General features: G+C 52.0%; 1 protein-coding gene across 5 annotated transcripts; it reads left to right on the forward strand.

Moving 5' to 3' along the window:
• Positions 1 to 28,422: 28,422 nt before the first annotated feature.
• On the forward strand, positions 28,423 to 100,162 carry pcdh7b (protocadherin 7b). 5 transcript variants are annotated; one of them, XM_029840253.1, is made up of 4 exons: positions 28,424 to 32,336; positions 65,270 to 65,489; positions 96,887 to 96,905; positions 97,955 to 98,091. In XM_029840253.1, the coding sequence occupies exons 1-3, from the start codon at positions 29,262 to 29,264 to the stop codon at positions 96,901 to 96,903; spliced, it is 3,312 nt and encodes a 1,103-aa protein (XP_029696113.1). In that variant the 5' UTR covers positions 28,424 to 29,261; the 3' UTR covers positions 96,904 to 96,905; positions 97,955 to 98,091. The 5 variants fall into 5 exon arrangements, with proteins under 5 accessions (XP_029696114.1, XP_029696113.1, XP_029696111.1 ...); XM_029840251.1 differs by lacking the exon at positions 96,887 to 96,905 and having other exon boundaries at positions 65,270 to 65,465; positions 97,955 to 100,162; XM_029840252.1 differs by lacking the exon at positions 65,270 to 65,489 and having other exon boundaries at positions 97,955 to 100,162.
• Positions 100,163 to 143,243: the final 43,081 nt, after the last annotated feature.

Consider the following 143,243-nt stretch of genomic DNA (forward strand, 5'->3'; position numbering starts at 1 on the left):
CCTTCTCTCCTTAAATAAAAAGCTCCGGCCTTTATTGCCGGTCACGGTCGTCGAGAAGCTATAAGACAAGACCATAACCAAAATTAATGTGTCCCCCTGGCCTGGACTCTCTCCTGGCTGCCCGCTTAACGGTCCAGAGAGCGTGGACAGGGGCTAAAGGACCACTAATGGGAATTGGAGGAGGTAGCTAACCGTTCCATTATGGAGAGTAAGATGGTATTGACAAATCATAGCGGAAAGAGGGAGGAAGATATTTCCTTTCTGCCAGATGATGAATTCTAATCAGCTCAGATGCGTTTGCGTCAGCTAGGGTCATGTTAATAAAGTTCCCCGTGAGCTGAGGCGGCCGGTCCTTCCTGTGGTACCTTGGCTTCCCAAAGGTGATGGGTGTCGGACTGTGTTATCCCCATGACGGCATTTTGTGTTCTGATGCAAGGAACGGGCCAATGGCTCGGTGGCCCTCGGACGCTTCAGCGAGATAACAGCCGATCAGACGGAGGCCGACTGATCGAGGACCGGGGAGAACCGAGAGGCCCCCGTCAATGAGACCGCGGTGAGGACGACGCCCGTCTCCCGTGTTAGCCAAACAGAGGCAACATAAGGAGCGTTTATACAACGAGCAATATGGAAACGAGCAAACAAATACATATTTTGTCTTTTATGCTCAACACTCACAGCTGGTTATTTATTCTGTTCAACACCACAGACTCGGGGTTACAGGAAGAAATCCACAACTTAAAGTACGCTTGGCTGGAAGGTGGGTGGGGCGCTAGCTTCACTTTATCCGTCTCCTTCCTCATCAGAGTTCGAACCCTTCAATAAACATCCCCTTCAAGGTCGCCTTTGGAGCGCGCTCGCAGATCAGGCTAGCGTCCACATGGGGCGTGCGCTTTGAAGCAAAGACATCACCCAGAGTAAGATAAAGAAGAGAGGGAGCGGGGAAAGACGGGGGAGGAGGGGATTGGAGGGCTTTCTTCTTCATCCTTTGTGGGAAATTTTGGATTTCAGGTTGTATTAGAACCTCATGCTGAACTGGATGCTCAAACTATCCAGGCCGCAGATCGGGACTCTAGCAGAAATTTGGGAGTTTTATTGACCGATTCTTTCAAAGCCTCACCCCCCCCCCCTCCGCTGTGCTAGTGTCAACTCCCGAGCGTTTTGAAAACCGTTCCACATTAGAGCCTGTCCCACTGGCGGAGGATGACACGGCGCGATGTTGATGATAGCGGCGGCGGGGAAGGGACGGTGTTATGAATGGTCGGCCGGGCGCGGCGTTCAATTTACAGCAGTCTGAGATTTCCATCTATCACCGGGGCAACGATGTGAGAGAAGCCGGAAGAGAGGGGAGAAGAGTTTCTTCCCTGTTCGGGCTCATGAGTGGAATACTAAGGCGAGGGTGGACCTGCGAGGCTGCTCCCAACCACCGGCAGCCCGTTTGTCTCCGCCCCTCCGTGCGACGCAGCACTCAGACATGCATCACCGGGCCTCGCCGCTCCGGGCTCGGCAGCATTCGTCCTCATGCCTGCACAATTTGCAAGGGGGACGGAATGATCCTGCCAAGACAAACCCGCCGTCCATCAAAGCCCCAAACCCCCTCCCACGGCGGCCGTCGAAGCGTCTGACACTTCCTGTAGCCATCACAGGAAGCAGCTCGAGTATGTGGTCATACGAGCACTTAAATACACCTTTATTGAGGCGAGTTAATCAAGCACCTCACGGATGAAGTCACAGAGGAGAACCCCCACCCCCTCCTGGACTAATGGACCCGGAGAGCCACAATCCACAGGAGTTCCTTCCACGCCACTCATCTCCTTTTTTTTTTTCCAATCCTACACCAGGCTCTTCTCCTCCCACCTAGTTAGCCCATCTAGAGAGTTACCGCATGACGATGCATTAGCAACTGCTAGCATCTGCATTCAGTCGAATCACAATTAAGCCGCGGCAGAGGGAGGGGTGACAAAGTGCTCCTCACAGGAAGGGTCACGCTATTAGAGTTCACTGGGCTGTACGAAGGGGAACGCATACGCCAGGATGGAATACTTGTTGGACTTTTGGGACAAGGGGCAACGGAAGAATCAATGAAAGCAATCACTGCGAACAATTCGATTAGCTCCGAGCCTGAGCGACAAGCCGCGGATTATGAAGAGGTCGTGTAAAAATTTACCGGTAGAAAAAAACTATCACACTTTTAAGGGAAGGGCAAATTAAACTGGAGGGTAAATGTCAGATTCAAGCACATCTGCTAGCCAAATGCTAGCATGGAGACGTGTGGCTACCAATAAGGATACATATCAACACCCTGCAAGTGAAGCAAAATAGAAGTTTCTACTTAGAGTTAGCTTTTTTAAGTTGTATTTGTGGACGCAGTAGTTCAACATATCAACCAGAAGCTAACGACGCCCCGATAATGCTGCAAATAGGGCAAATAAATGACAAAACAACTTGTGCTTGTACTGTTGCTATGATACGTTCCATCAAATGAGGCAGCAGAGAAAAAGAAACAAGTACTGAGCATTCTGTGAAAAAGAGATCAGATTAATTTTTAGTTTTTGGCATTTTAAATGTCAAGGACGTTTCTCATTTCAGTGCCAAATGTATCTTTTCAGAGGACTCTGTTCAGCTACTTCCTGGTAATATGCTAAAGCCGACCGATGATTTTCCCTTTCCCTTTCTGTTCCGCTAAAAGCGGTTGGAGCGTCCGCTAACTCTTCAACTCTTGTTTAGCATTTTCATCTCCGACCCCTCTGAGACGCGTCTCTCGTCACCCGTCACGTTATGAAAAAGGACAGATTTGCCTCGCGCTAATTAACCGATTGCTAATAGTTAGCTCGTCCCATGACTGAGGCCCTTTGAATAATCAGACTATCGTCAAATTAGTGACGGTCGGGACTGCCGTGACGAGGCAGTGGAATCGGAACAGCAGCGGCTCCTGGATTCAAACCTCGCTGGATGGAGGAAGCGTTTGAGCCTCCAAACTCTCAGAAATTCCACCGAAGCGGCGCATAAACAGCAATTTGCCGCCGCTCTCTGTTGGCTGGCGAGCAGAGCTCTCGGCAGAGCGTCCCGGGGCTGGCTGATGGCCCCTGCCAACAGGAGGCAGGGATCGCTTTTTCCACGATTAGTCTCATCTACGCCGTTTTTCTTTGACGCCGGTGAATGGGAGCCGAAAGACGCCCGGCTGGCGGAAGCTAATTTTCCACTTGAGGAAACTGTCTGCAAAATAATAATCTACGGTTTGTTATGTGAAAATGATGATCTCCCTCAACCCTGCTGGGAGACGGGTAATGGCCCCGCGCCGCGGAGGCCTGCACTTTTTCACCCCCTGCAACCGGCTCGTTAGCCGCAGAGCCTAAGCCTAGCATGTTGTGTTTGAAATTGATGTTTTACCATAATTTCCATATTACAAAAAAAAAAGAGATGAATTCTAGCCAAAAATACTAAACACTATTGGAGGTTTTTTAAAAAAAAATCCAAGTGCGTTTTGTCTGTTCCAGGCTACCGGACAGTGGAGGCAGGTGTTAGCATTGCTGCGGAGGGGCACCCGCCTCAATATTTACATAAATATCCACATAAATTATACCCTCGGCTACCACTAGGGGCCCCCAGGGCACCCTTAGTGTAATTATTGGGCGAACCTATTTCGATGGAATAAAATTGCAACACTAGCTTAAAGAAAAACACGAGTTAAAATTAGCTGGAATGGATCCTGTAACGGTCTTTTAGGGCCTTGTTTTGCCTCCGCTGCAGCTGTGAAGGAAAACAAAAGCCTGGCCTGAAATGATGCGCTATAAATAACTGGGCACTGTTGGACGAGCGCGACGAGCCGTGAAACTTATTACACTCTCCGGTCTGCGGCTGCGACTCCGTGTGACTCCGGTAAAAATGAAAAGGTCATTCCTCCCTGAAGAGTTATGCAAGTGGCCTTTAGAGGAGCTTCATTCCGTATGGGGGCGCGTGTTCCGATCAGGGAGGTCTGCTAGCCAATGAAGAAAAATAAAAAATCAGCTCCAGCGTGGCAGGAAGCCACAATCAACCCCCCCCCCCCCCCCCCCACAAGTTTGTCTGTTGATTCTGCTGAACTTTAATCCGCCAGGAGGCGATAAGACGCAGAGATAAAACAGCCGCAGACTCAAAGTCCTGGAAACAAGTTCTGGTGTCCGTTTGTTTCTTTGATTCCGGCTCTGCTTTGGTGCTTTGATCGGCCTTGAAGTCTCGCCGCTGCCTTTACAAACCAGAGTCGTGAATATTGAAGTCGCTCGGCGCCTCTGCCAGTGTCCGAAACGTGGCGCGTGCTAGCGAGTGTTTCCTCTCCGGTTTGGCGAGTTCCGAGAAGACATCGCGTGGGCGGAATCTGGATCACATTCCATCGACTTTCCGCCATATTTGATTTACGCCAACTTGCCGTTTCCCCACTTTCCCCCGTACAGCTATTTAAAAGCAGGTTAAAGGGTTGTGGCCTTTGAAACCTCAGGCGATTAGGTTGCCCCACGCCCCCCCACGCCCCCACCCCCCACCCCCCTGTGGGAGCGTGGCCCAACTTTATCATTTCCCTGTTCAATAATCCATCAACATTTACATTCCATTAATCATCCCGCTGTCTGAGTTAGCGTTAGCGCTCCAGGCCGCCCCCACTCCACCCCTCTCTCCACAGCCCCAGGCGGCGCAACAGCCCTCCCTCATTAACCACTCCCTCACACACACACACACACACACACACACAGTCACGTGACTTACGGCTCAGAACAATATTGACTCAAACTGCTCGATCAATGTGCTAAAATGCACCAAATGATCCACGATGGTGTATCTGTCAGCAGATTCGGCGAGCATGAACCTGCCCCCCCCCCACCGCCGACACACACACACACACACACACACACACACACACACACACACACACACACACACACAGACTGACGCCCTCCCGAGCCCTGCGTGGATCAAGAAACCCACCTGGACCCTCTCAGTTCTCCGCCGGCCCTCCTCCTGAGGCCAGGGGCGGCTGAACCCCCCCCACCCCCGCGCTCCCCCCCACACGGTGACTCAAGCTGCTCAAATATACGTTTTGCCCTTCATCGCGTTTGCTTGTGCCGTACATCAAACCCGGGACGGAGAGATTCATGTTGAAACGAGGAGCAGCTATTAGCCAGAGCTTCAATGCGGTGTAAATGAAGGGAGGCTCAGCGGGGTCACGCCGGCGCCGCCGCCTTCAGGGACGTGCAGCAGCCGCTGATCCACATATCAAATATTCCTTTTAGTAGATGACTAATGAAAGATCTCCCAGTTGGCAGATCTGCAGATTGCAGATCTGCCAACTGTATGCTAATACAATATGCTAATATTTGTGAGCGACTAGCGTTTTTCCAAGATTAGATCCATTAGGCGGGCGGCGCTTCCCAGAATGCTTTGATTACAGTATTTTAAACTGGACTGAAACGTGCAGCAGCAGGTCGACTCGAACTGTAATAAAATGCTACTTCTGCACAAAGGTGACCTTTATGTGCTCACATATCTAACAAATGAGTTTAAAATGAACTGGAATTAAAGATCCTGCCAACATTTTAGCTTAGCTTCCATTAAAATATGGTGGTTTGAGTGCTTCTTTCTGCAATTATTTGCATATTTTCTTCCCACATTTGTAAATTTACATCACATCAAAAAAAGAAAAAGAAAATACAACTGTTGTTAGCTTTTTGCTTTGATAATTATTGATTGTGCTGCTCTAAATTGAAGCTAGTCCATTTGAAAGATAAGTTTATCATAATATACACGATATACTGCAATAAAAGAGCCTTTAACAAAGTAAATATTCTTCTAATATACCTTTTAGCGTGTTAGCGCAAGTGAAAAAAGTGCTTTTTACGCTGCTTTATCAGCTGCTGACAGACAGAAGCTAACACTTTTATTTAGAATTTGCATATTTGGTCATTTATAAATGATTATTCTGAAAAAACCAACCAAACTACCTAAAAAAAAAACAACCAAGCTGTAAAATATAGATTTGTGCTACAAGAAACAAATGTGTCAAGTACAAACAGCCGGTTAGCATGGATGTGGGATTAGTCGCACCAATTTGAGTACAAAGCTAAAGTTTTCAGGTACAAGTCAGTTCTGACGCTTTCAACCAGCTATGAGAGCAGCATCACAGAGCCCAGGGGAGCTAGCATAGGCGCGACCGTCATGATGGGAATAAGAACGTCCGTATCTCTCTGCTACGCTCTGCAGCGCTACGATCGCCCCGGAAACGCTGTTTGAAGCACAACTGTAGGTTAGCAAATGCGCCGCGACAGCGGCAATATGGTTAAATATTTTAAGGACCCAAACCCGCAGCGAAAGACTTGGCAAAGGGCGCCTAAATCTAATTAAATTATTTCCATATTTGCACACTAAAATAGGGAAGAGTAATTAATATCTTGCTCAAGTGCAATTTATTACCAAAGGCAATATCAAGTTTATTAAATGTGTCACAAATTAGATGGAGTAATTATATTTGCTGGAAGTTGGGAAATTGAAACTTATCTCGTTTTAATCAGAGCTCATGAGGATATTTTCGGATCACAAAAACACGTTTGGCGTCAGGAATCGCACTGAGGTGCTAATTTTCCACTTGTTTCTAAAGTGTCAGAGAAACTGTTAGCTAAGCAGGCTAGCAGGCGCACAAGCACGAGCTAGCGCTTCGGCTAAGTAGCGGAGGAGGCGCGGGACCTGTCCCATCATCAAAGCCCACACCAAAAACTTCAAGACCTGAAAGAAACAAATCAAAGACCAGCCAAAATACCTGAGGCTCCTTTGATGTTCCAGGTCCATTTGCTTGACCCTGCTGCCGCCGCCGTCCACCGGGGGCGCCATTTGCTGGCTTTGCACCGACTCTGGAGAAGGGAAAAATCAAGAAAACCCGGTTGACTCGTTGCTCTGTTTGCCGTTTGTTATTAACCAGCTCCGAACTCCGAACCTGGACGCCGCCTTCACATTAATTTGCCCTGTTCATCGCCGTCCTCGCCGCCATCAGCCTCCACTCACTTCCCGCCCCGCCGCTCTTAAAAGATGAATCAAAGGAGGACGGCGGAGGGCGAAACGCATCCATCACGACTTTCCTCCTCCATCTCTCTGAAGCTTTTTACTCTCTCTGGTAATCACGCTGCACAACTCTCATTTCAATATCGGATTGCCGGCGCTGCCCCGACGCCGCAATCTGCTGCGTGTAATGAAAACGTATATTCCAGGCCGGCTTCCTGAGCGGAGGTCCCATTAGGAGCTGTGCCTCATTGATTGAAACGCTTTCAAAGGGACGCGCGCACTGTTAATGCAGGTGTGTGTGTGTGTGTGTGTGTGTGTGTGAGTGTGTGTGTGTGTTCAGGGGTGGCTTCAGGATTGAAGGTAGATGTTGGGAAACACACCTAAATTCCTCGGAATGGGGTTATACAGTGGGTGAAGTCAATACGTCAGGGAAGGCTGCCAATAAAATTGCCCCCCCCCGCCTTTTGTGATGCCCCCCCTCCCTACAGGGTCGGAGGTGACCAGGATGCTGCGCCCCCACCCCAACCACCTCACCCCCAAACCCGCTCTTTGTTCCTGCCTTCACGGCTGCTCCCAGATCTTATCGGAGGAAGACTGTGTGCTCGATCTGACCCTTTAAATTCAATTACAGGCCTAGCAGAGCTCCCCCCCCCCCTCGTCGCCCACACATCCCCACCTCCCCACCACCACCACCACCCCGTTTGATTTTGGAAACGAAGGCAGCGTTCCAGATATTCTCTTAGAAAAAAGAGAAGATTCTGGAAGGTAGAGAAGATGATCTAATCGGTGGGGGGGCTCCGTTTTTTAGACCGTGTGCGTGTCCCTTTGAGGCTAACATTGTTAACCTTGAGGCAACGGGACCAAAAACAAGGGGTTCGGTCGATACAGCGTTGCCATCTTGTAAACAAACAGCTGGAAATGTAAACGAAGCTAAGCTAACGGGCTTGCTCTGTTTTGGCCAGCTGTCAGCTAACGTGCTGGACAGGTAACACTTATGTGGGCGGTCCCAGACTGTAGGAGTGCGCTAGCATAGTTTTCGATGCTACGCAGCTAGCTCTTTGTGGATTTAAGGGCGCGCTTGTCCGGGCTCTAAACACGCAGAGGAGAAAACATGAAGGAGAAGCAACTTCTCCGTCGGCCATGAATTATTCAATATACATCTCAAATATCATTCCGGGAAGGAAGTATTCAGATTTTTCATTTGACCTTTGACCACTTCTGTCTCTCACTCATTCCCTGCGCACCTGAGTAAACCGATAAATTCAGAGGCAGCGGCGGCGGCGAGGCATCTTGCTGCTACTCAGAGGGTGAAAATAACCGTAACTCAAAAAAACAAAGCGAGGAAGGTTCTGTTTTATTGCTTTTGTTTGTAAAATCGCTCTCCAAATATTCAATTCCCCAACAAAGTTCCCATTAAAGCTACCAGTGCAGCCTCGGGGACAGACCGACATGGACAACACCTCGGCGCTAATTAATTTGTCCTGTTAAGCTAACCTTCTTGAACTCCTCGCGGCAGGTTTGGAGTGTTTGTTTTTCTCACACCAGCGGTGGCGTTTCCCGTTTAAAAACGGAGAATGATGAGTGAGGCTAATGCTTCTGAGGGGAAACGACAAACAGGCCTAGCTACGTTGAGGCGGCTAAGTGCCACGGAGCTTTTCAAGTCCCGCCTTTGAAGAGCTCACTGAAAAGGCTTGGTTCTGGCTTTGATCTTAAATATTTATCAAATCAAACCATCAAAGAACGCCGGGGCCAAAATACAGCTAAACCTTTTGGCAGAAAAGATGTTGGCGGCAGAGTAAAACACTCCTTATATTCAAGAAACGTGCTAATGCTAATGCACAAAAGAATGGAGTTAAAGACCAGGATACCACCGATTTAACGTTGTTCTGGGATTTACTCATTTTTGACCACTTGTTCCGGAGTCAACAAAGCTGTGACTCCGTCCTTCCAGCTGAGATAAACGTCCCTTGGGGGAGTTTGACCGAGTGCTTGGTTTTAATAACGCGGTCGAGTCAGGCGGCGCTTTTTTGTCCGAGATGGAGCTCTGATCCGCTGTCCGACCACATACGCCAGGACTTTGATCTATAATTCAAATCTGGTCTCGGGGGGGCAGGAGGAGAATTTCGTTTAAGAAGATTGCAAGTAATTATGGGAAGTGACTCAGGCCGCACATTTTCTTTTACATAAAAATGCAATCATAGGGTTGACTTTTGGACTTTGGAGAATGCTAACTCGTGCTAATTTTGCTGTTGAATATTGTTTAGTCAACATCATGACAGCGGTGTAGGCGGAGAGGGCTAGCGTAGCACATTTGCAACGGCATCGGGAATCGGATCAGCTACAACTCCCGTCGCTTTTCTCTATCTTGCAACAAGATTCATTACCGGGCAATTCCAGAAGCAGCAGGTTAGCATGGAGCTGCTTCACAGCCCTCCGAGAAAAAGGACCATACCTTGTGAAAATCTTTGCTCTCGCAGATGCTTGGCATTTCCGTTTATTGCGGACTCGGGTTAATTAAAGCCAACCCAGCTAGCATCGTTATTAAACAACCATAAATAAAGACAATATTTCTAAGTGGGGGGGGCGGAAGAGAGCAAACTCAGGATGGAGGCATTAACAACTGCCTCCGATGCTAAGATGGACAAACTGTCAGAGTCATTAGTTTAGCAATTAGCTGGCGTCGCTTCACCTTTGATGAACGCCAAAGTCACGCAGCAGTAAGTTTTACCTGGACACAAGAGATTATCTCAACTCTCAAATACACCCTTGAAACGCAGGTGAACACACAGCCACACACCTCTGCGTGAATGCTCAGCCATTAAAATTGATGCTAATGACTCGTGGCTTCTGCCGCGGCGGTTTGCACGAACGTGGCAGTTGCAGTAATTGACTTGCAATTAGAACGATCAACATTGTTTTGTGTTATTTGTTGCTTGGAACAAACGGGTTTTACCTTTGCGTCGCCGGGATTTTGGGAGGGGACACCGGAACAACATCATTAGCGTGGGTTTGCACTGCTAGATTTACCGCGTCAGGGTATCAACGTTATTTACCGACGGAATATTCGTAGTTTCACGTCTGGTTGCCAGACTGTCGCTGAGGCTTCTGAAACCGCTTGGCTGCAGCGTCCTCGTGCGAGCGTGTCACAGAGGTTTGGCCGAGGACCAGAACAGAGCCAGGCGTGCCGTTAGGGATCGGGCCGACGGTGCAAGCTTTGGCCTCGTTTGTTGATTTTTGGGCGTGTTTTCACTGTCTGGAACGGAGCTGGAGCCGCTGTAGCGCTGAGTCATCTCCAGCCTTTGTAGGTGGAACAAAGAGTCTTAAAGCTGCTTTGGTGTTTGTTTATTTTTGGCATCAAAGGCAGAATTACAGTATCCGACCGGCTCCACCTTTGATTTTGGGCTGAGTCTCTGTCAGGTGACAGCGTCTCCATACGAGTCGGATGAATTTTGGCTCCCTAAAGTCTCTATTTCCCTCTCCTCTGTTCTGAGGTCAACATCAGATTAGCTAACGTGATGTATCCCCGCTGCCACGTCGTATTATTGCCGGCGTTGTTCTCCTGCCTGGCTGGCGAGGCCGGCGTTGCCTTCCATTACGGCCCCAACTTTTCTTTTCTAATTAATCCTGCTGGCTGTTTAATTTCAGGACAGCTTAAATGATGAAAGAAAAAATTCAAGGTGTCCTAAAACCGCCTTCGGTGGGGCCCATCTCCGGACCCCAAACCGCGGAGCCCTCTGCTCGATAAGCGATCTGTCAGGGAGGAGAGCGAGCTGGGTAGTTTGTTTCGGTTTGCCGGACAGGTTCGATTCTTTGAGAGACGTGGCCGACAGGCACCTACAGCCGGAAGCTCTGTAAAAACTAATTACGGCGGTGTTAAGAGGCGAGCGCAGTGGGGCACGGCAAAGACGAGTTAAGCTCAGAGTTGACTCGACGCTGCTGTTTTGGTTTAAGGAAGCGGCGGGTGTGGTGCCCAAAGGGGCAAGAAAGTGGACATATGCTAGAGGGCAGGTGTGAGGGGGGAAAGAATGTGGCATCTACCCCTTAGAGGTCATTTTTATGGAGTTTGTCAAGTACAAGGATACTGTTAGGTGTGATTTTAGGGTGTGAATGTAGTATCTGGAATATCCTTTGAAGGGGGGTGGATGGACAGACATCCACGGCAGGGAGACACTCATCCATCCACTCTTCATCCTTTCTTCTCAGTCTCTCAGATGTCCTGAAGTCTCTCAGAAACCCGCCGCACATAACCAATCCCCAAAAAGCTGATCTATATCTGGAAGACACCGGAGGGCCTTTAAAGATGGAGGACGGCGGATGTCTGCATATCAAATGAACGCATTAGGCAGAGGGGGGCACAAACATGTTATGAGAGATGAGCAACATCTGGTGCGACGGATCTTATCCTCGATCACGGGTCAAAGCGATCCACGCGCCTGCTCCGCCCGAGATACTAATCTTAGGCCTAATTCCCGTGTATCCCCCTGGCTTAAAGCCCTCTTTAGAGCATTAACAGTTTTACTTTCTCAACTGGGTTCTTGCATATTTTAAGGTTTGTAAAAAAAAAAAAAAAAATGCAAGTCATCAATGAATTACTGTCATTTTTGTCACATCACCGAGGAGTTATGTGAACGTCCATGTTGAATTTAGCCATCGATTGCTAACCGGCTCAGGCTTTTCCCTCCGACTTTGCGGCTTGGCTTTATAAAGTGTTGTATTTTTCTCCGTTTCAAAACTGGAGAAATTGTTATTTTTTTCGAGAGGCAGAGAGCGATACAAGGGGGTTAGGGAGGCTGAAACCACCCTCTGATAAAACGAGCACGTCCCCCTGAGCTAAGCCCTGGGGATTTGAGAGTGGACTGAATGAATCTCGCAGTGTACAGACAGCTGCCGCCACCTCTGCGGGAGGTGGGGCGAGTCCGCGAGTGTGCCGAGGAGGAAAAAAGACCAGTAGAGTGTTACCAGATCACCAGTTTGTGCCCCCCTCTTCAACAGAAGTTATTCCCTTAATGAAGCCACATATCCTACTCCGGCCCACTCCCAAGGAGAGTCCGCTATCCTGACCGAGGAGGCGACTCCGGGAGCCAGACTAATTCCTGGGTGACGAGAGCAAAAGGCTACTGGGTTTCCTTGGGGTTAAAATGCTTTAATCTCTTTATCCTGTGTTGATGGGACCATTCACAGATTTGATACACTTCCTCTAAATCCTTAAGTGGCGTGCGAAGGCAAGGCCAGGGGGGAATTTCACGGAAAGAAGTGAATCGCGCCCAGAGAGCGGCGGAGCCACGGCTCCATGAGAAACACGACGTGGGTTTGCTAATGTATGGGATCAGCACGCGCTTGTTCGGAAATATGTTTTGAGACTCGCGTGCGATAAACGCGTCTTCGGCAAAGTAAATTAATCTGCTCTTATCGTGCAGAAAGCAGCGCGTCGACAGTTTGGTTTTTTTTTTAAAAAAGGAACTTCGCATTCCTCTCCCTTCTCCAGCGTACTCGTGCACTTCCCCGGCATCCCTAGCTCCCTAATGAGGCGTGATCACTGTGTTAAACTGCTAATTAAAATCAGATATTAAAGCCCACTACCCATAATCCCTCTTGGCTTGTGCTACAAACACCAGCTTGGCTGTCGCTTGGTATCAGCGTCTCACCTTCGCACAGCGTCAAACTTTGTATTTCACAACAACAGGAATTTTGTGGTATGTCGGCGTGACCTAGATTCGGCGTAGGGGTACAGTGGGAGCGCGGATGGTTTGAAGGGAGACAAAGACACATTGGGAGACGTGGCGTTTGCCGGCATTGTACATATTTGAGCAGAGAGGCTGTAATTTGAACAAAATGAGTGAAGAGCCGCTGTTTGTGAGGGATGTGGCGCCCGTAGAACAGCTGCCAGGCCATTACGGAACATACTAATGATCGGCCGTGAAAAATTGATGAGTCATTGATCTCTTCCTGTCGTTGAGAAAATGCGCCGTTAATAGAAAACATCTTCAGAAAGACAAGGGCATAATACTCGATTAGATACGTTTCAGTTAGATCTCCATCCCTGCTATACTTCTGCCCACCACCAGAGGGAGGTACCATTTATCCTTGTAGCACAGGGGTGGGCAAATCCAGTCCTCGAGGGCCAGATTCAAGCCAGACTTTCTGTCCTACAGGTAAATACTTTCACCTGGGGTTCCATTTACCTTGGTGAAAGCGGTTTCTCCCTGGTAGGATGCAAAACCTGGCTGGATTCCAGCCATCATGGATTGGACTTGCCCATCAGAAGAGGTTAAATCCATTCCTCGAGGGTTGAATTCAAGCCGGGTTTTGCATCCTACCAGGCAGGAAATGCTTTCACCAAGGAAAATGGAACCCCAGGTGAAAGTGTTTACCTGTAGGACAGAAAGTCTGGCTTGGATCCGGCCCTCGATGCCCACCCTTGTTATAGCACATTATTACTGATCAGCTGATTTGGTCCCTAGATTCCTGATTCTGCTTTCGGCTTCCCGGGGCTATAAAAATGCTCTCCGCAACAGTTTTCAATTAATATTCTCGGCCGTCCATAGGTCAGGACTTTAGCGATCTTTCGTCCCCGCCGCGCAGGGCAGCGCATATTTGAGGGTGAGGCTCCAAACAAACTGGAGTCTTCGAGGCCGCCAGTCAGCTGAACTCTGAACTGTACACTGCTACCTAATTAGCCCTGCGTATCCACAAGCATCTGCTCCATCAGCAACGCTAATATGACTTCATGAAACTGGGAGGGCGGCTAGCTCTGGTTGGCGCACGTGAGACCAGATTGGTGTTAACCGAGCAATTTAGCTTCCATTAATATCTGGGGTATAAAAGTCCATTTGGTTGCCGCCACTGCCCAAAATGATCGCTTTTATGTGTCCTGAGCTGCTCTTTTATTTTAAAATAAAAAAAGACAGCTGGGAGAAAAAAAAAAGAGAAATTCAAGGGGTCATTGAGCACAACAGGAACGCGGAACCCTGGCACAGCTGGAGGGACTTGGGCAGGGGGGCGAAGCCACCTATCTTGCGGTGACAAGCGGCAAATGGGGGCCCATTACCGTGCGGAATGCTAATGCCAAAGTTTGGGCTGCGGGGACTGGCCCAGTTCCCCAAACACAAGGAGCGAAGTCCTGCCTGGGTGCATGCATGACAGTCCCCATTTACACCCACGAGTGCAGCAGATAATAAACGCATAAATCACCAGAGACTCTTACAGTCGTTCTGTTCTCACTCCTTCTCTCTGCTCTCAATCTGCGCCCTGACGGCTTCTGAGGCTCCTCGTTCCTAATTGTCCTGTCGTCTATTTTTTTCCCATCCATCCCTCCCACTCCCATTCTTTATTGTCTCTCAGCAAATCCCTCCGCAAGCAGATGAATCCGTGTTATTCTCTTTCACTGTCAAACTGCTCTGGGGGGAGGGGGGGGGGTTATCTGATAAAAAAAACAAACATCGCAGGGGATTGATCAATGAATTCTAGCTCAGCGCAACCAAAAATAGTTGCTGCCCAAAAGAATTCCATGAGGGAAAATTAATTTGTCGTCAACATCAGGACGTAAACGCAGGACAACCGAGACGTGTAAACTGGATTATTTTTTACTGCCCCTGCCATGAGAAAAGAGAAGGAGAATCACGAAGAGAAAAAGTCGGCGTGAAGGCGAACTCTAGTCCCTCCGTTCCCTCAGGCCTGCGGTGCGGGCGCTGACTCTATTTGACATGGAGCCGCAGCGCTGAGAAAGACAGCGTGAGGCAGAGACAGGAACACGGAGAGGGAGACATCAGAGCCGCGGTGCCTTCAGGGGTAGTGTAAATGTGAGGCACGCCAGGAAGGGGCCACTTGTTCTGGCTAGCATCGCCCTTCTGAATTCCCGAACTTTCGTATCGTTTAAGGAGTGCACACTTTTGACTTCCCCTTTTTAGCAGTGTGGAGATCCAGAACAGCAAAGCTGAGAGGTTTCATCTGGCTTCGGAACGTTTGTGTTCCGAAATGCTTTTTCTTCAGTTATGTAACGATACGTAGGCTCGCCTTGTTACGCATATAAATCCTCCCGATCAAATCTACATTTATTGCACTACCGTTGCACATTTAAAGCAAGCGTACAACTAAAAAAAACTGTCAGAAACATTTATTTGGTATGATGGTAACAGCTGCTACTATAAACATTAATACCTCATTTTCAATCCAAATATTAGACCAAAACAAAAGCACAATGTTTGCAACAAAGTGACAGTTGCTACCAATGCTAGCTTCTCGTTCGGTGCCTTTGACAATATTGTTTGTGCATCATTAGACCAACCAAGAGCCAGCTATGCTACCAAGTAGGTAACAGGACTCACAACATGACCAAATACGCACGGTTTTAAAAGTAAACAACGTTTTTTTGGTGCGAAAATCATCACAAAGAAAGATGAACATCGTAGCACGTTTGTTACCTCCAGACGACAAATGCGTCACTATTTTACGTGGCGCGGAAAAAAATGAAAAGGGGGAGGCTGACTGGAGGGTACGAAATCTGTCAAGTGTGCCCGAAAATTGCTGGCAAAAGTGACATTGATGCATAATTTGTAGCTAATGAGCTAAAACATGCAGACGCTTCCGTACATTCCTTTAATTACTTTCTGACCACGTAATTAATTCCAGCTTTCGGCCATTAATCATTCCTGCGCCAAGTTGTTTGCTAGTTGGACAACAGGATGTGACTTTTCCCAAACGCCGTTTCCAAAAAAACGTAAGAGAGCTTTCTGCTAGCCACACCCCTCAAAGCGAGGCTGGTGCGAGACTCGCTATGACCCACCGGGAAGAGACGGGATCGAGCCCTCTGGGTATCGCGCTCCGCTCAATGGCCCCATTTACCGAGGCCCCTGAGAGCGGCGCGTCGGCTCATGGCGGCATAGGAGGACTGCGTAGGATCCTCCGACATATCGCCCGGCTTCCTCCATTTGGCTGGCAGTGAACATGCGGAGCGGTCGTGGTGGTTGCGGAGTGTGTGTGTGTGTGTGCGTGTGTAAGTAGGCGTTTATGGACGAGAATTTGCATTTTTATGTGGAACAAATGTGGAAGGAGGATGCCTATGTGTACGGAACTCTTGTCTACACACTGAGCATTCGATACATGAGGTTTGACAGCTGCGTTACGTAACATAAATCCAACAGAAAATCTGTTGGACCTTGTTATGTCAACACCACCAACTTCTAAAATTCCTGCCTCGAATGCTAGCAAACTGTTCTAAAAGACGGCGTTTCTACTTCTACGAGCAGCTGCGACGGCGTTAGCGAGAGCGGCGTTTTCATAGACCCGGCACAACGGCGTGGAAGCGCGCGGCCGTCACAGTCGATCCGCAATCCACTCGGCCGCACGCGGGAAGGAACAGAGAGGTTGGCGTTACAAATCCCATCCGGATTCCTCGGTGAAAGGGATTGAGTGCCCACCTTCATTCCGAAAAAGCAGCAGGGCGCCCTCTTTGATAGCAGCCTGGAGAACAAAACAGCGCTCCGTTTCCTATAAGGTGGCATTTTCTATCAAAGCAAAAGGCCGTAATCCAGAGTTAAACTCTAAATCCTGTGTACACTGACATAATGCCCCCTAAGCTGCCTAATTCCTCCTAGAGCCTTCAGTGTTTTCTCCACCGGCTCGCCCATTTCTGTCAGTCTTGCCGCCGTTTTTTCCCTCTCGCAGTCTCTCTCTCCCTTCATGTCGATCCCTTTTCTCATGCCTGTCACTTCACCCACTCCGCCGTATTGTTCTCTTCATCTTACTCTCTGGCCCCCTCTTTCTCTCGCAGCGCATCCATAAAACCTGCCTCTCCTCCTCCTCCTCTTTGTTTTTCTTTCTTATCCGTCTGTACTTCCGTCGTAAGAAAAGAGGCAACAACAATATTCCACGCCATCCGCAAACAGCCGTCCTCTGGTTGCTATGATACCCCGCAGGCCATTGTGATCGAGTCTCATTATAGCTGGGATTTGACGTTTAATCCGAGCTATGTAATTGGCCTGCTCTCCGCTGTTCAGGCAGGCTTAACTCCTCAGACAGCCGCGCACTTCGCCGCGATGCTGCGCCATTATGTTCTCACGCCACGAGCTGGTGACGAGAGAACCGCGCTCCATCTCGGCCCCTCGCCGCCCCCTCGGAGCAGCAGACGTGATGATGAAGCCGCACCATGCGGCGCAACATGAGGCCGCGGTCAGCGCGCCGTGTGGCGCCCCGGAGTCATCGGTGACACTATCAGTGACTGGCTGTCCGGACCGCCCCCCCCCCCCCCCCCTACACAAACACACAGACAGGGCTCAAAGGCAGCGTTGTCACATCAGAGGAATCGCGCCGCCCTGGAGTTGTGACACATACGCCCGAGAAAGTCTGTTAGGATGACGATGGCTGCCATCGAGCCCCCTCTCGGTCCTGTCTGAGGTTCCTTGCTATCAAAAGAAAGGGTTTGTTGCCCAGGGATCAGACCGTAGGGCTGAAATGAAGAGAACGCTGAAGGAACGACAGGAAGAGCCAAACAACCCTCCAACAACGTGGAGACGGAAAATAGGTGTCAACCCGGAAACCTGTTTAAGCGCTAATGGAGCTGCGGCTCCCATATGGTTGCATTCAGGTGTCAAGCACGCATGAAAACCCATATGGTGTAGAAGACACACGTGCACACACGTGCACACATACCTGCAGCTGGCAGCTGCGCACGTATGTGAAGCCCTGGACCAGAGCCTCCCTTCATTCTGAACCCAAACAGGCCATAAAAGAGCCCCAAAGAGTTCAGGAAGGTGGAAATCCTTCACGTGCTCGATGGGGCGACTTTCAGCCTGAGCGAATTCTCTTCGAGCAAATAAAAGCTTCTCGCGCCGCAATATAAAATGCTCCAAGACGCGAAATACAGCGCGCATGTTAATGATAATAAACATGGTCGGGATGCTGCTGCATATATATGAAACATTTACGACCACAGCTGCAGAAACGGTTCAGGATTTCTGAGTTCAGGCTGAGCCCCCAGCAGCAAAGCCTGGATAAACAGGAAGTAGCACGAGCGGAGTCATACGCAACCTACGCTAATGACCAACACGCGGCTAATTGTGCGATAAACACTTCTCAGACTCCAGTAATCGTCTGGAGAAAGTGTGCGTGAGGAAAAATGGCTCCTACTTGAGGATTAGCTCAAGTATTCGGGTGTGAGAACGGCGCGCGGCCTTAGCGGAGTTAGCGGCCACTGTTGAGCCTCAGGGGAACTAAAGGGCGTGTGCTGACCACCGTTGCAGTCGGGTCACCTGGAGTCCAAACTGAGCCCAAAGACACTCAGAGTCTCTAATGATAAATAATAGCAACACGCCTCATTAGCTTTCTAATAGCAACTGAATTTGCCTTTGTTAGTCTCCAAAATTCACTTTGTTTCGACATAAACTAGTTAAAAACCACAGCAAACATCTCCAGGTGGCTAATAAAGACAAATCTGGGCTGTTTTTTTTGTAGCAAACAGAACATTGTGGGCCTGATTAGAAGCTGTAGAAGTGAACAGCGGGCAGCTGAGCCGGGTCACGAGCCTGAGTCGAGTCCGAGTCACACCGCGGAGCAAACCTGGGAGTCTCGGCTGAGTCACGACTCCCGTGTGATCCTGACTCAAGCGCTCCGTTACTGACGATAACGTCGTGCCTCAAAATAACAACAGCAAGGCTACGCCTCGCTGGAAACGTTCTCGCTTAATTTGCTAGAGAGCGGAAAAACCTGCAAATCGACTCCCCTGAAGGTGCCTGAAGCTTTTCAAATGAGAGCTCAGGAGTTGTTCCTGGCAGCCAGGGGCCGCAAACCAAATCCCTCCGACTCGTATTTGTATTTATTGGTTTCATGTTTTTAATCCCGGCTTGTGTGGTTTTCCAGTTCTGGGTGCTTTGATCTCTTTGTTCTTCTCACATACAGAACGGCAACAAAGATGATTGTTTCTGACCCATGCCTGGATGTTTGGCACTGATCCAGGTTAGGTTTTCCCTGGTACAGGAGCCAACGCCCTTCGACAGCGGCGCCGCTCCCAGGAACATGTAAAAACGCAGACGCTGACCTTGTGAACAACAGGAACCCTTCATCCCTCCCAGATTCCGATCAGGCCCGCTGAAACGGGATGGCTACTGACGGGGGCTCACATGCTCGGCGAACCTTCCCGGGATGCTTGCGTCACCCGGCGCCGCTCCTCCGCCTGCGGTCTCATGTCTCCGCTCAGCCGACTCTTCGGTCTTCACGTGTCTGCGGTTGTTGTTGTTTTCTCCCGTGGGCTGAGTTTTACACAGTCTGTCAATCTCCTGAGCGTCACACATTAGAAGGACCAGTGGAGTGAGACACCAAGAGAATCCCCCTGGGGAGCAACTCCTCCTCCAGCCCCCAACCCTCTTGGTTTGTCTCTCTTTATCTTCCAGGCCATCTCATCCCCTCTATCCCCCCCCCCTCCCCAGCCTTATCCTCTAGCTTCCTGTGTATCCTTGACCCCCTCCTCTGGCTCCATCTGCAACCCCACAGACCCCCTGGCTGAGAAGTTCGAGCACATCAGATCCGCTCTCTTCGCCGAAGCTACACCGAATCTGTCGGGACGCTCTGCGCCCGAACGGTCGGCCGAACCCCGGCAACATCCCCCAGCATGCATCGCAGCGAGCGTGCAACTAATGAACAGGGTCAGAGGGATGCGCCGGTGCCTTCCTCTGCCTTTTTTATGGTTCTTTCTCAATAGGGGGACTTGTTTGCTGCGGCTCAAACCCGGAAAGCGTAGCCGAGATATCAGCTCAGATGACCACAAATTGTTTGCGAAAACCTTTCAAATGAAACGGGGGGGGGGGGGTTTACTCTCTGAGGGTAAAACCCACGATTCCCATGCTGCTTGTCAGGTTGGGATGCTTTCAAAGTTCAGTTTCTGCTAAAGATTTAACACGTTTGTTCTCGTAAAACCCCTCATTTGACTATGAAAATGTCCCGCGTCTCTCTCTCATTTCATTCCGGCCTTTTTCGGAGGTCACCAAGGTCGTCTCCTCCTTCCCTCGGAGAGGGCAGAGAAGGAAACGCAGCTCCGAACTCTCAAACAACAAATGGAGAATGCAAAATGAGGAAAATCAACTTTTCCCTATAAGGACCTTTAAATTGAAGGACGGGCTCGCCTTGCGGGCTTGGAGATTGGGATACGTGGGACGGTGGCCCTGAAAGTTAAAGCAGTATGAAAATGGCGAGCTTTTAACTGGAGCCACCGTGTGAATAGCCCCGGCATTCTTCTGGGTTTAATGAAAGCCTCCAGAGTGAAAGCCTGAAATAGCATTAGGTGGCACACAATGGTAGCCTTAACTGTAGGTATTAAATCTTAACAGCCGGGACCTAATTGGCCGACCAGTGAATAGGCCAACGGGTGGCTCTTAAGCTACAATGTCACAATGCCTCACTGGCCAGAAACGTGTCCTTTCTCCCCTTCTTTCTCCAGCAAATGAGGAAAAAAAACCATCCCCCCCGGAGCAGCATCCGTATCGACCTCACATCTTCCTCTGTCGGGGGCCGATTCTGCTGTCAAATTCGTTCACCTGGAAATGAAGCTCCTGTTTTGTTTTTGGCGGTATCTGTGCGCCCGTCTATGCGCACCCCGCCACCCTCGCGTTCCATCGCGGCCCAAAACGGCCGCGAGCGGTGACAGAATCAGACTCTTGGATCTTTCACTGCAGAGGGCGGAGGGAGGGGTCCTAGGGTGCATCCAATCACCGACTCCAGTGAGGTGAAGAACTCGCCGGCACCGGAGACGACGGAAGGGTCGAGTCCAATCATGCAGCGAAGCCCCGTTAGCCAGCCAAGTGTGCTAATCAAAACCTTGTGCACCTGATCGATACTAGCGGACAACGAATTGCTCTCCGGGGGACTCGGTAGAGGCCAGAAAGGTATTTCAAAGGCCAGTGGAGGGCACAGATAAGACAGTGTGGGGGTTGGAGGGTAAGATGCCTACCAGGGACAAGTTGAGTGATTTGAATGGGTATAAAGTAAGACAGTGCCTGGCTCAAAGGAGGAGGAAGATCATCTTGAGACAAACATGCTGAGCAGTTCTTTAAGAGGGCAGCATTTGCTGCTCCGGCAGAAAACTCCCGACCTGCTAGCGTTTCTACTAAATAGCGGCTTTTTGTTCACCAGCTGTCGGAAGATATTGTGGTTCGTGATGAACCCGAAAGACGCTCGGCAGCCTTTCATGACGGCAGTGACGGCCGTGCTCTTTTCACTCGGCTGACAAAGGGAAAAGGCAACTTTCACAATGCGCAGCAATTTTTTTTTGACCTGTTTTGGTTTCTTTTGTTTTTCACGCCAGCCGCGCTTTTGGTGAAATATTAAAAAACATCTTTAAAACCTCCAGAGTCCCCTCGGAGGAGCCACCATGTACTAATATGCTAATAATAAGCTAACTTATATATGTGCTAAGCATATAAGTGCTGTCCAAATAAATAAGGAGCATCCAAATGCATCTGGATAATAACATGCTGACTAGGTAGCCCAGCGCTAGCTAGCTAACTGGTACGACAGGAATACAGTAACCCTGATGGTTTGTTCCCTAGCAGGACTGGGGCGACACCACCCCAACAGTTTTGGTTCTCGATACGATTATGCTTCGGAGGAGAGAAAACCCCCAAACGACGACTGGGTGCGACTGCTACCATCTGTTTAGCCTCAATATCAGACTTATTTACCGAAGCTTTGGAAGTTTAACTTGCTCATCATCTGCTACAAGTGCGAACGGCTGCCAGTAAAAACGACACGTTCGGGTTTGAAAACGGCGTCTGGCAAACGCGAAGGCAGCGCCGACCGGCCCGATCCACGACCCGCTGAAAATTCACTCCACTTAGCACGTCGGTGCTAATTACCAGGATGGTGGTGGCAGCCGGCGCAAAATGAACTTTGTTTTTCTGGGAAAATTTGCTGTCTGTAAAAGAACTTAAATGTGTTTCTTCAGTTTAATCCCAATCACATCACCAGAGCCTTTTCTCTTTCATATAAATGTCGTTTAGAGGTTCAAAGGAAGCAGGATGCAGCTACGCTCCTGGTGTCTGCTGCTCCAACACTTTTACAAACGCTATTTATGAGCTAACAGTAAAAGCTCTCAACAATATGACTTATTTATCAGTGATTTGCTGCCACTTTAAATACTTCTGGGATGAAATGGCCCCACTTCCATCTGATTTACGCTCACTGAAGTCGTCCCAACACAAAGAAGAAGCTCCAGCAGGTAGCTGGACATTAGCCTGATTGGTAACTGACCTCGGGTGGAAGTGTAGCAAGTTCTGCCAAAACCATGTAAAGGTTCAGCCACAACCTCTGACCTGGAGGCCCCGGAGGGGAAGAAGGATGTGGCGAAAGCAAACAAGACAAAACACAAAACAATCAGTCAATAAAAGCTGTTTCGTGATCAAAGCTGAAGGCTACTTCTGCTAAAAGCTGCTCTGGTTCCAACAACCGTTGACAGCTGTGGCCGTAATAATATTAGCAGCTGTAAACACTCCCCATTACGACATGTCAGTGCTCCTCTTGAATGCAGCACCGGTTTTATCGCACCTCCTGTGGAAGGTGAGCTCGCCATCCCAATTCCCACCGTACCGCCAGCGTTAGCGTTAGCTAGACGTGCTGGTTTAGGCTGGTCCTTACTGGAAAAATCGATATTTTGCGTAATGAACTGACACCCCGATGAGCGAAGTGATGACAGACCCGCTCTTTCCTCGGAGTTGAGTTCCTATATCAATGGGGATTCATTAGCGGCTAATCCTGGATGCTAAAAGTTCCCGTGTTTTGCTGGTTGAACAAAACCGCCATTCTTAATTAACGCCGACCAAAGATTGGACATTTTTTCGGCGGGTGGGAGGTTTTCAGGAATGATTAGCTCGGTAATTAACGGGCCACTCACAAAAGAAACGGACAAATTACGGCGCCGGTTTGAAATGTCAGGATAACCAATTATTGAATAAAATTGGCCATTAAGTAGTTCCTTCTGGCCACAGGTGATGAAACCACCTGAAATAATGGGGAAGTGGGCAGGATGGGTTTTTAGACACGTTCGCGGGAGGAAATATTAGATTAGCTGGAAATGGAAGACGCCTCCGGGAGCAAATTCCGGCGAGTAGATTTCTCCGGCGTCCACACTTCAAATTAATGATCACCGGCTTTTTGTGACGGATACGCTACACGCGCGGCGACATTTGATACGGCTCTCAGAGTGAGGGAAACGTGTCGTTACCTTTCATGTTGGCGGCTATGCTATCGTTTTCCCTAAAGTCACACTTTTACAAACGCGTAGCCCGATAGCTTCGGCTACTTGTGTCACTTTGGCTGCTGCATTAGCAGGAAATCGTCGCTAGCTCGCTGGATGGTGGGTAGATATCAACTACAGTCGGACAAAAAGCTACGGGGATGTGCGGCCGGGAGATTGACAGCGAGCTTTAGCGAAAATGCTACTTGAGTGAGTGGCAGGTACCTCGCTGACAGAGCCTGGCGGGGCCGCGGCGAGCGGGGGGGGGGTGTTTTTCTCTGAGCTGAGGCAACTCTCAACAAGAGGCTCACCGGAGAGAACGAGATGCCCTTTCTGTGTGCGCTGAAGGATGGACGGAGGAGGGGCAGAGAAGGAGGGAAGGAGGGAAAGAACAGGGAGAGGGGAGAACTTTTCAAGACGTTTTGACAGGGCAGAGCCCGCTCTGTGTCGGGGGGGGGGGGGGGGGGCATTTGAAGTCTCCTACCGGCAACTGGAGGGATGCGGGAGTCAGGATAGATACATCTCGGGGCCTGCCTGGTTTTTTTTTCTTTCATTAAATCTTTCTTTTCCCCCCACCACACTCCCCTCTCTCTCTCTCTCTCTCTCTCTCTCTCGACCGTTTGACAGCTAGCGCCGTCTCGCCGCGCGGGCGTCGTCTTCTTCTGCAGGAACGGAGGGACTGTGCACACAAACACGCTCAAGCAGGTAAACATGGGCGCCGGCCAGACGGACGCGCAAACACGGCCGTTGGCCACCGATGCCAACAAAAACACCGGGCAGCCGCTGGATTAGCATTACAGCGCGCTAATAGCACAGCCACGGCGCTGCGCTCTGTGAGTTGAAGGCCACAGATGCAGAAGGAGTGATTCATTCTTGTTACCCCCCCCCACCCCCCCACCTTACAGCAGTGTCCAATAATGCAGCCAGTGTTGGTCTGGCACGGGGGGGGGGTTGGGGGGGTCTAAGAGGAAGGGAATTAGCAGCTCATTGTGACAAACCTCCCTCTCAAGTGTCAGATTTTCAAGGCTTTTCGACGATGGTGTTGACACTGGAAATGATCACAATGAGCGCGGGCCTGCGCTCCAGGGCGACCCTCCTCATCCTGTTAGCAGGGGGGGTGGGGATGGGGGGGGGGCTCTGAATGGACACTTTCAGAGATCTCCTTTTGAAGTCCGAGGGGGGCTTTTGAAGAGCAGCGTGTCCTCTGTCACTGGTGTCGGCGATTAAGTTGTGACTGGGTGGAAAGAATGCCGGCCGGGGTGACTAATACCCACGACGGATATGCCCCCCCCCCCCCTTGTCATGATGGGTCAGATAACGGGGCCAGTCAGCTCTTCTGAAGCCAGCTAATTACAACAATTAATGAGTAATGACGGGAAAAAGACGTTTCTGAAGGATATTTAAAGACCGACTGAAGACAGAAGAAGACGAGGACTAAAGGCGGCAGTTAGAAGTCAACATTTATCCTTTTCAAAGTCCCGGTTTGACTCGAGCAACTCCAACTCTTCCTCCTTTGAGTCTTTCCCCTCGTTCCCCTCCGGCTCGGAGCCATTTTGTTTGATTTCCGCCACGTTCTCACCCCGTTTGACCTCTGTTCCACCATCTGGAGCGACCCCATGCTGTATTACGAGGTTGCGACACCAGCGGACAGCCAGAGGGGCCATTAGCTCTGCTGCTAATTAAGCTAGAAATTCCTACATCTGGAATCTCACGTAATCCACATGGCTGCTGCTGGCGCTAATCAATCTCTGCGTACGCGCCAATAAATTGATCTTCACTTGTATAATGTTAGCTTAAGGTTAAGTTCTTGTTGAACCATGTATGCTAACGGTGCTGCTTATCGTGTCTGTGTCTGGTTAATTCATGGGTTTCCGTCCTGGACGCACGTGCGGTCAGAGGAATCTCAACTAGCGCTCCGACGCTCCGGAATGACACGCGGATACGTACAGGAAGCGAGATAAAGGAAACGCTGATACACACTGTAGATGTTGGAGGTCAGGTAGCGTCCGCGCGCATCAGGACGTGTTGGTGGGACGTTGATAAGAGTGGGCGCCTTTTCTGCGCTCTCCGATAGCCGCGATAGGGAAGCGCGCCGTAAACCTTGTCAGCCTACTGCTTCGGTTTCATGCTGAGCGATCCAGGCGGCCTCTTTCCAAACAGAGGAAAAGAGGATTTGGGAGACAGGATTCAGTAGAAGTAGAGCAGAAAGGTGCTTTTGTGTTTAAAATTTGGAGGTTTTTCTCAATTCATAGAGGAAGGATTCAGTTTGAAAGCCATATTTTAGCTAAATGCTAGCTAATTTGAATCAACATAAGCCACGAGTTAGCTGAAGTTAGCCAGCTTTGCATAAAAATGTGTCATAATTATCGCCTGTGAAGGAAAGTTTGGAGTTTAAATGCAGATTAGCGAGTTCGTCCCTGCTGGAATTCAGGCGTAATTAAAAGAGTTTTACTTTTAAAACAAAGTCAAGAGAATTTTTAACATAATGAACACTTCTCACACTTACGCCGGGCTGAGGATTGTGGGCCAAATATAACACTTTACTCTTTCTCACATTACTTTGAGATATTCACACGTCCAACGCTGCGACGCTCCGCTGAGACGAGGTCTCCGAGGGAAGCGCTAATACGCAACGCTCGAGAAAGTGCAACATACGGCTGAACAGTGCATTACAAACGCTCGTATCAGTGCTAACAATGTGCAACATGTACCCTTTCCTGGCACATGCAGCCTTTTTTTTTTTTTCAAGAGCACCTTTAGCAACAAGTTGATAACATTCACACATTTTCCCTCCAAATTCTATGAACAAAAGCAGCCGTGCAGCTAATGCTAGCATCCCCCCATTGTTGGCTAACCACCACCCCTCTTCTGCTGATGCCCTCTGGGGCATGATAGCACTTCCTGACTTGTGACAGTAGCAGGCTAATGGTAGCATTGGTAATTTTCCTCTCCTCCTTCGCTGTTGTGTCCATAAAGGGGCGTGGCTACTGTGACCTGCGTTGGTGAATTTGCTACTGGGCAGAACCGCGCCGCCTTCCCTCTCTAATTGTTCTGAAGCGCAGGTTGTCATGTGAACACTTCACTATTGGACCACTTTGTGATAAATATAGATGGTGTTTTGTTGCCGTGGGCAACACACTCAGCTTCTTCTCGTCTTAATGTTGCCAAAGAATGCTTTTCTGCTAACATGTGCTATTTTAATTCGTGTAAAAATAAAGTGATTATTACAGGGTTAAGGGTGATTAACAAGAGCGGCTGAGAAAGGCCCCCGCGGCTAATCTAAGAGTCGCTATGACAATGAGTTAGCATGGCAAAATGACCGACATTAGTGATAAATGTCAGAAAATTAGACAAACAATCGAAGTTTGATCCAGTTCGAGAAAATTGAATTTAATATTGTTCTGTCTTTCATTAAATGCTAGGTAAGAACCAGGGCCTAGCTAATATTAGCATTTTACATCGATTACTAACAGTTATGCTAGTCATTGTAATTGTGGACCTCTCTTAACGTGAACAGCGGTACCAAACACGTCTCAAGCTAGCACCTCTGTGTCCCCCGTTCATGGTTTAACGTATTTCTTTTACGTCAATTTTAGCAACACTTTTCCCTAACAGGAAGTTGGCTGATTGATGGGTTTTATGACTAATTAAAAAAAAGAAAAATAACTAATAAAAAGAAATAAATGGCTTGATTACACTTCACTCATTTCAACACTAACAGATAAAAACAAAAGCTTCTCTTTCATCCTCAAAGGAAAATATTCCGAAAATGACGTTAATAAATAAAGAGGCCACATCAACGCATGAATCTGCTCCGCTGCAGCTCTGAATGGAACTGGACGACAGGGGGCGCTAGTGGGTCAGGATAGAACCACTGCTGGAATTCCGACCGCAGAAGCTGCGCTCTCTCTCGCTCTCTCTCCCCCCCTCTCTTTCGCTATCTCTCCCTCTCTCCCGCTATCTCTCTCCCTCTCCCTTCCTCCCTCTCTCCCCCCCCTCTCTCTCTCGCTATCTCTCCCTCTCTCTCCCCCTTTCTCTCCCTTCCTCCCTCTCTCTCTCTCCCTTCTCTCCCTCTCTCTCCCCCTTTCTCTCCCTCTCTCTCTCCCTTCCTTCCTCCCTCTCTCTCCCTCCCTCTCTCCCCCTTTCTCTCCATCTCTCCCCCTCTCTCTCCCTCCCCCTCTCTCGCTATCTCTCCCTCTTTCTCCCTTCCTCCCTCTTTCCCTCCCTTCTTCCCTCTCTCCCCCCTCTCTCTCCCTTCCTCCCTCTCTCCCTCCCTTCTTCCCTCTCCCTCCCTTTCTCCCCCCCCTCTCTCTCCCCCTCCCTCCCCCCTCTCCCTCCCTCCCTTCTTCCCTCTCCCTCTCTCTCCCCCTCCCTCTCTCTCCCCCCTCTCCCTTCTTCCCTCTCCCTCCCTCTCTCCCCCCTCTCTCTCCCCCTCCCTCCCTCTCTCCTTCATTACAATCGTTCATTATATCATTTCAGACCTGCTGCTGTGTCTCTTTATTTAAACTAAAAAGTGCGTCCATCTTGGTGTGACGGGGCGCGTCGCGGGCGCTCATCGTGAGGAATTCGTGCGTGACTCCACAGACACTTGTTTGATCCGCTGTGGGGCGCGCGCACCAGGCGCACCGGCCGATGAGGAACCATGGTTCAGATTTGTTGGGAGGGTTGCGGGGGGTGGGGGCAATTTAGTGCGGATGCATGCGGCACCGCATCGGCTCCTTGGGAACGGTCACCCCCCCCCCGCGCCGCCGGCGGCCACAGGATCACCGCGGGGCAGCCGGAGCGCAAGCACACAGACGTGCGCGCGCGCAACCCCGCGTCATAGGCGTGAACCTGCTTGCGGTGGAAAAGTTCGCCGCAACTCACGCACCACGAAACGCAACAATTACAGCCGCGAAGGCGGAAGCGCGGGACTGAGCTTCTGTTGGACACAAACCTGTGCAGAAATATTCGCTCCTACCGACCCCCCCAACACACACACACACACACACACACACACACACACACACACTTTTCCCTCTAAAATATTGTGGTCAGACTGTCAAGACCGAAGACCGACGCTGTTTACGAGTCTGCTGGGGTGGCGAGAGAGAGAGAGAGAGAGAGAGAGACAGAGAGAGAGAGAGGGAGAGAGAGAGAGAGAGAGGGAGAGAGAGATATTGAGAGAGGGGGAGAGAGAGAGGGAGAGGGAGAGAGGGGGTAACACTGCAATATCATTTGTGAATCCCTCTCACAGTGCTGCAGATCGAGGCTGCCAACACACGCGGCGCGTCTGCAGGTGCGGGGAGAGCGCGCGCAGGAGCCACCGAGGAATTCAGCCAGAAACGGATTTAAAGGCGTTTTTGGTTTTCCCTCCCCGACTGATTTTGTTTCAGCCTTTTTCAATCATCCCGAGTGACACACAGGAGCTGAGAGAGAGAGAGAGAGACAGAGAGACACAGAGAGAGAGAGACAGAGAGACACAGAGAGAGAGAGAGAGAGAGAGAGAGAAACTATGTGATCTGCTGGCTGCTGGAGCCAGAGTCGGCAGCCGGACTCCCAGATCAGACCTGCAGGCTCCGCGCACTCGACGCCCGCCCTGTGATGAGTTTTGGACGTAGGCTGGATGAGAGGAATACCGCAGCAGACTGAGGGAAGGAGTAATTCCGAATTGTGAGTTCCAGGACGCGGACGCGGATGCGCCGTCTGGCTTTTACGCGCGCGCCGTTGGAAGGTTTTGCCGCACCGCCCAGAGCGCATCTCCGCTCCGCGCTTTGACATTTCTTTTGGCGAAGTCGGCTGAATAAAGAGGGGCAGAACCCCGCCGCGCCATCGCGGACGTGCGTGTGGACTTGCTGCTTCTTCTGTGCAGCCGGCGCGATGGAGGAAGTGGTCCGGAGGAGGAAGTCTTAACGCGTGCCGCAGCGGTGGGCTCAGATTAAAAACCAAAACCCCAAATTAAAACACATTTCTTCCCCACTCGCTCGATTTTTTTTTTGGACTTTCCGCCCCCCATTCAACTCTGTGGACATTTTTCTAAAGGAGAACAATGAGGACTACTGATGCAGTGGACTATCTGTTCTGCTCCGTGCTCGTCTTGCAGCTGGTCCATCAGCCCGCCGCCAAGCAGGTGCTCCGGTACCGTCTGGCCGAGGAGGGACCCGCCGACGTCCGGGTCGGGAACGTGGCCGTCGATCTGGGCATCGTCGCTGTGTCCGGGGAGGTGACATTCACGCTGGAGTCCGGCTCGGATTTTTTGAAAATAGACAACATCACAGGTGAGCTGAGCACCAACGACAGGCGCATCGACCGGGAGAAGCTGCAGCAGTGCCAGATGATCTTCGACGAGAACGAGTGCTTCATAGACTTCGAGGTGTCGGTTATTGGGCCGGCGCAGAGCTGGGTCGACCTCTTTGAGGGGAAAGTGATCATCTTAGACATCAACGACAACACCCCGTCTTTCCCTTCGCCTGTCCTCACACTGTCCGTGGAGGAAAACAGACCCATCGGAACTCTGTACCTGCTGCCCACGGCCACCGACAGAGACTTTGGCAGGAACGGAATAGAGCGCTACGAGCTCATCCAAGACGGCGGGGAGAACTCCAGGCGCCTGGGCTCACCCGGGGATTCGTACTCGGGGAAGAGGAGGTTCGAGGAGGGGGCGAGCAGGAGCAGCGTCTTCGAGCTGCAAGTTGCTGACACCACAGATGGAGAGAAGCAGCCTCAGCTCATCATCAAAGGGGCCCTGGACAGGGAGCAGAGGGACTCTTACGAGCTGACGCTTCGAGTCAGGGATGGCGGAGACCCTCCTCGCTCCTCCCAGGCAATTCTGCGAGTGATGATCACTGACGTCAACGACAACAGCCCCCGCTTCGAGAAGAGCGTCTACGAGGCCGACCTCCCGGAGAACAGCTCGCCCGGGTCGCCCATCCTGCAGCTGAAAGCCACGGACGCGGACGTGGGGGTGAACGGACAGATCGAGTACGTGTTCGGGGCGGCCACGGAGTCCGTCAGGAGGCTGCTGAGGCTGGACGAGAGCACGGGCTGGCTGAGCGTTCTGCACCGCATCGACCGCGAGGAGGTGAGCCAGCTGCGGTTCACGGTCATGGCACGTGACCGGGGCCAGCCGCCCAAAATGGACAAGGCCACCGTGGTGTTGAACATCAAGGACGAGAACGACAACGTGCCTGCCATCGAGATACGCAAGATCGGACGCATTTTCCTGAAAGACGGGACGGCCAACGTGGCTGAGGACGTGGTGGTGGACACGCCCATCGCGCTGGTCCAGGTGTCAGACCGCGACCAGGGGCAGAACGGGGTCGTGACCTGCACCGTGGTGGGGGACGTGCCCTTCCAGCTGAAACCGGCCAGTGAAATGGAGGGGGAGCAGAACAAAAAGAAATACTTCCTCCACACGTCGGCCCCCCTGGACTACGAGGCCACGCAGGAATACAATGTCGTCATTGTGGCGGTGGACTCCGGCAGCCCCAGCCTAGCCAGCAACAACTCCCTCCTCGTCAAGGTGGGTGACACTAACGACAACCCACCCATCTTCAGCCAGAATGTGGTGGAGGTGTCCTTCCCGGAAAACAACGGCCCCGGCGAGAGGGTGACGACGGTCACCGCCGTCGACGCCGACAGCGGAAAGAACGCTGAAATAGCGTACTCCCTGGACTCCGCCGTTAACGGGATTTTCTCCATTGACGCGGACACCGGGGACATTCGAGTGAACACGATCCTGGACAGAGAGCACACAGAGCGCTACGAGTTCAAAGTTATCGCCAAAGACAAAGGCGTCAACACCCTTCAGGGCTCGGCGACGGTGGTCGTCCTCGTGTCCGACAAGAATGACAACGAGCCAAAGTTCATGCAGGACGTGTTCACCTTTTACGTCAAGGAGAACCTGGAGCCAAACAGTCCGGTCGGCATGGTTACGGTCATCGATGCGGACAAAGGCCACAATGCGGAGATGAGTCTTTTCATCGAGGAGGAGGAGGAAGTCTTTTCAATTGAGAATGAAACCGGGACCATTTTCTCCACCCTCTCCTTCGACAGGGAGCAAAAAACTACCTACACCTTCCGCGTCAAGGCCGTGGACGGAGGCGACCCCCCCAGATCCGCCACTGCCACGGTCTCGCTGTTCGTCATGGACGAAAACGACAACGCCCCCACGGTGACTTTCCCTAAGAACAGCTCCTACACCCTCCTCCCCCCCTCTAGCAACCTCAGAACTCTGGTCAGGAAGGTCATAGCCACCGACACAGACACCGGTATCAACGCGGACCTGAACTACAGCATTATCGGGGGAAACCCTTTCAAGCTGTTTGAAATTGACGGGGGCACCGGGGTCATTCTGCTGATGGGGAAGCTGGAACCGAGGCACTACGGCCTCCACAGACTGGTGGTGCAGGTGAACGACAGTGGCCAGCCTTCGCAGAGCACCACCACCTTCGTCCACGTGTATGTGAACGAGACTCTGTCCAACTCCACAGTGGTGGAGGCTCAGGTGGCCAAGAGCATGAGCACGTCCCTCAACACCAACATTGCCGGCGACCCCAACTCGGACCTGAACAAACAGAGGCTGAGCATCGCCATCGGAGTGATTTCGGGCATCATGACGGTCATCCTCATCATCCTGGTCGTCGTCATGGCCCGCTACTGCCGGCCCAAGAACAAGAACGGCTACGAGGCCGGGAAAAAGGACCACGAGGACTTTTTCACGCCCCAGCAACACGACAAGTCCAAAAAACCCAAAAAGGATAAAAAGAAGCAGAAGTCCAAACAACCGCTGTACAGCAGCATAGTCACCGTGGAGGCGTCGAAACCCAACGGGCAGCGCTACGACGGCGTCAGCGAGAAGTTGTCGGACAGTCCCGGCATGGGCCGCTACCGCTCGGTCAACGGAGGTCCCGGGAGCCCAGACCTGGCCCGGCACTACAAGTCCAGCTCGCCACTCCCCACCGTCCAACTCCACCCACAGTCCCCGACAGCTGGGAAAAAGCACCAGGCGGTTCAGGACCTGCCCCCTGCCAACACCTTCGTTGGCACCGGAGATAACATTTCCCTGGGATCGGACCACTGCTCCGAGTACAGCAGCCAGACCATCAACAAGTACAACAAACAGGTAAGGAGACATGGCTCCGTGTCCCCTCCACCCCCCAACCCCCCCACCCCAGTCACACCACCACCATTCTTAAATGTCCTCTTGTTTCTTTCTCTTAGTGTTTCGTCAGCCATAATGCCTTCCGACAGGGCTAGTCTCAGAAGTCGTCTTTGCCTTTACGGTGCTAATGTGCTTCAGGTTAGCGGTATTGATCTGTTTTGGTTGGGAGTGCCATTCACATGTAATATTTAAGAGGAAGGGGGTCACTACAGATTAGGGGTTTTGTTTAAAAAAAAAACCAAAAAAAAACCCACTTTTACTGCTGCACATGTGGAGGTAGCCTTTCCTGTCAGAGGTGACACGCGTGCTAACCTTGGCAAATGTGTGCCGGGCTACTGTCGACAGCTCACATCAGGGTCTGGTTTGCAGTTATTTCATCCCGGAGGGGATCAGGACCCTGCCCTGCCCTCCTCCCCAGACAAGGCCGCCTTGTCTCCCGCTGAAACGTCGGTGGAACAAAAACAGGAGAGGATAAGAGAAGACGGCAGCACAAACATGGCTTTGTCAGGCTCTGGGAGCCGGTTTTACAGTCTCGGCTTAAGTGGAAACATCTGGCTAGCAGGCCGTATTAGCATCCCGCCGCCGTTAATTGGGCGAGCAGTCAACGTAAGCATTTTTCCATCACCTGCCATATTGTGCCATGAGTTCATATGCGTCCTCATGTCAGAACATCTGGAGGTTTCTTTTGTCCACCTTTAACAACTGTCTGGTTGCTCTTTTTCAGTGCGGCAGACAAACAAAAACAGTCGATCCGTATCGAAGCGAGCTGATTTGTTCTTTACGCGACCATTTTATGTGTTTTTTATGGCAGCCTAATGAATTATTGATCCCTCCTGTACTTGGCGTCAGCGTCATCCTTTCAGACTGACTCTCACCGATTTCCTCATTTGTTTCAATCCCCATCTTAACATCTGATGTCCGTATGGCTTCTTTTTTTGTCTTTGGAATGGTCTGTTTTTCTGCCCTCCGGCACTCCTCTGGCGTATCCTTCCACCTATGTAAACGCACTCTTCTCGTTCTCCCCTTTGCAGTCAGTCTGTTTACACGCGGCGTGCTAGCAGGGCTAAGGTTACAGCCCGGGTGGCTAACTGAGAAGCATGTTGTTCTACATGATTAGCTCCACACCTCGCCACATGTTTTGCTTTCAAAGCTTCGCTGTACATGTCGGGTGATGCCCTTTTTTTTGGGGGGGGGGGGGGGGGGCAGAGGTTTGGTAATAAATCCCCTGTCTCTCCTCCTCCTACTCTCAGATTGTCTCACTCCCCTCCTTTGCAGATTCTAATATGGTGTATTCGCCAAGCTGCTTCCCAGAGTGTGGGGAGTGCTGTTGCTTTCGGATGTCTCCTGCATAATTAAAGGGCACTCTATTCCCCTCCGCCGCTGCTGCAGTAGCTCGCATTGTCTGCCTCGTTGCCCCGCTTATATAATTATTTACACTCTGCATTTAATGTTCGGGGTTTTGATGAGGTGCACATTTGCTAGCATGTCGTGAGGAGCGAGGTGTTTGCCTGACACTTAAAGTGTGTGTCTGGTGCTCCCTGGTAGCTGATTGAATTGTCGAAAGTAGCGACGGCGTCTGGCTGAGCCGATGCTCACCGTTGATAAATTCCATTGAGGTGAATGGGGCTTAATCTAATGGCTACACAGGAGAGCTAATTGAAGAGGTGCGTGTGTTCATGCGCTCCAATTACGGCATTAAACAGCCACCTCTTTATTAGATTAAGTCACGGCACGGTCACGCTTCTGTTTTTAAGGGGCTGCCGTGTCTAAAAACATCCCGGCCTTCATTTAACCGAAAGGCCATAAACACGCGAACTAGCGCGGAGTGCCTCAGGAATTGGAATAAGCAATACGATTTTATAGTTTAGCGATCAAGAGATATTGAATTCCACTTCAAAATGAAGGAAAACTGACAACGACCTAAGTTCCACTAAGAGAAATTGGAGATTTTTAGTCACCGGTTGCTGCCTGTGGTTAAGATTTCCCGTTTTAGCGTCTGTGTCGGCTAATCTCTTAATGCTCATCTGTGGGAAGAGCTAGCAACAGGCACAAGAAAGGCAGCCCTGTTAGCGGTGGAGAGAATGGCCCGTACTGTTTCACAAGGGACTTGAGGTCGGGTGAAGAGACAGAAAAAGAGAGCAGGAGGAAGGGAGGGCGGAGGAGAAGAGTGGGGACCATTGACTAATCCCTGAGGTATCGGGTTCCATCTCTGTCATCGTCTGCCTAATCTAGAAGTAACCGCGCTGGCAGCCGGCTCGGCCAGGTAACCAGGCAACTGAAGAGGTTTATCGTCGTGGTTGTTTTAGCCCGTCGGACATTTAAAGTGTCATTAAGTCGAGACACTTTTGAGACGGAGGGCACAAAGCAGCTGTCAAAGTCTTGAGCAGGCCTTGATTTGAGCTCCCGGTCGGTCCTTGTCGAGGCCCTCCCTTTGAAACGAGCTTACTCGCCATGAACACAACAATTATCGTCCCTCCTGGCGGTCGCTCCTGCCAGGAAACAATAGAAAGTGGCAAGAGACAGGGCGGCTTTGAAGTGCCGTTGAATTAGAACAAGCCATCAGCGATTGTTTTATCAGCGCACTTCAAAGCGCGCAGGTGGATCACCCTTAATGATCGCTGAGGCGCAGCAGCTTGCGTTGCGCAGCATTAGCCCTGAGGGCAGGCTAAAGTCGCGGCTCACACACCTCCGGCGGGTTACCCCGCCTCAGGGCCGACGCCGCGGCGCATCTGCCGGACACCCTCTACCCAGGCGACAGAGGCGACCTCCAGCTGCGCCCGCAATGGTGCGATTTGCCTTGTGCAAATCACGGCATGCAAATAGGGGTCGCCTGAGTGGCCTTTGTAGCCAAAAGAGAAGATGGGATGTCCCTACAGGCTGCAGGAAACCATCATGGAAATGGAGTCTTTTGCCTCTGGCCTCATTTGCTTGGACCTACAGAATGTAGCTGCCTAAACACCTCTGATTAGCCACACATGTGGGAGTGAAACCTGCTTTTACCCTCCTGCAGCTAAAAATCCTCCAATAACCTCAGTTCTCCATACAGTTCAAGGGTTCTCCATTAATTTCCCAGGTGGATTCAGTCGCTGGGATTTGCTCCCAGCAGTTTTTCCCAACCTGCTCGTGTCTAAATTGCATCCAATCACCCACCTGGACCCCGAACCTTTCAAATATACGCAACTTTTGAAATTTTTTTCACACTTCTTCTCATTCCGTCAACTTAAGATCTGATTAGATCGGCGAACTCGAGCGACTCCAGCTGTGCCCGACTTAAGGTTCCGCGAAGGCCCAAAAAAGGAACTCTCGCTCGAGTAAGAAATGGGATTAAGGGGCAATAACCTGGTTTGTGCGTTAGCGCCTCGTCATCGCCGGTTCAGGCTGTGACTGATTTTTATCAAAAAATTATTTTAGATCTATTACAGTTTAATTCAATCTGCAGTGAGTCAGGCCTCTTTTTTTTTTTTTGCTTGATTAAGCTACGGGAAGAAAATGGAAGGAGTAAGAGCGCGCGGTAATACTCATGAAATTGCAGTGGGCAGCATGTTCTCTCGTAATTTGGTTTGGTGATTTTGAATGCATCTGCTGAAAGGCAATTACGGCCCTCGGCATTAGACCGACCTGATCTACCGGCAGAGGAGGAAATCAGAGGCTCTCTGTTGTGCAAAATGTCCTCACGTGGACTTTGGACTTCGTGTACCCGTCAGGAGCTGCGAGGAAGTTGCTCCGAGCTAAAGGCTCTTGCAAAGGTTTCCGCTGGTATTCGGGGTCTAAGAATCCAAAAGAAAACCGTAGCGATCACAGGGGAACAATGAGATTTAGCCAAATGCTCCATAGCTTCCACCCTCGCCTCCATTTCGATTTGATGCCACCGGAGAAGGGCCTTTGTTTAGTCGGTGACGGTCATGCCGGTTTGTGCGCACTTGGATGGAGACTAATCACGTCTGCGGTGCTGCCGTACCATCAATCACCACATGCTAGCTATATTGTGGGTTTTAGTGGCAATCGTTAGGAGGGGTTTGCACAATAAAACTGACTTTTACAAGACTCCCGAGGTTGGTGATGTGCTAGCTAGCTGTTGTTGTCTCTAAAACCATCCTCTCACACCCACAGTGGACACCAGAACCGGCTAAATGAGAACATCTCTCAGCTCTGCTAGGGCCTGACCCCAGGGAACAGTTCTGTCTGCTAGCTGGATCGCAACACGATTCCGACGTGCTATTCCGTGTTTGTAGCTAATAGGCGGAACGGCGGTGTTTTGTTTACTCCGACGGAGCAGGGGCAGTAATGATGCCTCTTTTTGTCGACTTGTGGGAAGGGTCACGGAGCTTTTCAGCGTTTGACATCAGCATCAACAGGTGGATGGACAGAGGTGTGTTTCTGAGTGAGCAAACTGCCTGATCTTGAAAACAGCCCCCGTTCAGGTCCAAACGAAGGCTCCTGCAGACCGGCGCCAGCTCCCTCGCTCTGCTCGCAGACTTCCGCCCTTTAGGCTCTGACCTGCTCTCTTTTGTTGCGAAGAATTTGTTAAAATATTAACGAGTTCCGAGTTCCCCCGCCCGCACAAGACACATTAGGAATGTCGGAGATTAATAATGCACCCGAAAGCTTTGCCATTTTTTGTCTGAAGGATACGATATTTTACCAGTCAGACATGCTAGGCATCGGATTGTAGCAGAGGTGCTAGACCTGGACAGCTTGACTGCTTCCAGGAGCCCTATTTTGGTGCCCCCCCCGCTCCCCAAATGAGATTATGGGGTGTATGAAAGAGGAGCTGTCAGAGCCGAGGGGGGACCGGCATGAAAGTTTCTCCATGTTTGCACAGCGGAGGATGTGCACGTCAGTAAAGAGCATGCTAACGCGTGAGGAGCCGGAGCAAACGGTGGGGGGTGGGGAGTTGGGGACGGACTCTCCATCATTCTGCACAGCAGACACACATGTGGCGGCATGCCCGAGAGGGTTTCAATATCCCCGTGTTGTTGTGGCGCTTCGCTGCCGCCGCCTCGACCCCAGGAATGCAGTTCATTATATCCTTCCCTCACACCAATCGAGCTGTTTAGCGGACGCTATTTACGGATGACTTGGAAAACATGTTTGCGTCCAGCCTGGAACAGAAAAGTCACCCCCGAGGAGTTCCCGCCAACGTTTCCCCACTGCACCCACCAAAAACGCGAATATTCCCGAATATTGTGCGCTGCGTCTGCTTCGACCTTTAGCCTTACTTTAGCATCAATGACAGCGGCTATTGGAGACTCTAGCTGGACCTGCTCGGTTTGGAATTTCTTGCCACATTCATATGCGGCGCCATTTATTTGTTAGCTTTATAAACGTTCGGGGACAGTCGGCGGCTTTGTCAACAGTTGCGCATCAAATATCAATACTTAGAAATGAAAGTAAGTTAAAGAACACAGCTAGCGTTCAGACGAGGGCAGTCGAAGAGAACGAGTTACCACATATTTGTGCTACAAGATGGGAAATAAAGACACAAATACCAGCGATTCCTCCGCATTTGAGAGCGTTTCTTTTAGACATTTCTACTGCAGAAGCCATCTGCGGCAGATGTGACCCCTTCAAAGATGATATAAGACATCGCTCTGCCGGAATAAGCGACTCGCGTCCCCGTATTCCGTATAATCTCATCGGCCCGGCTGGTAGCAAACTAAAAAATAAAGCAGAGCTGACTGTAATGCCGGCCGCAGTCAGACAGATTCTTCTGAGTATTGAGGAACTGCAGACATTTAATATGGTTTCAGGTATTGATTTGAGGCACCTCAGCCGATAGCCTCTTTATTCTCCAGCTTCAGTTTCACCTTTAACTCCGGAAAAAGAGCGCTCCTTATTCCTCCCGTCCACTCGGCAGCAGATATTTGATCAAATCGTCCAAAGAGCTCCTGTCTTTTTTTTTTTTTTGAAAATGGGTGCTTGAATAATAGCTTTTTTTCCCTCTTCTCTCTCGCTACGCTACAATTACGGAGGCGGGGGGGGCGAGGAAACGGGGTTGTAATCAGGACTGAGAGGCCGCTCTTTGACACGGCTCATCTACTGCGAGCCGGTCCGCCGCGACACTTGGGACACAATAGCCAATTGTAAATTACAGAGTGGATTCAGTGGCGAGCGGTGCCCTGAGGGGAAGCTAGCCCACGGAGGGAGCGGAAAATACGGAAAATTGATACATTTGTTGGTGCCCCCCCCCCCCTCCTCTGCTTCAGGTTGATGAGGTTTGGGAACGTGGGAAAGGCGAGAGCATCAATCAAATTGACATGTCTGGGGGCAGTTAAATGATTAGAATGATGGTAACGCAAACAAGTTTTTTTTTCATATTTTACCCAAAGTTGTTTTTTTTTTTTTTGGGGGGGGTCACGCTTAAAAAGTTCTGAAGTTTATTAAACATTAATAACAGGTTGTAGCGGAAAGGAAGCAAACGGCTGGGAACTTTATGGGCATAAAATGAACTTATTAGACAGTTAAGAGCTCCCGTGAATCTCCGTTTCTGGGGGGGGGGGGGGGGGGGGGGTGACAGGAAGCTAAGCGGCTGTGCAGGTGACATTTACGAGCGCGTCGCGGGGATCCCAGGACAGACTTGGAAAGGAGCCCATCGCTGTTTAAACGTCATCGGGATTCTGCGGCCCCGACTGCAAATGTTTGAGTAGCCGAGATTACCGAACAACACCCAACCCCACCGCCCCCCTGGGGGGGGGGACCGTTTGCCGACGGTCATCTGATGTCAGCGCAAACATGCTCGGTATTCAACTCGCCTTTGCATTCATTTGCTTTTGCGTGAAATATTCTGTCGGTGCGGGTGGCCCAGGGATTTATTTGAATCTCCTTATTGACCCCCCCCACACACACACACACACACACACACACACCGCCGTCTCATTGAACAACGACGTGACAACTGTGGATCTTACGGATATGGCTGAATTATTATCTCTGCCAACAGAACTCTGATAGTTTAAGTATTGCGGCAGCTCTCAGCGGCCTCGCCGTTGTTACCACGGCGATATACCTTCGCTAACTACTTCGAGATCCTCTGCCACAGCCAAATCACCTCACTTGTACCTGGTTGTTCTGGTCTACGGCTGCCAAAAGTGGAGCTCAGTGGCAACGTGTTCCCATAAAACAAAGTCCTGCTACCTGAGGCTGGCTCCGGTGTCGGAACTTTGTGTTCCGTTAAACTCTTTTGATAAAGCCACCTGGGCGAGCGGGGAGTGACTCAAACAAAGTTCCCACGGCTCTAAATTGGCAGCAGTTGCTTTAACTACGATGGGCTTGTCTCATCCCAGTGCCGCGGCTCCTGAGGGATCCGTGACTCACTGGCCTTCCTGCTTTGATTCACCGGATCAAATTAGAAAAGGGGGGGAATATCAGTAGGTGTGCAACGCTCCCGCTCTGCAGCCGAAGCTACCTTGTTTCTGCTCATCAAGTATCCCACATGCTAGGACTGTATTTTTTATCGACTTCTGATGCCCTAAAGGTAACCCCAACTGTACTGCCTCTGGAACAGCAGGTTAGCAACATGTCGTATTAGCTGCGATAGTAATTGAAAGGCCACCATTTTAAAAGCTGACACCGGAGGTGGCCGTTTGTCAGGTTAGCACTGAAAAGCGCTCGGTCCCTCTGGACCACCAGCGCAAGAAAAAAACATTCATGAACAACAAGCTCAAGGCCTTGACCTCAGCCTACGACTGCTTTGGGCTCCACTGGGCATTTATTAGACTCATTTGAAGCCCACTCACAAGGCCCAACGGATCCAGTATCAATACCTGGGCGTCAGTTAGCTGCACACTACAGGGCAGATGTAGCGTTAATCAGATAGCGGCTAATCCAGATCTATCCGAGCCAGGATAGAAGAAGCGGAGAGGATATGCCTTTCTGGGTCATGCGCACTGTGGAAATCTAGAGGTCAGAAAGCAGCTCGGTTTAAGGTGCTTTACGACTTCTGCGGCGTAAACTTGCACTTTCCTGATGAAGTGCTGCTGCAAGTGCTTCCAGACTGCCGCCACTTTTGGCACATGTGGCCTAATGACGTGAGACTGTGAGTGAGTGACAACGCGACTGCGCCCGCGAGGCTGCCTGTGGGGTTTGGACATGTTTACTCAGCTCATTCAAACGATTTTCTTTTCTTCTTCCGTGTGGGCTCTATTATTAACTCATCCGGTTAAGCGAGTTTGGCGAACACAAATATGGAATGTTACACTTTCGTGACTCTGCCAACAGAAGTTGAATCCTAGGTTAAGCCACCTGCCCCCCGTCCTAAACCGGACAGGCTGAACACAGCGGCTCCTGCTTCCTAACTAGCCTCGACCTGCCGCTGAACATCTGTCAGCGCTCATAACGAACCCTGCAGCATCTAAAGGTATTCATGGTTATCTGGCCCCACCCTCACCGAGATCTTTACCCTCCCCTTGTGAGTAGACCGTGACCATAGATAAGATCTTTAACAAGCTTGTTGCGAGTTAGTTTAGCCTCGAGGGGGCACAATCACAGTCAGGTGTGACCCCAAACCCCCATGTGAGAGGTGGGCTGGACTGCAATACTCCAGGTGACCAGTTGAGGTTGTCATTAATGAGTGTGGCCTCAAACAAATAAAGGTTTGTGAACAACCAGTAGAAACCTCTGGGACAGGGGTGGGCAACCCAGTCCTAAGAGGGCCCCGATCTAGCAGTATTTTCGGTGAAAGCACGTATTGCGTTCCCCTGGAATTACCTGTGTCCTCACTCAGGAAGTCCCTGAGCCTCTGGTCGGACCCCCTCCTCTAGGAGGTGAGGACCCCATTCCCCAAGCAGATGATAAAATACTGCTTAGAAAATGGATCCCGTTGCTCGCATTTAAAACTAAAACCCGTTTCTATGAACTGGCACGGCGGCGAGTCGTCCTCTGCCGGCGGTATTTCCAGGCTTCTAGCGCCCACCGAAATACCCTCGCAGGCACTAACTCCGCCCCCCCTCGCGCAGGATTGTTTGTCGCCTTAACGGTGTTATCAGCAAGTGATGCATTCTGTGCGCCTACGTGTGCGGTGGGCGACCCCGCCTCACGTGTTCCGCTCGCATCGGGGAACATTGACAGCAGCAGCCGCGGCGGCGGGAGGAGGAGGCCCCCGCTATGTGGCGTGAGCCGGTTCTCTGATGGGGAGGCAGGTGACAGGTTTGAAAAATTGGCAAACGGCGCTCGCTGGAAGGCTTCCTGGGGGCTCGTGTAGTTTTAGAAATCACGCGTGAATGCAGAGGAGTGTGAATGAAAAATAGCCGTGTGATTTCACCATGTTGTCCCCCCCCCCCACCCCCCACTGTCTTCGCTGTCATCTGCCCCTCAAAGCTCGCCGTTCTCTCGGCTCCTCGCCGCCTCTGTTTCAACACTCCCCCCGTCTCGCCTTCTGTTTTTGCTCTTCCGTTCTCACCCTTCCATCCTCCGCTTCTGTTCTGTGCAGCTTAGCAGACGTGGTTATTTGGGGATTAGAATCTGTAAAACCCGCCTTAGGTGTGTTTGCCTTTGTTACTTTCCCATAGTGGCGCCGCACCGTTGGCGGTTGATCCTCGCTCAGAGGTCAGGCCCATTCCGTGTGGTTTAGCGGCGATCCCGTCACCGGATTTTTAAGCGGTGTGGCTGGCACTTAGCGGGGAAGCCCGTAGGACGTTCTGGGGACGCGCGGCCCGGCTTCACTTGGCCTGGAGCAAAGCAGTCGGAGGTCGCGACCCCGCGGGGTTGGAGGCTTACGTGCTAGCATACAGATTTGAACAAAGACTGCTGGGATTTCCTGCTTTTTGTCCGTTCTATCATAATAGATGTGGAGCCACCTTAACAACACTCGCTCCAAACCGTTCCGGAGTCTTTCCGGCATCTTTTTTTTTTCTTTTCCTTTTGTTTTTTTTTTGTTACCAACTGAAACCGCAGCCTGATCCCTCCTGCACATCTGTCCCAGATTGCTCCATCCTTCCTAATTAAACCCTGTTTACCTCAACAGTCTTAAATCCAACTCCTGGCTAATTACGAGGCGCGGGGCGCTGCTTAAACCTCGCTCGCTGATGAGGGCGAGGAGGAATTAGAAAATGCAACAACAGCAGAACCCCCCCCCCCCTCCACCCCCACCCCGAGAGGCCCGGCTCTGCCCCCACCTGCAGACCACACCGAAGTTTTACGCCAGATTTAAAACCGGGGAGGGAAAAAAAAAAGCCTAATTAATGCTGCAGAACAGCGCTTAAACATTGTTTTGGTGTCTTTGACAGAAGGCGGAATAAAAGGAGCGAAAAAAGGGGAATCTGGAACTTGGGGCGATTTCCAATCATGCATTTTTAATGTTCATTCCGCTGTTTCTTAATTAAATCCATGCATCTGAATAATAACAGTAAAAAAAGCCCATCACAACTGGGTTTGAGGCGGAGAACGGAGCGTTTCCGATGCATAATTTCTCCGGGAACATCCACAAGGGATTTGAACCCGTGTCACTGGGCTGGGCTTCTTCTGGAGGGAGCAGCATTCCTGACACATTCCTGATGGTGATCTGAAGCCAAGGTCACGAAGACCCATTTAAACCTGGGTTAACCGACTCGTCTCTCTCTCACACACACCCCAACACACACACCCACACACACCGAATTATCCCGGCCATGAGCCTGATTCAATTAGCAGGAGGTGAGGAGCGGAGAGATGAGGGTCGCGCTTGCCGTTCCAGCCCGAATGGTGATGCTTCCTGGGAGACTCAGCCCGTCTATATTTGGCAGCTCCCGGGTCAGCGTTCCCGTGGCTGTACTCGCTGCGGCGGCCGTCTATACGTCTCTGACGTGTGTTTGGCTAATAAAAGCCCCCTGTTGCTCCGCCTGAGCGTCAATGAGGTGGGACGCACACGCGAGGAACACGCGAAACACTGAGCGCCGGTTAGCATCTCCTTACCGACACCAAATTAGCCTGGCTACGCACCTCGTATTTGCTGATAGCATCAAAGAAAATCCTCAACGATGGAATTTCTCCTGTTTTCACAGCGTGGCGAGAATTATAGCGGAGGCAGAAATCCAACCGATGATCGGCCGTGTTATTAGGTATAGATTTCCTTTAGCCGCTATTAAAGCCGGCGATCCATCAGAAAACAAACATATTTAAAAGATGTCCGAACACGCTTCGGCTCCCGTGTTTATAAGAAGCACCTGGTTCTTCCTGCGCCTCCCTCCCCCGCACGGCTCCTCCCGACGTCAGACTTGAGTTGTTTATCGAGTGGAAATAGTTTTATTCTCACGTTAGGTTTTGTTTTCAAAGCTATTTGAAGATCAAAGGGCCAACGCGTATCAGGTATCACGAGTTATCGGCGCCTCCGAAATGAAACATGGAGTTGGAATCCAGCGATCAGATGTGATTCAGGCTCCGCGAGAGGCAACGTGGCCTTGGGGGAGAGAAGCTCGCGATAAAAACAGAAAAACAAGTCGGTCGTGTTTTTCTTTGATTCCTCTCATTGATCACTAATTACAGCCTGACGAGAGCGCCGTTTAAAGCAACAACAAAGGGAGTCCGGCACCGAGCTACTCATTAATTACCAATTGTAAAACATTTACTGTGACAACATCAAAGAAATCTGCCCCCCCCCAGTATCTTTACGGTTTACACGCAGCTGCTGTTCGCATGAATCAGAATTAGCCAACATTTAGCGAAGACCGTTGGGCCGGTTCTGGAAGAACGGGCAGGAATTAAAGCGAACCGCCGGGCCTTGATGGCGCGTTTGTTAGATCAGGATACAACAAATGCTAAAAAGACATCTGAACGGCGCCGGCCCACGTTATAATTCCACTATACGGCAACAAAGGGAATGTGAAGGAGATTTACCGCCGAGGGAAAAATAAGTGTAATACAAGAGGAGAGAAGCGCGAAGAGGAATTCAGACTTTTAGAAGATGTGAGGTCACGGCGAGGCTTCGTGGGAGAAAAAAAACCCGAGAGAAAGGCTGGAAATTAATGAGACCTGAACACGCTTCAGCTAATGAAAGAAGCAGGTTTCTACCAAGGCTCGGACCGTCGCTAACGCCGCCAGGAGCGGCGGGTTGGAGCGAGGCTTTAATGTCGATGTCTGCCAACCTTTGTGGCGCTGGAATAACAGAATCCTAATCTGGCGGAATGTCGCGGTCAGGGGCGGTGGTGAGGCCCGAGGCTTTGTTCCCGTTTGTTCCTGGAACTCTTCCAGGTGTGTGTAAGAGAGAGAGTTTGTGCCGTAGCTTCTGTTCGCGTCACATGACCTGTTGGACGACTTGCAGACAGCCGGCGCTCGCCGGCGTGAAGGCTGTTTACAAAAGGCACCGCGCGTCACCGATAAACCGTGACGCGCTGCCTCTTGACAGCAGGAAAAATAACGGCTAATGAGAAAAATTAGGCTCCTGAGCCGAGATCGGAGCCGCTCAGAAGAGGCTCCGGGAAGAGCGACCTTTTTCCCCTCCGGATTGACAGACGACCTCACAGCTCCAGACGCTAAGTGGAATCTGAACTCATGATGAACTCTCGGATCACTTCATGGAAGCTGCGGTGACACGAGCCAACCCCCCCCCCCGTGGATTTCTGCTGGCTTCCGTACGCAGTAATAATTCAGCCGGTGTCTGGGGATCAGAGGAGCCCCCTCATCTGGACCCCGGGATCATTAAAATGCCTGAGGCCAAACGTGCTCCTCGCCGAGGCTGTTTCTCGTCTCCCGCTCCGCTCCGGCGACTCATTCTGCCAGAGAACGCTCGGATCGCTTCGAAAAAGCCCAAATAAGGTGCTTTCTGCGCAAACACCTGTTTTTTTTCTCTCCCCCCCGTTTTTTCCTCCCTCCGTTCGCTCCCCTCATTTCTCCCAAGTCTGCGTTCCCTATCAAAACAAAGCCAAACAAGGCAAGGAAACAAACATTAGCCGGGGCCTTTTCACAAATTAAACCTCAACTTTTTCCGATCTCCGACGGTAGCCCGGGTGTTTGTTGCCGTGATGTTTGCCGGCAATAACGACGGAACCCTGTCGACTAAATAAAGCGTCTTTTTTTGTGAGTAGAGGGGCGGAACGCTGGATTCAGGGTCGGGTGCGGCGTTCTCAATCAGGAAGCCGCGTTTTTATCGCTTTGAAAACTAGCGTGGGCGAAGATTTCAAGGAAAATGCGCATTGTGATTCAAAGCACAAGTCCGACCCCAAACAAGCAGGATGCTAGCTAAGCTAAAGGGGTCAGGTGACCAGCGCCGACCTCTGGTACGTATAGCATAAGCGTCGGTGTCGACTATCGATTCGTCGATCGGCTGCCTCGTGGAGTGTGAGGTCCTGATGAAAACGGCGCAATCCATCGATCCCGTTATTATTCCTTCCGCTGCGGATTTAGCTCGGAGCGTTTTTTAAAGTGGAGGATAACCAGCATCAACACGTTTACATGTTGAGTCCAAGAAGAGTTCAAACAAATTGTGTTAGCCTTTTTCTTCTGTGCTAACGCAACCTGATTGCAGGTCAGCTCTCGTTTTCGCTCCATTACTGGGGAGGTGGGGTTGGGGGGGGGGGGGGGGGGGGGGGGCTGCATTAGGCTTCTTCCTGCACGTAGAAAATGTGCTCGCTCAACGGTTTAATCCGCCGAAGACCCTTTTAATGACGGGAATTTTATACTACACTGCCTTATTCAATTAGACGACGACGGTGTACGAAGCCGATATTAGCTAGCCGCCCCCCCCCCCCCGACGTTGCAACACATGTTGACGTGGCGCCGCCGCCGTAGCGAACTGCAGGACGACATCATCTCATTTTAGCTGATGCTTCGCAGCTAATGACGGCTGTTGAATTGCAAATCTGGGCGGCGGCGTGTGTTTGCCAGAGTGAATTATTGTTATTTCATCTATTTCTCAGAGGGGGGAAACAAAATATTAACGCCAGTGTAGCGGCTGCGTTTGTCGGGCACATTTGGTCTGTTTGAACTTGGATGATAAGGAAATATTAATGGAGACGGGAGGGTTTTCCGGATTTACCGGCGTTTGTTTGTGCTCGCTGCTGGTGGGGGCGAATTAAAAATAAAGGCGGGCAGGTGCGCAAACAAGGTGGAGAACAACGGCGCCCCGGCTCGTCTCCGTCTCCAAGGGGCCCGGAACAAACGAGCGCTGATTGGGCCTGATGTTTCCTAAAACGCCTCAGTGGTTTTCAGTCGCCATCCGCAAACAGGTACAGTTCGGTACGCTAGCGGCGTTAGCCCCCCAACAAAGCGTGTGTGTGTGTGTGTGTGGGGGGGGGGGGGTTAGGGGGGGTTAGGGGGGGTTAGTGCCTGACAAGATCTGAAGCAAATCGGAGAGGCAGAAGCCGGAGAGGGAGGGATAAAAATACAAAAAAATAAAAGAGGCCATTTTGTATGTGCGAGAGCGAGCGAGGCGGGCGAAGATTGCACACAAAGTCCTTCAAATCCCCAGAGGCGTCCGGGGGCCGTCATGTGCCGAGCGGCAAATTGATCGTGACGCGGACCCGTGGAAAATAAAAATAAAAAAGAGAGAAGAAGACGAACCCGGATCGTGCAAGTGTGTCAACGGCGCAAAAGATGAAGCGGCTGCGGCGCCTGGAAGAAAGGAAACACACGCAGACCGCGGCCATGCGGCAACGACCGCCGCCGCCCCCGCCGCCCCCCCACGTAATTCACCGTTTCACCAAACTGCTTTATCTGAGGAGCTAAACAGGGTCGGGCTTCCAGGGGAATTTCTCTCCCACAGTTAGCAAGAATCACGCTGACGACCTTGAAATCCGAACTTCTGTCTCCTCGCCGCGGCTCTCTGGGCCGTCCCGAACAGCCATCTGGGGGGGGGGGGGCCCATGGGATTTGGTCATTTATCCAAATGGCCAAATAAAGTAAATCTACCCATGAAGTATTAGCGAGAGGTCAAGGGGGAGGCTGGCTTAAGCCAAACAATCTGGCCGTTTTTGGAGAGGCTGCGTCCGATTTGACGCTAAAATATTGACGCTGACGTGTCCGGCTGGAGCAGCTGCTGCGCCGCGGTTTAGCAAGAGCGGCCGAGCGACAACAGGTTTACACTACAGGTTGAATAATTCATCCGCGGCCTCGTCGCGGACAGCAGCTATCTTTCATCTGGATGCTAAGATGCTTATTTAGAGTCCCGGTTAGCATTTTCATACAGCTTCTGATGAGAAATGGTTTCAACGTAAACAGGTAAAAGTTTCCCAGGAATCTCTCCAGGCTACTCGCAGCTGTGGCCATTAATATTGTCGAAGATACAAAAGAACTGCGACATGGAGCAGTACGCTAGCACATAACTACGTTTCGCTAGTTGCTGGAATGACAGAAATTTGTTTGCGCTTGCTCCACTTTGGCGCTAACATGACTCGGCCAACTCGTACACTAAACACATGCGAGGTCAAAGATCAGAGAATCGGTAATATTTAGAGCTCCACGGCCTTCGTACGCCCTTTTGTTAGCATAAACATCCCGCTGAGGGATTGGAGATTTCTCAACGGCAGCCGTTATAAATCCAAACATCTGCAACTGTTAAGTTTAAACATTACTCTTTGCGAAACAACCTCCCCCGTTGTTGTCGGTTTTGTTAACGGTAGAGCAGCTAGCATTGATTCTTTAGCTCAAGCGGAGATCTTTTTCCCTCATCACAGCAGGGGGGGCAGTGCTTTGTTCCTGAACCCCCCCCGCCACAACGCTCTGCTCCCGACATCAACACCGTCGTCAAACTGCCCAGGGCAACAGGGGTCGCACCTGATCTCCCCCCTTGGCTCGTTCCCCCGACCAATTACCAATTCCCTTTTTTAAAGATAATGACACTGAGGTTTGACAGGGGTTTTTCCTTTTTCTCCGACTCCTTTTGAAGGCCTTTAATCTCGGCTCAAAGACAGACGGGCCGGGCGAGATCCCGTAGAACGGCGGCTGCATCTTTGACCTCGGGTTGTCCCCCCCCCCCCCGAGCGTGAGCCTCATCGCTGCGGCGGGGTGGCGCCCGAGCGCCGACCAGATCAAACGCGCGCGTTTCGGAATCCCATCCAAGTACCTGATAACGTCAAAAAAAACATGACAGAAAAGAGATGAAAAACCTGGCCGAACTTTTTCCAGCTCAAACTTCTCTGACAGACACCCCCCCCCCCCAGCTCCCCCCCCGCTCCAGATAACCATCTGCAAATTACAAGCGAAAGGTCAAAGTCCGCATGAAGAAGACTGAAGCTAATCCGTCCGCGGCGGATATCGCTATCTCCGTGACACTTTATTTGGGGAGGTCTTTTATCCTGTTATTGAAAATAAGATTTCCCATCTGAGATAATGAAGGAGCCCCAAACTAAACAACAACATCTCTAATATCCTCCCTTTTCCCCCGTGTTCTTCTGTTGCCCCCAGCAGCGTCGTTCTTGCCCCTGTTTAGTTTCTGTCTTTAGCTCATCAGTCCCCGACCGGCGGCTTCTGCCGGGTCAGGACGACGCACGCAAACGCCGCCATGACGGACGAGGGGCGTCACCATGACGTGGCTCCTCTGCCCGCATTGGTCCGGCCCCGGCGCGCACGTCCTCGTGCGCTCGTGACTGCGCTCGTGTCGGCGCACGACGGCGGATGGATCGCACCTCTGGCGCTCGGCGCGCAACAAAAGCCGCGACGGCGTTTGAATGTCAACATGCGAGGAAGAATGTGGGGAGCGTTCAACACACAGCCTCCAGTCAGTGGTGGGGTGGGGTGGGGGGGGGGGGTGGGGGGGGGGCTTCAAGGGGGTGTCTTTACACACAAAGATGCAAACAAAGATGTCTAATGCCTCTGATACTAGTAGCTTTGTTTACGCGCGTTAGCCGAGGATGACTCCTTGTCGGCGAATGCTCTTTCTTCCCCCCAGCTCACTCAGACAGGAAGACATTCGCGCGGATAATAGCACCAGATTCCATCTTTGATAGTCAAATTGTGGCTTCTTCTTGGGGGGGGAAAAACCGAAAAATAAATGCTAGCTTCGTCAACGTAGCCGCAAGCTACAGCTAATCTCATTAGGAGCAGCCAAATACCAGTAACCCACAGATTATCGTTAGCATTGACCACCACTGGTAGTGGGTTCTGCCGGCAGCCTGAAGATAAACGCATCCTCATCTAGCTCATCTAGCTAGCATCCTCCTCTTCATCCTCCCGCCATTATTAAACTGCAATATTTCCTCGGAACAAAGTGGTCGGCCAACTGCGACGCTGATGATTACTCTCCACCCGGACACGCACGCACACAGTAAACACGCATGAACTTATGAGCAGAATAAGCTCCTTTGTGCTCCTCTTCCTCCCTCCTCTTCCTCCCTCCTCATCCTCTTACCATTCCTTCAATCTCTTTCTTTTCACCTAATTTTTAAGCCTCAAAAGCCCTTTTCTGCTCTCCGCTGCCCTCTTTCTTTATATTTACAGCGTACGTCCGTTTTGTCCCTCGCCCGGATGCTAAAGTCTGACCCATTTTCGGTGCTGAAAGGAAGCGGTTCTTCTATGGGGCCAGCCTAGCATAAGAAACCGCCCCGGTCGCGTCACTTAAAATGACCGAGTTGGATTAGCGTTCCCAACGTCGCTACGATTTTTTTTTTTCTGAAAATGGCGGCTTTTCTCTTCAGAAAGAAGAGCGACACTGACCTCCGTAAACTCCTGCCATCTTTCTCAGCCTCCGCTCTCCCAATTACCGCTGCCCGTGACCGCGGGGAGGCTCGCGGCTCACCCATTGGGCGCCGTCCAGCGGATTCCATGCCCGCTCTGGCCGTGACCATCTGTGTCCGTCGGCGCTGTAATAAGAAAGAAAAAAAAAAAAGAGGCGTGTGTGAGTTTGGACGGCGGCGATTTGCCATGTCTGACCTTGGCGGCCTCGCGGCGGCTAACGCTCGTGTAGCCGTACCGAAAATGAAAACCAGATAAAGAGATAAACGTTTTTGATTTGGAGATGTGAAATGAGCCGGGTAAAGACCGGCGTTCTTCCGCCGTCATCCTCCCAGCTAATCCCGTCAGACAAACGTCCAATCCCTCCTGTACCGTCTTTGATCTCTTTTGTTCCATCTTTTTTTTTGAAAAAAATGCTTTGATAAACATTGATTTTTTTCTCAGAAATAACAGCAGATGGAGGTAAAACCGAGCCGAAACTCTTCTGCGACTTCCAAATTATCCCCCGGTCTTAATTCCGTAAATCCATCCGATTTTCTGCCTGCTGGTTTGGTTTCCATCCCTGCCTCAAGAAGCGCGCCGCCGCGACCTCGTTACCTGCTGCAGCGCCACGTGGGTTTGCTAAGTTGCCTTTTAGCCTCCAGCCAGCAAGTGTTTACTTTAGCGTTGCCAAGTCTTCTCCCCCCCAACTAATGAGATGTGACACGTTAATGGGCAGTTTGCTGTTTATCTCCTCGCCGCCACTCATGCTAAGCCAAGCTAACCAGCCCCTGGCTGCACCTTGGATTCCTCTCGGAAAGAACGGAGGGAATTCTGGGATTAGCTGGATGAGGAGGTGAAGGCGGATGCCAAAACGCACAACAGTTGCTTTGATAGCGACGGATGTGCGCGCGTTTGTGAAGGGAAGCCCGAACTTTGGCCCCCGCCGATCCGCAGCCAAGCGGCGGCGTTTCGATTGACTTGTGCGCTCGTGTGTCAGCGCGTGTTCGCCTCTGAATCCCATCACAGGTGCCTCGCCATAATAACGATGCTATTAAACCCTGCACTTAAGCTGACTCCGCTTTCCTTCCCTCGTCCCACCCACTCCCCTATCTCTGCCATCCTCGCCGCTGCCCCCCCCGCGCCCTGCATTATTAGTGCATATAGCTCTCTCCTGGCTCTGCAGAAGCCATTAGCTGAGATTAGCAGTAGAGGAGCTACCCCCCCCCCCCCAACACACCCTCTTTCTTTCACTCACTTCATTCTTTTTTTTCCAGGCTAGCCAGTGCTGCCACGCTTGCTGAATGATTACCATCCATTACGGGGTCTCATTGTGCTGACAGAAGCAACTTCGGGGCCCGGCCCGAGTCGTTAAAAAAAAGAGGGAAGAGAAGAGAGAGGCTCATAATCTTAGACACACTGTAAGCGTGATGTGCGCGTGGGGGGGAGAAGGCTGACGTGACTGCAGAGAAAGAGGAATAGGAGTGGAAGAGGAGCCGGCGTGTTGGCATGGGGGATTTGGAAGGCAGGAAGCGGCGGCGGGGAGCGAAACGAGGGAAATTTAGCCGCGATCGCAGTGGTTGTTGTTTATTAGCCGAGGTTTGATGGATGTCACGGCGGCGAGGGGCGGAGGCGGGAGCAGCCCTGCGGCCGGGGCGGCGAATCAGCCAATGGCGTCCCGAGTTGGCTTCTGCAATCCAGCCTTTAGGTGACAAATCAACTGTTTATTTTTTATTACAATCCCTTAAAAGGGCAGACGAGAGGATCAATCATTTCTCTAATTTCCTACTCCTTTTTTTTCCTTCCGTCACTTCTCTCTTTTATCCACATAAAAAGTGAATGATGCTGGTTGGGAACCGCGCGCGGCTCCAAACCACATTTTGGTTTTTCCTTAGCGCTAGCCTGACATTCTGGTTGCGTGTAGCACTGATGGGCAGAGCCAAGGTTAAACCATACAAATCGGTGTGATTCCTACCTAATGTGCAGGGGGATTTCTCACAAGCATTAACAACTCTCAACATCTGCCCTTTCTGGTTCCACGCGCGCCTCCTCTCTGCTTATTCCCCCTTCCTCGCTGCGCTGCATCTCAATGAGGCCGCTCCGACGAGGCCCCGTCGATATACTTGACAGATCTTTTAAAAACCTCAGACACTAAAACTGGGGAGAAAATGGCAGGATGTGCTGGAGTTTTACCTGGCCTTGCCTCTCTGTTACCTTCAAAGACGTGCACAGATTTCAGGGAGCTGGATGATGGAGGGAACTAGTAGCCTCTCTGGTGCCCTGTTGCTAACTGTTAGCTGTTATAAGCTAATGGGCAAACACCAGAGTGTTCCTGTGCTGTTCCAAACGGGCCTATATTCGGTTCTATCAACTCCCCTTCTCCCACTTAATGTACAGGGAAGTCGATTAGCATCTCATACCGATGCGATAAAGTTTTTCAGGGCAACAGATGCGCTAAAGCGTCCTCTAAACCCTCGTTTCGGTCGTCTAAACACAAGCCTGCAGAATGCCATCCGGTTCCTCAGAGAGGGTTGGGTTAGGGTACTCATGGAGGTGTCCCTTCATCGGGAAATGCCCTCTAAAGTGCCCCTAGTGTCCTTATACTGTAGCGACACAGCTCAGTACCCAAATAGCGAAAGCTTCCATCTTATCTGCGAGGAACGGAAAAAAAAGAACACAATTGTCTTCCGAGAGGTCTTGTGGATGAAACGTGTCTCTTCTGCATCTCTGGTCACACCGGAGTGAGCGTTCGGTTCCGTATCTCGACATCCATCACGGTTGTTCAGTCGTGGTCCCGCGCCCGCCCACATTAGCATACCTCGCCCACACGGCGACGTTTCCCCTGTCAAACGCGCGCTCGCAGTTCACCGCCGGCGCCGGTAAACACGCGGCTGCTATATTTGTACCCGTACGTTAGCGCCTCCCGTGATTGCATTCCGCTCTGTCTTCGCCATTCATCTCCCTCTCAAGACGCATCACTCTCCAGCACATTTATCTCCCCGCTGCTGTCCTCCCACCCTCCCCTTTCTTGACCCCCCCCTCCTTATATGTAATCCATTTTCCTCTGCCTTTACTCAACCCTCTTTATTTTCCTCGCCGATGACCTGCCATCTCTTCCGCGTCTCCTTTCTTTAGTCTCTTCCCACGTAGCTGCTCTGTCCTTTTTTGTTTTCCGCCGCGCCTCGCCCGCCCTCCCTTCATCTCCTCTCTCTGTCTCACCAGTCAATAATGAAAATTGCTCGCTCCCTTGAATGGATTATGGGTGCGCGCGGGGGCTCTGGGTAGTTTGTTTGAAGGCGCAGTGGTGTCAAATGAAAAGGCCCGGGCCATTTTCTACCTGCCACAGGAACTCTGCCCCTATCACGCGGAGCTAGCTGCGCGAGGAAAACGGCTGGGAGCGGACTTTGATCAATGACGGCGGCTCAGGCATCACCGCGCTCGGTTGCCTCCCCCCCTACTCCCCTCCCCCTCATCCTCCCTCTCCCTCAGGTCATGTATTATGAATGTTGCCTAATTACACAGCCCAGGATTCCTCATACGGGCTGGCACGTTTATTTGTTTGTTTTGTATCTCTTTGCCTCTCTCTTGTATGCAAAATCCTTCTGTGATAGACTTGTTTATTTCCTGGCTCCGCCGCGCTAGGATCAAACAAACGAGCAGATTGAAGCGGGACGGCGAGCGATTGATGGTCAATCCACGGGTAGCTGTGCCGCGGGATATTACGCAGGCCCCGCCTCCCACACCCTCGTGGAATCGGGAGCAAGGAAAATAACTCGGAAAATGCTCGTTTGTTTTTTCAACCCTGCCTGTTGTCGACGGCAGAGGAGATCACGAAACCCGATAAAACGTCACCCGAAATGCCTCATTGGTGGTACGATTGAGCGGAAGGTGGGGGAGCGAAGAGAACATCGGTAGAGGCAATCCAGAAAAGAAACAGGGTAGACGCTCAACAAACCGCAGTTAGCACTCCAGATATCATTAAAAAGGCCTTCCAATGGACCCTACCAGGCCTTCCAATGGACCCTACCAGGCCTTCCAATGGACCCTACCAGGCCTTCCAATGGACCCTACCAGGCCTTCCAATGGACCCTACCAGGCCTTCCAATGGACCCTACCAGCAGACAGAACTGCCTCTGGACGACCGGGAGAATTAAACCAGGACCTTCCTAGCATACAGAGACCTTGAGGTGGCCCTGCCAACGCAACCACAGAGATCTCTGGCCCAGCAACCATCAAAGGGGCTTCTTCAGGTGACACAACCAAAGCGTAGCACTCTCTTTGTTGCGTCGCTTCCCCTAATTGCTCGTGTTTTTGTTGCCCTCTCCTTGCGGTATTTTCGGCGAGCGGTGACTCACTGCGGCTGCCGCGTAGACGGACGCTAAGTGGGAGTTTGTTTTGTAAAAAGAAGCGGAGGCCCAGACTGACAGCGTCCTATACATCCGCCCCGAGAGGCAGCTGCACGGAGAGCTGTGCATATTGCGTCCAAGGCTAAGCGTAAAGTCGCCGCGTCTGCTTGACAAATGTGTTAAGACGTCGTCATTTCAACATCGGTGACGAGGATGGAGAGGAGCAGGCGGGCGCCTCGGAGCCTGCGCCCGTTTTAATGTCACTTCCTGTTAAACCCCACGTCCTCCGGGGGCCGGCACACAGCTGGACGCGTTCCGCTAGCATGTGCGCGGGCTTGCTCCTGAGATTCCCCGACACTTGTCACCGAAACCTTGTAGTATTTTCACGTGCCCCCTACTCCACCCCCCACCAGATCATTAGCAAACAAAATAAAACAAGTGTTGCCGCAGCTTAACGACCTTGTGGGAGCCGAGACGGTTGGTTTTCTGTTTGACTGGCTCCAGTCGGGAATTTCAATGAGCGGCACATTTTGCCAGCCGATGTCCAAAGTCTGCGTGGGATAAAGAGAAGCCTCCTAATCTCTGAGAACATACGACATCAAACAACTTCTCTTTCTCCCTCCTCGTGCTTACAGTAACAGTCTGAGTTAGCGCTGATATTCGCATGCTCACAGCGTCGGGTTTGCTCCCCCCCTCCTTTTGACATGGTGCTGCTGCTTCTGCCTTCCTTGCTTTTCACTCATGTGTAATTTTTGCAAAGCAGAAGCGTTGCCAGAGAAGAGAAAAGCAACGGTTCCTTCTGACTGCAGCCTGTGAATGTGAGAGAAGCTCCGGGGCTGAGATTTCACAGTCGCTAATAAGCATTCAGCCTCATCTCCTCCTCTGCCTTGTGGTAACTTGGCTGCTAATGTGTGACTGACAAGCCTTGGCTTCCATGTTGATTGCTGTGCGTGTGTTTTTTTCCCCTCTTTGGGATGGCTAAATGCATCTGCTGGACAATCGGGGTGTGGGGGTGGGTTGGGGGGTGTCTTGAAACCTCGCGGCAAAGGTGGTGGCTTTTATTTAAGGTTTTGGTTCAAACTGGAAATCAGAGGGGGGAGGAAACTGCGAGCATCTCTAAGGGTGGCGGCCTTGGCCGCCCGGCCCCAGCAGGGAGTGCTGGTTGATATATTTGCCAGATTTCCCAGCTTCCTCTCTTGTTTGCCTGTTTAAATTAGCCCAGCAGGGAGCTGACGCTGCCAAGGTGGGTCTATTTTTTTGGTCAGACTTTTACCATTAATCCTGCCCACACGGCTCTCAGCTGAAACCACACGCGGGCCCTCTTCCCGCCAATGGATCGATACGTATTAACGCGCAGCGGGGTAAACAGGCAGGCAGGTCAGGAGGTCGTACATTTGAGCGCATTGCAGGTCGGCGCCGGGATTAGTCACTGCTCATAATCACCGATCTCGAAACCAGCAGCACTGAAACGCTCTCGACCCAGATGTAGCGTTAGCGGGGCTCGTGTGCCGTTCGTTCACTGGCCTATAAAAGCACCGCGCGGCTGGGCTCTTGTTGAGATGAAGTCGACTCAGTATCTTAAGCAGATAAAGGCTGGGTGATCCCTTTAAACCCGCCCCACAGCTGCTGTGGTCACCGGTGGAAGCCAACCGTCCCTTCATTGATCACGTCCCTTATCGTGTCCAACAGCAGACTTGCATCACAAACCAGAACAGCGGGGCGCCTCCACATCCGTCCCCGTCTTGTTCCGGCGTTATCGTAAACACGCCGACACCAGGCCGCCCCATTTTTATCTCCCCCTCCTCCTCCTTAATGCTGGGCCCTATAGAGGCAGGGCTCATCAAAGACCTCGCAAGCAAATGAGGCCCCGTTAATCCCATTCCGATACTGTATGTGGGCGAAATGCTCCGCTCAGGCGTGTGCGTCCTTCACCGAGCATGTCTGCGAGCCATTTCCCACCCTCCGAATTATGAACCGACGGAGTATCTTTGCATTGGCGGGCGGTAATTAGCCACAGTTTCGTCGGAGTGAACGGTAAACTGGGCGCCCAACCTTTGAACGCCGGTTAATTCATGTGGATTCAGGATAGATGTGGATAGATTTAAGCCCAGAACGGCCGTCAACCCGTCTCCCAGGTTCCTCAGGGTCTCTCCACCTTCTCTTGCTGATTGCGTTACTCGCGCTCAAATTAATTTTCAACTTGTTAATTCCCTTAAAAAAAAGGGGGAGGGGGGGAGCACACAAAAGTGCGAGATGAAAAAGGGGGAATTACAGAAGCAAGCCAGGTCTTTGTTTGACTTCCTAATTGCCAAAGCCCAGAATGTGACCTACAGATGTGAAATCCCCCATCCAATAAAATATTAACTAGATGGGAGCGGCGCCGAGCCCGGCAGGGAAGAGAATCCCTGGGTGGACGCGGAGAGGCGGTGAAGACAGTGGCACGCCAACGCCACAAAGGTTGAGAAGGTCTGGCAGTGGAATGTGGGAATGAAATGGAAGTCATTAGCGGTGAGAGGGAGTGACGGGGAGCCTTCTCCGAGGTCCGACGTGCACGGAATGAGGAATGTGCTGCACAACTTTGTGACAGCCGCAGGAGCCACTTCACCCCAGGTCTGACTTGTTAGCATTATGCTACGACTCTGATTGGCGGCGACTATCACTCTGGAGACGCTGACCAGCGGCGGCCGCGGGTGAGACCGCGGTGGGGGGGGGCAAAGTAAAGAGACGGGGAACGACGGAACGCGGAGCCTTTGAAACATCCTCCTTCCAGTGCCCCAAATTCATAATAACGCTCTCGCTGCTGCGCATAAATAAAACACACCCAATTTCTTGTTAGCACAGAAATGTGGGCCAGGACTTTAGCTTCAATTTCCACGTGAGTATTGTTTTAAACTTGTTGGCTTCACATCGGACCCCTCCCCCCCCACACCTATCTTATGGAAGAGGCACAGTCCGAGGCAAATGGCGCCCGGTGTTGGTCCATCAAAGAGGGACAAAATGGTGGCGCAATAGGAGACTAAAGGAGACAGGTGGGAGATGGAGGACTGGATCCTTTCACAATGCTGTGCACACAATCGTTCCCGTTCACCCGCATCGCCACGAGGTGGGGGCCGGATCGCTTCCATCTGCCGCAGGGTCCGTTGTCCGTCCGGTGGCAGATGCCGGTGGGGTGACAGGTGAACCGCACACACTCGGGGGGAGATTGCTAACATTGGCGCTGCGATGAACAGAGCACGCACGGGCGTCCGGCCAGAGCGCGTCTCTGACCCATCTGCAACCTCTGGTTAAGGTGTCGGGGTGAAGAAACACAAATCCACATCTTCGCCTGTTTATTCAACATCTTTAAAAACAGAGCCGGGCTGTTTTTCCCTCCCCTGTGGAACCTGAACGTCTGATTCCTGACTCACCAACAGCGGCTCCCAATCTAAGCGAGGAAGGAAATGAAGGCAAAATATGCACGAATGTCTTGTGTAGTCCTCCAAAGTTGCCTCTTCTTTCTCTGTTTGCATTGTTGTGATTCGTTGGGAAGAGGCACCAGAGGGTAGAGACAAGCTGCCGCGGTTAATTGTCTCCTCTCAACACTTGAGCGGCACCTCGACGCGGGAAGCCGGAGAACCTAAAACAACCCGACGCCATGATAGCTTCTCCCATTAGTGGCCCAAAATGGCCGCCCAATTCAGTGACGGATGAATACGGGACGAGGAAAGAGCAGGGTTTTTTCCTTTCCGCTACTTCGTTGGGAGCAAGGGAGCACGCTGAGGATCGGAGAGGCGTTGTTAGCTAAGTGCGCTCAAAGAAGTGCCTTGGAGGAGGCCGCTGTGCCGCATGCGGATTAGCGCGCATATCCCCGTCATCAGACAGCGATGCGGAGCCTTGATAGGCCGTCCGGCTTTGATTCCTTCTGAGATGCGGGGCCTCTCACCCCCCCCCCCCCCGCCGCCGCCGCCTATCTTCAACGACGCACACAGCTCACATATAGATCCAGCTGATCCGGTCTTTTACAACCCTGGTGTTTGCAAGTACGGTTCCCTCCCGTCTCCTCCAACAGGACAATGAAAGGGGAGGGGGGGGAAGGTGCCTTTTCAACTTCCTGCCTCTTGAAACGTTTAAAATTTGTGTTTTCCACTTTGGCCCCCACGGTTGAAAATGACACATGGGGATCGGCTGAGCGGCAGCCAAACACATAAATTTCAATATTCATTTGGTCGGAATCCTCGGCAAAAACCTCCCCGGCCTCCTAATCTCCTGCCGCATATCTTCATTATCTGAAAGTGTGCTTTCATCTTAATTCCATTTTCATCCATCAGATGTCAGGGAGAGTTCGACCTTGTCCGATCTCCGCGGCGATAGCGAGCGCCTGGCGGGGGGGGGAGGGAGGGAGGGAGTGAGCTGGCCGGGGACGAGAACCACGGAGATAAGCACGGACAGTGTGTGTGTTGTGCGTGTGTGTGTGTGGGGGGATGATGGCTTGGCAACACACCTTCTTTCACATCATCACTCATGTTTTCTCTGTCTTTGCTAATCCCTCCTCCTCTCTCAACACTTTATTTGTCCAGATAAAGGTTTTTCTATCCGCGTTTAATAACTCTCGGAGTCATCTGACTCTAGGTGGACTGTGCTCAGGAATGTCGGGCCTCTGGAACGCTAAAAGAGGCTCCTTTCTGTTTCTGTTATATTCAACTCACCTGTCATCAGTTTCTTCATGTGGCCTGTTGAATCACATGATCCCAGATACGCCCCCTGGTGGCCTCACATGTGCGCCACAATTGCACCCAGCTCAGTCCAATGACACACGGCCGCCGGATCATTCCCAAACAGAACACCTCATTAGCGCGTAAGCTGGATGTGCCCCCTCCCCCTCCCCCGTTTTGAATGACAGCCCTGATCCCCTAAACGCAGGTTATCTGTCATCACCGACTCCAGATGCTAAATAAAGAATCATTCATCAGACTGTCTCATTCTCCGTGTCTCTCTTTTCCTTCCCTTATCTCGTTTATTTCTCCCTTTATCCGATCGATCTGCGTACATCCTTTCACTGCTCCCCCCCTCCCCTATCCGTGGTGACAGTTACTTGTTGTGGTGCAGCGGTTGAAGGTTTCTAAGTCTTCTAAGAGACAGGTAGCAACGCCGCGGCCCCACCTGGCGCGCTCAGCCGCGGTGCGTGGGCACTTTGCGGGGCCTCCGTTGATGCCGTGTCATGCTTCCCGCTGACATCAAGACCCGTGTCACAACCAGCTAGCGTTAGCGCCAGAACAGGGCACTTCACGCAGTGACAGTAGTAGGCCGTTGGTCAGATGCAGCGCTGCCAAAGATGTGACGGATCCCTCCCGTGACACCTAGCCGCCTGCGCCCCCCTCCTGATGCCAGGAATTGGAAGCTAAACTGATGGGATGGTGACAGGTGAAACGACATGACAATGCCAAAGACATGACACGCACACAGATAAAAGGCACTTGCGCGCCCGAGCGCGCCCGCAGTGATCTCGCCCCGTTCAGCGTGAGCCCCCCTACATGGCTCTAGGCACGTCATTCAAAAGTCAGGACACAAACAAGAGCTTGAGCTCAATGAACATCTGAAAAACCACCAACGTTAGCCGACAGGTTCCGTGTTAGCGAGCGCGCGGATCAGGGACGGGCTCCAACAGCTCTAACATGGCGACGCAGGAGTCGATCCAACTCATCCATAATGAAAGCGAAGCAGATGTCGGACTGGAAATCCGTGAAAACGTGCCAGCCCGCAGAAGGAAATTAGTTATTTGGTGGATGATGACAGGACCCCCTATGTGAATTATGGAGGTTTCATTTAGCCCCTTTTCATGCGCTTTTGTCGCTCTCGTGCTGCCAGCTATATGACACCAGCCACGATGGTGCTCCTGAAGCCCGGCAGGGACGTGGCAGGACCCTCACAAAAGCGCTTATTTGTCAGCTTGAAACTAATCCACTGCCACTCAACAATGCACCCCCCCCCCCACCCCACCCCCACCCCCCACCCCTTCAGCTGGGAGACAGGCTTCTCCTTTGTCATTCAGAGGAGGTCAGAGGTTGGACTAAGCCTCTGAAGATGTTCAAACGCAACCCCCCTCCCCGGGACGGTATCCGTGTTACACCAGTGGGCTAATCCGCCACTTGAAGAGCAATTAAAAGTTTAGGCTGGACTTTACAAAAGTAACCATGTGTGATTTTTTTTTTAATCCCGTCTTTTCCCCCCCCCCCACGGGTCTGCGTCTCAGCTGCCCACATGGGGTGAATGCTAATAGGAAATCGCTAGCTGTGGAACGCCTCCAAAAGCATTCCAAACTCACTGGGAGAAGACGACGAAAAGAGATGCGGATGAAGGAAGAAAATAATGGAGCTTGAGATAGAAGCCTCCACTTTCTTGTTTCCTTATCGTCCATGCGCCATCCTTTCCCTTCCTTTGTTACCCTCCTTCTCGCTATCTTTGCGACGCTTGCATCTTTTCCCCTGCTTGCTTTCTCTCAATCCAAAGTGAGCCCCAAGGCACGAGCTCTGAGACGACTCCCGCCCCTCCAAGAGTTCCTTTAGAGGACTTTCTATGCCTAGCAACAACTTTTTTAAAAGGCTCAACCCCAAACAGTACAATTATCAGCAACAACGGGGAGTTCAAGCTGGGGTCTTCCTCTTCTGGAGCGCGTGGATTTGTTATTTCCTGAGCAGGAGACCACCGTAAAGGGTCAGTGAGGACTTGGGGATGTAATCAAGCATGAGAAGAGAGTCTGATTGCTGCTTTCTTAGTGTTAATAAAGTGGTTGCCTACCACATCAACAACATGATGTGGTAGATAAAAGCATTCAGAAAAGGTATTTCAAATTCTAATGCCGAGCCAGAAAGCAAGTGGAATTTTTCCCATAGAACCTCATTTATTATTGTCTGGGATCTAGCAGACGGGCGTCCTTGAGAGTCTGTGTCGTTAAAAGGTGTTTAAATAGATATTCAGTTGAGTGGAGCGGGAATGAAAAGGGTATCCAGAGTTTATCGCTTCCACGTGCTGATTTTTCTTCCGTGGGGTTTATTTAAGAATGCGACCATTGATTTGCCTCTTCATTAGAAACCGGTGGTGGGGGGGGGGGGCACAGTGGGGTGGGAAGAAAAGACGTGCACTGGAGCCTGACCTGGCAAAGGCTATCACTTTGAGTGCGATACCTGAGACCCTGCAGCCGGCTGTGCTAACAAAGCCGTGGCCGAGTGCTGAGAAAATTCCCCAAACTTACTGGGCGATCGACAATTTCCTCGGTCGTCTGACACGCCTCGGTGGTTATGGCCTGCCCTGTTAGCTTTAATAAGCAGCACCCAAAAAGCACCTGAATCCACGCCGATCCGGTTCCCAACGTTCCATTCAGGCATCCGCCTTGAAAGCATTCGGCTCATTTCACTCTGTCGATTTTTCTAAGAACTCCGATACCTGAATTTTGACCGGACTTTGACTTTCATACCATTCCGAGGTATTTGGGTTACCTCCGAACTCTTTGGCACTTTGCGGAGCATCTCAGGTCTCCTGGTTGCTCATAAAAAATGAACTGCGTCTTCTTAATTACAGACCAGCACCGCTGGCATCGGCGGACGCTCTCGGATTTCGCCCCTCTCGCGCCACTCCGCATTTCTTTGTCTTCCTCCGTACCTCTGACCAGCCTCTTTATCTTTCTTTCCGTCTCACTTGCTACGAGGCCTTCTCGCCGTATCCCTCCATCTCTCGGTTGACTGCAATAAGACACTGGCCCCGCAGAGCTTGTTTCTTCTCCCTCGCCTCCAGTCCGGCCCGGCCACAATTACTTCCCGCGGTTTCATGGTAGTGGGTCAGTACCACCCGCCACAGGTATTTACAGCTGAAATTACACACACTTTGTTTCCTGGCCAGGCTCGTTGACGTGGGTCCATTATCCTCGGCTCTGTCCAGAGGCTCTGGTGGCTTTAATTATGTTACAGACATGAACAGAAAACAGGCTGATTCAATAGATAAGGATGACTAAGGACTCCCCTAACAAGAGCGTCCTCACAAATACATTAAATCGCCTGACAGATGGTTGCGGTGTTACTTTGACTTGTTTTTTAACTAGCGCCAGCAATTGCAAAGTTTCATGTGGAAGGGGGAAAAAAGAAGGGACAGCTTTTAAAAGTACTGGTGATCCAAGGTTTGCTGGGGCATTAAAACAAGCTCCAAGCTGTTGCAGACAGCAGCTCAGTGTTTGGCTTGGGGGGAGAGGAGGAAATGAGAATCAAATCCAGGAGGTCACACATTATTGACACGAGTGGCACAGCCCTGTTTTTATTGGCTCCGGTTCTGCTGGAACCAGGACAGACCCAATGTGTTTTCTTTTTAGCGTTCAGGAAATAGTCTGGCCCGTGATCCACAGGGCCGCAGCTCCCAGTAAACCTGCGGCTTGTTTGCATTCTTCATTTGTCGGAATGACGGGGATGACTGTCGCAGTTGGCTTTCAGGTGCTGGCTGAGCTCGGAGAACCGGAGACCCCAGGAGGGGGGTCCCAGCATCTGCTAAAGATAAAATGAGCTGGCGCTAACTTGTAATGAAAGCCATACATTTACGACTTGAAGGCGCGGTATGGGGCTTAGCAACCCAGTGGCGTGAAAAACAGGCCCTGCGTGCACTTTTCTACAAACGTAGCAACTCCGGCCGGGAACAAGACTCCTGTCCGGTGCAATCGGTCTGGTCTGATTGATCGGCACCTGAAGGCACCTTGAGGGCAAGAGGTCAGAGTAGGTGGAGGAAGCCACCAAAGGTCAAGATTTAACGGACGCAGCTCCTCCGCTGGGTCAAAATGGGTCACGGGCAAAACGTGGAAGGAAGCCATATTTCCGTTGTCAAAGATCGGAATACCCGTTATCATTAAGTAGCTGGGTGAAGCACGAGAAAACTTCCCGTGATGCGACAGTTGCAAACGGTTACTGCCCCCCCATCTCCTCAGCGTTGCACTCGTACGGAAAAACGCGGAGAAAAGCTTTTATTTTATTCATCACTCAACAGACACGGAATGAAAAGGAGCGAAGGTCACCGTGTAGAAGGAGGCTGCCGCAGATTCTAATCCAGAGCCTCTGGCGATCTCTGCGTGAACTCCATTTCTGGTCTGCAAACAAATTAGCCCCCCCCCCTTGCTCCTGCCTCTCTCCCCCTTCTTCTACTCTTTTATCTTGCTCTACCCACAGTGAAGATAAGGAGAATTTCAGGTGAATAAATAAACGATTTGTTCATTTAACTTTTATTTTCTCGCCGTCAGCTCTTTTTTTTTCCCGCTCCCTCCCCCTAAACTCAATTTCGCCTCCCTGCACGCTCGCCTGAGTTTTTCTTCTCTTCCGCGGCCGGCTCGCCAGCAATTCATTAGGCAACAGTGCTTTAATTTGTATCATTAAAAAAAAGAATGGAGAAAACCACCGTTTCCTAAAGAGTACGGCACTCCAATAAATCTGATCTAGACAACCTACCCCCCCACACCCCCGACTCACCAAGCTGTGGGACTCGCCGTCTCGCACCGCGTGCCAAACAAGAGGCATAGCAGTCAACGCACACGAAGAAGAAGAAGAAAAAAAAGTCCAATCTCAACATCTCTTCAAGTGTTATTACACTTATAGAGAGCGATTTTCCTTCCGGGCTCCAGTTTTAATTATGCAACGAATGTTTGACTATCCAAGTGAAATTTCCATGAATATTTATGCCAGTTCATTTGTTGAGTGTTGATTGTAATTACACGCAAACATGATTTATTGCCAAGATTTCCCTGCCATAGCCAGGCAGTGAGCGAAAAAGAATGAGGCAGAAATATATGAATAAATACTTGTTTTTCCACACGCGCAGGGGGAAAAAATCCCCTTTTCCTTGTGAGGAATTATATTACAGGGAGGAAAAATCCTTGGAATGACAAAATAAGAGTGAAGGAGTTCCGTCAGCGCCGCTCGTATCCCGATACACGTGCCTGTCGATGCTAAACGCGTCTGATATTTTGCGAATTTCTAGCATCGGCCCCTTGGATGAACTGAAAGCGGTTAATTACGTCTCAACATCCAAATTAAAGACGCTGATTACGGATCACATGGGCTGGGGCAAATTTAACTTGATCAGGTGAGGTGGGAGCAAACGAGAGGGAAGGAAGAGCTTGAGTAATGGGCCCCGCCGCCATCAGACGCTCCCATGATGGAGCGGCGAAACGAGGAGGGCGCGCGAGCGAGTGATGAGGTCCGGCAAAGGGCCCGGAAGGGGAGGATTCACGGCAAGGGGGGGGAGCTCCGACTGTGCCTGTATCTAATTAATGAGTGGCACCGGTCATTTGTTACGCCGTTCATTCTGCTAACGACCAGGCCAGATCTCTCGGTCCCCGCCCCGTGCTCACTCTCCCGGTTCATTCCGCGCTCGGTGCCAACACGAGACAAAGATTGAGCGATACGGGGGAGGGGAACTGTCTGTGGCGGTGAGGAGGAGCCCCCGTCTTTAACGACATGCCCCGTTAGCCAGGATTACCTTTAATCAACACGAGCCGTGAGTATTGACAGTGTAAACACAAATGTGTCGGGGGGAGTGGAAACACAACACAACGCGGCCCCTCTACACCGTTTCCATCCCACCCAAGGAGGTTTTAACCTTGTCCTATTTTTAAGTCGAAAGTCGTGAATTGTTTCGTGTTTATTTGCGTTGACAGGTTCAGTCAACCCGCGTTATCAACTCTTTGTGCCACATCCTTTTTGTCCCGCCTAGAAAGACTCGGTGTTGAAGGTTTTAGGGTAGGAGGAGCTTTGGTTGGAGGACAAGGTCTAGAGCGAAGCAGGTGATGTGTCAGGAGAGCCATGTCTCAGCTAATGTCTCAGCCAATTCCCTTAAATTCCTCATCCCTTGCCCTCTTTTTCCTGACTAGCATCTTTGCCACCTTAACCCAGAGTTCAACTGGAACGCCCTAGCTTGACGTCAAAAAATTAGAAAAAACCCAAAGAGTCCGTTTTATAGTGACGCCCAGCCGTTTGGTTTCTCTTGTAGCCGTTTCGGCGAGTGACCTTCTCGGTGGTGAGCCAGCCCCAGGACCCTCACCAGCAGGGATCGCTGCAGAGCTGCTACGACAGTGGCCTGGACGAGTCGGAGACGCCTAGCAGCAAGAGTTCTTCGGGCCCCCGGCTGGGCGCCCTCCCCCTGCCTGAGGACAGCTACGAGAGGACAACGCCGGATGGCAGTGTCGGTGAGGCAGAGCACATGGAAAATGGTAGGGGCAAACACTAAAAGGAGATTTAGAAATCTTAAGATCCAAGAAAAGCACACACTTAGATTCAACCAGAGCATTCACGCAGAAGGCCCGATGGCAGGCGGCCCAATAAACATACGAACTCATCACACTTATTTTGATTTGGAGAATTTTTGGAAGTGCTAGTTAGAGTTGCAAGGTCTCCAGAGTTTCGTTGAGTCTTTTAAAGTCCCTAAAAACTGTAGACGAGTTCTTGGATTTTTGATAGTTACGCTTTTTTCAGCGGCTTATGAAGAAAATGGGCTACACCAGGGAATATGATCTACATATCAGATATATTCTTTTACAAACTTTTAGATCATTCCTCTTCTTTTTAGTCTGCACTTCAGCTTGACTGAAGCTTGATTTTTTAACTTTCGCGGGATCTCACCCACGATTCCTTGCGCTACAGTAAAGGAGGAGCAACGACCGGGGATTAATACTCCACTTGTTTTGAAGCTATTCAGAGAGTCGTCGCGCTGATTCGCGGCGCGTTCAGCTTCAGGTCGTTACGGAGGAGAACTGACGTTCCGTAGGTTGCGCTGTGAACAGACGAGCGAGTGGGAGTGGGGGAAAGAGCCGGTTGCGAAGGCGGTCCCAAGGTAGGGCACAAAGCCTTCTCGGAGCTAGCCTGATATCCGATACGTGAATCCGAGCGCACGGGGAGAGATGCGAGGTAATGGTCCCATTCATAGCCTGGGAGCGAGAGGCGGGCAGTGCCAACGAGGAGTAAACCATCTTGAAAGTGCTAAGAGGCTTCCCCACTGCAGATTAGGCTAATGATATTCCGGTGGATTAAGGCTTCACATCCTTTTTTAGATGCTACCCTCCTGGAGATGAGTCCCTTAACCTATTTCTGACCAGTCAGCAAGACGTATTAACCCTGCACACGGCCGTCGGGGCGTCAAGAGGTGCGCACCAAGGTCAGGTTCACAGTTACCCGATGCTTTATTTAGCATCTACAAGCTAGCACGAGGGCGACAATGACTGAAAAAAATAAAAATCCTGCATCTTGAATACTGCTTGGAATATTTAGCAATTACCGTAGCGTTATCCATCAATCCCGACTTGAGCTCAGCGTGCATTTGTTATAATTGCCGCTGCTGCAGCATGACGCTGAAGCTCCAGATTATTTATTACAGGAGGACCGGAACCAAGGTCAGTTCATGAATCAGTCCCGACAACAAACAAGACGCTCTGTTGCCGCCGCCGCCCAACGTTGCCCAGCTGCATGTGTTTGAGAAATACTGAAATCAAGCGGGGCCGTGCGATTTTGGTTTTCAGAAATCTGACTAGCCTGTAAATCATCCGTTTTGGCACCAGATTTGTTGGTACGGCACTCTGAGGCAACGGGAAGGAGATAGGATCAAGATCTGAGCAGGCTGCCGGGTGGCTTTATGGTCGCTGAGAATGTAATTGGTCTGGGACCTGTCATCCGCTGACGGGGGTGTGGGGGGCAATGTATTTCCTGTTAGCGTCCTTGAGGAAGATGTTGAGCCACTGCTAGGCTGCTCTGGATAAGGACATCAGATAAATACCTACGTGGTAGGTAAACACAATCATCTAAGGTTAGGGCAAATATTGGCAAAGTGTTTTGGCCTCTTGAGGGATGCTAACTGCAGTCATTAGCACACCCCCGTGTCACTGCGTCTGCAGAATAAGCGCAACGTTTCCACCATAAAGCCCCTTTTAGAAAATAAAGTTGTGATGTAAAACCGGGAAAAAAAACAGATGGCTCAGCCTACCGCCGAGTCCTGGCGTCACTAATGATGACTTTTCTTGTTCTTTCGCCTGTTGGGGGTAATGGCAAAAAACGGTAGTTATGGGGTTTCAAACACAAAAGTGTGCGTCTCATGATTGGAAATGACGTGTTAGCTCAGTGCCACAAATTTTTCCGCGGATGCATGAGTGGCTTTTGGGAAAAGATTGATTTTTGGTTTTCACCACGGTCTCGATTCATCACGTTTGATTGCCGGAGCTTTGTGCTACAGTCAAACGCGGACAAAGGCTAATGTCCCCCTTTGAGTCAGGACCTCTCCCCCTCGATTCTGGCACCGAGTCGGTGGTCGATCGATGTTCGCACAATTTGGGGGACCAATCCAACATTTTCCGTCTCAGCACAGCAAGCCCTTATCAGCCCAGCTGGTTAAGCTAACTAGTATGCAATTTTCGTACGCTACGGTACGATTCTGTTCTGCGGTCACTCGCATTGTCGGCACGCAAATGTCAACCCATCAAACACAAATCAATTGATTTATAGGAATTTTAATTAGGTCTCCGTCTTTATAAGATGGCTATTTTTAGCCTAGCTCTGTGCGCAGCTCAGTTTGAGCATTTGATACATTTCACAAAGTCTTGATCTTTCCGATGCACAGCTGGGCCTCTCACTTATTCATAATCCAACCCCGACGCTCATCAGCTATTCATAAACACGGAGTGTTTGGAGTCAAACACCCAATTAGGCCTTTGCGGATGCTGAAGAGCCCTTCCACGTGTGCGGCGTTATCTGCGGGTCAAACACTTTGCCACTGATTGATCCCTGTGCGAGGTGGTTGGAGGGGGGGGAGGAATTTACTCACTGTGTTGGTTAAACGCACCCTGAAATCTGAGGGCTGTGCCGCACCCCTGTATCATCATCATCAGAGCGAAGCGTCTGGAGATGTGCGGAGTAAACCGGCCGCATGGCGCCAAACACCTCCAGTCGCTGAAAATGTAATATTGTTGGTTACACGGCGAGCTGCGCTTCTCTCTGCCTGTCACGCCGCCGCTGAGCCATGGTATTTGATCTTTAGCGCTAGTCATATTTATGCATGACTCGAGCTACCTCCTCGTCCATGTGTGCAATGCTAACGGCAGGTTGCTCTGTGTCCAGCAGAAATAATCAGAAGATGGTCTATTATTCAAATTAGAGAAAACTCCTGGGTTATTCATACGCCTGCCTGCTACAGGCAGATTACACATGCTAATTTATTGTAGCCACCAAAGAGCCCATTCCGCTAACAGTAGCACGCCTCCCACGTATCCACACAGATTCCATCTCTTTGAAATACTTGCGACAGCTACTGGATCACGACCGTCGCCTCGCTGTCACGAAAGACCAGGAGCGTTTCCGAAACGCTCGTTTGCTAGCTAGCTAGCTAGCTCCAAGTAGAAACCAACCACACAGACGCACAAAAACCCACTGAGATCATCTACCAAGCACATCGGTATATCATTCCGTAGTTTCCGCGACTCTGTTTACTGGCTTCTGTGCATTGGAACGCCGCTCGGCCTCAGTCAATAACGTGGAGGAGCGCGTGCACACAGGCGTGTTTGCGTGCAGCTCGGTTCATTAGCTGAGCTCAATTGTACCACCAGATGGCAAAGCGACTTTGTTTAATTAAAACCATTCATATTTCAAGAGCCGAGCCGCAGCGGCGGTGCTGGTCTTGAGTCTGATTTCCCTCAACTTGGTGGAGGGTGGTAAAATAAAGAACCCTGCCGTCCCCTCATGCTCTCAATCAGCTCGTTACGCAGTCTCAGCCTCTCTGCTCCCCTCCCCAGGGTCAAAGTTTGTGGAAGACAATGCTTCGGAAACTAAAGTGGGAACAAAAATGAAACAACACGCCAAGAAATCTGCGGCGTTCCGCCTCATCTCTCATTTGTTCCTGTCTGTCCCTTCATCACACCCCCCTGGTTTCTTTCCCCAATATCCTCGGGCAAGGCAGCAGCGAGAGAGGTGGGGGGGGGGGGGGGGGGGGGGGGGGGGGGGGGGGGGGGGGGGCAGGACAGCCTGGTGAGTGAAAGAGAAGAAAGAGAGGGAAGAGTAAATGAGCAGGGCCCTGCAGACGGCCGCGGAAGGGAGGACTGAAGGCTGCCAGGTAGAAAAGAGGGAAAATGAACAGAGATGAAAGGATGAGGGGACAGAGCAGTGATTGATGGCTGAAGGTGGGTATCAAAGTCCTACCACAGTTGCCGCATTGTCGGGTCTGTCGCGTGGCTGTTAAACCCATCTGGAGAGGCAGGAAGTCCCGTGGGGACACCAGGACAAGGGTTTAGGACTCTTCATAAATATCCGATAATATGCAGATGACACTCGATCGTTCCCGTCAGAATGGAAACGAGCCATCGATTTTTGTGACCTGTCCTCCACCCGCACGCCGGCCGTTTGCCGACCGGCGGCGCCGTCAGACTTCCCTTCTGAGGATCCAACTGAAAACAGGTCTTGTCGCTTTAAAGAGCTCAGAAAAAAACTGAGCTTGAAATGCAGCGTTTGTGCCACAAAAACAACCATTTAGAGGTGAAGTAATGGACGTCCCTGTAAAACCTGGACACACCTCAGAGGGGGACAGAGCCAAAAATGACCACAAGTACTGATGTAGCATAAACCTTCACAGTGGCACACACACACACACACACACGGCTGATAATGGAATTGTTTCTGTGGGTGTTTTGTGCAGCTCCTGTAGACGCCGACTGGCTCCCGCTCCCGACAGAGATTAAAAAAGCTATTCCCCCCTTCTCAGAAGCACTGATACACCGAGAGGCGACCTCGCAGCCGTGACGGCCGCTTGGTTCCAGGGAGGAAAAAAGTTCAGCCACTCTATTATCACAAGGCTGCCTCGGTTCGGGACATGAGACATTCCTACTCGCACAAAAGCCTCCAACTGGGATTTCATGTGGAGAGCTTGCAGTGAAACAACAAGCGCGGCGGCCATGTTGGGTGTTTCTGCTGTTGGAAGATGGCGGCTCCCTTGTTCCCTGCAACCTCGCCGCCCTGTGAGGAGTCGACAAATTAAGGAGAGAAAGTGCAACAAATCCGGAAGTGGGGGTTCACTCCAGAGGGAATGCCTGAATTTGCTGGTTTTCTTTAGTGGACACCAGGACGCCTGACAACTCAACCAGAGACGCTACACGAGTCCACACTTGACATGTGGCGGCGAGTCCTGCCCAACCTGTGAACCCCCCCCCCCCTCCGATATCCTTAGGTGCCATATTTTCTGCCCTCTTCAGTTCCAGTCTGTGTCCTGACAGTCGGGAATGTCCACAGCTATGCGAGGACTCCGTATGTCAGATGCACTGCAGATGGCGGACTGAGCCATCTTCACTAAAGACACCTCCCTGGCTCTCTGCCAGTACCCCCCCCCCCCTCGTCCTCCTCCCAGGGAGCCTGTTCATCACGCTTGTTTTCCCTCCCTCCACTGCTCCCGCTGCAGCCCTCCCGTTTTGTCACAACCACCAGTTGGGATTCAGCACGAGGCTGCAGAGACGGCGAAGCGAGCAGGTTGCCTGGAGCAAGGCGGCGGCGGCGCCGGGTCGCATTTGCTAGAACATCAGGTGTGCTGCACCGGGGCGCGAGGAGGGAGGGGGGGTGCCGTGTCGTTCCCAGCGTGAGGTCTGGTGCATGGTCGGGGAATGCTGCACGGAATGCCAATACGATCCTTCTCTGGCTGTGGGTGTTTGAACGTGGCCCGAGTAGCAAGTGCGCGTGTGCGTTAGAAAACGGAGCGCATATGCCGAGCCGCGACCACTTCGCACCACATCTCGCAGGAAAGGAAACACACTTGCACTTCCTTTCTCTCACCTCCGATAATTTGCCAGAACAACACAACACAAACGTTCAGGTGTTGACGTGTTCCACCGACCGGTACCACGCCGGGGCCGCGCGGTCTTTTATGTGCAAACACCGGCTCTCGCGGCCCCCGTCTCTTCCGTGTGTCTCGGCAACGGCAGGCTCGCACAATTATCCACCAGAACGCTTCACAATTGAGATATTTGCTTTCCCGGTTGCTGCTGCGCTAGGAAAAGTTGCAACCGTGGAGGTTTGTTGCCGACGTTTGCCGGAGCTATTGGAAGCACACACACACACACACACACACACACACACTCATTTCCATGATGAGAGCCTCTGAATGTAAGCAGTGACATCCTTTTTGACCTTAAAGGTAGGAATTGCAAATTGTGTTGCATCCCTGTTTCCGTTTCCACACCTCAAGGTACGCTACGTCGGACTATATCGGGCCCACGAGCACTTCAACCTTTGACAGCTCTGCTGCTTCGCGTTGTGCTTCCCCGACGCCCACATTTCTGGCCGCCGAAAGCAAACTGCCGTCCGTGCAAACCGCCGCTCGGCTAACGGTTGGTGGTGTTTATTCGCAGCCCCCTGTTGGTCCCTTTATTGTAGCCACGTTTGAGATCAAAGCCAAACCGCCACAAAAAAAATGCCAAATAATCACAACCATGTATTCCGCATCACCCTCCCCCCCAAGGAGCTGAAGGCAGCACCAGGGGAGTGTGCTGGGTTTGCTAGACCGTCTGGTCTCAAGTCCTCCGCCTCCGTAGTTCCACGTGTTCAGGGTTAGGGTTAGTAACACGGGAAGCCGCGTTCAGACGGCCCAGCAGACATGCATCATCCTCCGGTCGGACCAGACCGCGGCGACCCATCCAAATTTATCCTCTTCTGCCCCTCCGCCTTGTAAAAATAGATGAAAGCGGCGGAAGCGGGGATTCATCCTCCCGCTCGCTCTCAGGACGCGGTGAATGCGCCTGACGCGGAGGGAGGGAACGCGCCGGCTGTCGGGAAGGGCTGAAATGAAAAGCTAACACGGTTAATAGATGGTTGCCATCGCCGCGGAGGAGCGGCGTTTGAGGTCTGCAAAGTGGTGCACGCCGTGACCCCTGACACGAGCGGCCGGCGGGGTTTCATTAAACAGCGCTCGGGTAGACCATGGGAGCTCGGTCACCTGGAGGTAGAACATCCACTTTAGCGTTCTGTTAAGACAAATAAGGAGGCTGACTTGTGTTGGAGGGAATAAAAAATGCATATTTGGTCCATCAAGGAGGGCGCAAAAAAACAGGCTCTTTATTTCCTTCACCGTGGAAAGAAAAGCTTCCGTTAGTTTCCCAGAAGTGTGGAGGCAGCCGAGCAAGGACTTCCGCCTGAGCCCTAATGCATTTTGCGGTGGTGGTGGTGGGGGGGGGGGGGGCTTTTTAACAAAAGGCTCATCCATTTAGCCCATCGAACCGGCGTCCCCGGTGACCACTAGGCAAGAAACACGCACGACGGTCAGCATTAGAGCATGCATGTTTTATGAAGGCTGGGAGCAAAAGCCCCGCGTCCCGCCGAAAACAACCCTGCTGAACTGCACAGAAAAGCAGGAAATTGGCAGTTTTTTACACACACACACACACACACACGTCTAAAGAAAGAAAGTGTCTGCGTGAGCATTTCTGCGCGTTAATATTTACCCTGCTTTCCTTTTGTGAGCGAAGCTGCCTGCTTATGCATTGTTGACCCATTTACCGGGAGAGCTTGAGAGCCTTGGATTTGAGCTCTTTCAGCCGCCGGTGCCGAGCGTTTGTTGCCGCCACACCTGCGTCAAGATGTTTTCCTGGTCGATCGGTCTTTTATGAACTCATTACGGGCGCCATTTCCTGTTGGCGATTGCTTGTCGGAGAGACGTGGCGATAGATGCGCGCTAGCAGTCGACCGCCGCGCTCCGGGCCCCGACTCGACGTCGGCCGGGTCCCCTTTCATCATTACGCAACCCTCCCTGGTCTTTGTCGTTCCGGCGCACCTGGTCACGGCGGCGAGGACGCGCGCGAGCGTACAAACGCACCTCCTGCTTTTCTCTTTTTCCCCACCGCGGAACGGCGAGAAATTAAATCTATTTTTCCTCTTTTGTGTGCCTGCTCTCTCTGATGGCCGCCTTTCCAAAGCCCGCGGAGCGCCGCAATCGCCTGACAATGCTAGCCGCGCGCCGCCCGCTGATGAGGTCTTAATCGCCGCTTCCTGCGAGGGGATTGAGGAAAGCAGGGATCGGTCAGAATCCCTCCGTTTAAAGCACAATAGAAGGGAAACAAAGAGCCCGGAGCCCCAAAAACATCAGCGGACACAATCGGAAGTAACTTGACACTAAATACGGAACAATGAAGAAAAATGTGGCGGGATTTGATGGGAAGATAGCTCGCCGAGTTGTCGGCCTTCCCCTCCGGGGACTCACTAAACCGTTTAACCCTTTTGCGGCACACCTGCTCTTGTAAACGTGCTAGCAAAGCGTCGGCCTGTTTCCTTCCCGTCTGTTTCTCCGTCCCCGTCTGCAGACTAATGGCTGCCTGGGAGGCTAAAACAATAGCATTTATCTTGTCAGCGGCTCAAACTTCTGCCCGAGGCCACGACTTTACCGCGGATGTTTGAAACCTTCTAGATTCCACCGAAGAGGGAGAAAAACCAGCGTTTCACGGGCACCAGAATCGCAGATCAACCTTCCAACTCCCCCGAGATTCCCGCCCGCTCTCGCATTTCGCTAACTTTCCTCTCCCCCCCCCCCCCCCCTGTCCGAGCATCAGGCAGCCCTTCGCCTTTCATCAGGCGCTGAAAGGGAGACGGCGGCGGAGAGGAGGAAGCAGGGCGAGACTGACGTGATGACAAAAGACACCCCTCCGTGTAGCCGACCCCCCCCAGCCGCTGCTGACGCTCTGACAAAACAGGGCGACCTCATCCAGATGATGCGCCCGCCGGGGACGGTGCACGTGTGAGGCCTCGCCGGGAGGTGAAAAACGCGGCGCGAGCGCAGACCGCGTCCCCTGGGGGGGCCCGAGGCTCCTGCTTATCTGAATTCTGAGGAACTTCGGGTGGGGCCGTCGCTCTAGACAGACCAGAATGGTTCCATCGCCCCACAGGTTGGGAGTCTGAAGCCAGGCCTGGGCAGCAGAAATCACCTTAATCCCCGAGTGATTGCAGGGCACAAACACTCGGCACCTCGCCGCGCCCTCAGCGCCCCAAATCGCCGTTCAAATCACTCATGTGTATTAAAAGACGGGAAAAAAAGAGACGGCGGCGGCGCTTTAATGGCTGGTGGGGGCTCGGGCGAGGTTTAATCTTAATCAAAAGCAGCCGTAGATTATGAGCAGCGAGGACAGATGGTTTGGAAATTGCATTTTCCAGACAAGTCTTGATTGTTTGCTCTTTTTTCCCCCCTCGTCTGTCCTTGGTGCCGTTATTGTTATTATTATTATTCTTCAACCCCCCCCCACGCAGCCACCCACATTTGGTCATTTCATTCAGGTCTTAAATGCATTATCCGGGCTTAAGACTGCTGACCACCACCCCCCCCCTTAAGAGAAAGGAACCTTTCAGTCGCGTCAAAGTCTTAATCCACCTCAGTTTATGCGGTAATCCCGCTCTCCTCTGGACGAGCCCGGAGCTGTCAACACATTCTTTAGCACGAACTCAGAGCAGGGACAAAGTAATTTGGTTCTGAAACATAAAAAGGGGGGGGGGGGGGGGGGGGGGGTAGCGGCGGCTGTCATTGCGATGAAAAGCAATCCAAAGAGGTCATCCACTAGCAAAAGTGATGAGACACCGTTGGTTCAAGGCGCGAGGCGGCGCGTGTGGAGGCTGTTCTCCTTCCTCATGATGAAGCCTCGGGTGCGTGCCTGCGCCCACACGCCCGGTTTAATCCCGAACGCCGATTATGTCGGGGAAAAAAAGGAATAATATCGAGAAAGAAAGCTCCTCCCCCGATGAAATGCTTCCTCTGAGTGTCCCAAGCAGCCACAGATTAAACACAGGTGGTTCACACAGCAAAACAACGACGCTAACGCTAACAGCACCGCGTAAAAGGGTAGAAAAACGAGTTTTTGCCACCGTGGCTTGATGCTAATTTGAAAGGGCAGCAGGAGAGAAATCTGCGGCAGCAGCAGAGATGAAGTGCGATGGTTCCTCGGACAGGTCTTTCTTTACTGGCTCCGACAGCCAGAGAGCTAAAAAAAATAAAATAAAACCTCCGTGTCTCCTCTGAAGTCTGTTCTGATACGCGTCTGTTTTCACAGCTGCTTCACTTTAGCTTTTCCTGCTGCCTCTGTGTCTGAAATCGCTGGCTGCTTTTTCTCTTTCCAAATATGAGCAGAACTGAAAAACATTAAGTCGATTTTTTTGGTCCTTTTTTGAGCGCCTGTCAGGGAAAAACAGAGCCCCGCCTTGCCGACAGCCGTCATTCCTGGCCCGTTTTGGGGGAGAATTGAACTGGAAGTCTCCATCCCGTCGCCGACTGGACGTCCGCTCAAGGGTCGGGGAAAGGCTCCTTTCCTCTTTTCAATGCTAGGAACTGGCTAAAGCTAGGTAGAAAAATTGCACTTTATGCATTTGTGTTAGCCTGAAATATCGGCTGACTCCTTCCTGGAAGGGTCGGAACCCACGACTCCCAGCAGTGGAGCGAAATATCGATCGCCACACAAAGTGCAACACGGACCCTCGGAGGGCAGATGTTGACCTACTAAAGTCCTCCGTCCAGCTGAACGGACAAATCCGGCATTAATGATGCATTCTGCTGCCAGACGGAGCAGACGTTCGTCTTCTGCTCTGCCTGCTTGCTCGTGCTCTCAGAAGTTGCTTCTGAAGGGAAATCAGACAGGAGCACAGCTGGAGAGCCCCTCTACCGTAATGGGAGTCCTGGTCTTGGATGGAGGCGTTTGCCTAACGGGAAGAGAGGAAGCAGGGAACGCTGCGCTTCCTGTTGTGCACGCTCCTCCACTGTTACTCCTCTTAACCCTTGAGTAAACAGGCCAGATATCAGGTCTCAGCTTCTCAGATCCCGGCTTTGTAAATGTCAGCCCTCCACCAGCTCCAACCTCAGGCGTCCAGTCTCGAGCGCTCAGCTCGTGCGTGGTTGTGCCAGATCAAGCGAACAGCATCTACCAAACACGGAAGGTTCCTGTAGTTATCGGCTCGCGTTTGACCCATAAAATCCACCCAAATGCTTCTTCTGACTAAATAAATAAATAAATCGGCATCGCCCCTGGCAACGAGAGCCAGACAATGTGTCCCCTCCTGCACCGACTTGAGCTGACAAGAGCTCGAGTCCTCGGAGGTCTCACCCACAAACCCACAAACGGTCCCCCAACAAGTCTTTGGCTGCCGGATGGACGGCTTTTTCACGTGTATCTAAATTTAAGCTAGCTCACGAACCTATATGTCGTTGATAGGTATTGATGGTGATCAATATCCACATCCAAGGGGGTAGCTAAAGTCGATAAGAAGGGTGGAGCTTGAAGGCAAATCACCGCTGGACCTTTAGCGGTGTAGAGGAGGCCAGAAACATGTGCCCCTGCTGACAGCAGCGTGATATACTGGTGGGGGGAAGTGGTGCCTGTCAGTAAATATCCTCCACCCTCCTCCGTGTTTACAGTCATAAATGGATTACGGTCCACGGTTAGCGGCGTGTCAGACAGCTCACATGTCTGCTCCCGGGTTCGCACGACCCGACTCTGATGGGAAAGAAAACACAACACCGTCGCCTCCGCCAGTGCCAGCGTAGCCTGTGGTTTGATGCTAACATGTAACTAATCACGTTAGCATCGATCACGGCTTCGACCTCGCCCCTTACCGTCACGCGGCGCCGAGGTGTTAAAGCGAGGCCGAACGGTTCGGGGGCCTCTGAGGAGGCAGGAATGAGCTTACATGTTTTATCAGAGCGATGTGTGCAGGCTCTCACTGCGGATATCCACTTAGAAAAAAAGGCTAATACTCTTTAGGTTTAAGCTCATGTCTGCAAAATGGAAACAGCAGAATTAGGGAGGGGTTGTGGGGGCGGGGGCGGGGGTGCGCGTGAGAGATGAAGTGTTAAATATAGTAGGCGATGAGGTCGGCACAAATGATTCTCCTTGATGCTAGCATTGGAAATGAAGCTTTGCTCTTTTCATGGGAGATAATTAGCCGCGCTGACAGTCGGGTCCCTATTTGCGCCACCAAGTCCCCCTTCCCTCCCCCGACTCCAGCGCCAGACATGATCCGCTCCTTTGAGGATGCCAAAGTGACACTGGTGCTTTTTTTTTGCTTTTTTTTTTTGCCCTTTTGGAATATTCCAGTAATTAGAGAGGGTGTATTAGCACCCATCAACTCCATGTAATCAGCCAAACTTGAGATGACACGAGGGGGAAGAGCTCCTCTGACCTCTGCGGCGGATCGGCACTGATGTTTTAGCAAAGGGGGTCGGGTTAGCGTGAGTAAGAGGCGCGACTCTGCCGCCGGCACCGGCCGTCATGTAAACCTCTGATTCAGCGTTGGTGCGCAGGAGGTTGCGCCTGATCCCCAGGCGGTTGCGTGCCTTTGAAAAGTTCTCCTCGCATCTGTCCTTGTTTTTGGACTTGTTGTCGGCCGTCCACCGGCCTTGTCCGGCGATGGTCATCACTGACGGCGCCCTTCCTCGTCAGACCGCGACCCCGCTCGCCCTCCCAATCTTCACGCCAGATGAATTATCATCTGTCAGACGGAGGAGGCGGAGAAGGGACGGAGGGAAGCTTTGGCCCGGTGCCTTCGAGGTGTTTAACCGTCTTTCCTGATGACGGCTCCACCTGCTAGCTTGATGCGGACGTTCCGGCCAAGACACATCACGCATAATCGGGTAACCCCGACGGCCTCTCGCATTCCAAAACCAGCAACAGCCAAAGTTTCCACGCCGGATCAACCGCTTCCCTGTCTCGGTTGAATTATGCACTCAGCAGAATGGATGAGCTAACAGGCGCATGCCCGGGGTCATTAAATTATGCAATACCGGGAGAAATACGACATCCCGCGCCTTCGACCTTGGTCGTCTCTTGCTCTATTTCATCAGCGCAAAGCCGAGTCACTTCGGATGATTTAGGCGGGGGCTCGTTCCATTAAACTTAATTGTGCGTTGCGGGTTTCTCCACTTTTGCCGCCGCTGCAAACCCACATTTCAACACAAACACACCGGCTTCCCCGGAGTTTAGCTCGGCTCCGAGGGGAAGATCTGAAAGTTTCAATTAAGACTTTGAGCAGAGGTGGGTTTCTACCTTTCTCCCGCTGTCTCAATTACACACCGCGGTCGGTAAAGGTCAGCGCTGTCTGAAGATCCGTTTCAGTTGGACTTTAACTTCAGATGTGCTGACCCAGACGTTGCCGTTAGCATGCTTTGATTCCCCCTGCTCTCTGTCAGCTCACATTCCTCTGAAAACCCTTCCAAAAGCGGCGTGAGGAGGCCAGAAACATGCCGGGGCACATTTCCAGACGGAACCTGGATGAACCCGTCGTTTCTTTAGCCGCACTTTCAGCTATTTGAAACTTGCCCCTGAAGATGTGCTTCCGCCCGAGCTCTGAGTGCGAACCCTTGACACCCTAACACTGGCTATTAAGCGTTCATTGACGTAGATTTGTCGGAATCGGCTTACGGCATTTTCTTTGGGTTCCGTCCCATTTTCCTCGTAGAAAGGTGTCGGATCAGCATGGGAAAATTACGCTAAGCCAATGAAAAGTGCACTTCCTTCATGTTGTAACCTCTTAGCCAGGTATGACACTAATCGTTTCAGACCGGAATGAAGGCACCGAGGGATGAAAAGGAGACATTAGGGGAGGGGGGCGGGGAGGGTGAGGGGTGGGGGGGGTGTAATGGAATGAAAGGAGTCAAAGTGTGAGAGGCATAAAATGGCCGGGGGGATGCTGTTGGCCAAAGTGGGCCATTTGTGTACTCCGACTGGCGCGTTTGCGTGGCTACGGTAAATAGATGTCAGGCCCCATCATCCCCGGCAGCTTAACGAGCCATGGCACCCTCGCTAGGTGAGGCCGCGCAGGTTAGTAGCTGCCGCAACAAACTCCAGGCTGCAGCTTTTTTTTAAATTTTATTTTTATCCAGTCAAAGCCCTGTCCACACGCTAAAGTGGAACCCCGGGGGTTGGGAAGGGGGGTTAAGTACATGGACCGACTAGCTCGCATCCTTCAGAGCACCAAAGGCTGCCAGGACGTTAGCAATAGCCGCACATGGTGCTCGCCTTTGTTCGGACACAAAAAATGTCCTGGCCCACTTCTCTCTCCTTTCTTATATGAGCATTAGGGGACACTGGAGTCCTTCCTTTAAATAGACGGTCCCTGAGGCCACTGTTGGACACCGGTAGATTCAGCCCTGCCTAACCCACCAACGGTCTCCAAACTACCCCGCGGAGCCACACTCATTAAACCTCAGCTAGCTCAACATCCAGACACAACCCCGATGGTCAGATATGCTGTAAAAATAAAGAGAAACTGATCAAATCGTCCCTAAATTGGCGCCCAGTCTCGTCCTTTCGCCACACTTCGACCATTAAATCCCTCTCCCGCTCACCGGTCCTCCCCTCTCCCGTCCCCACATCCAATTTTCAAGAGAGTCCGACACCGATGATATGAATCTTATCGCGCCGCAGCTTTAATTATTCCATCTTGAAGGTACGCTTAATTTTTTTTTTTTATTTTGAGGGGGCTGGGGTTATTAAATAGTGTCCATTTTAATCATAGCAGGCTATCGTCTCAAATTGGGCAAGTAATTAAAGTTGGAATAATGAAATTCAATTGAGGAGCCTGTCCCATTTACAGCGGGCCGGCTTCATTTTGAGACAGCCTGAGATAGGCCGCCGTCGTCCCAGGGACATAAATGGCGGTGTGGCGCCCGGATCAGGCACATGGTGGCGTGGGGTCACGTGGAAACTGAGGCAAGACTCCAGATTCTGTTCTAGCTGTAGGGGAAATGTGTAAGGAAACAAGGATCACACAAGTCCTACCCGCTTTCATGTCATTTTAACTGTGCGTAAAAATTCGCCACCTCCATCCGCCGAGCCCCAAGGAGTCCGATCGCCTTATCAACCGCACTCCAAACAAACAAGAGCCAGATCAGGCAGCCTCCCTGGGATATGCCTGAGGGAGGGAAGCGAAGGAGGGGGCGGGAAGAGGAAAAGCACGGAACGGAGCTGGGAGGAGAAGCGGGATAACGAAAACAGGCGCAGATGAGGAAGCGAGGCTGGCGACTGGGTAAACTCTGATGTGTGTGGGATTGGCTCCAGGGACGGCGCCGTGGCGAGGAGAGCTGATTAGTCCTCGGTGTACGAGTAAAGTTCATCTTTCTGCCAGGTAAATAGGCTGCAGAATATGTGAACGTGCACCCCAGAGGGATACAGTTCATGCTTGTGTACGGAAAAATAAAAAAAATTCCAATTCGCATACAAAGTCATTAGCGTTGCTGTTTTCACGCGTGTGTCTCTAAAAACGAGACGTTTCTGGCACCCAAAAACCGAGGGTTGGCAGGCCTAATGCGGCGCCGCCGTGGAGCAGGTAATGAACGAGAGGGAGTGCTAGCAATGGATGGAGAGGACGGGGTTAAGTGGAAACCCTTCTGAGTGGGGGGGGGGGGGGATTTCAAGTGCATCAAGGAGGAAATAAGAACGCCGGGCTCAACTTAAAGACTTGGATGTGAAATCAAAATGGCTGCCGTGCCAAAAGGCTTTTATCCGTCATGAATGCGGCGTTTGCTGAGTCACAGCTTAGCTCTTTAGCAACGCTTTATTACTCATTTCACACGTTTGAGTTTTCCATCTGTTACAGGCGGAGAAAAAGGGAGGGAAGATAATCGGACGGCAATGATAGACACATGCCGCCTTTGCTAACCAACCCCATCCAGGTACCCCCTCAAAGTAAACCCTGACAAGCTAGCTGTGATGCTAAGAGCCATTTCGCGCCTAATGATGCAACCGCCACCCACGACGAACCCGTGGATGTAAACCACCGACTTCGCCTAGCACCCCCTCGCTGGCATCATTAGCCGCCCTGTGTCCACTTCCTGAGTCATGGGTCACGGTGACAATTCGCCAATACCATATTTAGGAACATTAGTGCCATCAGTCACAGCCGTAATGAGGGAGCAGCAGATGGATGCCGTTGGAGAAAGCGCTTTTAATGACCAAACAGGGGATTAGGCTCCCGTCTCCAATCGGGCCCGGCAGACTCTCGCTCTTAAAGGGCAACTGCCAAATATCCTCGCCAAAAGGACGGCGGGAGTGCTCGTTTCTGCCCCCTTACATTCATTTTGTTCTCACTCCTGGTCCGACGGTCGGGCTTTGCCTTTGTGCACGCGGGAGGTGGAGCGGAGCGCTTCGCGGGATGGACGGAGCTGCTTTTTTAGCCCCGCTGAGGCCCTTTTTCCTTTCATGGGGCAGTCCGTAATTCCCTCACATTTCTCTGCCCGGGACATGATGGCTAATCAATAGCGACAGATTAGGAGCGGGATTTAGCATGACAACAATGGTCCCGACAACATTTTAATCCCTCGCCCCCCCCTTTTTCCCCTCATTTTTGTCAGAAGGCAGAATAAATGCGACCGAAATAGCTTCGACAGACAGGCTGAAGTGTTTTTTTCTGTCCGTTTGCTTTTTTCGCCTTCCTGCCGCCGCGCTGCTCATTAATGCAGCCGTTCAGCAGACTAATATTTCAGGTTTTAATTGACTCTCAGAAGCTGAGAGCTGGCGAGTTTGTTTTGCGCTAACCTACACAGCAGCCAGGGGGCTAAAAAATTGCCTGCTTAGAAGCTTGTCGGGAGCCTCCGGGCGGAGGATTGTGGCGGTTTGTAGCGGGAGGAAAGAGTCAGGGTGCGTCCCCGAGTCCCTCACTCGCTCTTACCTCATTTCCCCTGTTTGTAATTATTGGCATACATTAGCAGTTAGCCGGCCTTTTAGAACATCCAGGAGACCAGCAAGGGACTGCTGCAACAGGATATCAGACCTTCTCTGGTCCCAGATGGTGAGCAAGAAAAACAGCATCCTCCCCAGGTAGCGTCCTCATTAGCGCTATTATCGCTATTTGTACCAATGTTTTGGTTATCGGTACCTTGAGGGAGGCTCTCCGGCTCAGCCCATGTTTGACGGGCTGCAGCTACCAGGTTTGTGAGTTGGGAGGCTGGCAAAGCTTACCTTTAAACCCAGAAAAAAAGCATCTATAACAGATTTGACCTTTGCTGGTACGTGGAGAGACACGTAAAAATGAGAACTCGTCGGAACACAACGGGCAACAACAGGAACGTTCGAGCTAGAGGACAGAACCAACCACTTCACACCTCAACCAAAACGACACGATTCATTCCACATTAAACTGCTGTGACCCCTCCCATAATGCCTTGCTGCTGGGTGCGCGGCATTGTGGCTGCAGGCCTGGCGTCAAGCTAACGACATCCTGAGGCCCGAAAAGGGCAACGTGTCTCCGAAACAAGAGTTGGCTGCCGGCCACAACATTAGGTGCATAAGGAAACAAGTGCGCTTGTGAAAGAGGGATTAGACGAGGCTCTGAGAGGGGGATGAAAAGGAGAGTGTCTGCCTGAGACAAAGGTGGAGAGGGTGGCTGTTATGAGGGGATAAGGGAGGAAGTGATGCCGCAGAGAGGATTTCTGGAGGATTCCTCCATTTGGTTGCAGCGGTGGAGCAAAAAAAAAAAAAAAAACGTGAAGGAAACTGATCGGCAACCTTGGCAACAGGACGAGAAGGTGTCTGAATTTTAGAACCCCCGAGTCGGAGCCCCGATCCGGCGGCGGCACCGACACGCGCCAGGGGGCTTAAACACGCGACTGTCAGCCGCCACACCCGACGCTTTCAATTACAGCCACTTACGGGCGACATTAAGGAACCCGCCACATCAGACGGCCCCACAATGGAGAGAAAGACGCCGTGTCAGAGAAATGAAAGGCTTTCATCAGCACTAATTCTAGAGTCTGGTCCAGACAAAGACGCATCCGTGGGGAAGGAACCCATAACCAGTGACGGCTATGTGAGTGTTCGGTGCAGATCCAGCGACACGGCCCCCCTATCGAATAATAGAGACCGACCTACAGCCACTTTGAGCAAATGTTGTTTACAGGCCGCACGACCCAAGATCGGGTCAGGAAATAACAACCACCCGCCACCTGGGTATCTACGCAGTCTAATCTGCCATTTGGGCTCTTGTCAAAGCCACGGGAGCCATATTGATCGTAATCTGAAGAGCCCCATCTATGGGTTTTACACACTCCGGAGCCTCACATTGGGGATGAATCAGGGGCCCCTCAAGGCCCATTATTCAGCCATTATTGGCAAGTATTTGTACTCACTTAATTGGACAACTTGTCTGCACCCGTCAGCTCGAAGCCAATCGGGCTAATTGATCCCACCATGGTACAAGTCCCATGTGGAGCTCGCCGATGGTCGGATCGTATTTCTGGATCGGGTTTTAGTCGGCCACCCAAGGAGATGCGTCCCGGTCCAGGCGAGCAGAAAAGAAGCAGCTGTGCACGGCCCCCGTTCGCATACTGAGCAAATACCCGAACCGGTACTCTGTGCGTTATTTTTATTTTTTTAACAGAAGCTCTCAGAGTGAACAATCTTTCCCCGATTCTTCGGTCCTTAAGGGGAAGAAAGGATTTGGCCCAGATAAATGAAATGCTTCAAGAGTGGATGATTCAAATCAAATGAGCTCGTCTGGGCAGGACGAGCAACAAGCAAACTGTGCTGCAGAGAGGTTTTATCTAATGGGCGCTGAGATAAAGCCAGGAGTCCAACTTGTTCAGGCAGCAGCGCGGCGTCGACGTTGCGTCTTCTGCATATACATCAGGGGAGGGAAGGGGGAAGGAAGAGCGGGATGAAAAGAGGAGGAGAGGGGGCTCGGCTGGCATCCTGAACACTTGGGCACAAGCAGACCCATACTGATGCTGGGCCGGAGGCTCGTTAGCATTCACCGACAAATGTGGGCGGAGTTTGAGTCTTAAAAGCCCAACCGCAGGCGTCTTCGCGGCGATTTTAGCAGACCTGTCTCTGGCCATACGCGCTGGGGACGAAGAGCGCAGAAATCCAATAAAGCAGAGAGGCTGGCGCGCGGACGGCCTGCTGTCAGGCCCTTCTGTCAGAGTGAAATATCGCTGATCACGCCACACTTCCAGCAGGGAGGTGCTTGTAATGATTCAGCCCTCGTGGGGGTTCAAGATGTCATCTGCCTCTCCCACCTCGGAGTTTACCGCCGTGCTCCGAGCGCCGACTTCTGCCTCAGCTCTGTCATTTTTACTGCGCCTAGCTGACATCTGGGCGCGCGAGGATCCGAGTCCGACCCGTTAGCCAACACGCAGAGTGGATTTTAATTGTTGGAGTACCGCAGCTGGGTTTGGCCTCGCCGGTGGGCTGCATTCCAACTCTGTTCACTCTCACATGTGACCCCTTACTGCTCCTCCTCAGCTAATCGATAAGCCGCCCCCGATGAGTGGAGACTCCCTGTCACCAGCTCCTCCGCCACTGGAAATCAATAATAAACAATACCCGTCTCTATCCCAGACCTCAAAGCTCATTTGTTTTTTTTTCCCCCACCCCTTGTTTACCTGTAGCGCGGCGCCATGCTAGCCAAACAGCCTCAAACTCGTCGTGGTGTCGAGGGTGAGCAGAGGCGGGGCAATAACAGAAGTGTTATTATTTGTTGGCATCTGTCGGGGGGAGATATGTACCCAGATGGTGACGCTTTAAAGCCTGTTGGGATTAAAACTGCAATGTGCTCAAATAGTCAAGAAACGCATTTAGCCAAACAGCAGACCGTCGGCTGAAACGCGCCAACGTGCCCGTTTTAATCAGTGCAAATGGAAATGCCGACCTCAAAATCGGGCGATCTCGATTGGAGCGGCCTTGTTAATTTATTGTTGTTCCTTTGCAGTAAATGTCACAGCCGCAGCCTCTCTGAACTCCATATAATCTAATTTAGCATTTATAAACTCGGCTCGCGTCCCAGTAATATGCTCTCTGGCTTTGTTTGAGCCGGTAAATATATGCCGGCCAAATCCATACTTAGCTGTTAGCGGCTGATATTTTCTATGGTGCCTGAAATATTTAGCGGACTTCCACACCTTGCTGCGATATCTACAGCTCCTATCGATTTGTTGGGTTCCAAAACCGGGCGCAGGTACTCGCTGAGGCTCCCACACACGCTCGTCCGCTCAGAGGAAACAAAGCTCTTTTTAGGGCCGTTTTCTGGGTTGCATAATAAGCTGCAAAGGGAACGAAGCGAAGCCACAGCTAAATGAGCTGTACCGCTAGCTCGTGCTCCTGCCCGTCCCCATTTCACTTTTGTTAGCCACGGACACGGCCTTTCATATGCTAGCAAACCGTTTCAGTAGCGACTCCTGTAACATAGAGAAGGTCGAGAGTAGCTGGAGCTTCAGCGTCTTAGCTTGGGCCGCTGCGACGATCCCATGAAAATGTGATTTATCCGTCTCTTTTGAATTAATTTGCCTTATTTAGAAATGCTGGAAATTAGTCGAAGCCCAAAGTGGAGACATATGGGAGTGAGGGGTAGATACCCTGGACCCTGGACCCCAGAACCTTTTTTGTTTTCAATTTTCATAATCTCCCCAATGGAGTCAGATCTTGGTTGCTCCTACAACCCCCCCTCTTCTGGACCGAGTTGAAGACTAATCTAATACTTTAGGCCTAATGCACCTAAACGGTATTGAACCCTTGTGCGGTTCCGTACATCAGTTCCTGGACGGTGAGTGATGGGACTCGCTGGGATGTGCCTCCAGTGTGGTGGAGAGGCGAGAGCTGGGGTGAAAAGGTCACGACTGTGGCTTCTAGGTAGGAGGGGGGAATAAATTGTGTGGTGCATGAGTAACCCGACTATAAGAGAAGGTCCTGTAGCACACCATGTGATACGTACAGGACCACTTCCATCAGAAGCCTTTCGAGGCTTCGAGGGCTGAAACGTTGCCTTTGGTTTCGGTGTATTTAGGTTGATCCTGGTTGACCTATATAGCATATACCTTGCTAATCTACGGCACATCGCTTCCTCCTCAATTTTGAAGCAGAGGTAGCAAAGGTTCTTGGTGTCTGGTCCTGGAACCTGAGCCAGCCGCCACCTTAAAGCAGCGCGCGGCGCCCTGAAAAGTTTTCAACACACTTTTTAGACAACCCCAAAAAAAACACACCTCTGCTGGCAGGAGCTGCGGTGATTCCACTGTTCACAAGTGGCCTAAAAGCACCTGCCACATCCCCGACGCAAAGATGTCAATAAATCTGGCCGCTAATGTAGCCCCCAATCTTCTTCCCTCACTCCCTCTCTGCTCTGCCTCTAATATTAATGAACGTCGGCTGAAGCGCCGCCGCGGGCAAAGATAGAAACATGTTCTTTCCGCTATGCTAACATGAACAAGGTTAGAGCCTCTCCCGTCCTCTGAGTGCAGCTGGTAGGAGCGCGTGCTAAGCTAGCAAAGGTGCTATGCGGCGTTGACTAAGACAGACAGGAATTAAAGACTTTAGCCTTTTGACAGGGCTTTTCCCAGAGACCGAGGACGCCCCAGACGAGGGGGGTCAATGATGAAGAGCAGCCATGAAGAGAACATCATCAAAACGGCTGGTGAATAATAAAGGGCGCGCCCGGTGGAAGAAGACACTTTTTCACTTCCACCCACTGTCAGAGCGCAGAAGTTGGTTTACAGCAAACCGAACCTTGAGGCTATTTTTATCGCTTCCAACTCGGGCGAAGAATCTTCTGTATTCTTCCCCCAAAAGAAACTGTGATAATGAGGCTTCGCCAGCGACCACGTGCCCATTAATATTTGATGCGTCTTTACACACACGCGAGCGCGCTGGCAGGAAGAACCACGCACAACATGTAAATCCGCCAAAGTTGTCACATCCAAGATGCCGCGCGGCGCCTCCGTTGGAGCCGCGAGACCGGGCGCGCGCACGTGCTCTTGGCCTACATCTCGCCACGACAGTCATGTGGCTTCCCTGGGACAGCAGTCATTTGTTACTGTCCTTTTAATCATGCTAATGCGACCCCGCGTTCCGCGCGCACGCCGCCGCGCGCTCGCACAAATTAAAGGGAAAAGAAGAAGAATGGAGAGCCCAAATCCCTGAAGGCGTATGAATATCTTAATTGAAGAATTCTCCAACTCTGTGTCTTTCCGCCCTCGTGGGCACCCTTTACACACCGGCGTGCACACATTCCGATAATTTAGGGCACAGTATCGCGCGCCGGCTCCGCCAGGCGGCTCGAGAACGGCGGTGCCACCACACTGAATCACATTAAGTGGCAGTTTTGCTGCGCGGGACGCCATCTTTCCCGGGTTTTTTCCCTCTTCTCCAGTGTTGGAGTCCATTAGTATTCCGCTCAGACATTCCTCCACTCTCTCCTCCTCTCACGTTCCTCCTGGGAGTTAAACCCCGTGCATGTAAAGTGATCGGGTTTCTCTGCCCGACCCGCATGGGTGCCGCTGCCACATTATGCAGGAATGCGTTATCGATGGTGGGGGGGGGGGGGGTCCTGACGCGCACAGAGGGTTTTGTAAAGTGTACGATTAACAATTCGCTTACAGCTTCAGTAGCTGCGGTGAGTATTGACGCATAATCCATCACATCTGCTGTATTAAAATTCAAGGGTAAGTTTGAAATTGATATACAAATGTAGTTGAGGACACCCAGCTAAGCTAAGCATCACCTAGCTAAGCTAAGCAACATCTAGCTACCAGTTTGGTGCCCAGACACGTAAAAATAGATAGAACATATACATATAAGGAGCCATAGAGTTAGTTTAAAACCAAGTAAACGAGGGGTCGTATCCGAGTGTGAAAGTGGGCGGAGACTTCAGAGGGTGTTAGGTGCATCCCGGCGTGTCCTTGGGAGGTAGAGGGTGGGGATTTGTTCTCTTTTTTGAATGTGAAATCAACGGCAACGATTAAATGTGGTCGGCTTCTTCATTTTTGTCGAGTTCACCGCGAACAGGTCCCAGCAGTGGGGGGGGGGGGGGGGGGGGGGGGGGGGGCGGGGGTGGCGAGACAAAAGACTGTCCCAAATTCAAAACCCGGTAGAGCCTGAGGGCGACACTAGCAGGAAGCGCGCTACATAAATGTCACGGGACTCAACCGAGCAGGCGGCTGTCCGACCCCTTTAGGCCAGGATGGAAAGAGCTCGGTGGCGTCAACGCGAACTCATGGGCTCCGACGTGCGTGAGCGACTCTGCGTTGATCAACACAAACATTATCGTGGCAGAATTTTGGACAGGATGCTAGTGGCTAACGCTAGACCCTGCCTATTCTTACAGTGGGGCCGGAGCGTCTGAATAATGCGACCAGTCATTTAACAGCGGCTTAAATGTCCAACCACAACCACCCACACGCTCAAAGAAACCCCTGGTCTGTGCACCTGTGTCCACCAACCAGGCTAATATTTAGCTGCAGCCTGAATAAACATGCGTTCCTGACCTCAGAGTGGAAAAGGTTCAGAGTATCGCAGATTCATAAGGGGGGGAAAAAGCCAGCAACTCTTTAAAAGCGTAGCCAAGGGCGCATTTGCACGAGTGCTAGCTAAAGCCGTGGCGGCTCTCTACAGCGCTTTTAACACGCCCGGTTTGTCTGAGGGAGGCATCGTCCTTTATCGGCATATTTCATGTTTCCCAGAGGGCTCTGTGAAGCGGGTGATATTATTGAGGAGCGCTGAGCCTTATTAAATTCCCAAGCATATTACCAGCTTCTCTCTCTCTCTCTCGCACACACTCGCGCTGATGTCTCTCGACCAGTCACTGATTACACTCCTCTCCCTCGCCTAATTCGCCTGTACCGCAGCTCAACCAGACCCCCCCCCCATCCCTTTCTCGAGAGGAAACAAAGGAAGTAAATACATATTATTGCTTTTCTCCTCCCTCAAGTGCCACTCACAGCTCTCCCCTCCGGAGCGCCGTGACTCACCCGCGGCTCCGTCCCGACTGTTCCGAGCTGTTCTCGTCGAGCACATTTCATCAAAAAAGGACAAAGATAATTCTTATCTTTCAACCAGCGAACTAGACGGAGAGGAAATACAGTGGCAGCTTTGAGATGGCGCCCCCCCCCCCCCCCCAACCCCAACCCCAACCCCAACCCCAACCCCGAGTATTCACAGCCTCACTCGATAACGGCGTCCTCCGCAAACGACGAGGGAGCGCGGGTGCTAACGACCTTAGCGACCAGCGGGTTGTGCCGCCATCTTACCATATTTGTATTTACGACCCTGGGATGTCCCCCCCCCCCCCCCCGCCCCCGGGCCTGGAGCGCCATTTCCATACGACCTTGTGTGTACTGAGGTTTTTTTGGGGAGGGGGAGAGAACAGAATGATTTGCTTCAATCTGGGATGCGACGGAGGCGTATCGCTATGGAAATCCGAGAATCGCCAGGCGGGATCGCGATACCCGTGAGGGTTTAACGTAGCACGTTGCAGAGCAAGTTAGCATCTCCGGGCAAAAACAGGGTGGGTGTCAGAGCGACCGTCTCCAGGTGTTTTCAGCTGCGACGAAAACAACAAAGAAGAAGTCCGCCGCAACAAATCCGGCAATCGTTGCCTGGCGTGTTAGTTGCCGGTGTTTGGATCTCCTCTGAAGTCCCTCCTGCATCGTCAGCCGACGCGAATAAATATTTCCCACAACCCCAGAAGCGCGGGAATCAAGGCCGGGTGGGGAAGCAGAAAGGAGGGAAAAAAATCAATTGGTCGAGAGCTTTTTCTATAAAGGGAGCCGGTGGTGGTGGAGGGGGGGGGGAAATGGGCCTGTCAAGGCGGATGAATAATGAAGCGTGTTTTCAGCACTTCAAAGGTAAAGGAGAAGAGGAGTCGGCAAAGTTACGTTATGTACTCCGTGTCGGCTTCATGCCAAATTCATCTGACTAGCATCGGAGTCGGAAATAACGCGCCGAATTCGGAGGTCTTTCCGAACTCGTGGTGATGAAACAGCCTCTTGCGGAGTCACAAATTATGACCTGATTACCGGGTGGAAGAAACGGCGTCGCGTGGAAGCCTTTTACGGTAGTTAATGTGGCACCGACGGGCGCATGCTAGGTCTGAATAACCATGCTGTGGGCTAATTTACTACCTCGAATAGAAACTCAGAGAGATAAATTTTCTCCCAAATTTCCTTGATTTTTAAACCCACTCTTCTATTCTTTCTAGTAAAAAATGGCCTTTGATCATCAAAGAGCTCCTTCAAAAGGAGAAACGGCAAGAAATATCACGTTTCCTACAGCGTGATGTCATCTTAGGGGTCTGGCGGGTGTCACGCTACATTAGAGCTAGCATGATGCTCCAGAAGAGCTATCAATTTAGCCGGCTCGCCAGTGAGTGTCCAGCTGTCTGACACGCGTCCGCTGGCAGTCCGAGCCTCTCTGGCCTCGCCCGGCTGTGCTTGTTGCTTCTGATCGGGGATCCATTTGGTGTAAATTGACTCATTTTGTCGGTGGGAATCAGAGCAGAGAAACAGGAAGAGGGGAAACGGTGAACTCTGCCGTTGTGCTTTGATCGCTCTGACAGGCAGCGTGAAAAGTGCATTTCAGAAAGGATGTTCGCCTGTGATGAGCCCGCCAGAGTGACAAATTGGGCCCCGGGTGCTTTAAATAATATACTGTGTTGGGCTCCAACCGCCGAGCTGCACTCGTACGCCTCCAAACTGCCCTGTCAGAGGGTGGGTGAACCCGGTTGAAGGGGGTGAGCGGCTTCATCCTGGGGCTCACAACAACTGTCTCTGTTTCTTATTTGTCCTGATCCGACGTCCGATAGCATCCAGATTTCGCAGGTTTACAGAAGGCGAAGCGGCGCTTGAGTGATGAGTGCGTCGTGCACCGCCGCCGCCGTCGAGCGTCGGCTAATGAAAGCTTGGGACGCGCGGCGCTGTCAGCCGGGCGAGGAGGAAAGGGAACCCGAGACCTGCGGGAGTCTGTAGCGGTCCAAATAAGTGCTAAATACTGTCAAATGGCTTTAATGCTATCGGTAATCACCAGAAGAGACCCCATCAGTTTAGCGAGCTCCTGAAAACAACATTAATGTTTTTTTCTGCGCCGGACAATTAGTTCCAGCGAGCAGGATGCTACATTTATTCAAATCTATTTGTAGCCATTTTGCTATCACCAAAGCTCATTTTCACACCTTGCCTTGCAGATTATGGCGATAACGGGTTCACGTCTGTCATGAGTCTGTCATGTGCACTAGCTAGCGTATTAAGATTCCTGTTAGCGAGGCGAACTGTAATGAAATGATCATCAGAGGAAATGGAGAAGCAGCGTGACCCCTCGTCTCTCGAGCCAAAGTGTGAATAAGTGGCAACGCAGAGTCGCTCTGCACTAGCAAATCCAATCCACTGCTCTGGGAGGGAAGAAAATGGCCTATCTACGAGATAGTTTCTAATCCAGGACACCTTGGCGTTATCAGGCTGGATCGCGCTGAGCTCCTCCTTGAGCAGGAGTGGCTGAATGCCGTTTAAGGCACTCCGTTCGGAAGGGGAAGAGATCCGACTCTAACAGTCTCTCCTGGTGGGGTACGATCACGTTTGGCCATTAGGCAGCGTCTCTGGACACGCTTTGGTGTGAGTAATGAGTATGCAAATAGCACTAATGGTGGCCCCCTACGCCTGACGCCTGTCAGCTAGGATGCGGGAACTTCACGCCGACAGAGAAACCTGACAGTTTTGAACACTCGAGGTACCGCGGGGGGCTTCGGCACAGCTGAGGCACCCTGGCCAGACCTGAGGGGAGATTAAAGAGGTGCTGGAGAACCTATTTGCTGACTGGCACATCCTTTTGGCGCTTTGATGGCAGCGCTGAGCGGTCTGATGAGGCTTGTTTTTTTTAACTTTCCCAGTGTGAGTCCCATCTCTCGCGGAGGGGGAGATCTGTAGGACATGTCTCATCCCTCATTTAGCTAGTGGTCCATCCAGGAAAGCTGCCACCTTCTAAAGCCTCCCTCATCATGTCTGCATAGGAGCTCAGCTGTTGCGCCTAGAACAGCCGGTACTCCGGTGGTAAACCTAAAAACCTTTAGTCACCCCTCCTGCTACCTACAGCCCCCCGATGAGGTCGTGACTCACCGCAAACCTCTGCCCGCTCTAGCCGAGAACGCGCTAGCAGCTGAGAGATAATTGCTACACTCAGGATGACAAGCCTGGTAGGTGGTGAGTGTTGGCTGTGTGACTCATGAGCGAAGCGAGCTAGCCAGCAATTGTTAACCGCTTGTTACAGTTGGAAACCTTTAGACGACAGATGTTGCTAACGCTAGCTGCTCCGAGACAGACTACCGGTGCTCATCTGTTTAAGGATGCGTCACTAGAGCTTTGATGATCCTGGTTCCGAGAAATCCACAATTAAGGCCTGGGATGAAATGTTCTGACTCGTTTTTGTCCCCGTTTTGATTGATTTTGTCAATTATAGGGCAGGGTTTGTGCGCTAATCCTCGCTCTCGCCACGGTCCTGATAGCCCACGACACAGCTGAGGCGTCACCTCTGCCGTTTGTCTTGTCACGGACCTTATTAGAGCATTCAGTCAGAGGAAAAGGAGAAGAAAATCGCCGGCTTTCTTCCTTCCCCCCTTTTTATTTTAGCGTGGATTTAATCGAAATTGTATTTTGACAAATAACCATTTAATGGTGTAAAACAGGCAATTGTGCGAGCGTGCCTGGGACTGTGCGATAAGAGCAGCGGTGGAGGGGAAGCAATGACACTCCGCTTTCTAAAGGCTGCTGGAGTGAGAGGAGGGCTCAGCCGGGACGTGAGGGAGCCTGAACTTTGTAGAACACCGAACAAAACAAAGAAAGGGAACGATTTAACCCCTTGCTAACTCAAAGTATACCTCGGTAAGCCCTGCCATTTTTCGAAAAACACCCCCTATCCTCTGTGATCCTCCGTACTTGTCTGAGAACGCACCAATATGCACACATGGGCCAAACTGCTAATGCACCGTTAGCTACAGCTACAGAGCCAGCACAACCGTGACGTTTTATCGGCTGCAAGCAGTGCGCGGCGCGGTAGAGCGCCTAACGCTAATCCAAACTGCTCCTCCGGTGCGTTTTGAATAAGCTCAGCGCTGGAAAACAAACCAAAGGAAAAAAATAATTCATGAGCTGAGATGTGGGCACTCCATCATTTTGTACAGTAATTTCATTTTTTTTTTAGACATAAATGAGTTACAAAGACGGGAGTTGTAGCTAGTTAAGGTGATTATAAGTGTGGAGCTTCAAGGATAATATGAATGATGAGTGAGAAAATCCCTTTGTTTTTGGGTTTATTTGGATTTAGGAATATTTAGGGGGCATTTTTGCACGCGGCGGGCGTTTGTTTCGAGTCGTTTTTTCCTCTGTTCAGCAGCCTGTTGTGTTGTGGCTGGAAGCCAGCGCCATCACTCTTATTAGCAGAGTGGCTGAGTCACTCCGCTTCCCTCGGCTCCACATTATTCTGCTGTTGTTCCACTTATAGACGAGGTCAAAGGTCGGAGGCGCTCCGAGGACGCCAGGTCCGTGTGCGGACGGAGACGAAAAATATGCTTCCCGTGACCACGGAGCGTGGGGGGGTGGGGGCAGTCTGGACAGCCGGAGTGAGGCAGAGCATCTTCAAAGGAGAGCGAGAGAACAAGCCCCATTTGATAATTGGCCGAGAGATCTTCACCAGAATGAAATGATGCTAGTTAATCTCTCCTCAATTAATTACCCCAAGAGCAGGCCGCGGTGCCTCCATTCCTCCAGAAAGAGTATTGACCTGCCTGAGAAGAACAAACCGCAAGCCCTCGCTGCTGCTCCCATCTTCCACCTGCCAGGCGGAGGAACGTGGCCGGGTGGTCGCTGGGTTCTTTGCTCCGCAAGTGTTCGGGCATGGCGAGAAGGCGAAACAAAAGCACAGCTCGCTACACGACTCAATCGGTCGAATATTTCCCTTCCTCTCGGACTACCGGTGGTGTTGGGGCTGGATTCCCAATTATTCCCTCAGTTCTCCTTGGCAGGCAGTAAATACTTCAAGAGGCTCAGAGGGCTGAGAACAGATCACCTGCTGCCTGCGCTAACAGCATCTCTGCGCCTCTCCTGCCAGGCTCGCTGCTAAGGCGCCGAGAGGTTGGGCGGTTAAGGTCGGATCATCTCCGAAAGAGGCCGACCATCGGAGACCGCAGTGATTAGGAGCTTACGGAGGTGCTGTTATTTTCCGCGCCATCCATCAACTTGTGCGTCCCAGTCGCAGGACACCTGCGGGGGGGGGGGGGGACTCATTAGGGGGTTAGCATAGCTTACACCTCTGAAAAGAACAACCTTACGGCTGCCAATGCTATTTAATCACACCGTAGCTGTGTGGAATGACTTGCATTTTTAAAGGTCGTTGCACCCTGGGAAGTCCCTTTTTTCCTCGTCCCCATCGTCCCCCGCACGCCAACACGCACGTCTCTTCTAAGATAGCATCAGAAAGGCAACCATCCTGAGTTCCTCCCCTCAGGTCATCTGTCCTCTATATTCTTCCACCTTTAGCTGCTTGTATTCCCTCTCTTGTCTATCTTTGAAGCTGAAGACCTCTCCGCCGCGAGGCGAACGCCAAAGGGGCCCCGCAAACATTGCGAGGCTCATCTCGCACCTTAATTAGTCGGCAACTTTCACCTAATTATGTGTGAGGCCCCACTGGATGCAAAAATAAGCCCCTTGTGATCTTGTAGCACTTCTTTTCTTTTCTTTTTTTACCAGTGTCTCTAATCTGGATCCGTGGAAATAGTCCTAATTACAATTTGAGCGGGAATGTGTTGGAATTTTTACAGATTTTACTCGCCGAGATGTCAACAGTCGTCGGAACACTGGAAGTCGTTGTTTCCGAGGGGTCATTTTGAACCATAAACGCATCTTTGGATTGATTGGTTAATTCGAGTCAGCCATTAGGAACTCAGAGAACGTGTGATTCCATTAGACTACTGTATGTCTTCTGTTAGCAATCTCATGATCCCTCTTCCCTGTTGTCTCGCCCTCCTCCCGTCCTGGATTTTCTCCTCTCTTTCCCGTCTCCGCTCCCCTCCGCTGCTCTCTTTGGCAGTGTGTCTGGCCTGTGACGGCCCAGAGGCAGCCCGTGCTGTCTTCTCCCCTCAATCTGCCGTTTCCTTTCTCCCGTGGCCCCGACGCTCGGCACGCTCGGGTCCTCCTTTCTTTTCATCCTCGCCTCTTTGTCCTTCCTCTCCCAAACTCTGACCCTTTCAGCTGTCCGGACTGTCAAAGGCGCACGGTACCGGCACAGGCAGCAGCGACGCCACCTCTGCCGGGTCCTTGCCTTGACTTATTTTGGCCAGATGGGGGGAATCAGGGTCGGGGTAAAGCCACGCTAACATGGCCATTCAGCAAAATTCCTGTTTGACCTCAAGTCCCCATTAAGTTGCTACATATGGACACGTACGCGTAAATGAGAAATGATGAGTACTTGGCTACACGGTTAGCAACTTCAGCTAAGGAGGAGGCTCCCCTCAGCTACCTGGCATGGGAATGTCGATTGTTATTATCCACCATTTGCCCTCCCTGCATCGTCCTAAGGAGCGGCAAAGTCGCCGCGTCAAATCGCTGCTGAGGCCCGGCAGCGGCGTTCCTTTCAAACCTCCCGCAGCGTGAGCTCGTCAGCTGACAGGGTGGCGAGCTAAAGCCAGCTAAGAAAAGCCTCGGCTCAGCCGGTGCCGCCGCTGGCCCACTTTCAACAAAACATAGAGACTCTGCCTCTGTGGGTCCGTGTTACGCCTCCTCTCCTGCGCATCCACCCCCACCCCTTATCTGGAAACCTGTTTATGTAAAGGGAGGGATAATGGTTCGCCATTGAAAGAGGGCTAAACCAGTGTTCTCTGGCCAGAGGCTGGAACCAGAATGGAGAACCATCAGAGAGAGTTAGCACCGGTGACCCACTTCTATTGTACAGCTAGCACAGATGCTTCCGATCTTTACAAATTGCACAACAAAAGCTGGATACGCTCCTTTGAGTGATTCCTGAACTGGGATTTGAAAGCATCCACTGGAAGCACATCTATGCACGATTGTCTCGCTGACATGTTTTTGTGGGCACAGTCTTGCTAGCATTAATAGCTACACAAATTACTCTGCAGTTTCGCTGAGGCTAACCCTTCCTAAATTTTTTATTGGTAATTTTTGTCTCCATTTCATGGGTAGTTGATTTTTTTTAAAGGAAATCCATTAAAAAAAGCCATGTGTTTGCCACAATAGCTCAGTGGTGAGTCAATGGAGCGCGGCTAAGGCTTAGCAGCTCTTGGTGCAGGGGTAGTTTTTTTACCCTCTGTGTTGTCCAGTAGCAACAGGGCCAGATTGAGGGCCGTTCACTCATCGTCTGGAGGCAAACGGTTGCGACCTGGGGGGTGGTGACACCGTGTGGACCGTGTTTTCCTCCTTCACGACATCCTCCATCTGTTTTTACGTCATTTTGCCGCTATTTTTGTCATTTCCATTAACGCACCCCACCTTTACGGCCCTCATCAAACACCCGCTCGGCTGGCGGGGTTCATTAATGGCGAGCGCCCCCCACACCACCACGCCGCTGCTCCCTCAGGCTTCGGTTGTATATCAACCTGCGGCGATCCGTGGATTTGGCGGGAATAAGATTGATGACTGGCATTGGCAGGAAGAGCCGAGGACTCCCTCCGACCCGCCCTCACCTCACCCCCGTCTCCTCTCTCTTTTGTCTCAAATGCATTTTGTCCCGTGTCCGCCCCCCACGCACCTCCTCCGGCCACCGTCCCGGTGCCGCTCCGCCGTTGAACGCCTCAAATCTACCGACAAACTTTTGATTCCTGCAGAAAAATGCAAACCCAAGAGTGATTTATGTTATTTTTGCTTCTTTCACAGGAGAAAAAGAGCATTAAAAGTAAGCCATGGTTGAACTCCTTGTTTTCCTTTGCTGCTTGGCTGCCTGGCACTCACCCTCGCTTTTGCCTGATTTTCTGTTTTCCATACGGCGCCTCCACTCATGAATAAATCCCATCCAACATCTCAATAACACCGATGCTCTTATTAACTCTGGGTCGCGCTCGGTCGGGGCTTCGGAACAGACACCTTCTTCGCCCCCCGACCTGCCTTTTCTTGGTTTGTTTGCTTTGCCGTGTCCTATTTGGGGTAATTACAGCATCCCTCGCATCAGGTTGGGGGCAATAAAACCCTCTTGCCGTCCCGCCGCCGGGGAGATCCGTCAAAACCGTCCTGGCGTAATTTGTTTTCTCTACGATAATAAAAAGTACACTTAATCTGATGCCCGCCGCTAGCAAAGGTAATTGGCTAAGACCCCTATTAGTGGAATTAAGAGGATATCAGGGTGCTTCAGCCACACAAAGCTATTAAGCTACTTAGATCCAAATGTGATTGCCGTCTGTCAGTCACCGCGCAGGGAAAACGCAGCGTTGTCAGAGCTCCCATCTCGCAAACAGGCTGGCATTAGCATTAGCGGCGCAGAGCAGGCCTGGCGGAGCGTCTTATGTTCAAGGCCGATTGAAAAACAAAGCGACCTCCCTCCCTCTCCTCCTCCCCCCACCGCCTCTCAACACATAACACATTTTGGAAGCATGACCTTATCTCAACTTTGATTCACGCCACCGATTTTGTTTCGTTTATGTTGGCGGCGGAGTCTTTTTTTTTCTTTTTTTGTCGTGTGGAATGAGTTCTGCATGGAAACTGTGACTCCGGTCAGACCCGGGCGGCCGGTAACCATTGCAACCAGTTTTTTGTTCTCCACCTTCTACATCAACACGCAGATGCGGTGAAGACCACGGGGGGTGGGGGTGGGGAAAATCACGCATCTAAAGAAGGAACAGCCAAATCATGCCACACAAACACTCAGCGTCAGGATATTTGCACATTACTTTTTCTGGCTTGGAGAAAGGAGCCGTCTTACATTGGTTCTCTCTGTCTGCTTTGTTTTAGACGCCCGGCCGCTGCCTGACGTAGCCATGACTGGCAAATGCACCCGGGAATGCGACGAGTACGGCCACTCGGACTCCTGCTGGATGCCTGTGCGCACGTCGCCCGAGCGGCGGCCATCCAAGTCAACCACCACCCCACAGCAACCAAAGCTTTCCACCTTCATGAGCGGCAGCGGCAGCAGCAGCAGCTCGGAGCACCCAGGCAGCCAAGAGACCCTTGCTGTGGCCGCCATGGCCAACGGAGACCCCGCCGCCGCTCACATGATGGGAGACCGCAACCGCAACCTGCTCAACAAGAAGATGGCTTCCTCTTCCTCCTCCTATGAGGCCTTCGGTTCCCCCTCTTACAGCTCACCAGGAAGTGGAGAGGAGGTGCTGGGTCACCCCACGGAGGAAATCCCCCTGGCACCTACTGGGGAGTACAAGCCCACCTCCTGTGGTACTCTGACACGGCGAGAGGTTTATCTGTGAGTTGGGGGGGATTAAAAACACCTGCTGGGCCACAAAAAACGGGGCTTTTAAACTGTAAGTGTAGCTGGAAGCAAACAGCCACCCTTGTTTCCAATAAGGTGGGACTAAAATCTCTCCAAAGACTTTGAAAACGGCTCCCAAACGGAAAACTACCACCATTTCTGATAATATAGCTCCGGCCGTGACGTGAGACGTTGTAGGAGGAGGACCCGCAGGAGGCTGTCTTGCTGGCGAGTCGGGCTCATGGGGCCGGATCTGCTGCCTGACGGTCAATCTGTACAATAATCAACTCATTTTACACATACATGCATGCGCCACCCCCGGCCCCCCTCAGAGGACCCTTTTTCTGGTTTTTATAGGAACACATTTGTCCACGTGGACGACGTTGACTCCAGTGATGTGTCTCGTTATGCCTTTTTTTTTTTTTTTTTTAAAGATTCCAGCCGTAGTGTTCGGTGGCCGCTTCGTCACATAGGATCCGATTGTGGATCGGACTCGTGCCGTCCCCGGGTGTCGGCGAAAACTAAACTAGTTACGCGGATAAGAAAGACTGAGCTTTAAATACTCCGTCTCTTCAAAAGAACAGATTTGATGGAATTTGCTGCAACACCAACCCGGTCAGGACCCCCCACCCCAACGCGCCCCCTTCACCGGTGGACCGGCATTTGTACAAAAGACAAGTCAAGACTGGACTGAACCTGCAACACGCCTTCCTTTGCCTCACCACCTTTACGCCAAGTCCGCTTCTTTGTCTGACTAGCGAGGCTGGCACCAAAACACCCCCCCTCCCCTCCCGTCCCCTCAAAACTCTTCACCACAGCGCTACATATCATGGCGTTGGAGGATCCAGCACGCGGCGGCCTTGGCTCGCGTTGAGCCGCCATGTCAGAACTGACTGAATCTCCCGGGCGAGCACAACGTGAGGCGTGTGGAGTTGAGATAGCTGTGTGGTGGTATAAATACATGTTTTTGGATGTGTTTGGTGTTACTGTAGATGTGTTTGTAGGGGTAGGTGGGCAGAACCACGGCCAAGTGGACCCTAAAAGAGCAGCGAGTTTTTACCCCCCAATCCTTTTGTTGTTGTGAGCAATAAACACGTAAACAACGTTCTCTCACTACTCCAGCCTTCACCGATCCCGTCGTCCCAGAGCCCTCATAGCGCTAGCGCCACGGCGCGGTCCAGAGCGCACGGCGGCCACATCTTTGAGCACGAATGTACGAATCAGCTCAACAGGAAACACTCGCAAAGCGTGGAAGGCTTTCCCTTCTAGTTTCTTACTTTACAGGTTCAACGCGAAACCAAAGCTTCGCTATCATGCTGAAGTGTCCCCCCCCGTTAGCTTTCCGGAAGGACTTCTGCTTTAAGTACAAAACACATCCCTGGATCTGGATTTTGAAGGACACATGTTGCGATGCCGTGCCCCCCCTCCCCCATCGACAGTGGCGTTCTCTTTCCCGCAGCTGCACACGGGCGCTAAGTCCCACAACTACTAACGCAAAAGAACCAGATGCAACGGAACTTTTTCTACGTTAGCTCAACCACTTCGATTCGACCAGAGTGGCTTTTTTTCTGTCGTTTTTTTGGTTCCGTTCCGGTAATCTATAGTCTGTAAGTACTACTCGTCGTTGAAAAGGAAGTGCTCCTATACTTATCAACTGTAAACATATATATTTACTTTCTACTGCACGTTTATGGGAACTTACTTCACGTACTGCGGAGGAAGAAGAACAAAAAAAACTGTAAAAGAAAATGTACAAAAAACACGAGAACCACCCTGTTGCTTGCTTTTGTTATACCCGAAGACACGTAGTCCAACTTAGTACGTCCACGAGTCCCATCCCGTCTTTTTTCATCTTTATACGATTGTCCGATATCACCAAATAAGTCTCATCAAGCATTATTTTAATCTTTGTGTTTTAGTTAGCGATCCCGCACAGGGCGTTCTTACAGGCTAACGGTCACACGTGGGTCATGACAGTGTTATACGTGTTTTTCTTTCTCTGGTACCATTTTGTATATTTAGATCGCTTCTGAAAAATGTCGAAAAGAAAAACGGTTAAAAAAAAAAAGATACTCGAGTGAATGCAAAATATGCAATTGTGCCTTTTTCTACCGATGGGTATGAGGAAACGTTGGGTTTTTCTCTTTTTATTTGCAATGTCGGAAAGTGGGCGTGAAATTCCACGATGTCAAAGGCTAATCGGAGACAGCCGCTCAGCCCGATTCTGAAACTTTTCATCATTCCTAGCATCGTGCATTATTGGATGACTGGAGGTTAATCATTGGATATCGGGTTTCTATTTGTCGGTCGGGTTCCGATGAACAAACTCGTCTGACATCAGAGGTCAGCGTGCATGAAACAAGCTGAAGGACTGAGGTACACCACCGCGAAACGGTATCAATGCTAACCTGAAGGAATAGGGTTGGGGCGGGGCTTCAACGGAGAGCGGACGACCTAGCGCACGCCCAGAGACGTGCCAATACGGAGTATATGAACACCAGTGGAGGGTGAATCCCAGAGGCTAGCTGGAAGGCTAGCTAGCCACATGGACCACAATGGGGAGAAAGGGTGGGAGGCGTGCGCTCGGTCCCGCCTCTCCTCCACTCATATAGCCTTCACGGTGTGTAACGATGTAATATTAACCATAACCGTCTGTCCTGCGACTTGGATGTTGATATAGAAATCGAGGAATAAACTTATCATCGTTTAATATGAGTCACTATGCACGCAGCTTAGCTGAACATGGCAACGTGTATCGAACGCAAGTCCACTTCTATTTATGAGATATTTTACATAATTTAAGTTTTTTGCTTTTGTACAGGTTTGGTGTAAATAAATTGCTTGTCCTTTTTGTCTCTGCAGAAATTAAAATATAACAATGGTTAAACTGGTTTTTGGCCTCCTGGTTTGGCTCTTCTGGGGGGGCGGGGCAGTTCATCCATTATTATTATTTTTCAACTAGCCCATATGGATGCTAGCGCTAGCCTATCTAGCTCATGGAATGAGCGTTGTGGCTTGAAGGTGGTGACAGAACCTCTGATGGAAACAAGTGAATGAGAAAATTTAGTAAAACAGGCTAATCATGTAGGCCTTATTGTTGCTAACAGCTTAGCATGAACAGTCTATGACAAACTGACAGTGCTAACCCGTCTGCACCTTTCAGGAAATAGTTACACCGATTTAGTAGCTTTGATCTCCATTTCATCTCCAACACAGCTTTACTGAAATAACTAAGATTATGCTGAGCTATGCTAACATGAAGACCAGTTATAAATAATTGAGAAAGTTTTCCAAAGTCGATAATCTCGAGCTACATCTGTTGAGTGATAATTAAGTTTTAGTCACCAGTTGGCAGCAAAATAAATGAATCAAAATCCCCGACTAGATCTTTTAGCTAACTTGGTTTTTCCATTGAATTTGTGGGAAAATTGATTATTTCTTTTCAAACAATAATTGGAATATTGAAGATGCTTTTTGTCCCGTTAAATTTCTGCTCCTCGCTCATAAATGAGGCGATTAATGAGTCGTTCACAACTTTTCCCCCCTCAAACAGCTAATGTGATGCTACAAAAATAAGGAATAAAGTCTATAATGACCTAAAAGGGAGAAAGTTGCTGCTGGTTCCAACTGGAAAAACAAAGTGATGCTAATTTAGATTTTCTGCACTTTTACACTTGCAAAAGAAACAGCTTCTAAGCCCTGAATCCCGTTGCTAAGCTAACGCCCTGGTCGCCATCGAGTCCATTCTCAGAGTTTTAATAATTCAGGATATTTTTGTCTCTTCGGGAGGAACGAAGACAAAACTAAACTCATTTAAATTAGGTTGAATTAAGGCAACATTTGCCAGCGTCTAAAACTCGTAAAAGAGGCAAACTCCCAAAACATCCCAGATCCCAGATTATTCCTCCGGTGCCGCGTGTTGCTAACAAGGGCTTTGAGAAATTGATTTTTCACTCATTTATTTACGGGGGGCGACTTTTTCAGCGGACACAGGAATTTCTGCCCAATAACGGAGATTTTATCGCGTTTAAATAAATCCCATCGCTGTTTTTTTCCAATGGAAAAGGCTAAGAAGTGGAAATACTCGCTGCCCTTGCCCCTCCCTCGGCACTGGAGCTTTACCTCACATCGGAAACTTGCACATCGGACGCGTTTCGCTAAAAAAGCAAAACGCGAAAAAGTAGCAGATATTTTCTTTGGGATTAATTTCCAGCATTTGCCAGTTTAGCTTGTAAAAATATTGCCTTGATAATCAACTCAACCATCGCTAGTTTACGTGCTTAAAGCTACTAGCGCATAACTGGATTTGTTCATTTTGACATTAGCAATTGTGTCTCTGGAGGCCGAGTGAGACGTCTTAAACTCCTAGCATTCATCGTTTCCTCGTTGTCGTCCATCAGGCGTTTGCCTACCCAGGCCGGAGCAGCGCTAGCGGGGAGCCGTTCCGCTCCCGTTAGCATGCAGTCTGCCGGTCATTACGCCGACCCCTGCTGTCGCCCGATGGATTACCTGCAACTGGCTTTGACAGAGTTGTTCCAGCCTCGAGCTAAAAGGAACGAGCCGAACGCGCCCGAATGTAAACGCGCTCGATTTGCTCGGCTGAAGTCATTTGACAAAAATCCATACAGGTGTTAGCATTCAGAGCCGCCGCGTGATTAATGGGAGTTAATTCTGTTGGAGGGAGCGGAGCTGAGGGGATGACAAATAGACGGATTGTTGGGAGAAAGATTGAGGAAAAAGTGACTCGGATCGACTACCTGACCCCCCCCCCCCCCGCCAACATGCGGCCTGAACGTTAGCCAACGTTTAGCTCCAATGATGAAAAATACATCTGTCACTCACTCGTCTCCAAATTAGATTAGATTACAAAAATATGATGAATTGTTGTTGGCGTGTGAGAGAAGCTCAGCAAGTGTGTTTTCCTACAGTTGTGGGGACAGCTAGCATCAATTCTTTGGCGCAAATTCTGTCACATTGTGTTTTTTTGGAAATTCTTCATGAAAGCAAGCAAAAAAAAAAATAACATCCACATGTAATCCACATCAAAGCTCTCTTTTTTTGCTATCCTCAAGGCTAACACATGCTAAAAGCCTCCTCTCCCGCACCGCCGACGTTCCTTTTAGCTTCCAGCCGTCTTCCCGGCCTTCCGTCATCTTTCCCTGATCAATACCTCCAAACTGACCGGCCGCGGCCGACTGGTCATTCACGCTTGCTAAATTATTTAGCCGCTTACTTCTGCTTTCGTCTGCATTGATTACTCGTGAGTGCTTCGCAGCGCCGCGATAAACTGCACTTATCTCCCGCCGCCGAGGTTAAGACAAAGTCAATTACCTTCCGAACGAGGCCCGTTCAAATTTAATGCATTTTTAACGTATCGCTTCCAAAGATTGGTAAAGGCAGCGCTAATTAAAGCGCTTCGTTCTGTTGCATGTTAGCATGCCGCTGCTAACTCCTCAGACAGGTGCCCGTTTGATGGGATTAGAGGACGATGTGAAGGAATTGGATGGAAATTTACATTTAATTCTCTGCAGCGCGGCTAAAGCTAATGGGTAAATCATACGCTGCAATTACGGGTCCTTTAATTCCTCCCCCCCCCCCACTGAGGCCTGATGGATGTGTGGATCCTGAATGTGCATTAAAGGTGCAGTCAAATTAATTTGATACCGAAGGGCCGTGAAGGAGAAGCCCCGCGGAGACGTTCCTGCATCCAACTTTGACGATTAGAGACGATTTTCAGGAAAAAAATGTAAATGACTGTAATTTATTTCATATATATTCAAACATTGACATGCGCTAAAGGCAAAGAGGTGATTTAAAGGCGTTTGCTAATGCCGGGCCAGACTCTTCGCAGCCACGAGAGAGTGTGGGACCTCTAGCCATTTCTAAATGTTTATGTTTATCAGTCTCTACACTTCTTCCAGATGCTAACTCATGTTAGCATAGTGGCTGAATGACCGCGGTGCCACGCGGGGTCAAAGTGCAGCACAGCTATACATTTCCGAGCCATTTCCATCTCCCGGTGCTCCGCTAGCTCTACCCCCGCCCCCCCCCCCCCGCTCAGACTCCTGCTGGATCCTGACTGCCGGCATGCTAGTTCGGACCGAGCCGGCATCAAAGGTGCAGATCAAAGCAAATTTAGGGTGGTGATGAAGGCTGGAATTAAATGCTAACCATTAAAGTAATCAAAGGCGCGTCTCAAAAGATCAACACATCTTTAAAAGAGTTGAAACAGATTAATTTATGAAGACAATTTAAGCTATACCGTTAGCATCAGTGGAAATTCGGTTATTTTTATTTTTGCCACCCGTCCCCTCGCCTCACCGCTTGACTGCGCTCATCAGCGGCTACACGCTAACAGGAACACGTGTAGGAACATAAACGAGCACATTGAGTCCGAACTGTTCAACTATTGATCCCTCGCTGAGCCTTAAAGCCGCCGCCGTCGGCTATTTACATCTCATCTGCATAGCAAAGCGACGCTGCCGCGACACCCCTGAATAATTCAGCGGAGGTGTATTTACATAAGGTTCAGCGCGCTGGGGGGGCGGCGGCCTCTGGACCGGCCTCTCTTGTACGCGTGACTTCGCCCATCTTCAAGCTCTAATTAATTGGCTAATTTCAGCCTCTGCTAAGATCAATAGACTCGGATAACACGATTCACGGAGGGAGAGAAGAAGAACAAAGATCTGGAGGCTAATTTTCCCAAACCAGCGGCCTTTAGCTTCAAAGCTATCAACCCAAACGGCCCTGTGAAGTATATAACATCTCTGTTTGGATGCGTTCTTCTGACAAGGTGGTTTTGTCGATGGGAAGATTTGGGTTAAGAGAAGGACGTTAGCATGCGGCAGCTATTGCGCCACTGCGTTCCTGATTGATGTATTGGGGTTGGTGGCGAGGCTCCGCATCCTACGTAGCTTCCACCATTTTTCATGTGCAAACAGAGACGCGGCATCCCGCGGGAGCTAACAAGACGTGGTAGGAGGAGCGCGCCACTCTTCAAGCTAGGCTAATTTTCCTGTCAGCAGAACACCTCCCATCTGTGGAGTTCAGCAGTTTTACCGCTCAATGTGTCGGGAATATTGAATGCAAATCGAACGCGCGGCTGAACCGCGGTGACCGGTGGTTGTTGCTAGCCTCCCTCCATCTTCCAGGGCGGCTGAGGTCACACGGTGGGTTTCAATGCTACCGTTGGTATCTAGCGAGGAGCAGCTGTTTCTCAAGTCTTATGTTTAAAAATAACTTTTAGTGGCTGCTCCCCTCCGTCAGAACTCGCGCGCAGAAGATAATTAGCGCATAAACACACCGAGCTCACTCGCGTGCGCGGTGATGCTACGCACAGACGCGAACGCTAAACCCACATGGATTTGATGACGCGGCGCCGAGGGAAACCCCAGGGAGAAGCCTGTCTTGACAAAACAAAACAGATGTTTGTGTGCACAGTGCCGTTATGCTAGCACCCACGCGCCGCGTCCCCTTATTAATCATGCGGCGCTGCTACGCGGGATCATTTTTTTCTTTAACTATTTTGATGTAATGTTTCTATTTCTGCGCCGTCGGTGATAAATGATGTGTTGGAACCACCTGGGAGGCTCCAAATCTATGCTAACAGGTTCCATCGTGTAGTTCAAGTCTATGTGTCAGCTGACTGCCACGGCCAGCCTGCCCTTGAGCAACGCCTTCCATGTGAGGTTTTGGCATCGGTGTCACGAGACAGGAAGAATAACCGACTCGCTGAAGCAGTTTGGTATAAATAAGTGCCCGCCGAAGTGCTTTCCCGATGATTTTGGAGGACAGATGGCGAGAGCGCGGTACGCGCGATTAGCTTGAGTGAGGGACGGCGTCCGTTGATGGCAAAGTGCTGCGGTGGCAGTGGGGGAAAAGCTAAGGGTGATGTTTAATTCATGGGTCGATTTTGCAACTCAGAAAATCATCGGGTGCCTCCGAAGACGCGGAGTGTGACAGCCGCGTTAGCAGGCAGCTCGCGACACGCTAGCACCGAGGGGGGCATCGGATGGCTCTGCAACATAGACTCAGAACCATTTTGAAATCTCATATCTCCATAAAAATGACTACAGAAGAGGCGGAGCCTACTCGACTTTTCAATTCCTTTCCCCTCAAAGTAGCATGAATGCTAAATGTGAATGTATTTATAATGCTACTCAAACACTTTAGCATAACTTGGACCCGTCTGTAAACTCTGGTAAAACTTAAAACACGGCGGAGTAGAAGAGTTAGCTAAAAACATGCGCATGCTATTGCTAAGTACTCAAGTGACAATAGTCAAACAGACTTAAAACATAAAAAATATCCTTTCGGCAGACAACGTAGCATTGCTCCTACCGCTACCATTGCCTTAGCCAGTTGTTGAACTCGTGCCCGTCTGGACGTCGCCGTGGCGACTCCTCCAACACTTGTCACTCAGGGCGGCGGCGTTGACCTCAAAGCGGCTCATTTGTCTTTAGCAGCAAGGATGTTGACTCCAAACTGGCACATGGGATCAGAATCAGCTGCCAGCGGAGGAGCGCTAACACCCGCCCACGCTAGCACACCATCATTTGACCTGGCAGCATGCCGCGAGGACCCAGGTGACGGGACGGGACGAGAGCAGGGGCGGCAGCTGCTCGTGACAGGACGGGGCGGAGCCAGTGGGTCGAGGGGGCCAACGTTGAGGAGGAAGATACGTCAGGGCACAATTAGCATCCGAATCATTAGCTTAGCTTCAGTGGAAGGATGCAGATCAGGTGATTTACCTGCTGCCGAGCGAGCCGTCGCCCCGGTGATGGATGCCGGGGCAACAGAACCCTCAAGGTTCTGACAGGAAGTAAAGAACTGAGGGAGGAAGTGAAGAAGTGAAGGAGGAAGTGAAGAAGTGAGGGAGGAAGTGAAGAAGTGAAGGAGGAAGTGAAGGAGTGAGGCAGGAAGTGGAGGAGTGAGGCAGGAAGTGAAGGAGTGAGGCAGGAAGTGAAGAAGTGAGGCAGGAAGTGGAGGAGTGAGGCAGGAAGTGAAGGAGTGAGGCAGGAAGTGAAGGAGTGAGGCAGGAAGTGAAGGAGTGAGGCACGGCGGCTCAACGCCCGGTTTGTCATCCGGCTGACTCCGATCGTTGGGAAATGTCGGCTGTCCATCATTTCAGATCGCGTATCGCGCTTCTGCGGGCAGTTAGCTAAGTGGGCGGGGCCTGCGGCTGCAGTATTAGCATCCGAGAGGACAGCTGGCCGCCGCCAGAGTGGGGGATGAAGCCCCCCCCCCCCCAGACCCCAACTGTCAACAGCCCGACACGCTAACTTCGTTTAGCATCTTTTCTTTTTAATATAGCAGAGAGGTCAAGTATCGCTATGGCAACGGCCTTCAGTCTGGCCGTCGACTGAAGCAGATTGAAAACCGACTTTTAGGAAAATCCCCCTTCCGACACTGGAAGCGCTAAAACAAATCTCCCCCCTGGGGGGTCGGAAAGCTACGTCGACTTGGCCCCCACCGCTCATCCAGCGACGGCGGGTCGGCTGTTTGTCTTTCCTGCCGCGTCCCTCCATCTTCATGGGGGGGGGGGTAGTGGTGGGGGGGTGGTAGTGGGGGGGTTCCCTCAGCTCCTCCGACGGCACAATGGGGCGAGAATAAAGGAGCCCGCGGGTGATAAATGGCGCCCGTCGCCGTCCACGTCCTTCTCATATAACCTGGGCATTAATTACAACTATTGGAATTGCACCGTCATCAATACCTGTCTTTGCCCAGCGAGTGTGTGTGTGTGTGTGTGTGTGTGTGTGTGTGTGTGTGTGTGTGTGTGTGAGAGAGAGAGTGTGTGTGTGTGTGTGTGTGTGTGTGAGAGAGTGTGTGTGTGTCCCCCATTTGGAAGAATTTGATCTTGACTTTAAAACTTTAACTCGAGCTACGCGCCTGAAACACTCTGGCGCTAACACGCGCTAATGCTGATGTTAGCTTCTCTCAACCTGGAAGGAATGTAGGTTAGCTTCATCTGCCGACTCAGCGACAGCATCGTTCGGAGGAAGGTGAAAGGAAAAACTAACGTGAAAGTGACTTTGCTCCGGAAAACTCGGACCATCTGGCTTGTCACTTGACCTGAACCTCCGCGTTGGCTCCTCGTCCGCCAACCTGCGCCGTAGCAACGCCGTCGTCCTCATTTAATTACAAGCGGATGCTAAGATGGAGCCGCGTTGGCACAATGGGGCCATGAATGAGCGGGTGGAGGGAAAAAGAAGTTAGCCGAGTTTTTTATCTCACGCCGAAGAACCAGGACGTGAAAAGCTAAAGGCTAGCACGCCGCCGGGGGGTCTGAGAGTCACAGCTCAAGATGGAAATTTGTGTAAGAGCATGGAATGCTAACATGTCAGCAACCCAGACCCTTTTTAGCTAGCTGCCTTGGTCCCTCATTTCCTCTGTCACCCAGCATCACTGCGCACCGACTTAGCTTTAGCTACAGCTTAGCTACAGAAGGACAGAACGTGAAATATCGGTGTTTCGGATCAGCGTCTTCTTCGTTTCTGTCCTCGTCATATCGTGAATAAAGGGCTACCTAGCGCCCCGCGCGAATACGCGGCATTATTCACGTAGAAAAGCGAGATGTCGAGAGTCTGCGTGTATCGCGGATCGAGGCCGATACGACTTCACGTTCGGATAAATCATCTTGAACGGTGGAAGAGCCGCGACCAGAACGTTGTCTGGAGCCTCCCGACCTTCTCGGGTCTCTGGAGCGAAGGTCGTGGATCAGGAGGAGGAGCCGATCTGGTCTTGGATGATGTCGCCGATCGAGTATCGATACCAAACGCACGAGTGATCACCAATCCGCTTCGTCCTGGGCCCAGGAGAACCGTATCAGACCGGTTCCACCTGCCCCCCCTCCTCACAGCCACCTAGCTAGAGCGGCCCCTGGAGGAGGCCCCCAGGACGCCGTTTCCTGTCTTTACTCCAAACAACCCCCATTTAGGCGACAGCGGCTAAACGAGAACGTGCTAATTGGATTGGCGTTTGACAAAAGGCAGATTTGACTTCATGCTAATGTGATTGTGCGTCTCCCTCCCTCGACACTCGCGGACCAGAATGAGGTGGGTGAGCGCCGCGGTTTCCGCCGCGAGCTAAAGCATTTTTGTTCTGATGTCTACAGATGTTCTCGTTTAAAGAAAAGCCCCCCCCCTCGCAACTACGAGCTCCCAAACAACAGATTTGCTAATTGAAGCCTCTGAACTCATCCTTGATTGGCCGATGTCGCGTCCACGTCGATATCGAGCTTCCTCTTGGCGGCCGTCTTCATCTCCGCCTGATTTGTGTAAAACCCTCTCGCGCTCGCGGACTAATCAACCTTATCTGTTGTCGGAGGCTGGAGCACCACCCAATTACAACCTCGCCGGATCTGAGGATGCTAGCCAGCGCGCGGGCGTTGCGTCCAATCGCACATCGGCCCCATCGACTCGGCTCCCTAATCCCGCTCCGAGGATCAGGCGGCGTCGATACCGAGGTTGATGCACTTCCTCTTCCCCCAGACTGATGCTACGGAACGTAGCGCCGGAGCTACGTCATCCCGGAAATGTGGTTTTTGCCGAGGAGGAAATGGAAAGCCGTTTTCCTCTTGTCGTAAACAACCCCCCCTCCCCCCCCCCCACTGCCGGGTGAAATCTCCCAACATCTGGCCCCACCGAAGCCCCGCCCCCTCCCGTGCGGTCCGCACTCGCTGCAGAAGCTAATTAGCCGCGGAGAGCAGATGAGGGCAAAGAGACGACGACCCCAGATAGACTCAGAATCGGATTTTCTTGGCCTCTACAGACGACCCACATTCAGTCTAAAAATAGCACTTCCTGTCGTCGCCACGTTCACGACATTTACCGCTTCCTGTCGTGGGTGCTCGTGATCCCCTGATGGATCTGCAGGGGGGGGGGGGTCTGGACACGTCCCAGTTGGACGGACAAGTCAACGTTTGAGGGTGGAAGACTCTACAAATCCGCTTTGTTAGCATACCGAGCTAGCATCCCAAGTGTTCCCGCCGCTGCCTTAAACCCAGATTGAAGAGCTGAGCTGCATAAACGTCGTTTTATTTACTGAAAATCTCAACCTTTCCGAGGACCTCGTCGATTCCGAGGGCAGAATTCCAGCACTGCAGCACCTGTCAGCGAGCTAATCTATGAATATCGATTCTCCATCTGTCTCCGTCCTGATAAGCAGCCGGAAAATGCTAATGCAAGCGCAAAACTTCCAGAGTGGACGGAGCCCAGCAGGAAGCCGGCAGACGGGAGTGCGTTTGGAGGACTTGTTTACGGCTCCCACGTCTCTAAGGACTCGCGTTGCAGCTAGCGCTGGCTTGTTGCTACCTGACACCAGTTGCTAGCGCCTCTCCTCACTGGTTGCTACCCTCGTTCCCGCCAGTGATTCTTTGGAGCTATTTCAGAGTGTTGAAATGTTAAAAACCTTCGCTCCCCCAGACGAGCCGAGACTGCTGACTAGCGCGATTTGCTAGCTGAGAGCGAGAATGTTGGTCTCTCCACATGACCCCTGCGGAGTCTGCACTGTGACACGCCCCCCCTCCCAGGGCAATTCTCCGGGGTCTCTGGGACAGTGTAAGTCCTCACTTGAGCCTTTTCTACCACCCACCTCTAGGGGGAGACTGGGTTAGCCTAGCTCCCGTAGCGCCTCCACTCCAGTTACTGGAATCGAATTAACTACGCAACATTAGCAACGCTGACAAATGCTAGCGGGTGATTCAGAGTCGAGATTTTTATTTTTTTTTGACTGTACAATATTTATATTGCTAGAAGTCGCCCAAGCTAACACGTTGCTAACGCCACAACTTCTCCGAAGAGTCCTGGACTGGATTAATCCCCTAACCTTTCCCTCACGCCGTGGAGGGAGCAATTTGCCCGATTCTGTAGCCGCCGCGGGTGGCTCGGCACCCGATGACATCTCCCGCTGCGCGCCCAGCGTCGGGGGCCAACTCGCTCCCTGGGGGGGCGGAGCTTAAGATGCCAGAATGGAGACGGGGGGGAAAAGGGGGCCGCCAACACCTGCTGCAGCAGCATTGTGCTGATTAAGGGAGAATTTTGACTCTCGGCCGACATGAGCAGACGGAGGGGAGGAGCGAGGGGGGGCGGGGGGGGGGGGGGGGGCAAAGGAAGGATGAAGCTGGCGGGGGGGTCGGAGCAGTGGGGGCGCGACAAGCCTGGAGTCATTTGTATTCCAGCCTGATATCAGGGAACACAGTTGTTGTGGGTGCTGTGCAGATCGCTGGGGGCTCCAGCTAACACTGATGCTAGCTAAGCTAATCCCAGTGAGAGCTAAACCCAGTGTCTTTCGAGGCCGTCTTCCAGACGACTGCCAGAAATCAGATTAGCAAAAGTTAGCGATAGCGCTGAGCTCAGGGGTTTTCGACCCAGAGCCTTTTCTCCCATTAGCGAGTTTGTGGTTGATGTTCGGGCGGGCGCGAGGGTCCGTAAACAGCCGCGCGCGCGCTAGCAGAGCCGTTGTAAACAGAATAATTCCATTATTTCGACTCAGCCAATTTCAAAGGCTAATCTGCAAAGTTCGACTGCAGCAATTATTTTCACTCGCCGACTTGCGTGTTAATGAAGACGAAATATCTCGCGTGGCGGCGCGACGACGCCGCGACCCGCCGCGCTCGCCGTCCCGTGATTAACCCCTTCCTGCCCCGTTCAGACGGGCGGCATTCCCTTTTCCTTTACAGGATTAAAATTACAAGCTAATCGGGCCTTTTTTCTGCGTTGGTGTAAGCTGCTAATCACCGTGTTCGGCTCGTGCCACGCCGGGCTTCATTAGCAACCCCCCAAAACCCTCAAACCAAGCGGGTTCCGAGATGCTACTGGGAACCTCCCAGATCAATTGATTGTGACTCATTAAGCCGATGTAATTAGCCGCCGCCCGATAGGAGAGCCCCCCGGTTGCCGTGGCGCCGCTGGTACCGTCGCACAAAACCAAAAATGTGTTAGCTCGGGCGGCTCCTTAGCGGCACGGCGTCCGTTTACAGTAAGAAGCTAGCCGTCCCTGTAAAAGTCAAAGGTATGTGCTAGCATACGAATCATTTGTCAAAGGCTATTAGCATTTAGCGCGGCGTGGAAAGGTTAAACTGCCGGCTGCAGCCGCCAAATAATACAATTTTCACTTAATACGCGACGGAATGAAACGACGTCTCCTCCCGCTCAAATCGACCCGGCTGGGATTAGATTGCCGAGTCGAAAGCATTTTATCCTTCAGTGGCTCGGATTCGGCGGTTCGGGGCGATCCGCGGTCGGGGGGGGGACATAATTACGAAATCTAGTCGAGCCTAACAAAACAGCGCTGTCACCGCCATTATTCCCGGGAGGAGGCGGGAACGACTATGTTGTGATGGTGAAGGAGCGGCCGGGGAATCGTTTTCAGGAGACGAGGCCGCTCGCCGGATTACGGAACGCCGCTTCTTTACGGGAGCCGTCCAAGGCGTAATGTTCTCGGAGCCGCTTCCGTTTCAATTAGCTGGGGAAAAGATCTGAGGCGCACAGAGATCATCGGGAATGAAGCTCTCCGGGAGTCCCACGACGGGTCCGGACACCCACGGGACAGGGGGAGGGGCCAGACCTGGGGGCCGGATGGCTCCCGCTCCCAGGGGGTCTTCAGAGACAAGGTGGCCCCCAAGAGCAACGACCTTTGGATACCCGATACGTGGTGGTCACCGCAGGACGCGTGCTAGCATGAGCACCTAGACGTGAGCGGGCGCTAATCAAGCTAATCGAGCTAATCGAGGAAGAAGAAGAATCGACGATAATCGCCGTCGTTTGGGATCCTTCCCGAAACGACACCAAATCAGAACCCGGCAGGATTTTAGCCGCGAGGCGCCGCCTGGTTCTGGCTCGCGCGGCCCCGGTCGACAGGACTTGCTGGGCTTCTCTAGCCCACGTAGGGGGGCAGGAGTTCCACCCCAGGGGGTAAAAATAAGCAGAATTCCAACGCGATGACCTTATTAGGTGGTGAAGAAAAGCTGCGGCAATTTTTTGGACTTCCTCAAGGAACCCTTGATGATATATAACAGCACTTGGCAGGCGAGTTAATTATAAGCTAGCCCCTCTCAGAGGAGGGGGCCACCATCTGAAGTGTGTGTGTGTGTGTGTGTGTGTGTGTGTGTGTGTGTGTGTGTGTGTGTGTGTATGTGTGGGCAGTGAGGAAACTGTAGCACTGTTATCCAAACTGTCAGACTCACTTTCCAAAGAGTGGCTTTGACGCCATCAGCCACCACACCTCTCGGGCTAACGCTCTCATTAGCGGAGGCGGCGCGCGCGCTACAGCAGGATGCTAACCGTCACGGCCACCGGCCGCTCCACAAACACCCAACCGCATTCACAACGGAACAAATTCTGACTCTCGACATCCGCGCGTCTGCGTTTGCTAACACTTATTGTAGCTAATCTCCCCATCAAACAGACAAGAGCAGCGGCAGCTGATCCAGTTTAGCTTTGGCGGCTACGGCCCCGACTTGTCTTCCATCAGTCCAAGTTGCTTCAATAAACGTCGTCTCGTCTCGCTCTCGCACGTTTAGTCCAAACAGCTGTTAGCTTCCTCCTCGGGACGCCCTCAGTCCTTCCACGGGGGAGCGAGGAGCCATGGGAGGAGCAGGATGGCTAATCCGGGAAATGACCTCGAGGGATGCTAGGATGTCAACCGCTAGTTAGCGGCGCTGTTTGGGTTGTTACCGACCGGCGTCCAAATGTCTCCGTCCCAAACAGCTGCGGCTATCTGGAGCGCGAAAGATGCAGCGCGTTGAATTTTTGATGCGCAGGATGTTCGGACGCAGGCGGCGTGAATAACGGCGGCGGCGCCGAGGGGGGGGGGGGGCGCCCGTCCGGCGGGTGCGACCTTCTCGTGCGTTCGCCGAGGTCTCGCACACTTCCTGTCCTCACCCAGAAGGCCTTTAACGTCCGTCCTACCGGAATGGTGACGTGTGACCATCGAGGTGCGAGTGCTAAGCTAATACCCCTGTCAACAGCAATAGCTCAGAGCTACATTAGCTTGTCTCCATTCCTGCCGAATTAGCTCACGCTAACGCGAGGAACCGCTGCTTGACTCCAGCGCGTCAACCGTTAGCTCTGTTAGCATCTTTCATTTGGAAGAACAAACCAAAATATCTGCGGACGCTAACTGCTGGATTTGAGGAGAGCGGCGGTTTCAAGGCAGCCCGCAGGAGCAAAGCATGCTGGGTAAGCGCTGGCGTCCAAGGGCAGGACCGGGCGGCGCCCGTCGCCTGGCTGCTAAAGAGGCGACGGGGCCCGCGGCGCCCTCCCCCGCCCACCCGGCGGCGCCCTGCTGGTGCCCAGGTGCGGCGGGTGCCCCCCCGAGGTGACAGTGGCGGCCCCACGCTGCTCGCCAAGCTGTCCCGCCACTTCCTGGTTGAGTCCATTCAGGAAGGGGGGGGGGGGGGGACGTTCCAGACGGAGTAGCAGGAGGAGCGAGTGGAAGGTGAAACCGGCGGACAGACCCGGAACGCCGGGGACAGCGGAAATTCCAAAGCCCGGCGCCACCGTGAGGCGCGTTCCCGACGGGAGGACGCGCGGGTTGTCCGCTGGGTCGGGGGGGTCGGAGCGGGAGAGGCCTCTCCACATCCATTTGTCCTGTGGGGGTCCGGCTCGAGTGGACGGGGGGGCGATGCTGCTCTCAACCACATAATTGAATCTCCAACCACAAAGTGGCGCCGAGCCGACCTTCTGCTGCCGGACCGCCACCGACCCGCGGGCCTGGGGGGGGGGGGGGGGGGGGGGCGTTTGGCCCTGGGGGGGGGCAGATTCTCCTCCCCCGCCGGAGGGGTCGAGGGGACGCTCCTACGCTTCCCGTCCTCCGCCTGTCCTCGCGCTGGCCGCTGTCCAGACAGCCAATCACGTTGATGGCTTCGCCCCCCCCCCATCGCTCCACTGCGACATCACTTCCTCCTGCAGTGCGGGGCAACGTCCAGGAATCCACGGAGACGTTTTGGGAGACGGCCAAGACCTGCGGAGTTGGAGCGCGTCGGCCCTCAGAGGCCCAAACCCTTTTCTCACCGCCACCGTGGAGGCGGAGCTCTTCGGAGTCACCCGATCACCTCAACACCCCTGGCAGCCTAAAAACTGGACGCTTCTATATCCACACTTGGCTAGCATCCAGCTTTAGCACCAAAATCTTAGCAACTGATGCTATTGTCATGTCTGAAGTGGCAACGAACATCTTGTGCCTCTGCTGCTAACAGCTAACTTGTGCCTCTTGCTAACAACCAACTTGTGCCTCTTGCTAACAGCCAACTTGTGCTTCTTGCTAACAGCCAACTTGTGCCTCTTGCTAACAGCCAACTTGTGCCTCTTGCTAACAGCCAACTTGTGCCTCTTGCTAACAGCCAACTTGTGCCTCTGCTGCTAACAGTCAACTTGTGCCTCTTGCTAACAGCCAACTTGTGCCTCTTGCTAACAACCAACTTGTGCCTCTTGCTAACAGCCAACTTGTGCCTCTGCTGCTAACAGCCAACTTGTGCCTCTTGCTAACAGCTAACTTGTGCCTCTGCTGCTAACAGTCAACTTGTGCCTCTTGCTAACAGCCAACTTGTGCCTCTTGCTAACAGCCAACTTGTGCCTCTTGCTAACAGCTAACTTCCTCTTCCTCTCCAGGTCCAGACCCCTGAGCCGTGCCGCCACTCCGAACCGTTCCTCTTCTTCATGGATATCAGAGTGACGTTAGCAACAGCAACACCAGAGCGCTAAATCAGCCAAAACCAGGTGCGGCGGCGGCTGAGGGGCTCCTCGCCGCCGCACCGGGAAACGCCGGAACGCTGAAACGAGCCAGTTTTTCCGATAGAAACAGACAGTTTCATTTGGGATTAACGCTTCCGTTATGAGGGGGGCGAAAATGCAAATGTGGCTCTAATGAACTTAACGAATTCTCTTTGTGAGCGCTGATTAACCGAGCGGCTCCTCCGACGCACATTTCCATTTTTCTCAAGTCAAGTCGGAGTTCTCCCGTCACAAATTACGGCGCTTTTCCAGGCCAATTACGCCGAACAAGTGCCCCATTATCCAGCCGCCAACATCACACGTGGATATTTGCCCCCTTCATTTCCTCAAGAGCGCTTCAGGCCGAGTGGCCCTCCAGAGAGCCGAGGACAGGGGGGCGCTGGGAACGCCGGGCGGACGTGCTGCGGGGAGGACGAAGCGCGCCTTTACAGAAAGGTTAGGGAAACGCTCCAGCTAGCTGCTAGCATCACCAACAAAGCTTGTTTTTAATCTCATTTTTTAAAAACGCCCTTCTCATGTGTACTGATGCTAATAAGTAGCAACAGCGTTGCTAGGGGGCGTGTCAGGGACACGATGACAGGGTGACTAGAGCTGTTGTGTTAGCATGTCTAAATCACCCACATGTTGAAGGTTTAGCCTGGCTAACTTTTACCGTCTTTAACTGGTGTAAAGTTGCGCAGCAGCGCCCCCTACAGCTAGCTAGCATTGACTTAAAAACGCAATTCCACGACTGTTAGCATGAAATTAGCACGACGTTCCCCTGCTGCAGCTGAAGGAAGGAAGCATAAAAAAAGACAATGTGGAATTAAACCCTGATATCTCAGTGCTAAAAGAGCACAGCTAGCATAAGGAGCTCTCATCCAAGCTAACACGAGAGGTACGCCAGAGGCAAACAGAATAGCAATTATGGTTTTGATCTTGTTAAAACGATGCCAAAAACACCACGTTCACGGAGCCTCCTGTTTGTTAGCATAATGTTAGCATGAACGTGTGTGTTTGCTTCTGGGGACGATGCCCACAGTCGGCCGCCGTGTTTACTCTGGAATCGGCTCAATATTTGCACCGTCAGTTCGGGATTTAAAGTGATCCCGGATTCAGTTTCCACCGGCGCGGACGCTAAAAAGCTCCGATAGCACCTGCGCGAGATTACGCGAGACATCGATCCGTGTGACGAGTTGATAAACACCGAGCCGAAGTCGCGTATCGCAGCAACAACGGCAACATAATGGAGCAAAACCAGGATTGAGCAGCATCGATGCTAATTAAATGTATAGAGGTGACAGAAAAATCCGTGTAGCTAGCTGCTGAGCTAGAGTTAGCGACTTCATTGTTAAGACCCCACCACAGTTCGGGAAGTGTAAACAGAAAACTGCTAAACGGGAAACGCGGCACCCAAATCGATGCTCAACAGAGTATCCGCGTACATGCTAATGTTCCATCGCAACCCGCCCGCGGCTAATGGAGTCCAATCAAACTCCAGAAGTCGTTCAACGGAAAAGGATCGGGGCCGTTTTCCGGCAACATCGGCGGCTGAAAGCTTTATCAGAACAACAGCAGAGCTGTTAGCAGACGGCTAAACGCAATTTAGCTGGAGCGATAAATGCTAATTCAATTGAAACATTCAAATCCGGGGTAAGAATGAGACAATTCCCGGGTGTGGATTGGGAAGAACTTTGTGCTTCCATGGCCCCCTAGTGTCACGTGACAGAGGTCAGAGGTCAGCGCGTCGGCTAATTTCAACTCACCGATAAATAGCAGAAAAGGAAGCTCCCGCTGTGTTAGCGGGCAAGCTAGAGGCACTTTATTTATGGATCAATAACCATTAGCTTCGTTGAAATATCAACTTTCAGCTAAGTTTTTTTTTCCAAAGCCGAGGAGGAATTAAAAACGTTTGTCCGGAACGGAACGCCGGCGTGTTTACGGCCGAAACGAACTCCTGATTCGTCCTCCTAGCAGCCAAATGTCAGCCGGGCCGTCACGCCGCGGGAGGAGATGCTAACCGCAGCCACGGCTTTAGAGCGACCGTTTGGAAGTTTGGAAATTTCCGCTTGTTTCCCAGTCGCGCTGACCTGAGACGCGAATCCGAGGCTCCGTTTGTGATTCGCGGATAAATAATTGCACGTCAAAAGAGGCTTTAATTAAAGGTTTCTGGGGATTATAATCAACGCCGCGGTGATGAAGCGGAAATCCATCGCTGCGCGGCAGACGGCACGCACGAGCTAATGAGTCGGCAGCACGGCCGAGCTGGAGTGTGTGTGTGTGTGTGTGTGTGTGGGTGTGTGTGAGTGTGTGTGGGTGTGTGTGTGTAGCGTTAGCTCTCACGCCGTGCGTCTGAACCTTGATGAGCTGCGTCCTGAGAATGCTCAATATCCATGCTAGTGCGAGCTAAGATGCCTCTAGCATATGTGGGGACCCTGCATTAGCCATGTTACCCAAATACGCCGCGTGGCGATCATGCTAAGCTAAATTTGTCAACTCAAACTGTAGTAGCAGCAGGTGAGAGCTAAACAAACAGGTCCAGGCTAAATGAGCGTAATCACTGCGACGCGCTTCCATCCGGGGTTCCAGTTGCTAATCAACTTCCTGTTATGAAGGCAAACAAGCCGCCGGAGGAGGGCGGACAACAGTCCGATTAGCTTGATGTTAATTAGAGCGCTACCGAGGCCTTTCTGCGTGGCTGTGATGAGTTCATCAATAAAGAGTTTTCCTGTTTTGCTAAACCAGCGCTAGCAGCTTAAAAACGGCCCTTGGAGGCCACACAGCTCAACGTTCCCAGCGATGCTAACTGTATTAGCCAACCTGAGTTATGAAGTTGGCTAAACCAAGAACCGTCAGCGGGTCCGGCCTGATCTACAGCCTGGAGCGGACACACACAATATTAGCCTGAACTTTAGCCACCAGTGTCGTCATATTATCATAATTCATCTGCTTTTATCTCCATAAAATCAGCCTGGGCGCCGCCGCCGCCGCCGGGACAAAGCTAATCTGTGGACGCAAAGCTCCAACTAGCATGTAGCAGCGTTGATGGATCATGAATTCTCTGTGTCCAGGAACAGAATCCCATCATTAACTGTTCGGGAAAAGGCTAGCGTACGCTTAAACGCGTAGCTTTGCATTAGCATTACCTTTGATTCGCTTGTTTCCGTTTTCCGAACTTTGCGTTGAAACGAACGGATCACAGCGGGAAGCTACGGCTGCGCCGCGGCGCTGTGTGGCGCCCGGATTGATCTGAAGCCACGCGCAGGCGATGACAACAGATCTTTACGGATTCCGAGTCGCGGTTATTAGATTCTCCGATGATAACGGATCGGTGGGAAACGCAGGACTTAAAATGTCAGCGGCTCACAGCGAACGCAGCCACCGCGCCCCAGCTAACGGGACCATTAGCAACGGGGACCAACGGCGAGCGCAGCCGTCTGGAAGCTAACAACATCCGGACAACCAAAAGACGCTAACGGTGGAGAATGATGCATCAGTTCCCATTACGAGCCCCTTCCGGAAAGGTCCTTTAGCTCGCCGTGATACATGGCGCCATCAAAGCTAATTCCGTTTCCGAGTCGGGATTTGGCAGCCGAATTCATCGGCCACCTGGAATGAGAATGAGGCCCCCGGAGGGTCGACAGCGGTGACGAGTCGGGATAATTATCGCTCGCAATATGAGCCTGGGAGGGACGCGGCGGACCGGGGAGGGGGCGGGTCCGTCACCGGGGGGGCGGACTGGAGCGCTAGGGCACAAAAGGTTAGCGCATTAAATAGTGTTGATAAAGTGAGTGGCTGGAGGAGAACCAGACGAGAAGCTCGGACACTGGGTGGCGTGTTAGCTTTAGCCGCCATCCGACCTTTACCGACCGTCATCACGTCAACCAGGCTGTGACGTTAGCTTAAGAAGCTAAAAACAGACCTGGCGCCAGCAACTAGCAGGCAGAAGAGAGTCCAAGATCTCTGAAGAGCGCCTCCGGTTTGGTGATGGCTACCAGGCTAGCTCAACAACCAGGCTAGCTCAACAACCAGGCTAGCTCAACAACCAGGCTAGCCCAGTCTCCCGATCCGTGTCGCCACTATTCCAGCTCCCGCGCCGCCCGTCAGTATAAACAGTGCGGTGGTCGCCTGTGGCCGCTAGCAACCTGCTAAACTCCTCCCACATCTACAAAGGAGCCATGGAGCCTCTGTGGTGCTAAAGGTTGCTGCTAGTTCACGCTAGTTGCTAGTTGAGTTCACGCTCGGACTGAAATTTGTGCTTTCCGCTCACCACTGTGACAACCTAAATGTTTAACGGTGCCCAGTTCACAGACTAATTAGCACCAGAGATTTGCATCGCATTAGCATAATTAGCATCATTGAAGCTTATGTGCAATTGCATTGTGCGTTCACGCGCGTTCCCATGTTTACGCTTTATTTTTGCACGTTTGACACATTTATCTATTGACGTGTTGGCAGCACACATGAAACCCGTCACGCAAGCTAGCTTTCACTAGCTAGCTTATAGCTCTGCGATGGAGAGTAATGAAATTTCACTTCTTGATATCGACTCAAATCAGTTGAATCGTTGGGAAAATCTTAAAAACTTCGGACGCCACTCGCAACCCAGCTTCATTAAAGCTACGTTCGGCTAATTTCCCAAGGCTAACCTAGCAATTTATCCCTGATCCCACGACAGATCAAAAAGGTGGAGAAGCTTTGAAGTAAAAACGAACCAGCCTTGACCAGGTTTCCTCCCGTTTATTCTGTTGTTTTAACGCCGCGACGCGGTTTTAGCATCTGTGAGACGGAATAAATGAATTATTAAACTTTAGTGGGTGGATGGAAATTTTAAGTTACAAGTTAGCCTTGGCTAACAGCATATGACCCAAGCTTACTAATTATTAAGCTGTGTAGCATCGTTAGCTAGTAATTTAACATAACATGGGAAAAAAAAGAGTGAAATTAGCTGGTTTGTTGTCCCGCGTTAGCGCCACCACACGCCCACCGGAACCACCGAACATCTTTTATTTATACCGGGAAGTTTAAATTAGCATAATTAAAGGGATCTGGATCGGCTCTCTCCGGACCTGATCCGGTGTGGTAGGAAGGTGGGAACCGGCCCTCTGGGGGCGGCTAACGGCTAACGCTAACGGCTAACGGGTGTGCGTGGCACCGCTCCGGAGGCGCTCTCCTCCTCCGTGTTGAGCGATAGCATCCCGGTGGCATCGTGGGTGATAAATAAATCCGGAAGGAAATTGGAACTGGATCTGATGGGGGGGGGGGGGATCAATGGGTCTTTTAATTAACGGGCCGGCTCAGTTTCGGCGGCTAAAGGCGCTAAATCTATTAGCTCGGCTTCACCCACCGGATTCTCACCTGATTCACGGAACCGTGCTAATCAGACACCGGAAACAGGTCCCGTCAACAGTCGCCACCGGATATTTCCCGAGATTCCCGTTTGACTGAGGAGCGACGCAGCGTTAGCCGCACCGTTAGCTTTAAATATGAGCATTTTTACACGTCTTGCCATGAAGTCAAATAGCTCCCGTGTTAGCTTCCACAATGATAAGGGCGCACGTCCCTCTCTGGCGTTAGCTTAGCACAGCTATGATAGCGTTTATTATTTTCATCCACGGAACAGTGATGTCACACCTGTGGGAGGGGCTTCTGTGTCTGCTGGGGCGGAGTTTACGGGTCAGTGGGTCGCACCCAAATGACGAGACAAAATGCTATCAGCCCACTGTAGCGTGCTGATGCCGTTAGCCACGGATGGACGCGCCGCGGGCGTCAACGGCACACGGGGGACCGCGCTTTCCACCTGTGCGCTCACAGCTGTGGCGAGAGGATGACTAGCGACCAGCTAATCTTCTCCGTTTGACCTTATTTTAGACGGCAAAGCGAGTACGGCTCGTTCGCGGCTAACCGACCCCAATCCGACACCCGGCGATGCGGAATCCTCGGAATTTCACCTGCCAGCGGCGGGAAAAGTTCCACCTCGGATAAAGAATCGGCTTTCCGGAGCACAGATGTGCCTCTTTGGCAGCGCCGCGCTTCCCTTCGCGGCGCTAGCGAGATCGACTGGGACAACGGAGGATAATTAGCCACGCCAGACCGGAGCCGGCTCCGCTCCCACCTGCCGAACAGGATGGATACATTTATTGATGCTAGCTAGCATGAATATTCAGGGCTCCTCCTCTGGATGCCGTTGCCACGGAAGCTCGCGGCCGCCGCGTTGGGATCCCGGCCGGAGCGACGGGGAATCTTCCTGTTCCCATCGATTGGCGTGTGAAGAGGCTCAGCGTCTGTCAGCGCTAAAGCCGCGACCGCTTTGGAACCTCATGGTGTCATCACTGGGGGGGGGGGGGGGACCGGCAGGACGGGGCTAGCGATGGCTAACGTGGGCTCTTTTTCTCCGTAATCCGAAAGGTCAGAGGGGAAATTCCCGGATTCCCCGTCACATTTGATGCCGCGTTTGCCTTGTTGACATGCATGCTGGGTAAAAATAAATAAATAAACAAGGCGACACAATGAGCCAGAGAACACAATATGCAAGGAAATGCTAGCTGAAGGCCTCCGGGGCGGCAGAGCATTAGCCGCTGGTGAGCCACTCGCCTAATAATGCTGTTTTCAAATGACAGAGGAATATTTTATGGATCATTTGACTCCTTTCTCATCGCCCCCCCCCCCAACACACACACACACACACACACACACACACACACACACCACTTCCTGGCCATATCTCCAGAGACGAAGGCGCGCGTCGCTAACAGAGCCTGAACAACCGTGCCGCCTCTAATGTGGTGAAACATCAGAGCGCGGAAGCTAGCCCTGGGGGGGGGGGGGGCGGCGACAGGGGGGGGGGGCAGGGGGGGGGCAGGCCTGTGGGAATAGTCGGCCGATAAAAGCGGTCGTCCGCATGCTAACACGCCGCTCAGACCTTCCTCCTGGTCTTTAAAAGAGTCGCCCCCTTCTTTTCTTCCTGCTAAGAGCTAAAGGAGCGGAGCAGGATTCGGTCGGCCGGTGCCAGGAAAAGGCACGGGGGGGGGGGGGGGGGAATACCAACGGGGGGGACGAGTGTGTCGTGTAACGGTTGTGTACCCACCAGCTGGGGGGGGCAGCGGCGGCGGTTTGTGCCGTTTACCCTGACATTTGCCTGAGCTAACGCGCCGCTGACCTTTCCGTCCCGCCTTTAATTAGCATTTCTGCCAGCAGAAGACGACGAGGAGACCATTGTCAACACTAGGCTTTTTTACTCATAGTTCGCTACCTAGCGTAGCATTTTAGCTTCGACGGGCTCTCGTGAGAACCGGTCCAGCTCCACAGGACCCTGTCGGCGGGGTCAGCGGTTTGCTTCGCTAGGTGAGAAGTTGGCTGGCGTAACAATCAAAGGCACTACTCAGGCTAAGGCTAGGACAACTGTTACGTGATGTTTTCGAGCTAATTAAGAGCAATAATTACCTCGAAAACATCGGTGAATTAATTAATATCCTTATTCCTCAGTTACCGATTCCTCGCCGAAATAGAACCGTTAGCTTTAATAAATATCATACATGCTCATTTAGCTCCATACAGCGCATTAGCGCGCTGACACCAACAGCTTCCCTCCCGATGTTTCCCTCCTGATTAGCATGCTGGCGTTTCGTCAAAACGGCGCTAAATATATCAAACACTCGGAGTAATTAATGCTCGTGGAAGACTGAGGGCGATGAAAAGTGTATAGATGGCGGAAGGGCGCTTAAACTCGTTTAATTTCATTTACAGAATTAATTAAGGGACGGGAACGCCGCCCAAAAAAGGAGCCGATTTATGAAGCCGCGGCCGCGCTCAGGAAGGTTGCTACGCTAGTCGCGCTCGCACGCGGCGGCGCCACGACCGAACAAAGTGATGAGGCTAACGCGTGATGCTAATTCGCCGTCAGCAGCTAGTTCCCCCATCGGCCGCAGGTTCTGCTGGCTGACCCGACTTCCCCTTTAAGCTAACGATGGCGGCGCCGTTCCCCCGCCGTTTGTTAAATGAGCCGACCAAGACGAGTCGGCGACGCACGGGCGGGATCGTCGCCATGGTAACGTCCCTACGGTTCGCAACACGCCGGCTGCCGGAGCCGACGTCTCCGTAATGAACCTTAGCCCCTTTTCTTTAGCATTAACACGCTAATAACAGGACAGTGTTACAAGGCCTGCTCCCGCGCGCGCGTGTGTGTGTGTGCGCGTGTGTGTGTGTGTGTGTGTGTGTGTGTGTGTGTGTGTTCTTTACATATTTTTCCTGGACATTCCCGCCAGAACAGGTAGTAATTAATAAAAATCCGAATTGGAAAAGAGTCTCGGCGTTCCGAGGAGGAGTCGAACGCGGCACGGATAAGAGGGTCCAGATGGTCGGCTCTGCCTTGGCAACAAGTTAGCAACACAACTGTTGCTAGAGTCATTACAGTCTGGGATTATTTAATATTTCATCTCGTGTTTACCAACTGGGTCCGACTCCGACTCCGCTAGCATATGCCGCGAACCCGCCTGCCAAAATAATTAGCCTGTGTTTGGAGTCGATGAAAGTTGAGTCTAGAACTTTCAACCGAGGTCGGAAACAATTCCAGAACCTGTAGCAGTCAGCAGCCGGACGCTTTGGTTCAAGTTAGCGACAAATGCTAACCGTTTAGCAGTTTCACCTATTCACTGACTGGTTGCGCTGGTTCCAGTTGTTGACCAGGAGCCGAGGAGTGAGGCCAACAACCGGTAGCGGCTAAAACCGACCTCCGTTAGCATCAGAGCTGCTACATCACTATGCTTACTTTTAAAAAACCATCAGGGAATATCTCAAAAAACCACTTAGCAACCGAATATAGCAACATGCCTCTGTGAGACACTTGGCTAAATCTATTAGCACACATTAATGCAGTCAAACATAATTAGCTTTACGTTATAGCCTGGCAGAAATGTAAATCCAACGCATATCATAATGAGCTGATATGCTAACGATATCGCCGCCGCTGCGTTGTAGCATAAACTCCGACTTTAATGTGGAGAAACACCACAGAAGGCTTAAGCTAAAGACAAAAGCTAAACCTTAGCTGTCAACAGATTAGCACGGGACACAAAAACGTTTGTTGTATACGATAAATTTCCCCTACTGAGGATCCGGAATCTTTCAGATTTCCGAACTTGGAACCGTCTGTGGTTAAAGTTCTTCCCGCGAGGGCGCTAGGCTGCGTTGCGGTTTCGGTTTCCTTAATGTCAGACCGCTTTTGTGCATTCAGCGTCCGCCTCCCCTCAGAGGGAAAAGGTTAAGACGCTCCGGGGTTTAGGGGGGGGGACACATCCCGCGCTCCCACATGTGCCGACGATGCTACAGCGCGCTAACGGGGAGCAGGGACTGTGGTAGATGCTAACAGAGGTCCAAAGATATAAAAAATAACCTGGAAAATAACTCAGAACATGTTCCACATCAAAGAACATCAAAGAATGACGCACCAGCTACAGGATGCTACAGGATGCTAGCCGAGTATTCCCGGGAAACACCAGACGGCGCACTCTGACCCCTGACCTCTCCGGGTCCCAACCGGCCGCTGCTGTCCCGTCGTTCCTTGACACCTTGGATCCGTTCGATCGCCGCGGCGACAGCAGGGCGCCGAGTTCCGCTTAAAGGACGCGAGTGCTAAGACGGCGGCAGCAGCGAGCGCCGTCAGGATCCGGCCGCCGTGACGGGCTCTCGGAGGAAAAGGACAACTGTTCTGACGGACACGTGGCGAGGTGGGAGGTCCATCTGGCGCCTCGGGTCGCCCTTGTCACGGCGGAGCTCGGACACACACACACACACACACACACACACACACACACAGATGAGTGAGGCAACAGATGCCAAAAAAGAGAGAAAACAACAACAGGAAAGGGGGCGGGTGCGGCCCCGGAGGGGCGGCGGCTCCTGATGCTCCTGAGGGGCCGCCGCCGCCGCCTTGATAAGACGGCGGCCGACAGGTGCGCGAGCCGAAACAAAACTCCGCTTCCAGGCGGGACTTTTCCGCTGCCTCAGCTCCTCCCGCCCTCCCGCCCGTCGCCGAGGGGCTCCGGGATGATCCGGCGAGCCGCGCCCACTCAGCACTTTCCCCTCGCCAGCAGCGGCCCGGCGCCCCCCCCACCTGCCAACGCTCTCGCCCTTGAGGAAACTGAGAGTGTGAACCGCGTGTGTCGCTAAAGGGCCTGACGAAATCAAGCTAACACGTTGCTAAATTTGCAACCGTAGCGTGGCGACCGTTAGCATCTCGGTCTGGAAAGCAACCGAATAGCAACAGTTGGAGTTGGAGAATGCCGTCCGGAGCATCCCGACCTGTTTTCCGTCTTAGCCCGCTACGCTACGTGTTGGCGGCTTCACAGAAAGTGGCGACCAGATCGTCACGCCGTCGGTAGCGCAGCGAGCTAGGTCGCCGCTGAAGCGCTGCAACAAGGTCAAAAGTGACCTGAAGTGGATTCCTGAGTGCGTCCAAGTGGAAGCGTTCAGGTGCGTGCTAGCATCATGCTAATTTATGCTAATTTCAGCACAACTTAAGAGCAGCTGCAGCTGCTAGACCAAGACGCTAACGCTGCTCAGCAGCGCGAGCTGCGTTTTGTAGGTCAGGCCCGGTATAAAAAGATGTTCCCTTTAAAGGGACGCGGGTCTCTGGCCACCACGGCGAGCCGGCGGGGGGCGGAATTAATGAGGACGCCGGTTCCTACGGCGACAGGCCCTCACGCCGGATCCTGTGATCCCCAGATGACCCCCGAGGTGGACCAAGATCATGAAGGGGATCTGAAACAAGGTCTTTGGGGGACAGAGATTCCGAGGGTCGCCCCGTTTACACACGTCTTAAATCCCGCCGTCTCCGGCAGGAACCAGGAATTCCTCCTCATGTTTTTCCAATAAATGTCAGCTTCGGCCATAAACGGGAATATTTAGAGTCGCAGCGGTTTGAGCCGTTATCGGACGCGAGCTAATCCGATGGCCGGGCCGCGATCACGTCTCTCCGGATGCTGGCAATTCCCGAGGCTTTTCCCAAGAGTACCAAGCTAATGTTTACACGCTAACGTCGCGCCTGTTGATTCCGTCCATCCGCTGCCTGAATCCCAAAGAATGGGAAGATCAATGGTCAGCTAGCAAGCAGCCATCCGGATCATCTCCGGGCCTGAGATCGATCTCGGGATCAGAATTCCCAACTATTGCGCAGTCAGCCGCTGCCTCCCCGCAGACGCGGATGTAAAACCTATACGTGCTTTAGCGTAGCTGCAGCTCGGGCGACGGAAATGTGGGCGGCGGCATTTGAGATCAAGCGCGGCAGCAGATTTCCGGTAAATGTCAGCGGATATCCAGAGGAATTCCAATGGATCCTTCTCGCTTCCCATGTCTCCGCGTGCGTCTCACCTGCTAAAGCACCTGGTGGATTAGCGCGACTCATCAGGAGCCTTTAGCATATCAAAAGCCTTCTGTCGAGGGTCGTTAGCGCACCTCTTGTCTCGCCGGAGCGGAGCGGCGCCCGCCGAGGACGGCCGGAATGTGCGCTGCATCCGTAAGCTAGCCATCGCGCTCCGCGGTGAGTTTCGTAGCGCTTCATTTGAGCGCCACGCTCCATTAATCCGGGGAAGATGCTACGGCGGCGGCTCCTCATTATCCCGCCTCGTAAATTTCGATTCTTTTACTGTCAATAATTGTGAGGCTACGGAGACGCGTTGCTATTTACGGAAGACCGTCATTGTCTCGCGCTGACATTTCAAACGTGGAATTAACGGCGATTTAGATCGGAGCAGCGGGAAAACCGGGAGATTGCCGTTTTTATTTGCTTTTCCATCGAGCCCAAACAGACAGTTTCTACCTCCGATTGACGCGTATTTCCAGGACGCGCTAGCATAATCACGCCGTAAACTTTGCTACCAGGGCTTTTACGGCGCCATAACGCCGCCAGCTTTGGGGACCTAAATTATTCACGCGCGGCTTCCGCGGCCGGACGAAGCCGCCGCGCCGATATTCCCGCTGGGATTTACATTCGTGGGGTTTGATGAGAGCGGTAACGACGCTAGCAGAACTGCTGGTTCGGCGAGCGCGACAGACTGCGCCGTATTTTTTATTTTTAATCATGCAAAGCTCCGGGTCTAATGACCAAAACAAAATGCTACATCAACGATAACGATAATGATGCTCATGATGAAGAAAGCCAGGCGCCGGAAAAGTGGGAAAGAGTTTCAGGGTGACGGGAACCACATTTACTGTCCATATGGTCGCCTGTTGAACCCCATAACTCAGAGCAAAGCATGGCGGCGCGCCGCGGGAATGCTAAACTAGCGAGCGAAGGCGAAACCGGAACGCAACACAGATGCGACGATGTCGAGGAAACAAGAGTTTCATCGGTAATCAATCGATTTCTTGGTTTCATTCGGGCTAACAGAACACCTGTAACGCATGCTAGCATTAGCTGCTAGCTACTATCTTATTTTACATCTTATATCTTTCTGTCGTCAGAATGATGGTTTCTACACAAAATCAGGTTTTATTTAAGGTTTTAATCAATAAATCGTTGCTACGATAATGGTTAAAAATAGGATAATTTGGCTGCTACGTTAGCTTAAACCACTCTTAACGAGGACATGAGGAAAAGTTGAGAGGGGGCAGATGGCGGCGTCGTGGCGAGGGGCTCTGCCAGGACCGGCGCAGCCCCCGGTCCATATGACCAATTATCGGGTTTTCACTCCGGGTGGGTGGCGGGAGCGGCCCGGAGGCACAGCCAGGAAGGGGCCGGAACTCCGGAACCAAAAGATCTAAAAGGCATTTGTTGACTTTTTAAGTGATAACATGACAGGATTGCTAGCATATTAGCTAAACACACCCCTAGCACAGCTCAGGCTCCGCCCACCAACCGTTGTCATGGAATATTCCCGTCCCGACGCTTCATTCCAGATCCGATCCAGCCCGGAGTCGCTCCCAGGGAGCTTACGCAGAGGTCGCCGACCTTTTCATCCCCGATATCCTCCCAGCGCGACGGGGAGCCGCTTACGTTATGTTTTAAAATAGATCAAAGGCAGATAGAAAATGAGCGCCCGCCGTTATCCGCCACTCAGAGCGCCCGAACAGACGCTACGTTGGTTTCATCCCTCCACAGACAACGAGCGCTAACGTGCTAAAGAGACTAATAAAGGCCGACATTAGGACAAAGAATTGATTTTAGCGCACATGTGCGGCGCTAATTTGTAGCCAAACCCCGCTAACAGACAGCTAACGGTCCGCGCGGGACGCCTGACACGCGCGTCAGCGGCGCACCTGTCGTTAGCATCTGCGCGCGCTTCTCGAGGGGGCGAGCCCGGCTTTAGCCAAAACCTTGGTTAGCCGTTCAGAGGCTCCAAAGAGGCAGCGTTAGCGACACAGCCCAGGCAGCGAGGGCCTCGGCGACGCTTCTCGCCACCTGGCGCGCGATTCGCCACCTTCGTTTTTGAGGCTGAGGGACGGCGAAGGCGCGAGCGCGATAGCGCTAGCGAGGCCTGCTGGGCCTCCTGCCCCCCCCCTCACGCCACCCCTCTGGAGAGGGGTCCATCTGCTGCGCGCTAGCCCGTCCAACCCACAGAAGGAGCCCCTCGCCGCGCCGCGGTTCATCTCGAGTGCAAACCGCCACTTCCTGCGACCCGCAGACGGACGGGAGGAAGCTAGGCGAGTTGATTTTATGCACGTATCTTTTGTTGCTCGCAACTCATCAGCTCAAAGTTGCTAATCCGAGCCGAACAAAGAGGAGAATTAATCGAAGGCCTTTCATTCATCGCCTCGATTTCACGCCATCTCCGGGGACGGGAACGCCGCGAACTCGCCGCTTTGTCTCATTAAGTCTCCCCGCCGCGCCGCCGCCACGCCGCACTCGATTTTTATTTATTTAACCGGATACCCTCCGCTGGCGGAGGTGACGCGGAGACGAGAGTGCGCGCTCGAGCGCGTGGCTTTGCTAGGAGAGACCTGTCAATTGCGATTAGCGGCGCCGCGATTCAGCCACGCTAAAGACAAAAAGGAGAAACCTCCTGGGACTCTTTGTTTCTTAATTACTCCACCGGCGCTCCCGTCCGCTCCTCTGACATTTATTCCTCCATTTAAGCGCACGTGCGCGCACCCAGACCCACCTGGAGCCGGAATTAGCCGGAAAGTGCGTTTGGTGATTACCGGCGCTACCAAAAGGAGCGACGGCAACAAAAAAGCCCTCGAGTGGCAAACAAACCACATTTCTCTCCTGTTATATTTCCATTATGGCCTCTAATAACCATGGAGGATTTTCCGTGCCGTATTTTGGCTACGGAGGAGCACTTATGTGGAAAATGGGCTCCGAGTTTCCGTCGCTAACTGGGAGGAAATGGACGGAAGCGTTGGAGCCACGTTGGTGTTTACCTGCTCGGCCCGATCGAGCCTAAAACGGGATGAGGGGGACGTCTGAAAGGGTCGACGTTCCCAAATGAAAAGCTCGTTAAACTCGGATTCTGCGTGTGCGGCTAGCTGCCGCCTCCGCTAACGGAATCTAATGGTGAATTTAGCATCTGTGATATCAAACCGGAGGACATTATTGGACACGCCATCCTCGTGTTTTCTCCTGGCGGACGGTCTTAAATAATTAATCACCGACACTTCGCGGCGACTGAAGGCTCATTTTTCTTAAATGAAGCCCCGGGAGAGCGCGCTGTGACTGGCAGCTTGCGGCGCTAGCGCTTCTTCCTCGTCGCTAATGAACTGTGAGATGATGATGATTGCCCGGTTGCAGAAGGAATCCCTTTTTTTCCCCCCCTCCCGCCGCCTCCTCGGGGACTCCGCCGTGGGTGTCGGACGCAGTTTGGCAGGAATATAATCCTTCGCCATCAGTTTAGCTCGTATATTTTAACGAGTCATTAGCCGTAAGAGACAGACTCGGAAATAAAGTTAGAGTCCAGCTTTCCCTCTCGTTTCCCTTTAAAAGACAATTAATGACGGATGTTAGCTCTTTTGTAAAAGCAACCTAGCTATAAAGCTGAACGCTGAGTGGGCTTCTGCCGCCAGCTGCTCCCACTTTAATACCTCCCATGCTAATCCCACTTAGCTAAAATCCCAGAGATTTTGATGAACAGAAGTGGGGAAGGAGAGAGGTGGGCAGGCTAACGTCGCTCCTTCCATTCGATTTAGCCGTAATTGAAGCCCCGGGGGACGCGGTGATCGTCACAATAAACTCCGGCGTTAGCTCAAACTGGATTTAGCGGCAACGCGATCCTCCGCCGCGCCGCGCGAGACATTTAATTAAGTCCGGTTGCTTTTGCGGAGCTGCCCCCGGAATTCAATCTGTTTACAGCCCTGTTTAGACCGACTGAGCTACGACGTTCGGGGGGGCTAAAAGCTACGACTGAGAAGCTTCTGGCGATGCTGAAAAATCCAGCGTGGCGACGGCTAGCCTCTCAGGAGCGACCTCAGGACGTCCAGAGGGTCCAGCAGTCAAGGGGAACAGCAGCCTTTGACACCGCGGGGAGGAACGTTAGCTTTGCATGCTAACACGGAGGAGTGAACTGCCCCTACTGACCTTTTCTTGGCCATCTTTGGTGACGCTCGGCTAAAGTTCTTTTCCTTCTCTGGACCACTTTGGGTCACAGTTGTATCCCAGCTATAAATGGGAAACAGGGCGGGATACATGCTAGAACGTGTGCTAATCAGAGGAGAATTAGCCAGCTACGCCATGATGCTAACGGCCAGTCTTGTTTGATGACATCCGTTTCCTGGGACTAGCGTGTTAGCCACAAAATCGTAGCGATGCTTCTACTCCCAGACATCCGTCCGCTCTTCCAAACCTTCACGCTGAACCGGAGTCAAAGAGCAAACGAGCGCGTGGGCTCGGCGTTCCCACGTCGGCTCTCTCCAGATTTACTCGTTTGCCACCGGACAACATCTGTCGTACAGCGGTCGCCCCCGGGCTCGCTCTGACCGAGCAGCGAAGGTCAGCGGCCTGAATCAGACACGGACAAATGCGGCTGGGAATGTGATAGCTTCAGAGGAAGGCGCTCGCCGCTCCCGAGCCGGGATCGTTTGATCGGAATCCGACCGGCCAACACGACGAGACATTCCGAGGGAAAAGACTTTGCCTTGTTTTGTTGCGCTACAGGCTAACTCTGCGACGATTATCTGTTCGGATCAAATACTGGGAATTTCCTCCCCCTTCCCGTCTTTTGTCCGGTCTTCCGTCGCAGGAGCGTGGGATTTCCAAACACAGCTCGGGGAGATTAGGACACTTTCACCGGTCTAGTGATCGCGAGGCTAGCCTGGGGAGGCTTTACGGTCTCTGAAATTCCCTTTAAATCCGCCTTCTCCGGGAAAGCCAAAGCTCCAGAGATCCCCTCGGTCAGGCCGGTTCCATCACACCAGGACCCTCCGAGTCCTCCGGCGGATTACCTGCTGAGCCCCAGAAGCACCAAATGTCTCTTCTCTAAAGTTCTAACAAGGCCCAGGAAGGGCTACTTGTTCTCCAGTTTCAGCTGTGAAATAAACCCGCGCGACATTTGGAGCGGGTCGCTAACGTAGCGTCATGATGCTCCCGGGTCCTCCCCCAACCTTTGCTGCACCGCTGGCCCAAACCCCCCCAGAAAGGTCCATTTAATTCCTCCTGGCGCCACGTTCTGACACGGGAAGGAGCTTCTGATGTCAACCGCCACGTTAGCAGTTAGCTCAGCTCATTGACAGCGGCTTGGCATGCTAGCCGCAAGCTAAAAAGAAACCGCACCTCCGATTTAGCTCGGATCCGGAGTTTATTTAGGGATTGTTTTCAGGAAAAAAAAACCTCCGATTCCAGAGCTAAACCTGCACCTTGAGGTCCGGTGGCGCTCAAACGTTGAGCCGGAGATAAAGCGCCGCTCCGCACACGTGTCGGGACATTTATCGCTCCGCTCCGCCCCCGCGGGCAGGGCCGGCATATCCGTCACCGCTTCCCTGGCACCGTGCAGCCGTTTATTCACGCACACCCGCTCTTCCTGTCCGCCACCGCCGGGGGGCTCCTGGAAGAGCGGCGCCGTTTACAGCCAACCCGACCGAGCCAGACCCGGGCTCCGCCCCCCCCCCCCCGGCCGGCGCCGTCTGATTGCCGACCATGTGTCACAAATGGGATAAACTGCAGCGGCCGGCATCAAGGGCGCGAGGGGGGGGGTGAAAGGTTACTGGTGTGAGAGGGAAATGGGCCCGCCTCCATTTGCCCGGCGAGTGGAAGTGGCCATTTGGCGGTTTTGGGCCGGGAACATCGGGAACGTCCGGCGCCTCGAGAGCGACGCGGTGTTCGTTCTTCCTGGAGGGTTCGTTTATCCCCGAGCCCCCGACACCGTTGGCAGGGGGAGGGGGCGAAAATGAGGCGCGCCGGTGGCGCCGGAGCACATGGCGGCGCGGCGGGCGGGGCCGGGGTCGCCGCGGTGACCCGGCGCTGACTGACACGTGTCGGGAAAGGAGGTGTGAGGAGGAGGGGGGGGGGGGGGGGGGGGGGTCAGCGAAGGTGCTCGTCTCTGTCGCCCAACACTCCCCGTGCCCCCCCCCCCCCCCCGCAGACAGCACACATCTGCTGCGGTGCCCCCTCCTCACCCGGTCCCCCCCCCGAGGGCACGCGAGCTTGGACGGCTGCCACCGGTGCCACCTCTCCAGACCTGCCCCCCTCCCCGCCCCCGCTGCTGTTTACTGCCCCCCCCGGGCAACCAGCAGGCAGAATTCGGAAGCACTTCGCGACGAGGCAGCGATTCCAGACTAATCCCAAAGAGTTCGTCCGTCCCGACCGGACAGGTTGTGGACCTGTCGGTCCAGAGTCATGTGGTACAGACCCAAACAATCGGACCGGGACTGAGTCATCCGGGGGGGGGGGGGGGGGCAGATCTGCCGGCTCAGCTCTGGCCAGTGACTCCAGTGAGGAGTCTAATGAAGCCATCCGTCAAGCCGCAGCCGGGAATTCTGCAGTCCGGACGCTCCGATACGGCGCCGTTGGCGGCGCTGCGGGCCACCCGACCACTGACGGGGGGGGGGGGGGTGGGGGGTTCAGACCTGATCAAATTTCCTCTTGATGGAAACACAGTAAAATGCCCCAAACTCAAGGACGATTACGCCAGCTAGCTTGTTAACCACTAACACCTGCTAGTTGACTCCAAACGGGAAGAGGAGCAGGAACTCTAGAGGAAGCTGGAACGTCACCTTTGGACCCTCTTCTCCATCACCCCCGCCCCATTTTTCCAAGACTCTCCGTCTGTCAGGGTTCAGATGGGCCCTGATTCCTCCTCCACAACCGAGTAAATCTGCGGCTAATAAGAGCTTTCATGCTAATCTCTGTCTGTTTCCATCTTCTAAAGGGAGTCAGAGCCCAGATGATGTTCTCCTCCGTCTCTCCTGTTCGACCTTCATCCCCCCCCCCCCCCCGGTCTCTCAGGGGGCAGACGGCCTTGATGTGCCGAGGCTGCCAAATTAAAAACAAAACCCACTCCGAGCTCCTCCGTGCTGGAGCCGCTCCGTTTCCTGCCTCCAACTTTGTTTTAATTTTTAGCTGCAGCAAATATGAACATTTAAGGCGCCAAACATCTGGAATGGACCTCTAGATGGCGCCACATGCTGGACCAGTTGTGAATCATTGTTCCTGTTTTAGCCCGATTAGCCAGCATTAGCACCTTTAGCTCGTTATAGCGCGCTATTAGAGCTCTACGTTGCCTCTGAAGAGCAACTTTCTATTTTATTACAGTTGTTACGACCTGATTTGTTGTCCTGGGTTGGAGAACAACCAGACCAGGTTTTGCCCCCCCCCCCTCCAAACGATGGACCGTCCCACAAATGATTTTACTGGGTAAACAACGCCGACGGCCAAAGCCTTAATCTGGTTAAACACATGGTCGGGCATCTGTGGCGACGCCGCCGACCGCTACGGTTCACGCTCGTCATTCAGGTCGCACGATTCAGCCCCCCCCCCCCCCCCCACTGCCCCCCCCCCCCAGACCTGCTGCAGGCATTTGTAGACGGAACAAAAGCTCGCAGATGAATGAAAAAACAACAACCTGGGAAACAAGCTGGCTGATGTTTCCAAAAGGTGCTGGTCATAGGGTTAGCATTAGCATTAGCCGACATAAGAGGAAGAGGAAAAAAAATTGGTCAAGTGCCAATGGACTGGTGGGGTAAACGACAACGTTTGAGAATGATTTGAGCACCGAGAGTATTAGCATTCATCCGCTATCGCCGTCCCCGATTATAAAGCCAAACCTCATCCGGCGGGGGGGGGGGGGGGGTAGAGGATGAATATGCATGTGCATATTTATCCGGGGAATGATGACTTGCTGGAGCGTTCATTAATGGTTTTTCATCATTCATTCTCCGCATATTCTCCTCTTTCTTATTGAATTTAAACAAACCCATTAACGGGGATTAACTCCCCTGAATTAGACTTTGGGTCTCTTCCCAATTGCTTCCTAAAAAGGGCCCCTTGTTCCGTCAAGTGGAATTACTCACAAGCGCCTGCAATCTCCTTGGAAAAGAATTATAGAGTGCGAGGGTGTGCTGCCCCCCCCAGCCCCTCCCGCTCCATTTTTAATCATTTTTCAAAGCACGTTCGCTCTCATTGTCGCACGTTTTGGTGCAGAATTCTCTTTTTTTCGGCAGCTTGTTTTTGTTGTGGAACCTGGTAATTTCCTCTTTGGCCATCATTACCCAGAATTCCTCTGGAAGTTTTTCAGGGACTCCCTCCCTCTTTGTTGCTCCTCATTACATGACGCTAATTACAGGCTGCTGTCGGAGACTCCGACCTCTTTCTCTTCACCCGGGGCCGCGGACAGGAAAATGAATAAAAGAGCGGAAGGAGGACACACGGAGCCTTTTAACCAGGAGGCTACGCTACGTTAATGAGAATGGGATGAGAGGACGCAGCCGTTAGCCAGATGCGCTAACATTTTCATTCATTTCTCAATACGGCCGCTCTTTTCTCCTCCAAAGAGCTGACAATTCGTGAGGGGGGGGGGGTGCTACCTTCAGGGCGCGCCACTGAAAGACCGCACCGCGTCCATTGTGTAACGTGTAATTACAGCGCAGGTTGGTTATTACAACTGTGGGTGGATTCATTTTTGTTTCCAGCCAAATGAAATCGTTTCGCAGTGCCTGGAGGGAACGGCGAGACGATCCTCCAGAGACCAGCCTCCTCTCCTTGTTTATAAAAGTCAAAGCGGCTAATTGGTCTACTTTGCTAGCTAGTCGCAGTCCAGCGTCGCACCTGTAAGCTAGCATAATGCAACACTGGGGAGATTAAACTTTTATAAAAGGAAAAGCCGAATTTTTCAAACTTCTGTGTCATCTGGGGCACATTTTTACATAAAAAGTAAGCAAATGTCTTCATAAATGTAGGACTTCCTTTCTTAAATGATCTGGCACTTATCATCCGAGGAGCGCTAACTGCTAAACCGGGATCGGCCTCCCAACCAGGCTGCGATGTCGCCCCGGGGTAAAAATGGCCGCTAGCGCTGTTACCCAGCGCGATGAGCCCCCTGAGCAGGGGCGCCTCCAGTCACAAAGCTCGCACAGCGCTAACGCGGCTCAGGAGGCGCCGTCGCTAACACCCCCTCTCAGGTGCTTCCCTCACACGTGCAAACATCAGCGGCGCAGTCGCGGCTTCGGCTCTGCGGTGTTTACCATCGGCGTTCCCGAGGAGATTTTCCTGGCCCGCTGGCAGCGGTTGAGAGTGGCATGTAAACGGCGCTAGCCAAGGCAATTAGCTTTGATTCAGACATGAGACGGGGCAAATATCAGACAGTCATCCAAGAGGAGCATCAAATATTCCCACCGATTCCACTGGTGGAATATGAAGATCAGGAGCGTCTCGTCACATCCTTCCCTTCCTCCGAGGGCGCTCCGATTTTTTTTTTTTTTTTTTTTTTTTTTTTAAAGGAAAAAAAGTCAGTAGATCACGCCTCTGTGAGCACCATCTGGCAGCTCGCGCCTTCTAACACCCATCATATCTCCCACTTTTCCTGCCAGTCCGACACAACAGAGCTTAACCCTTCACTCCGGAAGCTAATGAGGGCCGCTCGCGTCCTGATGGGGCTTTTATTTCAGCTGCTGCACACGCTCCGACCCAACGGTCAAAAGGTTTTTTTAAAAAAGATTCCTTGGACTGTTTTTGGCAACTGTTAGCTTTTCACCTGCCTTCAGCGTTCGGGGGCGTTAGCGGGAGGCTCAAGGTCGGTTTGTCTGGCGGTCTTTCCCTTTCATGATTCCCAGATCATGCGTCATGTTGACAACAGCGTGTCGGAATCTCGACGCCGCCACCTCCAGACATCGGCAAAGCTGTTGGAACGCCGCGGCTGAATTTGCACTTTCTCGGACTCGTGAACTCGATTATCAGCTGTTCCGAAGCGTTTTTGTTTTTGTTTTTTTTTGGAAAAAGGCCTGGAATCGGCAGCAATGCGGCGTCCGGACATTTATGAATTCATCAGTTTAATCCTGCTGGAGCGTCGGTACATTACGGAGCGTATTTGTGGAACACCTCAAACTCTCGAATCACCCGGGAGTGGAAATGTGGTTTTTGAGATACAGCCAACGGAACGATGAATCACCGTCCAACGTTCTCGCCATTCAAGACGGGAGGCAGCGGAAAAGCCGGAGCACACATATATTTAGGGAATGAAAGTGTTTCGTGACGCGATTCTGGCACTTCCGGAGGGATCCGCCAGGATGGCGGATGAGTCAGCATAATCCCGAAAGATTTAAGATGGCGGAGAGATGAAGGCGGGAGAGGGACGAAGGCTCGGGACAACAAACGGGAATCAAAAATAAACATTAGCATTGTGTTGCAGAGATTACCTTGATGTCCTTTCATCTAAGCCACCCTGTTGCTATAGTAACCGCGGAATTTTGGCCTTTAAATTTGAAGCGGTCAGAGAATTGTTGGTGGAAAACGAAACCACTCGGCACTCGAAAAGACATAGATTCAAATTCCAGAGACATTCCTCAAATATCCGAACAACAACCTGGAACTCTACCGTTCCGGCTCTCTTGCTACCTCCGAGGGTTTAGGGTTAGATCCGAGACAGATCCGAGGACTCGTTCACCAGTGTGATTCCGTGTTCCGCTCGGGGAAGCAGCAGACCTGACTGGTCCCTCCACCTCGGTCCCGCTGAGACCCCATTCCCAGGTCAGAACCGTGCAGAACTATGACAAAACTGGTGGTGCCCCCCCGTCCTCAAGGGCTTCAACTTTTGGGAAGTGCTCCCCCCACAGCCGGAGAGGCTGCCTGGGGGAAAAGACACCCTAGAGACCTTCATTTGAAGTTAAAGTTCCTCTGAAGGTTCCTGATGAAGGCTCCTTTGAACCGGCCCATCACGGTTTCCATAAAAGCCATTTTGTTTCCATCAAAGCGTCTTTGGATTTAAGTCAAGGTTACTCCGGGTTTTTTCCCTCTTAATGTCAGTCATGAAGTTGGAAAATTGCAAAGTGTCTTTTTCATCGCGGTTGCTGACCGGGAAGCTAATGACGGCAGTCGGGGTGATATTCTCTCTGAAAACGCTCGCTAATTTCATTCATGAACGCCTCGCGCACTCGACGCCTTTGATTTGAGCGCACAAAATCTTGAATCGCCGCTAAATTTATTAAAACTCCGGCTCTTTCGCTCCCCCCTCCTCGACCGGTGCGATCATGGCCGGAACGCCGGATTCCTCCCTTTCATCCCAGCAGTCAATTTTTGCCGAAACATTATCAGTCCTCTCGCGAGCACCATTTTCCTGCTGCAATCTCTGCGCTCTATAATTGACGAGAGCTGGGCGATCGAGTATCTCTGGAGCTCCCTCGCCTGTAATTTCAATCAGGACTTTAGTGGGACAAATCAATGGGATGGGGTCTAAACGGGGGGGGCCATTATCCCGACTTTGCTCTCAATCTGTCACTCGGCCGATGTATTACACACACGCCCTGCGAGCGTTCCAATCCGGCCGGTGCAGACGCGCGCACTTGGGAATACCAACGGAAACACACGGGTCGTCGCAGGCAGGGATGATATATGGAAAAATGCAGCTTCGAAAAATTCGTCGGTAGTCTTAAAACTGCCGCTTCTGCCGTCGCCGTGACAGCAAAAAGCAACAGGAGCCGGACCGGAAAGATTCCAGCCACCCAGGCCGAGCAGAGCCTCGTTGGTCCGGGCCGGCGGCCAAGTCTTCCATTAGGCCTTTGGCCCAGGTGAACGGTAATTAAACAAGGCTGCGCTGAATCGGCATACCGGCGCTCCGAGGCCCCGTTTTTATCCACGTTGCTCTCCGGTGTTTTTTTCATTCCCTCAGTGGAAACCATCTGTCTCGCCCTGCATCTCTAATCTGAGCATGTTAACATTGTTGTAAAGGTTTACAGGCTTTCCTGGGGGGGGTGGGGAAGTGGGAAGGGAGGGGGGGGGGCGGATCACGTCAAAGATGTAGTCCCTTTAGGGATGACCAAAATATTCCTGTTCGCGGCCATAGAGCCAACAATCCAGTGGTGTCAGGTGATAAGGTGGGGAATACGTGAGGGTGGAGGAAAGGCATGACACTGGGGGGGGGGGGGTCTGAGGAGTAAACATGCAAGTTCTGGAAAGGGAAAGAATTCCAACCGCAGAGACGGAGCTAACGGGGAAAGGAGCGCACAGTCGACAGATGCAAAGACACGAAGGGATGAGGAGACACCCTCCACTCTGCCCCCCCCTTCCCAACCCATCTCCATTCCCACATGACTGTTGGTTAGCAAGCAGCCCCAGCTGTGGGAAGGGGGGGGGTACAGCCTGGGAGGAAGACTCAGAGTGCTGAGGCAGCACTCGAGGAAGATTAGCGCCAACAGCCCCGCCACCATTTTCCCTCCCTGCTTCAGAGGGATGAGGATCGGCTGCCTTTGATCCCAGCTCAGTCAATGAGATGGCACAGGTGGGGTGGGAGGACATCGGGAATAGAGCCCCCACCACCATGCTGCTAAAATCTGATTATGCTAGCAGGGGACAACATTCCATCACAAAGACACCACCGCGTGTGCGTGTATGCATGTTGTGAGGAAAACATTCCAGATCCCCAGATTCCTCCTCCATCAGGGACGAGGATCAATGGCTCTTTATGAAGCAACTTAGTGAATTAATTAAGTTGTCGGACGGCCGCGCATTCCCCAAGAGCTGTGCACTATGCTAATTAATTTGAGCTACTAACGAAGGTGATTAAATCCACGGACGCAGCCCCACCCAAAAGCTCGGACCGTTGGCCGAACGAGGCGCTCGTTGCTGTTGTTCCCCCCTCGTTAGCGCGCTGAAGCCGATCGCACCGGAGTTTTCAGGTTCGGTGCGGAACGAGTCGAGCACAGGAGAAAGATCACTGGGAAATAAAGTGGGAGGCTGCGAGACTGGAATTCCAATTATGCCTAATCTCCACGTTACCTTGTGCATTCCAGGCAAAAGCGTCGGCACTCGTGTTCGGAAGCTCCGAGGAGAGCAGAGAGCAAGGATTGTCTTCCGACACTTGATTTGTTGGTAATTTAGCAGATTGGTTTCCGTGTTCTCGGCTTTGATATCATATTAGTGCTTTATGCCTCCTGAGGTTTGGGGGCTCTGTTCAGAATCGGCGAATAAAGAACCGGTTTTATCCAAGCTAGCCTAGCTTATGCTGCTAATTCCCCTCATATTTCCCCTCCAACGGTTTCTACAGAGGAAATAAGGGTTTGGGGGTGGATGTTCTGCTGAAAACTTCCGAAGAAAACGTCCGGACTCTGGATCCCTGTCATTCTCCTGATTTGTCTCCGGAGCAACACTGCTGAGGGGAGGATCCAGCCAAACATCCGCCCAATTCCTGGTATTCCAACTCCTTAATGCAGAATTTAACAGGAAAATCCACGGCTGTACCTTCACTCTCGGTCCCCACAACATAAGCAAAACCAGTGTGCACAAGGGTCAGTGTGTTGCCGGTAGAGACCGGTAGAGACCGGCGATCCCCCCCCCCCCCCCCCCGTCGAGTGCGGGGCATTATCAAATTACAAGCTGAGAGGATCCTTCCGGCGCTGGAATTGAAAGAGTGGACGAGGCCGATTTGCATTTCAGGTAGCAAAGTGCCAAACATTGTGGTCGGGGGGGGATGAAGCCGATAATTTGTCAGCGAAGACGACAAGTGCGGCGGCGGCGGCGCTTTTATTAAAGCGGCGGCGGCGGGCCGGTATTCATCAGCGTCAGTTAGACGCCGCTCCTCAACCCTCCAAGAGATCCGCTTACAGTTATTTCATCGTTCCGATTCTGTTTTCCATGACGAGCCCTCTACCAACGAGCCCTCTACCAACCCCCCCTTCCCAAACGCCCCCCCCCCCCCTCACTCCTCCTCCTTATGAAGCTGATCCGGCAGATATAGAGTGATTGAAGGCTTCTGGCTGTCTGGTGGGATTACTGGTGTGGAGCTGAAGGTGGGATTTAATAGCATCCCACAGATGGAGAGAGAGCCCCCCCCCCCCCGTTCCTGCCCTCCGCATGACCTTTAAACTTTCATCTGGAGTTAGTCCCGTCCGTGCCTCTCTAAGCCAACACCCTCTGACCCCTGACCCCACCCTGGTGGCTTCTCTTATTACCTATAAAACCTCAGAATGTGGCCGGATAATCCCGGCTGGGCTGGGAACGCCTTTGCTCTCCGCACGAACTTCCGAGGACCTCGGTGACGTTAACTGAAGTCCTCCAGCAGAAGCGGACACCCCCACCTGAACCTCGGCCTCTCGCCTGATGCACCTGTCCCCGTGAAGGACTTCGAGGATAATCCTGACTTTGCCCGACTGCGTGGGATCACGATACGCTTCCGATTCCTTCTCAGGGACAAGGACCTAAACAGACCCCTCTCAGATGCAGGACTTTGACCTCAAATAGTGTCAAAAAAAAACCCAACCTGACCCTGACCTGACCCCGCCTCCTCAGACTGGAACGGCAAGGTGCCGCAGCCACCCATCGTCCCCGCTCATTAGCGGGCTTAAATGTCAGGATGCGCTCTGGGAACGTCAGGATGGGCTCTGGGAAGCCGTGCTCCTCAGGCAGAAGCACCCGCGGCAAACAAAGGCTGACATTTGCAGGATTACGTTTTCATCACATTTACAGCCTCTGCGGCGCCTCAACAAAAGGAAACGATCGGTTCAGGGTCAAGAAGAAAGAATTCCCAGCTACGCTAACGCACCTACTCGAGACCAACACGACAAACTGACCCAAGGGCGTCTGAAGGGTTTTATTAGCTAAGCGGCGGCGCTGTTGTTGTTTGTGTGAAGTGCACGTGAGCAAGACTGCACGGACTCTTCGCTGCTCCAGCCTGGAGGCTCCAAACTGTCCCTCACTGTGGACCCCTGTCCTGTCCAGGAGGGGGCGCCACCCTGGAGACCAAGAAAACAGACTTCTGTGCGAATGTGTCAAGAACTTTGTCCTTTTACGAATAATCAACACTGCTAATCACACGCAGAAGTTTATTTCTGCACACTTTTTAGCGAGAGATGCTACGCTATTAGCTTTTTTTTTGTCGCTGCTCAGTTTTGCTTTGAGATCTAACTGCTTTTCGTGAGTTAATGGGCGACGCGATTATGGGCGACAAAACACCACCAAAGCATCTGACAAACTTGGCAAATAGCTTAGCAACAGTTGGCAACTGTGACCACGTGTCCTCGACCCTGGTGTCCTCTACAACGGCCTCTACCTGACCCAAACCCGCGGTACCTCAGATGAAGGGGCGCTTATATAAAGGGGCCCATGGAATGTTTGAAGTTCCTTTAATTAGCCAAAACCTCCTGGAACGCTTCCATCCGCCGGGACTTTGTCAGACGGCCATTAAATCTGATGGATCCATACGTGACGGCGGGGCCGGACGTTGGCAGCTGCCGGAGCTTTAAGTGCTTCCCGCTTTTTAAAGAAATCTCCAACCCAAAGCTAGTCGGAGTACCGCGCTATTAGCATTTTTATTCCGGTTGTTCTGCCCCACTAAAAACTAAAGTTGCTGATCTTAATGCCACAAACCTGCAAATATAGACTCAGACTCTCTGACGGCGCTGCGAAACAAGTCGCAAGTGTTTTTTTTTTTTAAACAATCAGATAAAACTTCAAAACATTGGAAGGCAGCGACGTCCTCCGGGAAACAGAGATACCGATCCGGAGCAGGGACGCGTCTCGGCGGGGAGGAAACGCACG

The sequence above is a fragment of the Takifugu rubripes genome, chromosome 8 (assembly GCF_901000725.2).
Source record: "Takifugu rubripes chromosome 8, fTakRub1.2, whole genome shotgun sequence".
Classification (NCBI taxonomy): domain Eukaryota; kingdom Metazoa; phylum Chordata; class Actinopteri; order Tetraodontiformes; family Tetraodontidae; genus Takifugu; species Takifugu rubripes.

What these genes read in the sequence shown, in the direction of transcription:
- pcdh7b (XM_011606701.2), top strand. Translation starts at nt 29,262, where the DNA reads ATGAGGACTACTGATGCAGTGGACTATCTGTTCTGCTCCGTGCTCGTC. An exon ending in TCAACAAGTACAACAAACAG is followed by an intron (nt 32,337 to 65,269) that starts GTAAGGAGACAT and finishes TTTCTCTTGTAG; the next exon opens with CCGTTTCGGCGAGTGACCTT. An exon ending in GGCAGAGCACATGGAAAATG is followed by an intron (nt 65,490 to 97,954) that starts GTAGGGGCAAAC and finishes GCTTTGTTTTAG; the next exon opens with ACGCCCGGCCGCTGCCTGAC.